General features: G+C 39.1%; 1 long non-coding RNA gene across 1 annotated transcript; it reads left to right on the plus strand.

Annotated features, from left to right (window-relative positions):
- Window positions 1–4,117: 4,117 nt before the first annotated feature.
- Window positions 4,118–107,386, plus strand: LOC103679660. The gene is made up of 4 exons (XR_572982.2): window positions 4,118–4,708; window positions 17,040–17,161; window positions 100,410–100,583; window positions 106,468–107,386. It is a non-coding gene; the product is annotated as an uncharacterized LOC103679660 (long non-coding RNA).
- The last annotated feature ends 36,793 nt before the right edge of the window (window positions 107,387–144,179 follow it).

Here is a 144,179-nt window from a genome sequence, read left to right on the forward strand (position 1 = left end):
TGAGTCTTATAGGATAGAGAAGAATTCTGTTCTGACCAGACGAAGCTGTTGAGTGATCCTTTTAAAACCTATGATGAGAGTAGTAGAGCAGGACTGGATGAGTGGAAGCGGGGAGACATTTCATGACTGACTCCCTGATTGGGAGGCTATGGCTGCTTGGACAAAAGTGAGAAATAGTTGGATTTTGGGTATATTCTGAAAGTAGAACCAACAGGATTGGATTAGATATAGAGTGAAAGAAAAAGGAGTAAACGTGAAGCCAAGCTTATGGGTTGGAACAACTAAAAGAATGGAATCACTGGCAGTTAAGATGCGAAAATGTGTAGATGACACAGGTGTAGGAGGGCTGACAGCACTGACTCCATCTTTGGCCCTTCTTCTTGTTTATGCCAGTGCAATGACTTCCCTCAGGGCTACATGCCCTAGGCCCTGTGGAGGTTAGGGTGTGCCCTGACCAGAATGTGAGACGACTTGTTCTGATCTTCCCTAAGTGATGTAGAGAAGCCCCCACTTTAGGTAACTAGTAGAGGTGGCTGGTACACAGAAGACCCCATCTTAGATAACTACCCTGTGACCTCACCACCGTACCCCTCACTCTATAAAAGGTGGGGTTAAAGTCTGGGTGTGGCAGAGAATAGTTGCACTGTGTCAGGATTGTTTGTCTGCCCAATCCCCTCCCCCTCAGGAAGTTACCCTGAATAAAACTGCATGTAAACGATGTGGAGCTGCTTGCTTCATCTTTCAGTCTTAAAGTGCCTTCTCAGGCTGGAGGATACATTATTGACCCTCCTCCACCTTCTAACATAGGTTTTGAGAAGGAAGATTATGAGTTCAGTTGTGGGGGCGCCTGGGTGGCGCAGTCGTTAAGCGTCTGCCTTCGGCTCAGGGCGTGATCCCGGCGTTATGGGATCGAGCCCCACATCAGGCTCCTCCGCTATGAGCCTGCTTCTTCCTCTCCCACTCCCCCTGCTTGTGTTCCCTCTCTCGCTGGCTGTCTCTATCTCTGTCAAATAAATAAATAAAATCTTAAAAAAAAAAAAAAGAGTTCAGTTGTGGACCGTGTAAGGCCTGAGGTGAATAGTAGACACATAAAGGGATAATTTAAGTAGGCCGTGTGATTGGAGTTTATGATGAAGTTGAGAGAGATGATTCTAGAGTTTAGGAGAGAGAGGTCATATGGAGCACACAGTGTAGAGATGGTAGTAAAAGCCAGGAGACAGAATGATATCACCAAGGAAGTGTGTGCATACAATAAGAAGAGATCAAAGATTGAAGCTTGAAGTATTCCAGAAACCAGGTCCAGGAAAGATAAGGAGTCTGGAAAAGAGACTGATAATGAACTACCAGTGAGAGAGGAATATGACGTTTGAGCCCAAGAGAAGAAAGGACATCAAGAAGAAGGTGTGGCCAGACCTCAGTGCTATATCAAGTGTGCTGTGGACTGAGAATTGATCATTGGTTTTAGCAATGGGGAAGACATGGGTGACTGACTATATTAAGGCTAGTTTGGGTGGCATGTTGGGGTGTGAAAGTCTGATTGTAAGTAGTTTAAGGGAGGATTAGAGGGGAGGAATTGACACCAGCAATTATATATGATGTTTCAAGTCTTGCAACAAAAAAGGTCAGTGAACAAAAGGGGAGGTGGGGTTCAGAAAAAGTAGTGGGGTGGGTTTTTTTGTTTGTTTGTTTTTTTGTTTTTGTTTTTGTTTTAATTCTAATACATATATGTAGGGTGCCTGGGTGGCTCAGTCAGTTAAGCATCTGCCTTCGGATCAGGTCATGACCCCAGGGTCTTGGGATCGAGGCCTGCATTGGGCTCCCTGCTCAGTGGAGAGTCTGCTTCTCCCTCTCCCTCTCCCCCCACCCCCTGATCCCTTGCTCATGCTCATTGTTGCTCTCTCTCAAAAAAATCAATAACATCTTTAATATATATATATATATATATATATATATATGTATATATATATATATACATATATATATATATATATACATGTGTATCTATCTCTACCTTTTAATGAAATGCAGTATAGGGTACACATCACCCATGAAGTATATAAAATATCCTGCTTACAAGTTTAAAGTCTTGATTAGATTAGGTTAAATACTTTTGTCAGTAATATTTCATGGGTGACGTTGTGCACTTCATTTTGCATTTCATTAGGAGACATTAATATGGGGTTGTCTAGTGATTCTAAATTTCTATTTTTCTGTATTATTTGGTTAGGGTTGTAGCCCAACAGATATTTCTATTTATAAAGGCACAGTTTCCCCATTGCAATTAGCAAACAATCTGTGCAGAGATATTTTGGCACCATGTGGAAATTCTGTTTCTATATTTCATCTAATACCTAAATCAATTATTTAATTGGAGAACTTTAGATGATGATTTTCAAATTTATTGTTTTCCTCTACGTTTTTAGTTGGCTTTTTTTTTTTTTTTTTTTGGTAAAGAGAGCTTTTTTCATCAACTGAGAATGGATCATACTTTTTCCTAAAAGCTTAATTCTTTCCCTTTAATTACCAATTAACAGAATAAGAAGTTACCTCAATTATGGAAAATGGCTTTTTTTTTTTTTAATGAGAAGGTGTGGCAGGGGTGAGTTGTTGTTATTGTTTGTTTATTCAAGTAGATGTAATAACAGCATGTTTACAAATTGAAGGGAATGGTCTAGTAGAGAGGGAACCATCAATGGTACAGAAAAGAGAGGGGAGAACAACTAGAGTAAATCCTTAAGAGAGAGATGGACTTAGATACACAAGGAAGGGACTATATGAATGGCTCACTTCTTTTAGTGAATGAAGAGTAGATGGTTCTGATGCTGGTAGGTAGTTAGATGTATTTGGGGGGAAATCTGTGGAAAATCTATTCTTGGTGAAATACGAAGCAAGGCCAGGAATAGGTGCATAAAGGGAAGGGGTGATTTATTGTAATGATGAGTTCTAGGCAGGACCACTGAAGCAGTGGAGGACATAATTTATAATACAGAGGTGGTCAAGGAACTGAGCAAAGTGTTAGATCATTTATTCATATATTGACATTGCTAAGAAATGGTACAATAGAAATCTTGGGGAGAGGGACAGTGAACCAAGAGCTAAAAATATTAAGGACAGAGAGTAACCCATGGGCAGTAGATGACAAATAATGAAGGGTAGAGGGTAATTTACTGTGATAACATAAAATTCAAAGTCAAGAATATTTTAAGAGAAATATGAGAAAGAATGGTCCAGAAGTGATGAAGAGGAATAAGGACATCTTTCTACCTCCAGGTGCATTAAAAGGGACTATAAGAAAGCAATTTCCTTAGGGGAGAGGCAAATTTCTAAAACAATTTTCCAGCCATTTGATTACAGTGTGCTTTGGTGTAGGTTTCTTCATATTGTGCTTGGAGATTTTTGAGCTTGAATTTGTGGGTTTATCATTTTCATTGAATTTGGAAAATTTTGGGCCAAATATTTTTTCTGTCTCCACCCCTTCCACTACTTCTGGAACTCCAGTTACATATATCAGGCCTTTTGAAAGTTTCCCACAGCTCATTGATGCTCTGTTCTTTCTCTTTTTTCATTCATTATTATTATTATTATTATTATTATTATTATTATTATTATTATTATGGATAGTTTCTGTGACTATGTAAGTTTACTAATTTTTTCTTCTGTAATGTGCAATCTTCTCTTGATCCCATCCAGCTTATCTTTCATCACTCACAGTTTCATCTCTAGAATTTTGATTCAAATCATTTTTTGTTATCTTTGGAATCTCGTCTACCACATAGTCTAGCTCCCTGAATATGTGGCATACCGTTATAATAACTGTTTTAGTGTTCTTGCCTACTAATTCTATCATCTGTGTCATTTCTGAGTCACTTTGGCTTGACTGACCTTCCTTTTCACTAGGTGTCATATTTATCTGATTTTTGCACATCTGGTAAGTTTTGTTCGTATATTAGACACTGAATTTTACCTTGTCGAGTGCCAGATATTTTTCTATGCCTATAAATATTCTTGAATTTTGTTCTGGAACATGGTTAAGTTACTTTTAAACAGTTTGATCTTATTGGGTCTTGCTTTTAAGGTTTCTTAGGTGGCAATAGGCTGTATTTAGAGTGGAATTAATTTTCCCCACGAGTAAGGCAAAATCCTCTGAATACTCTACAAAATGCCCAGTTATGAAGAGTTCTAGTTTGGCTGAAGGAGCTGGATGAAGGGATGGGGCACTGTTCCTGGCACTGAGTACTAGGCACATTTACTTTTCTTCCCTTAGGTAATTCTTTCCCTATCTTTGGATAGTTCCCTCACATGAATGTGCTGATTTAGTATGCAGCTAAGGAGGCACCATTTGCAGAGCTCCCCAGTTCTCTCTGGGTGTCATTTTTCCTTCTCTGATGTCTGTCCTGTAACTCTAGCTATTCGGTCTCCCTGGACCCACAGCTTAATTTCTCCAGCTCAGGGAGGCTGGTGTGTTCTACTTGGAGCCTCCCTCCTTGTACCATGGCCTAGAAAATTACTGCAGGGAGCAAGCTGCCGCTGTTATAGGACACACTTCTCTTGTTTTCCATCTTTCAGGGGTAATTGTATTTTGTTGCCTGATGACCACTGTCTTGAAAACTAGTTTCACGTATTTTATCTGGATTTTTTTTTTAATTGTTTCAGGCGGGAGAATAAATCCAGTCCCTGTTACTCCATCTCAGCCAGAGTAGAAACCCAGGTAAGGCTGTTACAAGTCACCTATTTTTGTTGTTGTTGGAGTAGTATATTAACATGACATGGATTAGCTAATCATCTTATCTGAGGGCAAACAGGACTGTGAGGGAATAGGACTTGGAAAGAGTAATTCTGGGGAAGAGCCTGAGGCCAAAAGTGAGGGAGTATGTAGCTTAGTTCAGTGCGAGAGCATCAGCAGTTAAGAAAGGGTGAATATTACCAATCTCTACACTGATAGGGCAGCTTGAAGAAGAGCATCTACTTCTAAATCTTTAATCATTTGAAAAGGTGAAATTATTATTATAGTAAAAGAAGTTGTTTGTTTTAAGATGTTCATGTGTCTTTTATTTGCCCACCTCAAATCTAGACAAAGATGAATAGCCTATGTTTTGTTTGTTTTAGTAGTAGCCTCTCTGCACTAAGAGAGAAAGCTTTGCAATTACAATTACAATCAATATAATACTTTCATGGTCTGTATCCATCTGCAAGACGCAGTTGTTATGAAATGAAGTAAATGAAGGCTTTAAAAGAGTAAGTAAGAGGCGCCTGGGTGGCTCAGTCATTACGTATCTGCCTTCAGCTCAGGGTGTGATCCCAGAGTCCTGGGATCGAGCCCCCGCTCGGGCTCCTCCGCTGGGAGCCTGCTTCTTCCTCTCCCACTCCCCCTGCTTGTGTTCCCTCTCTCGCTGTCTGTCTCTCTCTCTGTCGAATAAATAAATAAAATCTTTAAAAATAAATAAATAAAAATAAAAGAGTAAGTAAAAGAAGGTTAGTTTTGCAGCGGTAAAATCTTAATATCTTAATAGAAAAATAATTACTGGTAGAAGTTCTTATGAAGGAAAACTCAATTACAAATGTGCATGAAGTGTTTCTAATGAACTGTTTCTGTTGGGATAAAGGACCCTGCCCCCCAAGCCCCATCCTTACACCTCTATCATTACCATCAAGCAATGGTCTTAGGAAGATTAAATCAATTATAAAAACACATAAAGTAGCTAGATTTTCTTTGCAAACCTGAGTGTTGCACAAAAGGACTTGGGATCCTGTTATATTTACATAAGCAGAAGGCTACCTACTCAGGGACTATAAGATGTGCATTCTCTTGATTCTCCCCTGCCCACATTCCCTCAAAAACAGGGCATCCGACTCACATGTTACGGTTCACAAGTGAGAGCTGGGAACTGGTATCTTCCTTCTGTGACATAATGGACTATTCAATTTACTTTTTTAGTAGAGAAATGGGAGAAGGAAACAGAAACTAGGAGACAGAATTGAGTATAACACAATTTTATCCATGCATCGGTAAGTTAAAAATAAAAGTAAAAAAGTGAAGTTACAAATTTAAGCAGGTGGGATTGGTTTTCTAGCTCATGGTCCCAATCTTGGTGGGTCCAAAGTACTTGGGCCATGCAGGTTGCCTGACTGCAAGTTGGCTGAACTGGTGGGTGTCACTGAATAGCCCCCCACTCCTACTCAGCAATGTGGGTCTCATTTAAGTGTGCAAAACTCCTGATGAAGCTGGATGCCACCTTTAAATCTGGGGATGTAGTAGCCAGGTGTGCTAGTGGGGAAAAAAAAAAAAGCAACAAAAGTAACCTGCTAGGGAGATTTTCCAATGCAGAGGTGGCCAGATCTATACAGCTAGCATCCTCCACTACATAGACAACAGGCTTTTCAGATGGGCCCAGTGAGGGCTACATCTCTATCCACATACAGCCTACAAGGCAGCATTCCATGAAACAGAGGCTGGGTTTGAGCATTATAAAAGTTGTATACTATGGCCTTTCTGGCCTGGCATTGACATTATTCATTCCATCTTCGTAAGAGTATTAAAGTTTCAAGCATGAAGTCCTTATACTTGTTAGGGACCTGAGTTCTAAGCTGCTGGATAGCTGGTGGTATTATAATACCCCACAGACAGTGGCTGTAGTGGTATTAGCTCCTCTCCCAAGGTCTGTATATTTTGACACTGTTTGCAGGGAGTGAAACTCAGGCCTGAAAAGCTGAAGCATGCTAGAGTAAGCAATGAGACTAATGTTTCCTTCTCTATAAGTGCCTCGAATGTACCTTAATGAAAATTCTTGATTCTGATAAGATATTTCTTATATTTGTATTAAATGCTCATACAAGTTCTATGAGAAATGAAGGTTCAGTCTTGGATAGACTTCAAATGTCTAATTATTCTGAAAAATTGCTCAGGATATACATTTTACCAAATGCATTTCATACTCACACGCACACACACACACACACGCATGTGTGTGTGTGTATGTATATATATATATATATATATATTCTGTTTTTGTACGGTGCTAAATACTGGGGATGAGAAGATGAATAAGATACTCTCTGACTTTAAGGTTCTTGTATATGGTAAGGTATGATTGGAGTGTAATTTTTATTTGCTGTATGGATTTAGAAATTACGTTAGCTGCATTGATCAGAGTCATATAAAAGAAAAGTAGAGAGGATGAATTATGAAGTGAGTTTCAGACTGTCTTTGGAGAACCAATACTAACATAGATGTGAGAAAAGGGTTAGAAGTCATCTGTTTTATTAAGAAATTGAATTCTGACTTACTTTTTGCCTTCAGGGGCACAAGTAATTTGCTTTCCAGCAGTGGAAACAAATCCATGTTCTACTCTCCTGATTTTTTTTTCCAGGCAGTTCCAATCATTTTAAAGTCATAACTGATGCATCGGCTGTGCCTTCATATCCCTGATACCGCCAGAGATCACATCTTCCCTACGAGGGAGGCTAGGCCAGTAGTGGTTTTATTTCCAAGTTACAGATTGACATCCAAACAGAGTAAGCCCCTCAGTCCAAGGTCACACGGTGACCAAGTGTCAGAGCTAGGGCTAGTTGGCTTCTGTGAGCAAAGCCCACTAAACATCTTCAACAAGCTGAAGTTTGCTCAGGTAGACAGTTTCCCAGAGTTGCCTTTGCCAATTTTAAGAGAAACAAACAAGTGTTCCTCCTATAAAAACTGGCCACCTTCTTTCCCCACTATGGAAGGCTGAGGATAAGCAGGGTGGGCACCAGAAAGTGGGTATGACATACCCAGGATTCTTGGCTCTTCCTTCAGAATGTGGTTTTGAGAGGGGAAAACATTCCCTGAGCCATAGATACCATAGAAGTATCCCGCTCCCTGTCCCCATCATCTGACAACAGAGAGGTAGGGATCATGTTTTCTACCTACAACTGAGGAAACTGAGTCTCAGGGGGTTAAAATCACCAGCTCATAGCTACACAGCTTGGAATGGCTTGTGTTTATTCAGGCCTTCAAGTGTTCTTTATCCTCTGATACTCTAGGCCGTAGGAGTGTAGAAGGAACAAAAAATAGGGGTACTAGGTTGTAAAAGGAAGTGAGAAGAGCTGGGTAGATGAGCACTGATACAGAATGGCAGGAGGGCGGCAGGAGGTGGAGAGGAGGGGGAGAAGTTGGCTTGTGCATAGTATCATTGGTGTGTGTGACTATTTAACACGCTGGCTTCTTCATGCAGAGCGATTTTCTCTTTATGCTCTTCTTTCACCTTAGAGGGTATATAATTCTGTCTGTGTTCTTTTTGTGGCTATAATTACAGGAAACCTCTTAAAAATACAATTTACTTGAAGAGAAATTATTTTAAATTGTATATTTATAAAACATATTATCTTAGTGTTTAAGTCCTAAAATTAAAATTCCAGTGAAGGCTTTTTATCCACAATTATAGCAAGGCTTTTCACACGGCTGATAATGTTTTGGACCCATATAGTATCTTTTTAATAAGGAGCTCAAATTATTCTAGTGGGTGGCTGCTTGGCACAGGGGTGAGGAGCAGACAGATTGCTTTTGAATCCTGGCTCTAGCGCAGCTGTGTGACATTGGGCAAGGTTCTTAACCTCTTTTAACTCATGTACTTATCTACAAAATGGGGGTAATTTCTGCCACACCAGGATGTCGTGAGGATTCAATGACACATGTAATATGGGGTCTAACGTGGGGCCATGTGTAAAAGAAGAGGTCAGAAACTGTTAGTTTTCTTCCTCTTTCCTCCCCACAGGATGGAGGATTGACTTCTATCTTGTTTGCCTCATGGTACGGAGGGAGAAATAGAGACAGAAGTGAAGGATTCACCGAATTTCCCAGCAGAATCCAGTCCTATTAAATTTCAATTTGCGGTTCTAGCTACTGACTGTTAAACTTGGATTTCTAGTCAGGGAGGAAACCCTGTAGGAGGGAATAATCCTATTTAGGGCTTGTTGAAAGATGCTGATTCTGTGTCAGTTTGACATTTTCTGAGGTTCTGTGGGAAAAATAGTGGCTGGACATCTAGCTATTTCCCTGAGAAGCTGTGTGACCTTGGTCAAGTCATTTGACCACTGTGGGCCTGGATACTTTTATAACAGTTGAACACCATCTCTCTTCTAGGATTTACATTTTTTTCTTCTACTTTCATTATATATGTACTTGCCTGTTTCCACCATTAGACCCTAAGTGTGTGGCAGACAGAGATATATCCTGCTTCCCTGGCATTCCACACTGTGTCTCTTCTAGTGCCTGATACATTGCTAATCAGAAAAGCTGGCGTAGGTTTTGTATGACATGGGGTGATGGTGTCACAACTCATAGCAAAGTAATGAATCTGTTATGATAGCTGAATACACACACACGCATGGACTCACACTCACATACACGAACCCACTCAGGATACAGCCATCAAAGAGCATAGTGTGACCACTATGGTTGACTATGTCCTTTACAAACAAGCTTTAAGGTGAAATCTTCCAAAGTTCTACTTCTGAGAATTATGAAAATAGCCCTTGTCAGATTTGTTTGTTTGCTTGTTCATTGTTTCTCTTTCCTGCTAACACATGAGCGCCATGAGAACAAGAACCTGTTTGTCTTGTTCTTCACTGTATCTAGTGTACGAGAATAGTGCCTAGACGTGGTGAGACTTCAATGTATATTTGTCGAATGAATTATAATGAATAAGGAAAAAACCATCACTTCTTCAGACTGTGTGCCTGCAGGGCAAGAGTACCAGGAAGATGACCAGATCCTAGCCATGGTTACAACCAGATCACTTGTGCAGACAAGTTACTAGATGCCTGCGAGGAGAGGGGCCTGTTGGGACTGTTACGGGTATTGGGGTTCACAACACCTGTAAGTGGCCCCCTTTATGAACCTAGCAGTTGGTAGAAATAGAAACTTGATGTAATAACTCTAAATGAGGATGACACAAGTTACATTTAATAGCTCTAAACCAAGTTTATAGAAGCAGGTAATGAAGTTGTTTTTCTTTTAATTTTGTCTTCAATTTACCTCCCACCCTGATTGAACCTAGACGTTGCCTTCCTCCTGCCCTAAGCTTTTCTAACCTCCGACTGTCCTCACTCATGTCATCTCTCATATCTTTTCATTTACTTTTTACTCATTTGTCCAATTTTTTTTCTCTTTTCGCCCCAGGCCACATTCCTTACTCTTCTATTCATCCTGTGAATAGGAGGGGCCGCACATCTAGGATGCTGCCCTCTTTCTACCCCCAACTACATAAGCTCCGCTGGCCCACACTAAGTCTGCAGGATAAACTCCTTCTCTATTTCTGCTGCCTAAGGCACCTGGGAATTTTGTGTAAGTTTCTCCAGCTCGGCATTTAATTTCATGTTACTGACATAATCAGTTATTTCAATGAATACAAGTTCCAGATGAATGCAAGTCCACAGAGGAACCAAGATTTGTCTAAACTGCTGTCCTGGAAGATTTCACCCACTGTACAAAAGAGTTTGCGGTTCTCCTGACTTTCTCCCATTTTTCTTTTTTCTTCCTTATTTGCAAAGGAGCTCCCACATTCCTTAGAGCTTCTAGAAATGAATCAATTTAACCACATCTGTATTTGTCAAAGGGGTGACTACAGCCATCATGTACTTTGACTGGCTCTGGTGAGAGATGTTTTCAAATAATTCATTCTTACCTCACAGGACAGTCGATTTTGCACCTTTGGGGATTCATGATTTTGAAATCTTGAAGAAGTTCCAATTTAATTAAAACTTTGGGAGAGGAGAAGTAATTATTAAGATATTAAGCAATGGGGCATAAAAATAATATTTGTGCTTTCATGCTTCTATAAAGAAGCCTTACCCATAATTTCTACTCACATTGTTTTGCTTAACATTGTAATATAAACATCTTCCATGCTGTTACATAGAAATTCATAATGATCATTTTTGGGGCCCCTGGGTGGCTCCATAAGTTAAGAGGCTGCTCTTGGCTCAGGTCATGATCCCAGGGTCCTGGGATTGAGTCCTGGCATCAGGTTCCCTGTTCAGTGGGGAGTCTGCTTTTCCTTCTTCCTCGGCCCCTCCACCCTGCTCATGCTCTCTCTCTCAAATAAATACATTAAAAATCTTTAAAAAAAGAAATAAAAAGGGGCGCCTGGGTAGCACAGTCGTTAAGCGTCTGCCTTCGGCTCAGGGCGTGGTCCCGGCATTCTGGGCTCCTCGGCTGGGAGCCTGCTTCTTCCTCTCCCACTCCCCCTGCTTGTGTTCCCTCTCTCGCTGGCTGTCTCTCTGTCACATAAATAAATTAAAATAAATAAACAAATAAATAAATAAATGATAATCATTTTTAATGGCTGCGTAATACTCCATTTGTTGGATATACCATTGTTGATTTAACTATTTATTCCCTCGTTATTGATTGCCTTCAGCCTTTCCTTAATCAGTGTTTTGATTATCTTTATGAATGTGCTCTTCTTCATATTTTGTATTTTTATTTTCTAAATGATAAAAATTAATTAGGAAAAGAACAAGCAATGTTGAAAAGTAAGACAAGAGCAAAAATATCCATTCCAAATTTCACCAGCCTTAAAGAGCAGTAATTAGTATTAGGTGTGAATGTAATTCCAGGTTTCTTTCTATGCTAATATGGAGATTAATGGAGATTCTGTTGTATAAATATTAGATGTCTAATTATCCTCTTAAAATATGTTTCCTTGTAGCTCCCTACCTCTAGATCCAGGAGGCTTCTGTTTCAGGGAAGGAGGGCCTGTGCTTAATGAGTGTCGGCCCTGGCCCTGTGTTGGAATCACCTCATGAACTTAAAAAAAAATAAATAATACAGATTCTGAGGCACCTTTCTCAGAAATTTTTAAAGGTTTCAAGGTAAATCCTTCAGTGTTGAGTTTCAATGCTAATATTTCTTTTAAAACCACCATAGCAAAACAATAGTTTTGAAAGCTAGATGGCATTGAGAAAGGAATTTTATAACACATCAAAATCCAGGCCTAATGGACTTGATTATTTGGGTGGATTATGGGGAGAGAAACAGTAGGTAAGTTAGAATAAAAAGTAAGTGTATTTGTATTCTTTGACGTAACCCTTTGAGACTGGATCTCAACATGTCAGGGTAGCTTTAGAAATATCCAGAGAAGCAGTGAACCTCTGAGGACATAAGGTCTACTGTGCCAGTTTCCTGGGAAAAAGTCAGAGGAAGCTCTCTTTTCCTGTGAGAACTTTAGCCTTCAACTCACTGTTACTTTCCATGAGGCTGGGGAGCAATGGTACAGAGGCAGAAGGCAGAAAAATGGATGAGCCTGGACAGAGCTCCCAGTTCCCCACGTTGTATGCTCGAAGGCAGAGGTAATATTCCCGAATACCCTGGGGAGGGGTTGCAACAGAACCAAGAGAGCTAAGGGTCTTTCAGGGCTAAGAGGCAACAGGACCTCAGATAAATGGTTAGAACCGTGGACTTCATCCAGGGTGTATGCATGAGTGTTAGCTCTTCCCCCGTCCAAAGGCCAGTCTCACACTGGCTTGGTGTCAGTGCAGGGAAAGGCAGAGATCAACTCTTTATAGCATAGAGTCTTCAGAGACACTGGAAATTTGAGAACTTCATTTTCCTTCCCTTACACTGCCACAAGGCCATATAAGCCATACTTGCTATATACCCAGGTACCATCTTGGAGAACAACAAGGAAGAATACAACCTTAAATATTTGAGCATTTAGCTGGATCATTCAAGCTAGGACTAGATAGAGACTAGCACTGTTTTCATTACTGAATCTCACTGAGTAGGCCGGGTTTTGGCAGTGGAACTGTAGGAGACACCTGTTCACTACCCCACGGGCTGGTAAACTCCTTGCACATGAAGAACGTTCATTCTGTTACATAGCAATCATTTTAACCATCAGCAAGATGACTTCTGGGGCTAGCTTCAAAATAGTACATGTAAAGGTCGAAGACTTTTATAAGTGATAATATTGTGACTCTTTGCTTGGGCCCATCTGTAGCTGTTTATTCATAATCTTTTTAATGTTTAAAAATGCCTAAAATATTCACTAGAGATGAGAGAAATAGATGTTTTTGGCATTTGGCTTCTGTAAAAGCCACAGTTTTCCTTAATATCTTTCTCTATGCCTCAATCTGTCACTTTGGGGTCCAGTTTCTAATGCGCTAATGTTCCAAGTGGTCATACTTCTTAACACCAACCACAGAACTGCCAAAGTGTCTTAGCTTTATGTCTAAACGACATTTTGTCATTACAGTTATTACTATTATAACTATTGAGAACGAGGGTTATTGTCTTAGCTACCCTGGGAAATTTCAAAGATTTAAAGAGGTTGGACTTCAGAGAAATTCTTCTCCTTCTTAATCCTTCACTGGTTACAAACATCTGTGGGCCATATAGTTGTTTCTTGACATCGTCTGGTAGATCAATATGATGCTTTCGTGCCCTTTAGATTAGAAACTTCTAGCTTTAAATCCCCTAACCCACACTTTAGGATTAGCGCTAAAGTTTAACACGCAGTCCGTGACCATTCAGTGCTGAGTCACACTTCACAGGTCACATCAGTGATTACTCAGGTGCAATAGGATCTTGGCAACCTTAAAGGGTAAGCCGTGGGACCTCCCCGTTCTTCAGTGGTGTCTGTCTGCCCTCCCTCACCGAATCAGGTATGAAGTGTGTGTCAGTGTAACAGCGGCATGGCAGACAAAAGGCTGGCAGGCAGGCATTCAATTTAAACTTTCGGGGTGAATGGAGGGGAACAGTGCACTGACAGCCAAAGCTGTGATGTTCTTTTCTTGCAAGTTTCTGTTTGGGTGTAAAAGAGTACAGGCCGGCTACGTGCAAATCATCCTGTTCGGTGCAGAGCACAATGTGAACTGTGGCTACTTGTGTGATTATGGCTTTTGGTCTCCTATTGTAAAATGAGCCAAGTACCTTTTGTGATAAAGTTCAGATCAGTTCAATTAGTGAGTCTGTGGATTGTGGATGGGGCAACTTGTCAACACGGTCATCAGAGAAGAGACCGGAAGGCCGAGCATCTAGACCTTGAGATGACAATATTTTCCTCGCCGGAGACCTATAAAATTGGACCCTGGGTTATCATTGCTTTGTTTTACTGCAACACATTTTAGAACATGCTGGGCACATGATTCTTTAGAGTTTTTACAAATTCAACTTTCTGAAAGATATTATTTGATGGGGTCACGAAAGATAGCATTTGTATATACAGATACAGCATGTGCATTTCAAGGCACAGAGACAAGACAGTTGACTTAGCATGGGTTTCGTACATAATGTACTTTGCCACATAGATATGTTTGCTAATATTTTCCGTTTTATTATTTTTATGTGTTGAATGGCACATTGATCTGGATATTGCAAAATTCTCTTTATATTAGTAATCTAGATATGACATATTTTTCAAAGATGGCTGTACAAGTATATATGTGTATAGATATAGATATAGATATAGATATCTCATGCCACATATTATTTTTATAATATGACTAACATTCCTTATGCCAAAAAGGGAAAATGTGTTTCCCTTGAATCTGGGCAGGGAGCTTATGACTTCTCTGACAAATCGTGTATACCAGAAGTGATGCTCTGTGACTGCCAAAGCTAGGTGATAAAAAGAATATAGCATCTGCCTGGCTCTCTCCTGGTGGGATGCTTGCCTTTGGAACCCAGCTGCCATGCTGTGAGGAAGCCCAAACCATCCCATGCAGAGTGATCACATAGGGAGGTCTGCATGGAGTGGAGGCAGCGTCCCCAGCTGACACGGAACAGCAACGGCTACATGTGAATGCATGACCCTTCCAATGAGTCCAGCCACAGCCTCGAAGTCTTCCAACTGAGACCCCAGATAGACATCCGGGAGCAAAGACAAGTCTTTCTTGACCCACCAAAACCATGAAAGAATAAAATCGTTATTATTTTTTTTTAATTTTTATTTTTTAAAGATTTTTATTTATTTATTTGACAGAGAGAGAGAGACAGCCAGCGAGAGAGGGAACACAGGCAGGGGGAGTGGGAGAGGAAGAAGCAGGCTCCCAGCAGAGGAACCTGATGTGGGGCTTGATCCCAGGACTCTGGGATCACGCCCTGGGCCGAAGGCAGACGCTTAACAACTGAGCCACCCAGGCGCCCCCGTTATCATTATTTTAAGCCAGTATGTTTTGGAGTGATCTGTTATACAGTAATTGGAACATGAGGTTTTTTGAGGGTTTGTTTTTGTTTTTGTTTTTGTTTTTGTTTTGTTTTTGTATGCTACCTGGAGAACTGTGGGTTACCCCTGACCTCTGATTTGCATAAATTTCCCTGTTAATATGGGGTGAATATGTCGACAAGTCCTCCGGCCATCTACCCTCCTACATGCCTAAGAGGTAAATTCTTTTTCATGCTTCTACATTCACATGGGCCTTTTCCAAGAAACTTTCCTTAAAATTCCTGGGTTGCTTTGGATACCATTTTTTCTGGGATCCCTTAACAATCTGTCAACAGTGATCACACTGTGCTATAATGACCAGTTTACTTGCCTTTTCTTCCTGTTAGACCCTATGTCCCAGACAGCGAGGGTTCTTTGTCTCCATTTTTGTCTTGATAGCACTTAATACCATTTTTGGCACATGGTAGGTGCTTAATAAATTCTCACTATAGAATTATGCAATTAGGACATAGTTTGTCCAGGCCTTGACTCAAAGAGCAATGGAAAAGAGGTGAAAGAGTTTCCAGACGTGGGATATCATGAAATAATATTTCTAAGTGAAATTCTAGATGGGAGATTTTAAATAATGTCCCGAAGAGACGTTTTCCTTCTCAGAAAATGTGTAAAACTCTAGCTGCCTCCAGAGAACGTAAGAGTCATTGTTATGAGTGGCATCTAGAGGGAAAGTGATCTGTTTAACTCTTGGTGGGCTGTTCCAGAAACACTGGGTATCTTATAAGACAGCATCACTGGGAGCTAGAGACAGCAGATAGGCTAGGGAGATTAGAGTCCCTTCTCTTGCTTTCTTGACTTTGGGGTCAAATGTAGGGGAAGCCTCCAGTCTTCACTTCTTCATCTCAATAGTTCATGAACTCCGTGTCCCTCAGATGTCCCTGGAGATCTTGTTATGAATGCATTTCCCAGGCTTCAGGTGCAGAACTATGAGGCATTAGATCTTGGTTGAGCTTGGAAGGTTCATTTTTAATAAGCTCCCAAGTTGACTTCAGATACTGAAGTAAGAGGACTGTACTTTGAAAAAAAAAATACACACACACCATGGTAAACTGAAGAATAAAATTTTCTTTCAGATACTCATGGAAACTGGGACTCAGAAACTTTGGAAGGTACTGGCACCAATTTTGGAAGCCATATACAGAAACTTGATCCTTGAATTTCTAACTGGGAGTATGTAAAAGATTATCCTAGAAATTACTATAAATAAGTGACATTTCTGGGTTGAGTTTAGGATTTAGTTTAGTGTCTTGGCGATGTGTAGCATATTAAGGTTCGCAGTGAGAACAGAGGTGGATCCTGAGTACATTTCCTCTCTTGAGTGCTAAGTATTGATCTCCCAGCTCTCCTTTTGCATTGCCTCTAGCCCTGTGTAACTATTTCTCTATTATCTCATGACCTCCCACCCCTGCCAGCTGCACCTTCTGTTTCCTCCCAACCTTATGTTCCCTTTATGTATTAAGCCCAACCTGACAATTTCCAAGGCAGATTTATCACCAGAAAGATGTGACTGTGGTTTCCAGGATTTCGACCCCATTCCAGGGGACATAAATAGCTTTCTGAGGTAAAGGACTATGACATTTACCACAGCTGCTTTTATAACATTTGGCTTTTAACCTCAAACATTGAAAGCATAATAAAAAAAACCCCAAAACTCTTCCAAGTCAACTGTAATTAAACGATACTTCAGCTCTGTCTTTAACGTCCATGGAACTGGCCTTCTGCTTTGATGGTCAATGTACTCAGCAAGTGTCACAGTTTCAAATGGCTTGATTCCTAAGTGGCTGCGTTCCCCTCAATATGGTTTCTTGTTTTTATTTAATGTAATGAGAGATTTTTTTTCCCCAGGCTCATCTGAGAAATGTTTTGGAAGCAGCACCTGACCCATCTGTCTGTCCTGGCTCCACTATACTACCTGCCTTGACCAGAGTCTGTCCACCAGCAGGAGATCATATTATTACATCGAAGAGGTCTGGAATCCACTTTCAACCCTTTGCATTTACCTAAGGTTCGCGTATATGAAGGATATAGGGATTTTTTTCCCCTGGGGGGGAAAAAAACCAAATAGAAAGATGAAGAGGAAAACGAGAAATTGAATTTGTTTTTAAATGCAGAACAGTCTGAGGGCATGTGGGTGTATCGAGACAATGCAGAAAGACTGGTTCTTTCCTGGAGCCTGGGAAAAGCTAGTGTGCAGTCACCCGATGGATTGGGGAGAACTGGGGAAGTGATAACAGGCCGGGCAATGAGACCATAGAAGATCGGCCAATAGATAAGAGTTTGTCTTTGCATTTGTATCGAGGTATTTTGGAATGGATACAATATCATAAAAATGCAACTTTATTTTTGTCCCCCACTCTCTTAGTTAAGGGTCTCTAAAAGCAGAGCCTGCATTGTAGGCTCCTGTGCAAGTGATTCATTGAGATGGTCTTGCTAGAAGGGGAGTGAAGGAAGCCAGGTAGGACAGGGGAACAAAACTCAGTAAGGATGTGGTCTTGACTGAAGTTTGCCTGTAGCCTTGTCCGTGGGGATCTGTGGTGCACAGACTGTACCGCGGAATTAAGCCCCCTTTGACATCCCACCTTTGCACTCCCGAATCTGTCATTGGCCACCGTCTATTTGAGGGTGGTGGTGCAGTGATGTAATCTGGGTGAGGTGGCTTCTGTTCAGCCGAAGGCGGTTCTCCAGAGCAGGAGATTGTTGTGAGCCACGACGAGCCGACCGTCACAGCAGAGTGTGTGCAGTGCCCTGCTGAAGGGGATCTGGGTGGGACATGGAGGGCATCCAGTACACTTCTTGTCCATTTAAAATTTGTTTAGCGTGGTACTACTTCCCCCACCAGCAGGATCCAGAGTTTTCCTGGTCACTCCTGGTCAATTGATAATTCCACAGCCTCTTTAAGTTGAAAGACAGCATTTTGATTAAGAAGTTAAAATGTCCAGCCCAACATATACCATAATTCTTCTGACTTTATTCTGAGATAGGTCTTTTCTCGACTCCCTCCCTTCCACCCATGCCAGCCTCCTTTGGTATTGTCAGGCAAGGCTGGGCATGTGCCAGAAAAACGTGGATGGCTTATTGCTCGCTCAGCACCTTCCCTGAGTGAGCTAGTGTTACCGACGGTTAGACCAGAAATCAGTGGCTCAGAAATCAGTGAAAAAGTGGCAGATGTTCTACTCGCCCAGTACTAGTACAAGATGACTGTGTTCTCTGCGCTGAGTGGGTGCGCACTCTCCGTCAGGAACACTTGTCTTTGTTTCTCAGAGGCTCTCTTGTTGCGCCCCTGGGACCCTAAACCTCCCCCAGTGGATGATGCCTTCTGCTCCTCTAGCTTCTGCCATGCACGTGATCCTTTTGCGCAGGAGTCACAGTGCCTCCAAACTGATTTCTTTCCTGTAGAACCCACATCTGGTCCATAGGAAACACTCACTTATATATCCTTTGTCCTTGCAACTTGGACGGGTGGAGAGAAGGGCAAACTAAACAGGACAGCAACCCTTTATCTACCGCCGAAGCATCTGGCCAGCCTGTCTCTCTAGCCCTTTGATTTTGTAGACCAGAGACAGGCACTGATCTATCGTGCTTGTCTAATGCCAGGAGGCTGACATCAAGTCCGACAAGGAGTCGTGTTGAAGCCACTATTTTATTTTTCTCACTAGTTTATCATGACAATTTTCCAATATTCAGTGAAGTTGAAAAGATGTCCAGTGAACACCTAATACTTACCACCTCTGATTACATTTTACTTTGCTCATTTCATTATGTATATATCCACTTACTCTTCTCTTTATCAATCCATCGATTCATCTTACTTTTGATACATTTCAAAATAAACTGCACACACACATCTGTATACTTCTGTGTGATCTCCTCAACATGCATATCATCAACTAGAGTTCAATATATGTTTGTTTTTACATGTAAAATTTACATACAATGAAATGTAAGCATCAAGTAAACTTTTCGTTGAGTTTTGAGAAAGGTATATACTTATGTAATCCAAAGTCCTATCAAGATATAGACATTATCCCAGGAAGTCCTTTATGCCTTTTCATCATTAATCTCCACACCCCTCACCCACCAGAAGCAACCCTTGTTTTGTTTCCCCACCATATCAGATTTAGTGTTCAAAAACCTGTGAGAAATGAAATCACCCCGTTTGCATTCACCTGTGCATGGATTCTCTCACTTGGCGTGTTCCTGAGACCCATTTACGTTGTTGTGTGTATCAGTATTTCCTTTTTATTGATGAGTATTATTATTTTTTATAACTGTGGCAGAGTTTGTTTATTCATTCTTCTATTTATGGGTACCTAGACTGTTTCCAGTTTTTGCCTAATATGAATAAAGTGAGGCCTCTTTCTTGGTTTGAGATGAAGAGGGGAGCTAGTTTGCCTGCTCTCCGCTATTGGAAGGATAAATTGGGCATGAGCACTGCAGTAAGTTCTCTCCAAGGAAATTTCTTTACCAATCCTCTATCTATAACTTCTAATACTCTTCTTGATCCTTTTAAGTTTTCATTGAAGCTCTCTCATTAGATTAATTTATGTTGTCTGCTTTGAACATCGGCATTTTGTTCTGTTTGACAGCATATTTTGGTACCTGATACCCATGGTATCTTGGTACCTGAGTTGAAACTTCCAGTGTAGCAAACTGCAGGGCACTCATTATTCTTTGAGTTTCAGCAGAGAGAAGGAGCTGTTTTGGTGGAGAGGGCCTAATGAGGCTCTATAAGCCGAACAGTTCAGAGAAGTTGAAGGGGAGGAATTTGCTCACCAATGGCTGTGGCTGTCAAGTAGTGCTTCAGGCATGAGTTTCTTACACAGCATCAAACAGTGAAACCAACTGCAAGGCTGCTCTTATTCCTAGTGTCTTGCTGAAGGAGGCTCTTGAATTTCTGGCGTTATGAGAGGGTTGATGAGAATGACCTCCATCAGTCACTACTAGAGAAGATTAACCATGAGCACAATGTAATGGATTTCATGACCAGCTTTGGCCCCGTGACAGACATGGCACCGGTGTCCTTGTGGCACCTTTGTTATTACTAGCTGCCCTGCTGTTATGGAGTTGAAAATCTACAGAGGTTCAAGAGGAGAGAGACATCCCTCAGTGGTGAGCCACCCTGCTATGACCACGCTATGAGGAAGGGTAGGTCTCCAAGTTATTGTCTCATTTTAAGTAAGAACAAGTAATAAATTAATGAGAATCTTGAAGTAAAACTGATTCTGCTTCCTTTTAGCATATAAATTTGCAAAGAATCTCCGTTAACCTTATAAATTTGGTTCATTAATACTAAAATATTAGGATTGTTAGTGAAAGTATATTGGATCTAGAGAAATGCAGGGGAACATTCGTATTTATATATGCAACAAAAAGTAGAGATGAAGAAAGCTGAAAGACAGCTAAGAAAATTATACCTCTTCTGAGAGAGGATGTAGGAAATGGAATGAGAATCCAGGCCTCTTGAGGATGTGAAAGGAGATTTCAGTGTTGTAAATATTCAATACGTGTTTGTTATTGATGAAGAAGAGCATGGTTCTCTTTAAAGCCCAGTTAGTACCAAGGAAATAACTCAGTAATTTCTCCTTATCTTATTCCCAAATTTAATCTTGAGAACAGTTTATCAAAGCTTGACTTTAAGTCCCCCAGTCACTGTGGAATAAGATTTGAAACAATTTATTTTTATAAATATATCATTAAATCAAAATTTACTTAATTTATTGGGAGAGTAATGGCTTTTACCAACTTTTTAAAAAATATTTAATTTATTTATTTGAGAAAGAGAGGGAGAGAGAGAGAGCATAAGCGGGGGGAGGGGGGCAGAGGGAGAAGGAGACGTCCCACGGAGCAGGGAGCCCAACATGCGGCTTGATGCCAGGACCCCAGGATCATGACCTGAGCTGAAGGCAGATGCTTAGCCGACAGAGCCACCCAGATACCCCCCAACTTTGTTTCTTTTAGGGACGGACAATAATAAGGTTCTAAACATTCCCAGAGTAATCTCTTTTATGACCTTGAAAATCCTTGGAGAATTTCCCATCCATTCTTGCTATTGATGGTTGTTTGCCTGGGCTTAAATTAAATATTCAGATCTCAGTCATGTATTTGGGTTACAGGATGTCATAGAAAAGACATGATTCTAAACATTCCCAGAGTAATCTGGATGTCATAGAAAAGACATTTGGGTTACAGGATGTCATAGAAAAGACATGATACCTAAGGAAATGCTATATGAATAGTAGATGCTCAGTTAACTGAATCGAATTATTTTTTAATAGTATCACTCTTCCCCCCAAAAAGGATTGACATAATGCTATACAATATTTGAAAGTAGTTAATCAAGGAAAACACAACACCAAAAATAAACATATAAACAAAGGTAAAGAGAAAAGTAAAAATAGGTGAAAGTATAGGTAAAAATAGAAGTGTAAAAAAGGTAAAGCTAGGGGTAAAATTAAAATGCAGAATGTGTACTGTAAGACCCTGGGAGAATGGCCTCAATATTTGCCTCTGAACTTTCTGGCAATCAATAAAGGAGGAAAGCAATCAAGATACACAGTTCACACATCTGTAAGATTAAACAAACCAATTGTTCAAAGGAAGCAATCTATTAATTGTTGAGAGAAATTTTCACCTATAGTGCATTCTTATGATGACATAGGGTATGTATAATGTTCTCAACAATATTCCTTTAGTAACATTCCTCAGTGTGTGGGGATGGTATAATACCAGTGTGATTTAGTACAAGTAGTTTTAAATTTTTCCTTAGGGAAAGATAGTGCAGAGAAGGTGCTGCATTTATATATAGCTCTGTAGTGGTATGGTTCAGTCTGAGGGTAAATGGTCTTGAATGTTAGAGGAGTGGATGGACTGCTTGTTCTTTAAGGCAATTTTCCCGAAATATTATTTCCCTTGACCAAAATTTTGATGAGTGTTGAGTGTCAGTGAATTTGAGGGTATATTTTCTGACAATCACTTGGACTGGAAAGATTCTCTCACACTTGTTATGCCTTTAGTGTTTTGCTGTTTTTTGGATAATGTCGACATTCTCTCACAAAATTCAAGAAGCTTGAGAAAACCTTACCTTATCAGGAAGATGAGTTGAAAAGAAACCCAAGGGTCGTGACATGATTTTCCTTGGAAAGGAAAATGGAATTTGTTCCAAATCATGAATGAGTGGTTACAAGGGACCTTTTAATTTGACATCACAGAGCATAGCCCTTGTAATTTTAATCTGGATAATATTTCCAAATGCCTACTTCAGCCCTAGAGGAATCTCCAAAAGTTCCCATAAAATATTTAAATTTTAACAGCAAATTTCTCATTTGAATCCTTCAAGATAAAGCAGTCTGCTAAATTCAGTAACAGAATGGGTTGATTGCTGTATGGAATTACTAGCTTTCAGTGTTAGAGGTGATTACCTTGTTTTTTAGCTCTGGAGAAGTTGACAACATGACCTTCTTCCTAACAACTACTACAAACCAGGCATAAGGTCTGTAAAAGTCATGCCTACTACTAGATATTTAGCCAAAGGATACAAAAATACTGATTTGAAGGATACATGTACCCCAATGTTTATAGAAGCATTATCAACAATAGCCAAAATATGGTAAGAACCCAAATGCCCATCGACTAATGAATGAATAAAAAAGAAGTGTTATATGGACACAATGGAATATTACTCAGCCACAAAGAAGAATGAAATCTTGCCATTTGGAATGATGTGAATGGAGCTAGAGAGTATTATGCTAAGTGAAATAAGTCCATCAGAGAAAGACAATTACCATATGATTTCACTCATGTGGAATTTATGAAACAAAACAAATGAACATGGGATTGGGGAGAGGAAAACCAAGAAAGAGACTCAACTATAGAGAACAAACTGATGGTTACCAGAAGGGAGGCGGGTGGAGTGGATGGATTAAATAGATGATGGGGATTAAGGAGTGCACTTGCTGTGATCAGTACCGAGTGTTGTATATAAGTGTTGAATCACTAAATTGTACATCTGAAACTAATATTACACTGTATGTTAACTAACTGGAATTTAAATAAAAACTTAAAAAAAAAGAAAAAAAAAGCCTTAAGCATAATAATAGGAAATGTTATATTTAGATTGGGACTTGACTAGTATATACTCAAAAATTTTCCATTAAAGAAAACATTTATATTTTCTTTGCTATAACAAGAGTAACAGGTAAGTTATGTTTATTTTACAGATGGATCTGTTTAGGGCCAAATTTTAAAATGTGCCTTTCTCTGAGACAGATGTGGTGATATTCACATTCATAGCAAGTTTTTCTGATCAGCCTCAATCTTGCTACAGGACTGAGAAACACTCAGAGTAATTAGCCAGTTAAATAATCAATCAGCTAACTAGTTCTGCGTATCTTGGTTTCACTCTTCAGTGGTTTCCATATATATGATATATGGGCAATCCTGCTACTATTCTTTTTAAATGAAGTTAAATGCAGAAAAATGATACTGGACTCCTATTTTAGAGTACTCACAAAAATTAACTTGAAATGGACGAAAGATTTAAACACAAGACCTGAAACCATAAAACTCCTAGAAGAAAACATAGAGAAAAAGTTCATTGATGTTGGTCCTGGCAATGATTTTTTTGGCTATGACACCAAAAATACAAGAAACAAAAATAAAAATCAACTAGTAGGATTAAATCAAACTGAAAAGCTTTTGCACAGTAGAAGAAATCATGAACAAAATGAAAAGCCAACCAACTGAAAGGGAGAAGGTGTTTGCAAATGATATGTCCGACAAGGGGTTAATATCCAAAATGTGCAAAGAACTCCTACAACTCAATAACAGAAAAACCCAAACAGATTAAAAATGGGCAAAGGAACTGAACAGACATTTTCCAAAGAAGACAGACAGATGGCCAACAGATACATGAAAAGATGCTCAATGTCACTAATCATCAGGGAAACACAAAACAAAGCCACAATGAGATACCACCTCACGCTTGTCAGAATGGCTAGTGTCAAAAAAAAAAAAAAAAAAAAAAACAACAAGAAATAACAAATGTTGCTGAGAATGTGGAGAAAAGGCAACTCTCATGCACTGTTGGTGGGAATTTGAATTAGTTCAGCCAACAGAAAAGAGTATGGAAGTTCCTCAAAAAACTAAAAATAGAACTACCACATGATCTAGTAATTCCACTTCTGGGATTATACACAAAGGAAATGAAAACAGGATATTGCTAAACAAACAAACAAACAAAAAAAAAAAAAAAAAAAAGAAAGAAAGAAAGAAAGAAAGAAAGAAAGAAAGAAAATAGGGTATTGAAAAGATACCTGTACTCCCATGATTACTGTAGCATTAGTCATAAACAACCTGAGTGTCTGTCAGCAGATGAATAGAGAAAGCGTGTGTGTGTGTGTGTGTGTGTGTGTGTGCGCGCGCAAAGTTATTCGACTACGAGAAGGAAGGAAATCCTGCCATTTTTGATAACATGCACGGACTTGAGGGCATTGTGCTAAATGAGGAAGTCAGAGAAAGACAAATACTGCATAATATCACTTATATGTGGAATCTAAAAAAGCTAAACTCACAGGAACAAATTGTAGAGTGGTGGTTATCAGGGGCTTAGGAGTGGGGGAATTGGGGAGATGTTGGTCAAATTGTACAAACTTGTAATTGGAAGATGAGTAGGTTCTGGGGATCTAATGCACAGTATTGTGATTATAGTTAACAATCCTGTATTACGTACTTGAAAGTTGCTAGGAGGCTAGAACTTAAATGTTCTTACCACACCAAAGAAATGATAATTATGTGATATGATGGAGCTGTTAGCTAATATGTGGTAGTAATCGTATTGCAATATAGAAGTGTATGAAACCACACGTTGTACACCTTAAACTTACAAATGTTAGATGTCAATTATATCTCAATAATGAGAAGAAAGAAATGAAAGATTACTTGTGAAGCATATCTATTTTGTCCTATCTTCACTTGACAAGTCTACCAGCTTATATTTATTAATATTAATTGGTATAACAAGGATTGACATTAGAGAAAACCCAAAATGGTTTCTTCCATTTTCTTACTCTCTTCTCAAGTGAGTCAAACATTAGTCCAGCCTCTTAGCCAAACCTGGGCTGTAGCCAAGGAAATTTTAGCCTGGAAAGAATTTAGGAACATCTCGCTGGAAGTGTTGGTTGGAAATAGTTATTTTTCCCTTGCCCTGTACCCAAGCAAAGCTGCTACATAAAAAGAATGATTTGGCTGAAAGATCAGCTGAGATTTGCTGTGATGAGGATATCAACCTCTTGTCATAAGCCAACTGACCTGGGCTGACTGTGTCTACCTCCCCTGTGGGTCCTTTCATCCTTCTCGTCCTGTATTCAGTCTTCAGTCTTCTTTGCCTCAGGTGAAAGGCCAGGCTAATAGTGGTGCTCTGCACCTGCCCATCTAACAGCCTGCCTCTATCCTTGTTTGATGGTATACCCCTTAGGATTGGACTTCCCTCAAATGGGGAGACCCAGTGTCAAGGAGTTATTGCAGTGTGCTTTGAACATGGGAAGCACATACATACACATGTATATGTGTGTTTACCAAAATAAGGTCCACAAAGAAGTGGTAGCTGGGGAAACAGGAATCTCATATGTAGACATCAGTAGTTATTGGTAGACGATTAACCTTCAAAAAATTAGTCGTCTAATGTTCTTAGATAACAGAAGCTAAAGATAAATCAGCCAAAAAGTAAACTTCACCCATGGGACACCTGGGTGGCTCAGTTGGTTAGGTGTCTGACTCTTGATCTTGGCTCAGGTCTTGATCTCAAGGTTTTGATATTGAGCCCTGAGTTGGGCTCCATGGTGGGCGTGAGCCTACTTTAAAAAAAAAAAAAAGCAAATTGCACTCTGAAGTTGAATATCACATCTATCTTCTGTTGCTGCATGTTGGCATGAAACCCATCCCATTGTTTTCTATCCAGGAGCAGAACTTAATATTGGAAAAATAATCTGGGACATAAAGTCCTCACTGCAAGCCTGAAAATTTCCATGACGCAGAGGAGACTGGACCTTGTTAACTTCTTGGGGAAGAGTTAGCAGGTGGGAAGGGTGGGAGACATAGGGATTTCAGAGCGGAAGGCAGGAAGATAGAAGGTACCCATTAAAGAACTGCAGACATCTGTGTAGAAGTGCTTCTGTGGCTTAAGGAATGTTCAGCTTGACAAAGAATTCTCTGCAGTGGGACATCAAGCCTTTCTCCAGGACATAAGTACCAGTGAGCAACACCAGGGCACACACTGCCTGGTTTTTCACTTCCCCCAACTTTCTCTGCTTGAAATTTTGCCCCATGGATCCACCTAGGGAGAACACCCAGCAAGAGAAACAAATAGGTTTTTTTTGGTGGGGCTATCCCCCTACCTCCAAAATAGAAGAAACTCAGTAACACTCCTTTGAGATAAAGGGCCCAGTCCCAGGCTATCTGAACACTGGGACATGGCAAGGATCATCCCCACCCTGCTGTCCACATTTCCCGTCTATAGCTGTTATTGAAAGAGTTTTTTCCACTAATGCTGATTTACGAAATTGGCTTAACTTTTCCAGACAGTCTCCAAATGAACAGTCAGTCTGCAATAATAGGACTTGTAGTAGTCAGGCATCCCTGGGCATTTCATCTCTTTACCTGGCTCTGCCATCTGTCACTGTAATACCTGTGTCACCGAGTTTTGAACCATAATACTTATACCTCATCAGCTTCCAAATGGTTCCATGATCTGTCAGCAGTGATCAAGGCAGTGCAATGAGACATGACAGGGCATTTCCAAGTAATTTTTAAGGAGGCCCAAGAAGGAAAAATTTGATGCCTGGGGACATTTGAGTCACTCCACCTTGAGTTGCTTTTGCAAGGTCTCCAAAGTTCTCGATGTGTTTTGTGTGTGTGTGTGTTTTGTTTTTTATTTTTAAATATCCTGATGCAAAAGGTTGTATATCTGACTTTAACTTGGCCTGATAGGCAGATAAGCATACTGCTATACCTCCATACACCTAGGGGGTTGTCTATGCTGTGAGACAAAGCAAAAGAGGGTAGAGGCATGTTGGGTGGGGCAGGGGGGTGGGGCGTCTGTGTGTGTGTAAGTGAGGGGGAGGGGCCAGGGAGATAGTTCACCTTGAATGGCGGGAAAACTTCACAGGTGTGGGTAGAGGAAGGTCACTAATATCGATTTACTTAGAATCTGCTTTCTTCTAGGCATTGGGCTAATGCTCACAGACACAGTGTCTTATTTAACCCTTAAAAGAACTCTATGGAATTAAGCAGCAGAATCTTCACTAGCAGAATTTGTATTGGTTTTTAAAACAGATGAAGACATAAACATTTTTTACAGACAAAGAGATTGGACCTTGATCGAGGTCATGCATTCAATCAGTGGTATGAACTTGGGCAACTTAAGACATGTCAGATTCCAGACTATCTGCTATTTCCATAATGAATGAGGGGTGTGGGTATCAAGATTTTTTGGCTGTCTCTTTGAACCCCCTTATTCACCAGAACAATTTTGGGATGGCTCCAATTCTCAGAAACTATTATCTAAATCTCTCCGGCAAGATCTTTTCCAGCCTTATTTCCTATCATTTGAAAAACATTTATTCTCTCTTTACCACTGTGGCAGTCTGCCTGGAAATAGGTGCAATGTATCATTTTCCACAGTAATGGAAGGTGGGCTTGGAATTACCTATAATTTGTTTCTCCATCCAGGCACGTCAAACTAAGTTATGATGAAAGTGGAGCAGCAACCTTGATCACCTACCGTTTTATAGCTGATGTGATTGTTTTTATGAAGCCTGTAACGTTTTTAACGTTATGGTTGTGATGATCCTGATTCTTGTCTCAGTAGAACAATATTACAAGAGTTGAGTCAATTCTGATTGCAGAGGATGAGAGTATGGTTTCCTAGTGATAGGGTTGGAGAGAAAATTGCACAAAGCCTGCTCTGGTTGCCCCCCACAGACAGACTATGTAGGAACCTTTGGCCAACATTCTGCTGCATCCATGAATTATTCAGTTTTCTGTTTGGCAGGGGGGAAATGAGTTGCAACCAAGTCATTCTCAGATATCTAGGAATTTAAGACGAAATTTTCTTTAGACCATTCTATTTGAAGAGAAGACATGGGTCAAGGATATTAGTGAACCAGCCTCATGTTTGGGGGAGATTTGGGAGCAAGATACTATAGCTGTTTTCCCTTCACTGGCTATCTGTAGTAGAAGGAAGAGGCATATGGGGAAGTATGGAATAGCATTCGCATCCCAGTCATGGTCCTTGGGATCCAATTTTATTGAACAAATTTTTATAGAACATCCACTATCAGCCATACTTATGCCAGATTCCATGGAGAAAATAAAGATGACATCATCCCCATTGAAGTTGAGGGATCTTGACCCTTAACATTTTTAATCCATCTTGATAAGTGCTATAATAATGTTATGAAAACACTAATGGTGAGACTTCCAGGAGAAATAATCAAGGAAGATGAACAAGAGGTGGTATCATTTGAGCTGATCCATACTGACTAATGGATTTTATAAGGCAAGTCAAGAATAGAGGTTACTCTGAGCATAAAAGCCAGCCTGATAATAGGCATAGAAACATGGCATGTAGTGGGGGAGGATGTGTGGTCGGCAGGTGTTTATGGGAGGGGCATTGCTAGAAATTAGGCCTGGCATGTTTAATCTGAAGAGTATTGTGAAGGACTTGGAAAGCCACGATAAAAAAAAATCTAGGTTCGATATTGTAGGTGGTAGGTCACAGATTTAATTGTCTACAGAGGCCAGGAAGGTAATATAAATGAGTGATACTGACCAAGTAGTGACTCTGGTAAGTCAGGCAGTAAGGCCCCTTCTAAGGAAGGCAGCTGAGATTCCATTCTTATTGATAGTGGTTTTTCTAGTGTACGAACCGGGTATTGCTGATCCCCAATTTTCTAAGAGAAGCCCGAAATCACATTTTTTAACGTGAGATCTCATGGTACTTAAACGCTGAGAGCTAATAATTTTTGTTTTTGGAAATTTGAGGGTCAAGTGAAGCCAGTCTTAAAGGTTTGTGTCTGTCTTATGCCTGTGACTTGTGAGCTGGAGACAAATGAAAACCCGTGAGTATCTTTACTCAAAGAGCTGACTCAGTCATATGGAAGGTGGCACTTGAGGCAAGAGAGAGTTGGGCAGCTGGAGTCTGAGAGATGATAAAGGCCTGACCTCAGGCAGTTGTGGGGGGGTCGGGAGGGGAGGGAGGAGTGGAGACAAGAGCCTTGAAACACCTGGTGGCCACCGGATGTGGGGATGAGGATGTGGAGCCATCATAGATGACACCTGAGAGGTTGTGAGGCTGTTAATGAAATTGAGGAGACAGTAACAAGAGCTACTGTCATGTGCCTGCTGGGTAATGACCCTGTTTTGCTTTTTACAATATATTTTGTGCCTGCACTCACCCACCTACTCTACATTTCTGGAATACATTATTTGGAGTAAAGAGAATAGATTTTTTTTTTTCTTAAACCGAATACATTGTCCTTTTCCCTTTTTCCCATTAGTACTCCAAGATGAACCATTGGCATTAGCTGCTAGAGTTCAGACTCTTTTCCCTGTATAGCATTAAACACACGGATGTGGTTGAAGCAATGAGCTGCAAGTATTATAATCCTGGATGGATAGCAGAAGAAGAGGAATTTATGAGTCCAATTCTTTTCAAGTTTGAAGATAATGATTTCTGCCTTTTCTGTCTCTGCTTTTTTCTTCTGCATTTTACGTTTTGTGACAGTGAGTCAGGCACACTATTATTCTATTCAGCAGCCTTGACGTCCACAGCAAATCTGCATGAACGAAGAAAGGGTTGCTTCTTTATCACTTTCTTTCATTCTAAGTGGTATTTTATTGCAGTGGAGATTTTAGGTGGCCTCTCCATTAGAACTTCTCATTTATAGGAACCTTCTATATTGTCTGTTGATTTGCTTATAGGACTATTGGAATAGAAGAGCCTGGTTTCTTGGATGGTGAGTGTGACACAGAGAGGTGAAGGCATTAATTTAGCACTGTTCAGTTATGGAGAAGCTGATCTACTGTAGAATCCCACCCCATGCTGAATTTACCCGAGGACCTTCTCAAACGTCTCCGGTGCAGAATGCTTTTTTGTTATCTACCAAAGCTAGGACCCCTGCCTATGCCTGACATTGTCAAAGGTCATGCCTATTTTTCTTTTCCTATTGCTCCACTCTCAGGCTTTTATTACTGCCCCAAGCAAATGGGGGTAAATTCTCATTAGATTGGACACAATCTTTCTATGCTAAGAAGTGGTGAACTCAGTAGCGTTTTTAGTTAACTTGCAACACCAGGTGCAAGTAGAGACTTAGTCATCTTCACATTCTCTTAGATGGTCTCCAAGAGGCAAGGGTACTGTTCCATCTCGATTTCTCTGAAATAGTCTAGCAGGGAACCATGGGATATGAAGGAATCTCCATAGTCTGTCCCGGCATTCTCTTCCGTGTACCTTAGCAGTTATTCGGGAACTGTGTGCTCAGAATTTAATAGAATCTGCACACACCTGAAAAGGTTGTTGGATAGTAGGTGCCTTTGGGGCTTTCATGTCTGGGTAGCTGACACGGTGGCAAAGAACGAGTAGCAGAGTCCATTTCTTCTCTCTAATGAGACTGCATGTTCCCTTAACAACCTTTCATTATTTTTTAAATTTAAAAATATGTCAAAATTAAGATTTTTTTGATCAGGTAATATATGCACATGGTAAAAAATTCAAATAGCATAAATTATTCTTTAATATTTCTTAAATAGAAAAGAACAAAAGGGAGATTTTACTTCCAGCTCTGCCACTGACTTCTTTGGTAGCCCTGGGTCAATGATACCTTTATGTGTCTCCGTTTTTTTCACTGAAACCTAGGAGTGGGAATCTTTGCCTAATAATTCTTTAGGGTTGTCGTGAGAGCTTTCTAAATCTGCTGTGTGCAGTGGTTTCAGTGCATAGGCACTAAAGGATTTTTGTTATGGTTTCCTCTTGTCTCAGTTGAGTATCCAGCCAATATCTGCTGTATGCTTGGTATAGGCTGGGTGATGAGGTAGAGCTTTAAATTATTAAGTCAGTCCCCAGAATAGTTCTATCAGTTAAGTCCTATTATTATCTCAATTTTACAGCAGGAAAATGGAAGCGCGGAGAAGCTAAATAACTTGTCAAAGTTCACACAGCCAGTAATTAGTAGCAAAGTTGGATTTAAAGCTAGTCTCTTTTTCCCTTTCCCTCTCTCCCTCACTTGCCTTTCCTTTACACATATATACACATATACATATGTTTATATTTGTATAAATTAATCTATTCAAGATGTAGTCACTGGCTCTTAATATATACATATATTTTTTGCTGAACACTATGCGTCGTTAAACATTCCTTTAAAATATATTTTCTGATGATTTCAAACACATCGTATGTCTGCAGAATAGTTACAAATAGTTACCAATTTGTACCTGCTAGGCACCTCCCTCCCTCCCACCCTCCTTTCATTCTCTCTTTCTTTTCCTTCCTTCCTTCCTTTCTTCCTTCCTTCTTTTTCTTTTCTTTTCTTTTCTTTCTTTTCTTTTTCTTTCTTTTCTTTTCTTTTCTTTTCTTTTCTTTTCTTTTCTTTTCTTTCTTGTCATTATGCATAAGGTAAATTTCCTGGTTCACAAATCTTTGTGGGCATCCTTGATTATTTCCTTGGGGGAAAAAAAAACAGATGGAATTGCTATGTCAAAGAGTATGGGCATTTTTAAGGCTCTTGATATATATTGCCAAGTTGCCCTCGGAAAAGGTTGTGTCAATTTATTCTTCCTCCAGAAGTCTATATTCCATTTTCATGAGGATGACAGAGCAATTATAGGAGGCTAGATTAGGACAAGACCTTACAGATCAGCACCTGCTTCTGTGCATGTACTTGTTCGCATGCACTGTAGACAAGGAAACAGAAGGTGGATACCTTGTCCAAGGGCACAAGGCAAATTAATGGTTGCATCCAGGTGATACTGGTTCATGATAAGCAGTAGATAAGGTAGAAAATGCCTCCGTGGGAGTGGGAATGTTATCTTTCAGTCATTTTACAGTCTCATTCCAAATGTCACCCTTCCATTTTTCTGGTTGCTTTATTCGGATGACCTCAGAAGCTACCCATGTTTTTAGAATGAAATCAATCTTGTGCCAAGCAGCAATTTCAAATGGTGATGGGAAACCTGGGAGGAGGGAAATGAAGAGAGTTCAGCCGCATCTGCAAAGCTCCCTGCAACTATTTTGGGGCTGCATTTTGACAGGGTGAACACCAGTTATTTACAAATGAAAATTTGTTGTGCAAACAAACCTAATGACAGCATGAAAGAAAATGAAAATTTAAAAAATTTTTAAATATTTAACTTATTTTATTTTGGAGAGACAGAGACAGAGACAGAGTGTGAGAGCTGGTGGGGAAGGGGCAGAGGGAGAGAATCTCAAGTAGACTTTAGGACGTGTGCGGAGCTGGATGCGGGCTCGATCTCATGATCCTGATATCATGACCTGAGCCAAAACCAAGAATTGGACCCTCAACCAACTGAGCCACCCAGGTACCCACCCAGGTACCCCCCGCCCCATTTTTTTCAACTTGAAAAAAGCAAAGTTTATTATTCACAGGTCTTGGAGGGCACATGGCCTGCCCAATGGCTATCCTGGGAGGTCTCAGAGAGAGAGAGAGAGACAGAGAGATTGAGATTGAGAGGGAGAGAGACTTCTGCTGAGGGTTCTGCCTTTATCAGAGCCCATGGGCAGAGTGGCTAAGGGTTTGGCAGGTTCACTTTTTATTGGCAATTTAAAACATAGAGTAGAGTTGGGGGAGGGGCAAAATGGGCACGGGGGTGGGAGAGCTGAGCTTCCAATTATGGAATGAATAAGTCATGGGAATGAAAGGCACAACATAGGGAATATAGTCAATGATATTGTAATAGTGTTGTGGCGGGTGGTAGCTACACTTGTGGTGAGCAGAACATAATGCATAGAGAAGCTGAATCACCACGTGGCACAACTGAAACCAATGCAACCCTGTGTGTCAACTATACTCAAAAGAATTAGAACAAAATAATAAAGTATTTTCCAGCAGTACTTAAAAATAGCAGCAACAAAAACCACACAGAAAGCATAGTAATGGGATTGGGACTTAGAAAGGGAAAAGCAGGGTCACTCATGGTCAATTATCTAGATTACCCAGGGCTTTTAAAGGAATATTTCTTGGTTGGGACTGACCTGGGTGCTTATATAGTAATTGTGTCATACAACTAGCATTATGTTTATTTGAATGGTGGTCTTTTTTTTTTAAATCTTATTACAAATTCTTATTTTGTTTTATTCTATTTTAATCCCTGTATAGTTAACATACAGTGTCACATTAGTTTCAGGTGTACAAAACAGTGACTCAACAACTCCACACATCACTCATACTCACCATAACAGGTGCACTCTTTAATCCCCATTGCCCACTTCACCTATCTTCCCACCCGCCTCCCCTCTGGTAACCGTTAGTTTGTTCTCTATAGTTAAGAGTCTGTTTCTTGGTTTCTTTCTTTCTCTCTCTCTCTCTTTTCTTCCTTTGTTTGTTTATTTGTTTCTTGCATTCCACATATGAGTGAAATCATATGGTATTTGTTTTTCTCATATATATATTTTTTTTTTTCTTTATCCATTCATCTATTGATGAACAGTTGGGCTGCTTCCATAATTTGGCTATTGTAAATAATGCTGCTAGAAAAATAGGGTGCATGTATACCTTTTAATTAGTGTTTTTGTACTTTTTGGGTAAATACCCAGTAGTGTGATTACTGGATTGTAGTGTAGTTCTATTTTTAACTTTTTAAGGACACTCCTTACTGTTTTCCATGGTAGCTGCACCAGTTTTCATTCCCACCAACAATGCAAGAGGGTTCCTATTTCTCCACATCCTCACCAACATTGTTGTTTCTTGTGTTTTTGATATGATAGCTCATTGTGGTTTTGATTTGCATTTCCTGATGATGTTTGACGTTGAGCATCTTTTCATGAGTCTGTTGGCCACCTGTGTGTCCTCTTTGGAGAAATGTCTGTTCATGTCTTCTGCCCACTTTTAAATTGTCATTTGCAGATATCTTCTCCCATTCAGGAGGTTGCCTTTTAGTTAAAAATTAAATTTTAAAAACACCTACAATTCTTCCACTATAAGATTTTTTCATACTCTTTCACATGAAGTATACTTTTTATGTAGTTTTAATCATGTCATAGATGTAATTTTGTATTTTACTTTTTTCACCTCTCAAATCATATTTTTAAAAAACATTTTGCTAACTCTGCCTGTGAAATGATGATGATTATTTTTTAAAAATAGCTTCCCAGCAAGTATCTTGCCATGTTTAATTAAGTATTTCCCTTTTTTTGGCCATCTAGGTTATTTTCTAATCTTTAGTATCATTAACTGATGTCGCCAAGATGCCTAAATTATATCTATGTATTTTCCCTCTTAGTTACATCATTTGTAACTCTTCAGAAGGAGCTTAACTACCTTAAAAAATCTGAATATTTTTATGGGTTTTCATACTTGCTCCAAAATGCTTTCCAGAATGGTTGAATAACTAGATTATGTCAATACACAGTACAAAGCATTTTTAGATGCAATGCAGTATTCACTGATTTGTTTAAAAATTTTTTAATTCATGTGAGCCAACTCTAGCTTCTGCCTTGGGAGCTATGGCTGCTAGCCTCATAGATGATTTGCTTGCAACATTCTTGATCAGGTGACTTTGTCATTTTGGCCCGACTTGGGAGAGAATGCTACAAGATGAATGGCCATTTAACTGATTCCATTCTAAATCTGGCTGGCTCTTAGCTGACCTCTGTAGGTTTTGGCCTGGACTTGTACTGCCTGGGGCTGCCTGATTTGTAGAGGTTGGGGGCAGAACTGCCCAATTTATATACTTATTCATCCTCCCTCATTCTGGGCGTAGTTTAAAGTCCCCTATTTGAGTTGGAATTAGTTCAGTGTTTTCTAGGGCCATCCTGAATTCAATAAACGGCCAACAACTAGCTCACTGGCTAGAGCACCATTCTGATTATTTTCTTCATAGTAGTTGAGTAGTTTTAATGAGACCCTTTCTTCATGATACAAGAACACAATAGTTTACCAGGCATATTGTACCAAACTGCTTCATTGGGTAAATACTATTAACAGGAATTGGGATATAGGGAGATTGGGTAGAGAAAATGAGCTCAAATTTGTTATTCAATTTGAGGGGTAGGAGGACATCTAATGGAGATGCTGAGCATGTAAAAACCTGGGCAAGCTTGATACCCTGGAAAGCTGTGGTAGGAGAAAATGAGATTTGGAATTCAGAGAAGGGATAGGAAAGGATTTATGATCCTTAAAAGGGTGGGGGGAGGCATTACAAGATAGAGGTTAAGTATATGAGGTGTGATCGACTTGGGTTAAAATCAATCCTGCCTCTTACTTTCTGTCTTTGGGCATGTTATTTAACCTTCAGGGATCAGTTTCCATATGTACATAATGGGGGTAATGACCCCTACCTCATAGAGAGGATGTGAGGACTGAATAAGACAATAGAGTTTTTAAAAGTCAATGAATATTAACTATTGTTATTGCTGTGACTGATGGCAGAACATGTGTAGGTTGCCACAGGAGGAGTCAGGAGAAGACAAAGAATAAGTGCTCAGAGAGAAAAAGAAAACCAGTATTATCAGGGAAGCCAGGAAAAGAGGAAACCTGAGGAAGGAAGAAATGAGCAACTGGATCGAATAGGAGACAGAACCAATAAAAGTCAAGGTCAGAAAAGGTTTTTGAATTTAGGGATCACTAGGTCTTCTCTGACTCCCAACAGGATGGTTTTGGTAGAAAAATTGGGCGGAAAGCACATTGTAGGACATTAGCCAGCAGTATGGAATGTTTCCTAGGANNTGCTGAACTCAAAAAGGAGAAGGTGTATTTCCAAAGATAGGTGAGACTATTAGCTGTGAGTGTCATTGGGTTATCTATGGACTTAGATTTTACACGTGCTCCCTTGTCTTAGGTGCATCCAAAGAGACTGACTTCCACGGTCACATGAAAATGAAATATGCTACAGTCGCAGCCTTCCTTGTAGCCTCGCTCATATGTCAACTTCTGATTTAGTAGCAGATACGTTTTCTGCCTTTGGCCACATTTCAGCTGCTTATGGGAAAATATGATGAAATCAGCAGGCATAGGTTTGGGTTCAGCACATTTACCAAAAAACTGATGGCGTTTAGCTGTTAGGTGCTTACCACATACACTTCTCTTCAAGCCAATTCACCTGCGATTAAAAGACAGAATGTTAAGTTAGATCCACCCAATCCCTCCATTCTGTGGGCCTGTTCAAAAAGTTATTTGTTGGGAGTAGCCTTTCGCCTTTCATTTCATTTCTTTTCTGGCACTCACAAAGATGAATGTCTTTCTGCCATTTTGCTGAAAATTCTGGTGGGATGGACTTATTCAACTCTAAATGGAAATGAAAGCTGAAAGGAAATTGCAGGTTTTCCCAGGGACACAGGACTATCGCACGCAGACCATCTTTTATAATTTCAGAGAATTTGAGCTCACCACAAACAAATAAGAAACCAACCAGAATCATTTCCGTTTTGGAAAAACAATTGACATCAATCTCTCTCTCTCTCTCTTTCTCTTTTCTTCCTCTCTTTCTCTTTCTCTCTCTATTTTTATCTCTCTCACCTTTGTCTTCATTATTGCAACCTCATTCTGGGTTCAAAATATTTCAGACTTTGAGCACTTGTTTGTGCTAATATCTGCTAATATCTGGTACGTCCCTACCCTTAGGTTGCTCCTAAGGCTGGTTCATCATTTTGCTGTGATAACTTGGGACATCGCAGAAACTTCCGTGAAGTGGCTTGATACTAATTGAACATATAATTAGACATCTATCCTTGGGAAAGGATGCTATCCGCACGTTCCACATCAGTTGATTGGCATTTGGGATGGAAGTTGTATTTCCCTTAAAACACAAGAAAGGGAACTGAGGTGTCTCGAGCACAGCCCTCTCCCTGTTGCTGACAAAAGGTAGGCAGTTGTAGGCTGAGTTCTACTATTTATAAGTCTAATGAAAAGCTACCCTGCTAATTTTCTAGTCACATAGAGAAGTCTAATCTCAAACCTGCTATCATAGAATGATTTACTGGCGAACCTACAATTCTCTTTCCAGAGGAGACTTAAGTAGTTATGGTAGACATTTATGAGTGACTCTTTCAAGGGTTGATTGGAAAGGTATCATAATAGCTCAAAGAAGGAACTAAACAAATGTTTGTAGAATCTACTGTATGTGCCAGGTACTGTTCGATATTTTGTGGAGGGATCTCTCTTGCTTCTCTTAGAACTAAGAATGTAGGCATTGTTTGAAATTCGTATCAGGAACCCTTTCAACAGTCATGATTTCTGCAGTTTCACATAGTGAAAGAGGCAATTATCCTCGCAGCATATGAGAGATTAATTCCCCTCACAATGCACACAGACATCCCCTCACACTCGGCTCAGGGAAATAATCCTTTACAACAATTGATATCAGAGGTTGGAACCAGCAATGCTAGGCTGAGTCTGGTTTGCTGACATAAGTATTTGGTTTTTCACAGTATTTTAAAAAACCATTTTACATGGCTGTCAGTATTTTAAAAACTTCGAGATTTTGCACATCAATTTTGATTTGTGACTCTTGAAAATATTGGATACTCTGACATCAGGCTTAGACCCCTTAGGTCCCTAATAAGTGGAGTTGAATACAGCTGCCCTGTCAGATGGCCTGAATGCCTTCCACGAGCAGTAGTGCTGCAACTCCTTATTCATGTACAGCAAATCTCTCCTTATATATTCCCTCCGAATTCAGCGTCTTCCAATAGTCATGTTATCTCATATCTCATAACATTGGGAACCACTGGTAAGAGAGGGGAGAGGGTAAATAATCTAATTATTGGTTTTAGGATTTCATTCAAAATCTTATCTTCAGGTCCTTGAGAGAACTGCATATTCGCCTTAGCCAATCGGCACATTCAATAATTCCTCTTTGGATCAAGGTTCTCCTTTTATCCTTGCTCAAGGCTAATACTCAGTGCAGTAGTGTCTTCTCCAACATTGAGCATCAGTATGTCAAAGATAAAGATAATGCTAAAATCACACTGATCCTACAGAACAAATACTTGGACACAAACCATATCCTAAGCGTGAAAGTCTGTGAAACATCCTGCGGTAGAACGGGGTGTAGGACGTCGCACAACATGCAGACCAAACTTGTGGGGCGGGTTTCAGGGAGCCACGGGAGTTTGCTATGGTTAAACTCCAAATGTCTTCATTTTAAGCCCTCGTAATATCATCATTACCATAGTCCCATTGTGCAGATTTGGAAGTTTAGGAAGTGCATGTAATCTGACTTGGAAACTGATAGTTGGGATTTGAACCCTGACAGTGTATATCTATGTCTAACTCTATCCTTTATTAGTCCCTGTATATCTATATAATGTATTTATTCTCGATATAATATAAACACACATATAGCTTTATCTATCAATTTAAAATCACATTCATTGTTAGTGTTTGACTTAAAAGTAATATTACCACTAGCAACATTTTCACTTACTAAAGTAGCTGCAGTCTCCCACAGGGCATCATGAAAGTAGGCAATTTGATGCCTGAGTGACAGCTCAAAGAAGAAAACTTGAACAAGTTGCCAGAAATGAGCCAGCAAATAGGGCTCTCCCTCCATCCCCTCTACTGCGTAAGAATTATTAACAGATATATCACTGGGCCAGCTCATGAGGCCTTGACATGCAGTGGCCTATCAGCGTTTTAAACTCCCATTTGGAGTCATGGTTTCTTCAGATTCTCCCATGTCTACAGACTAATAGGCAAGATAAAGAATTCCAGCTTTGTTTACTATGCCCTAAAGTTAAAGAGAATCTAAGATAAAAGGGATACAGGGTCCAAGAATAATCAGAGCAGCATCTAGGGTAATTAGGGGAATTAATTGGTGTACACCCTTAGCCCTCAAGCTAGATGTCCAATGGATCTTACTTTAATTGTTGAAATAGCTTTTTAAAATAAGCCTTCACCTTGGACATCAGACTCTGTCTGCAAAGAAGACTATTTTTGTTAAAGGACAGATTCTGAGTATTAATATTGCCTGTGTTAATAATATAACTTTGGGCCATTGCTTTAGCCTCTTTTATACTGAGTTTTCTTATCTACAAGGTGAGGGTAATAATGACACTGTAAGACATATAATTATAGTACCTCCTTGATAGGGTTATTGACAGATTTAAATAAGGCACAAAGCTTGTAAAGCAATTAGTACTGTGCTTTTCACTTGCTAAGAATTCATTAAATCTAGTTGATATAATTTTTATTACCCTAAGGATAGGAGAAAAGAACTGAATCCTGGATATTACACCCCAGGGCTGCTCTTATTGACTTTTACATCTTCCTTTTCTCAGATACAACCCTAGTGTCTCCTTACAATAGCAGCCATGAGGTGCGGGGGGGGGGGGGCCACCTCCATGGCCAGTCTGTGGACCAGGAGGAGCCATCATCACTACTTCTGCCACTATCCACATCCTTGAAGAATGCTTCACCTTGAAGGATTCACATTAGCTTCTTTGGGTCCAGGGGCAGAATCTGTGTCCTTTCTCATGCCCAGTGCCTCAGGTAAATTTGCTTCTGCTTTAGAAGCTTGGGTGTGAGTAATTAATTTGACTTAGTCTTGTGGGAGAGTAAGAAAGGAGAGTGAATGAGCCAGGTCCACTACTGTGATGGATAGTTCTTCATGAAAGCCTGGTTTCCTGTTCAAGACTTTTAAGTTCCGGAACCCAATACCGTAGTACCTTAAACTTGCTTTAAAACAGGTGACCACAGTAGCTCTTGGGATTATACTATTGGTGTACAGGAGCGTTTATTCTGAAATGAGAATACAGAAAGTTTGACTAGAAGAAAAGTGTCCTGAATGTCCCATGTGTCAGTGCAGTTTCTGAGGAAGTAGCCTCTCCCATCCAGTGCTTGAATGAATTTCTCATTCTGTGAGCCTGGGATTCCTTCTCTCATCTCTCTAGTTGGAATGCTTGAATTTACATAAATAAAAGGAGATAACGTAATGAAATGTATGTTATGACACCAGTGAGGTGGAAGGGAGAAGGGACAGAAAATTGGGTCAAATAATAGATTATTGAAATCTGTCTTTAAGCCACTGAATATTAGAGCTTAAATATCCTGTAGGCCAACCCCTCAGTTTAATGATGATGGTACCAAGGCATGGGGAGATTTTGTGCATGGCTCAAGGTTATTTCATAAATTAGTCTTTAACATAGATTTATTGCCTTGTTTCTCCAAAAATGGACTTCCTTTATGATTTCATAGCCTTCTGTTGATAGAGACTCAGTCCATCTCACAACAGTTAGGTAGACGAAAATGAGAAAATGAATGTGAAAATATGTTATGTATCATCTGTTCATGGTAGGTGATGACAAAATGTCCCTCCATCCTTCTTCCTTCCCTCCTTCCGGCTAGTTAGGAAGGCACTAGATATTAAATCTATCAGGCTATTCATTCCCCTGCAGGTTACTGGAAATTGGAGTTTCTCCTTTCTGCAAACTTCAATTGGTCTTAGCAATATTAGTAAGATATTTTTATTTTGTTTTTAGGACACTTTGAAAAACTTCCTAGTCCACTCATTTTCTTTGCTCTTTCTCTACTTTAGCCGGGTCAGGAGCTTTATCCACTCGTCTCCCAACACTTCCTGAACATGGGAGAGGAAGGGTAATGTGTTTGGACTTACACAGTGCGAGATGTTCTCTAGGTAATTGAGACTGTTTTGTCTTGAATAGTGAGGAATAAAAATACTTTCTCGTGGACCTACTGCAAATCTCTTAAAAAATGTTTTACGGATGTGTAAGAATTCTTAGTCTTTGAAAGAAAAATGGACCTGACTGCCTCTTGCTTTTAAATGGTTTCTAGAAGGGTTGGTTATCAGTTTATTAAGAGAAATCACTGGTTTACTTCATCAAGATCATTGATGGGCCTGTTTCCCAGCAGGGTTCAGAGACATTTCCTCCTTCTCTATCCCTTTCCTTTTTATTTATATTGAAGCTTTGATCTATTTAGGGAATACAGGAGTAGAAGAAAGACATCTGGTAATGTCATTTTCCAGCAAAGATTGAGAATTTTATCCAAGAAATCTTACTAGCCTCCTTTTGAACTGCTTGTATCTTTTCACTAGGAGTAGACATTCTCTAGGGGGATGGAGCCAGATGTGAACACTTTGGTCCATAGTTTAGTCCTTCATGGGATCTCCTTTTATCTTAAATCCAGGCTCAATTTAAGAATTTCTTGCACTCAGAGTAAGCCAATGAAGTAAATAAACAAGTATACAAATCCTCACTTGTGCCCTGCTCGTGTAAGATTATAATTTTTACATTGAAAAACTAACTCTAAAGCACTATATTATTTGTTGGGAAACTACCATTTCTTATTCAAACCTAATTTCTCAGGAATTGGAGTAATAGGTCAGTTGAGGAAAATACACTTCTTTGTGGGGCTGGAAAGGAGGAACTTAGGAGGGAAATAGAGGAAGAATATGAACTAAGAAGGCAAGATAGACATTTTCATTTTTGGCTTGAAATATGCTCTATGCTTGGTTGCATCAGCCTGTAAGCCCTATTATTGTATGAGGGATATAGGATAGATAATTAAAGCGGATTCATTGGTTGTGTTTATAAAGGAGATAGGAACATGGGTCCGTATCAAATATTATTCAGAAAAATATGTCATGAATGTCAAAAGGTTGGTGTCTGAAAGGGATAAGGCAGGGTCAAAGCAGCACATTTTAGCTAGAAAAATCTTAGTGGATATAAGGAAATACGTATGCTGGGTATGAGCATTTTCTTCTTTTAGATTATAGTACTTTCTGTTATGAGCCACATCAGAGCTATTCTCTGGGGAACCATTTGGTAAATTGTTCATGATCATGCCTGTGATTTTGTGTGCTGCATTCTCAGTCCTACTGCTTATCCCAGGCACTGCCAGGTGACCAGATCCAAGTAGAATCTGACTGGTTCCATGTAGAAGCAACCCTGATAGTGTCTTGCTTTGCACCCATGCTACATACCTCTTGTTTCCTCCCCTGTAAGATCTTTTGATATTAAGGAGAAGAACATCTGCTCAGCATTCACATATGTGGAATATGGAGTGTGGCTGAGTGAATTCCTATAGGGTTACCCATGAACAGTGGCGGGCAGAAACCCATGGATAAATGCTTCTTCTTTGTACCCCCAATATAGTTCCTAAATGTTCTCAGAAGATTCCAGAGAATTGAGCACCAATTACCTATAGTAGCAACTCAATAACACATTCTTACATTTGCTTTCTTTGGATTCTGAGGGTGTTAGTCTGCAACCCCTGGGTGCTATGACAGAAGCCAGTATAGAATATACTGGAGGATGAGAAGCAGCGTAGTCATTAGGGAAAGAGACTGGGGGGTGGGGTGGGGCAGAAGCCCTGCCCATCTATGCTCTTGTTTATAGACATATTTAATTTTTAGTGCTGCATTGTAAGATCTCTGAATGCAGGAACTGTATTTTACGCCTATTTTAACTTTACGTAGCAGGGTCTTGGGCAGGAGGTGCGTTGTCCAAATCAATCCAAATCAGGTCGCTTGTCAGTCTGCATTAGGAAGGAATCTACGCATTTGGTGGACACCAAGAAAAGAGACTAGGAATGTCAATATGAGTCATTTGGTTCAATGTTTAAAATATAGAAAAATGAGACTGATATTGCAAATACTTTCCAGATGGTTATTTTTGATGAACACTTGAAGAAGTTCTCTTTAAAATTCAGCCATAATATAACAATGACAGAATGAGCTAAGAAGAACTGAATCCATGGTAATAAACTTACTATATTTTCACTTATGTGAACTGAATGAAGTAAAATAAAGCATGAGAAAGTCACTTGAAAAAAAATCACTATGCAATTACAAATAGTAGTTTTAATGGCAGTAGTAATCACTGATATAAGATGGGATTTAGTATATATTTAAAATCACTTCTTGATTTTCAGATGGCCCACTCTCCAGGTAGTATTTTTGGTGTTTACATTCCGAAGTCTCAAATGTTTCAGTGTTAATAGAAAGAGTAAAAATAATGGTTATTGTTATCATTGTGATAGTTGAATGAATACCCACAGGAGGCACAACAGAGTCTTTTACAAATACAAAGGTGGTAATCTGAAGCCAGAAATATGGGTGTTGACAGGTCTGTCTCTTCAACAACACATGGAACTTATACAGCAGTTGTTTATTTGTCCTCTTTTGAACTGTTAGGTTTAGAGATGGTGATATATAAATACCCCTGCTCTTGTCTTACTTTGAAGACTTTAATAGAATATCAAAAACAGCTGACATGAAGAAATCAGGAATCAAAGGGAAGCAGAAGAAGCAACAGAAGTAAAAGCAACCAGCTTCTTGAACCACATGTGGATGACTTCCAGGTGATTCTCAGCAAGGCTTCCAGGGCACATAGACCCTGCTTGCCCCAGGTCAGAAAAGTGGAGGCCGATCCTTGTGTTTCTACGTTACTCGTAGAGATGGAGGGTTATAGCAAAAAGAGTATAGATTTTGCAGTCAGATGCCCTGCGTTGAAATCCTGACTCCACCAGCGACTACTGGCTGGCTCTTTAAATCCCTCGTTCTTGAGCCACAGGAACTTCTAGCTCTTCTAGTCCCTCTTTCTTCTTCAAGTTTATTATCACTTTCGGAGTTTTGGTGGGTTTTTGTTTTTGTTTTGTGTTCATTTGCAGTGCTCGGGACCTCTTGGTAGGTCACTTCAGCCACTCTTAACCCCCTTCACATCTGTACCTGCTTGACCTTCTTCTGCATTTCTCCTGCAAATGGAGGCCCAACCAGACGTCCACTTTCTCATTCCTGGGACTCTCATTGCAGCTGGGGTTAGTTCAGGCAGCAACTCTTTAGTCTTCTGTGTAAGCTGGAAAATTATATCTGAACCACCTTGTCTGCTTCCATTCTTCCCCAGGGGAAGAAGGAGCCTAAGCCTGCGCTCTTTATTTGATTTCCTTTTCTCTTCCAGAATTGCGCTCCTTATCCCTCTCTCCCACATTTCTACCCTCGCTTTTTCTATAGACACTTCCTTCATAGCCTAAAACATGTTCAGAGAAAGAATTCCTTTACAACTCTATATCCCACTTTAGCTGCTTCTTTCTTTCCCTTCAGTCCTTGATCAGTTTCTTTAAAGCAGAGTTGCTTCCAAGGGTCACAGTCTCAAATGTCTGCTGGAGACCAGAGAGGCAGGAATGACAATGAGCAAAGAGGGCCGAGTGTAAGGTAATCGTGGGCTTACCTTTGTCTGAAACTGACACTATTCTGCCCTTTGCTGTCCTGTGGGAGTGGGGGTCCAGTTTGGCTAAAACATCTGATTTTATTTTCCAAGAAAAGCAGGAAATCTGGATTTCCATTTGAAATATCTCAATGTTTAAAACACTGTACAGTCCTAACAAAGTACATATGTGGGCTGGATTTGGATTATGGACCCTAGTTTTTTAATTCTTGGCCTGCACTATCTTAATATCTCATTTAATCAACCTACTGCAATCAGTTTCCTGCCTCTAACATCCTCAGAAACTGCTTTATACTAGCACTTCTCAAAGGTTTATGTGACCAAGAATCTTCTGGAGATTTTGTTAAAATGTAAAAATGCATTCTGATTCAGGAGATCTGCAGTGAGGCCTGAGTTTTGCACTTCCAGCAAGCTCTGACGTGATGTTGCTGGTCTATAGACCAAATTGAATAGCAAGGTTTGAGAGGACCTGCTCACCTTTAGAGATTAATCTCAAGATAAACCATTTAAGCCTCCTCCCTCCCCCTTCACTGGTAGAATTAATCGACCCTTTCTTTTTCTGTGCACCTGCTGTAACCTGATCCAATATCTATAAAGGTGCCTGTAATTCTTCATTTCATTTACATGTTTATGTGCCTGCCGACTGGTGTATAATATCCTCCATGACAAGGACCATGTCTTACCTTTTTGCCTCCAAGCTGTACTGTAGTGGTAGGAACATAGTTGGTACGAAACAACTTTGTCCATCTGCTCTCACTTCACATCAGGCAGTCTCTAGACGTGTGTGTGCATGTGTTTCTCCTCTGAGGAGTTAGGCTGAAATGTGGAGGGTTCATTATGTTGAAAGATAGAGGCTTTTTTCACAAAAACTTCTGGCTTATAATGGGTTCCCAAAGAAGAATTCAGTGCCATATTTTGATAGATTTTTCTGTTCCATGTTCAAATTGGTCTCATAATGTCATTTTTTCAATTTGTGTTGCCAATTTGGGAAAAATACTAAATTCCTTTAGTTTTTATCTTTTGAGTGTTTTCAACACTTCCATTTGCCAATACAAGGGACATCTGGAAGTTGTGTGTTATCTCTTATTATGGCTTGGTAAATATCATCCAGGGTTTTTCTGCTTTAGAGGCAGCCTGCCAGATACTTGAAGAAATCTAATCGTGTTTAGAAGAAGGAAAGCGGAGAGTGGAGGATAGCAGTGTAAGTCTGGGGTGTGAATTTGACTGTATTCACAGGCATTTTCTTTCAGAAGCAATAGGCTTCTAAGCATTGTGCTCCTCACTCAAATGGCTTAATACAGTGTGGTGAGGTCCAAGGGACTGGGTTCTTTAACCCTGCCTCACTCTAACTTAGCACACCCATCAACTGATCAATCGTGGGGTATTTGTAAATAGCCTAGCATGTGTCCAACACTGTGACAAATATCGAAAATGGTAAGATACGTCTTTACATGACCTCCTGCCTATTAAGCATAGATAGACAGTATTTTAAGGAAACCAGCGCTGATCTAAGGAAAGGGGATTGATATTTGTTGAACATTTACCATTTGTTATTCAAGGAGCTAGACTTTATATTATTTAACATAGACTTTATATTATTTAATTCACACTCTAAAACATTGACACATAGGGGTGCCTGGGTGGCTCAGTTGTTAAGCCTCTGCCTTCGGCTCGGGATGTGATCCTGGCATTCTGGGATCGAGCCCCACATCAGGCTCCTCCGCTGGGAGCCTGCTTCTTCCTCTCCCGCTCAGTCTGCTTGTATTTCCTCTCTCGCTGGCTCTCTCTCTCTGTCGGATAAATAAATAAATATTTAAAAACAAACAAACAAAAACATTGACACATAGGTATCTCTAGCCCTATTCTGTAGCTGAAGGAATTGAAAGTCAAAGAAGTTAAGTAACTTGTTCAAGATGCCAAATTAGTAAGTACTACAGCCAGAATTTCAACAGTTCTATCTCCAGAATCCAGAAACATTACTGCAGGGTATTATGATTTCTGTTTAGATGTTTGTCTCTTCCTTCTTGATATGTAAGAGTTCTTATCAATCAAGGATGTGGACTTTTTTAAAAGTCTAATTTTTGAAAATTATATCTAACTTGGTACTAAGTAACCTTGAAAAATTTGCTCTGTGCCTTCCTGGGTCACAAAGCAAAGAGAGTCTCGGCAGGACTAATTTGCCTTCTTTGATAAATAAGTTACTAAATGGTTTCTAAAACATGAATTCCTTGAGAATGGACTAACCAATACTAAAGAGCCTTCAATGGGAGTTCTGATAGTGAGGTTGCTTCCTTTGTATCTGCAGTGTTTTGAACAGAAGATGTAAAACACCTTTACACAGGGCAGAATGGAATACCAATTGGATCTCACTGACAAATCTAAACATGAGAAGGGTTCTTTCCTGCTTATATTCAGTAATGCAAGCAAACTGAAAGAGACAGCAAGCAATGACACTAATACATCATTGAGCTGATTTGTATTCATAACTTTTCAGTGATAGCACCTTTCTTTAATGCAGTATTGATTCAGCCAAGAAATGTTACTCTATTACTTTCTTGAGCCATTGAATTAGGTTAAAGGGCACTGTTATGGTTTTTAACTGGAGATTGAGAATTTTTATAAACTAGTATCCTTTCAAATTGTCCAAAGGTCACTGGCAAGAAAGTTGACTATTAGGTTTATGACAAGTTGGGGAGATGGGTTTGTTATAAGGTACGTGGTATTTTAAGCAGCAACATAATTGGGATGGGGGTAGGAGAAATGCTTGGGAAGCAGGGAGCCTGTTGGTAACTCCGAAATTAAAGAAGACCCATGTCAATTCTGTTCATTCAGAAGTTTGGCTCATTTTCTAATAGTCATGACAAGTATTGGACAAAGGTAGACCACAGAGCTCAACACCCAACAGGAGGGAATTATGACTTCTCCTTTTTCCACTAAGCTTATTTTTTCTGGAGGTGTCAGAGATGAAGAAAAGTCTACATTAATATGATAATGGATGTTCAGATGAAAATTGTGCTGGTTTGGGTAAATGCAAATCCACAAAATCATAGCAAATATTTATACAGAGTTTTTAGCAAAATAATCTTTCCTATAATGAGATTTGACTATAATGAGATTTGATCCAATGTAGTTACTTAAATGTAATTTTTTGATGACTAAACCACTCTTTTGGATACTTCCCTTTGCTGACCACCAAAATTATGGATCTGGCACCAAAACTATGGATCTGTCTGTAGACTGAACTTTATCCTTTCTGGGGGAGGCCTCCTCCTCAACCCAAAGATTGTTTCCATTATTTACTCTTGAAAAAACAAGAATTACTGCTTTTTTTTTTTTATGAGAAAACAATATCCAAAGACTCAGGAAGCTTGCTGTACAATGATCCAATGCCATACTTCATTGCTGCAGTAATAACTTGTGAGGTTTGCAAGTTATTTTCACAGCTTGACCCACCAGCATTCCCTGTGAGCTGCAAACCTATTCTCTTTCCTCTCACTCTCTCTAGCATTACTTTGTCTCCTATATTGATAGGACAATAGAGTATAAATATATTTCTGGGGTGATTTTCCACAAATGGGGACAGTCATGAATAGGAGGCCCCCTACGTGCCTGTGTTTTCAGGCTCTTCAGGTAAATGTTTCTTTACCAAAACAAGTCTTGTTGATGTTTCATTTAGAGTATCATTCCTCTGTGTTAAATCTTGAAATCAGGTAACTCGGAATGAAATTATTCATCAAAATGTTATTAGACATTTATACTTTAGCAAAAATCAGTTTTCAGGGCTTTGGAAGGTTGTGAAGAGGCTTTAAGACACTGTGATGTGGGGTGAGGAGGAAGGAGCTGGGTGAGGGTGTTAATGCTGGAGGGAATTGGAAGGAAAGAGAAAGTGGTAGGACTTGAGCACAAATTTCACATACTTTAATTCTGACTAAGATAATTCCTGGAGGGAATGGCACAGATTAATAGAAATGTACAATGTGATTGGATAACAGTCTTGATGTTTGCTCCTTGTTTTATTGTCCATGAGGCTTGAGGCATGTCACTGAGTCTCTGTCTCAGTTCACTCAATTGACAAAACGAGTGATTTGTACATGACTAGCCTTTCTTCCCGCCTCAAATGCTTCCTTTTTACTTGCACGCTGTTTCCAAATGGAGTATTCTAGAATTGCTTCTACTACGGCATTTTTCCTCACTAAAACCTTTAGTAGGTTTCACAATGAGATGCCACCGCACACCGGTCAGAATAGCTAAAATTAACAAGTCAGGACATGACAGATATTGACAAGAATGTGGAGAAAGGGGAACCCTTTTACACTGTTGGTGGGAATGCAAGCTGGTGCAGCAACTCTGGAAAACAGTATGGAGGTTCCTCAAAAAGTTGAAAATAGAGCTACCCTATGACCCAGCAATTGCACTACTAGGTATCTACCCAAAAGATACAAATGTAGTGATCTGAAGGAGCACCTGCACCCCAATGTTTAGAGCAGCAATGTCCACAGTAGCCAAACTATGGAAAGGGCCCAGATGTCCATCGACAGGTGAATGGATAAAGAAGATGTGTACACACACACACACACATACACACACACACACACACAACGGAAGACTACTTAGCCTTCAAAAAAATGAAATCATGCTATTTGAAATGATGTGGATGGAACTAGAGGGTATTATGCAAAGTGAAATAAGTCAATCAGAGAAAGACAATTATCATATGATCTCAATGATACGTGGAATTTAAGAAACAAAACAGAGGACCATAGGGGAAGAGAGAAAAAAATAAGACAAAACCAGAGAGGGAGACAAACCATAAGAGACTCTTAATCATAGGAAACGAACTGAGGGTTGCTGGAGGAGAGGGGGGTGGGGACGGGGTAACTGGGTGATGGACATTAAGGAGGGCAGGGCACGTGAATACGTAAGCACCGGGTACTATATAGGACTGATGAATCACTGAACTCTACCTCTGAAACTAATAATACACTGTAAATTAAATGAAAAAAAAAAAAAAACCTTTAGTAGGTTTCTTTTGCTTAGAGATCAGAGTCCAGATATTTAAAGAAACATTTGGAGTCCCTCACTCACAGCTGAGCCTATTGCCAACTTTGCCTCAATTTGCTTTTCCAAATCTCCTACTACTTACACAGAAACCTAAATTCCCAGCCTTCGTTAAATGGATCTGCTCTGTGTCTCATTAATAAACTTATGTTTTCTAACTTTCCCATCATTCTCCCTATAGTACCCTAACTCACAATGCCCTCTCCCTATCTACAGCACTTTTACCCAGCCTTCAGGGTCTCATCACTTCCCCCTTATCTAAATACTACAACTCGAAATGACCTTCTACTGCTCCAACTCTAAATGCATTCCAATATTGCACATTTGATACCCTGACTTACTGCTATGTGGAGACTTGTTTTGTTGTGGCTAGGTCTTAATATGTCATCTAGGCTTCAGGTTCCTCAGGACAAGGAAGACATTCTCTATCTCGGTATAATTCCTTTCTTATCTAGCAATTGGTAGATGATAACACTACAGGTCCCTCATGTTAGGAGGATGCTATTTTTGAAAATATTAAACCAACATATATTTTACACTTCCCAATTCATGGTATAAAGGAAGTTTCCTTTCCACATGAATAAGGAACATCTAGATGCTGCTAGGGATGAGGCTAAAGTGGAAAAAGAAAACCCAGAGTGAACTAGACTCCAGTGAGGATGTTAACGGAGGANNGAGTGAGGTCCCATCTCCTGCTTTTTGAGGTTCCATGTGCTTAGAACAATCTGACCCACCAAGGTAATTTTCTCTGGGTCTGAAAACAGGAAAAGAATGTCAACGTGCTAATAATTTCTCTTGAATTACCACTTTAGCTTCATCCAATAGCTATTGATAGGTAGTGCTATCATTAGCATTCTATTGCAAAGGTTTCCTAGCTTCTAAAGGGCTTCTCTTTTTAGTTCACAAGTTATTAAGTAGTGCATTTAAAGTTTCCCAAGTTTAATTTTAACTATCTTTTCATTTTTAATTACTAATTTAACCATGATGAATTATGTAAGTGATACCATTTTTCTAAAAATATTTTAAGAATTCCTTTAGGATCTAGGAAATAGATAATCTTGTAATTGCTCCATGTGTGCTTGAAAAGAGTATATTTTCTTAGTATATATGTGTGTATAAAAAATATACACATACACATAACTCTAAGCTTGACCTTGGTGATTTTGTTGTTCAATCTTCTATATGTGTGCCATTTTTTTAAAAAGCTTGAACTATCAGTTTTTCTTGACCTGTGTTAAAATCTCCCCCAAATGATTTGGATGTGTTATCCGTGCAATTATCACATTTTAAAAAAAAGTATATTTCAACTGTGGTATTAGGTATGTGCTGATTAGTTGTTATAGCTTTTTGCTGGATTATTTTTGTCATTATTATGTAATCTTCCTCTATTTCCCTATCAATGATTTTCCCATAAGTTCTATTTTGTCTGCTAGTACTGTTGTCACTACAGCTTCCTTATGGTTATTTGCAAGATATATTTTTCCATTATTTCCAAATTTTCTGTTTTGTTTTCTTTTTTTTTTTTATTTATGTGTTTTGTTTTCAATGTACTTCTTAAAAGCAGCATAAAACTGGGTTAAAAGTAATCCAACCTAATAATATTTGCATTTTCATAGATGTATTATTAGCTGTATATTTATTTTAGTAATTGATATTTTGGGACTTTTTTGCTTTCTGCTTAAGTTCTTTTTATTTTTTTAATTTTAATTTTATTTTATTTTATTTTAAAGATTTTATTTATTTATTCGACAGAGATAGCCAGTGAGAGAGGGAACACAAGCAGGGGGAGTGGGAGAGGAAGAAGCAGGCTCATAGCAGAGGAGCCTGATGTGGGGCTCGATCCCAGAACGCCGGGATCACGCCCTGAGCCGAAGGCAGACGCTTAACCGCTGTGCCACCCAGGTGCCCCTAAGTTCTTTTTATTTTATTTTTAAAATTTTGTTTATTTTATTTCTCAGAAACATTTATTGAAGAGACTTTTTCCCACTGCATATTCTTCCTTCTTTTGTTGTAGATTCATTGACCGTATAATTTCTGGGCTCTCTATTCTGTTCCATTGATCAACGTGTCTATTTTTGTGCCGGTACTGTACTGTTTTGATTACTACAGCTTTGTAGTACATCTTGAAATTGGATTGTGATACCTCTAGTTTTTGTTTTTCTTTTTCAAGATTGCTTTGGCTATTTGGGGTCTTTTGTGTTTCCATACACGTTTTAGAATAATTCTAGCTCTGTGAAAAACGCTGTTGGTATTTTGATAGGGATTGCATTAAATGTGTAGATTGCTTTGGGTAGTGTGGACATTTTGAGTATTTGTTCTTCTGATCCATGGGTATGGGATATCTTTCCTTTCGTTTGTGTCATCTTCAATTTTTTCATCGATCTTTTACAGTTTCCAGAGTGTAGGTCTTTCATCTCCTTGGTGAAGTTTATTTCTAGGTATTTTATTATTTCGGTACAATTCTAAATGGGATTGTTTCCTTAACTTCTCCTTTGGCTGTCATTATTAGTGTATAGAAATGCAGTGAATTTCTGTATATTGATTTTGTATCCTGCAACCTTACTGAATTCATTTATCAGTTCTAATAGTTTTTTGGTGGAGTCTTTTGGATACTCTATATTTAGTATCATGTCATCTGCAAAAACTGTTTTACTTCCTTCTTACCAATTTGAATGCATTTTATTTCTTTTTGTTGTTTAATTGCGGTCTATTTGTCTATCTAATTGTCATCTAATTGACTTGCAGCACTATGTTGAATAAAAGTGGTGAGAGTGGACATCCTTGCCTTGTTCCTGATCTTAGAGGAAAAGCTCTCAGCTTTTCACCATTGAATATGATGTTAGCTGTCAGTTTTACATATATGGTCTTTATTATGTTGAGGTATGTTCCCTCAAAACCGACTTTGTTGAGGGTTTAATCATGAACAGATGTTGTACTTTGTCATATGCTTTTTCTGCATCTATTGAAATGATCATCTGGTTTTTATCCTTTTTCTTGTTGATGTATCATGTCGATTGATTTGTGAATATTGAAACACCCTTGCATCCCAAGAATAAATCCCATTTGCCTGTGGTGAATGGTTTTTTAAATGTATTATTGGATTCAGTTTGCTAGTATTTTGTTGAGGATTTTTGCATCTATGTTCATCAGAGTCATTGGCCTGTAGTTCTTTCTCTCTCTCTCTCTCTCTCTCTCTCTCTTTTTTTTTTTTTTTTTTTTGGTATTGTCTTTATCTGATTTTGGTCTCAGGGTAATGCTGGCCTCACAGAATGAATTTGGAAACTTTCCTTCCTCTTCTTTTTCTGTAATAGTTTAAGAAGAATAGACATTAATTCTTCTTTAAATGTTTGGTAGAATTCACCTGTGAAGCCATCTGGTCCTAAACCTTTATTTGAGTTGTTTGGTTACTGATTGAATTTCATTGCTGGTAATTGGTCTATTCAAATTTTCTATTTCTTCCTGCTTCAGTTTCGGTAGATTATATGCTTCTAGGAATTTATCCATTTCTTCTAGGTTGTCCAGCTTATTGGCTATGTTTTCACAATAATCTCTTATAAGCCTTTGTTTTTCTGTGGTGTCAATTATTATTTATCCTCTTTCATTTCTCATTTTGGTTATTTGAGTCTTCTCTCTCTTTTTTCTTTTTGATCAGTCTGGCTAAAGGTTTATCAATTTTGTTAATCTTTTTAAGATCAGTTCTGGTTTCATTGATCTGTTCTATTGCTGTTTTAGCTTCTATTTCATTTATTTCTGCTCTATCTTTATTATTTCCTTCCTTCTACTGATTTTGGGTTATTTGTTCCTCTTTTTCTAGCTCCTTTAAGTGTAAGTTTAGGTTATTTATTTGAGATTTTTCTTGCTTCTTGAAGTAGGCTTGTATTGCTATAAACTTCCCCCTTAGAATAGCTTTTGCTGTACCCCAAAGATTTTGGACTGTTTGGTTTACATTTTCATTTGTCTCCATGTATTTTTTTATTTCCTCTTTGATGTCTTGGTTGACTCATTCATTGCTTAGTAGCATGTTATTTAATCTCCATACATTTGTGTTCTTTCCAGATTTTTTCTTGTGGTTGATTTATGGTTTCATAGTGTTTTGGTCAGAGAAGATACATGGTATGACTTAAGGGTTTTTTAATTTGTTGAGACTTGTTTTGTGGCCTAAAATGTGTTATATTCTAGAGTATGTTCCATGTTCACTTGGAAAGAATGCATATTCTGCTGTTTTAGGATGGAATGTTCTGAATATACTGTTAAATCCTTCTGGTCCAATGTGTCATTCAAAGCCACAGTTTCCTTATTGATTTTCTGTGTGGATGATCTATCCATTTATGCAAGTGGGGTGTTAATTCCCCTACTATTATTGTATTACTATTGGTCACTTCCTTTATGTTTGCTATTAGTTGCTTTATGTATTTGGGTGTAGGCATGTTGAGTGCATAAATACTTGTAATTGTTGTATCTATTAATTTGGCTGTTCCCTTTATGATTGTATAGTGTCGTTCTTTGTCTCTCTTTACAGTCTTTTATTTAAATTCTATTTGGTCCAACGTAAGTATTGCTATCCCAGCTTTCCTTCCCCTTCCATTTGCATGATAATGCTTTCCCATCTCTTCACTTTCAATCTGCATGTGTCTTTAGATCTGAAATGACACTCTTGTAGGCAGCATATAGATGGGTCTTGCTTTTTTATCCACTCTATCATCCTATGTCTTTTGATTGGAATATTTAGTTCATTTACATTCAAAGTTATTATTGATAGGTGTGTACTTATTGCCATTTTGTTACTTGTTTTTATGATTGTTTTTGTAGCTCTTCTCTGTTCCTTTCTTCTCTTGCTCTCTTCTCTTATGGCTTGTTGGCTTTCTTTAGTGACATACTTAGAGCCTTTTATCTTTATTTTTTTGCATATCTATGGCTGGGTTTTAATTTGTGGTTACCATTAGGTTTATATATAACATCTTGTTGCTACTTGAATTTCTACCACTGGTCATATTGGAATTTTCATAGATCAGTCACCCAGGCTTTTAACTTGTATCTGAACTTGTTGATGGCTTTAAAGATGATCTTTCTAAGATACATTATCTATTAACGCTATGTTCTTGGAGTAAAGTGTTTGCATCAACATGTGAATGTGCTATGTCATCTTGAGCAGAATCCACCACTATCTAATTTGAACATGTTTGCTTGGTAGGGCTTGGAGAACAGTAAAAAGGCCAATTAGCAAATCTAAGACACATTAAAAAGGAGGCCAAATTCATTTCTTTGTTTCCTTCTCAAAGAACTTGGATGTGAGTTGGGGGTCATCCCATTGAAAGGAAAATGTGAATGGCCTGATTTGTTAGTGCTTAAGTGGATCATCTTACTGACAGGTGGAGTTTTTCTTTTCCTCTTTTTCATCTGGACTTTGTTTCTCCCTACTGCTGCTTTTAATATTTAAGGCTGGATTTGACCGTTTTGAATAATCAGTACCACCATATTAATGGGATTTTCTACTGTGGTTACAATGAAAGCAATCAAGGGTAAGTCTTGAAGATCTCACATAATTAATCACTTCTTTATTGTTATCTCTTTTTAAAAGTGTTTTGTAAAATAATCATCTACATTAATGGAACATCTTTCAAAAGAGAGGAAATGAAAGAATATCAATTTATATTCTAATACTAAATATCAAGAAACACTTCACTATCTTATTCAGGGGACCATCTGAAACTATTGAAATTTATCTTTCAAGTCACACTTTTTGGGATATTGTTATCTATGACCACACATAATAACAGAAATGTACACATCCTAACAGCTACTGACTTCCATTTCAGCATCAGCAAATTTGATAGCAATCCCAGTGAAGGATTGTAATAAGAACATGGTTTGACCTTGCTTTATGAATTACATGTGCTCTGTATAATGAGGTGTAAAATGAATATTTGTATATTTAATCATGACGTTAATTTTTATTATAACTTCAGAGATGTGTGCCTAAAAAATTGGCTCCAATGCTGATAAAACTCCACACATAAGAATCTGAATAATCAGGTCAAGGAGCAAGATACATTTGTCAAAGTATTGCCTAAAAGCATTTATTTCTCCTTTCAACACCTATAAGAAGCTAGTCAGATGAATAATTAGGCCATATAAGCTTTGCACGTTTGCTTATTTAAGACGACATCTTATTTAATGTCCTTTTCTGTTGGGAGTTCTTAGAGGCTAATGGGACTTGGAAGTTTAAGCTTTACTGTGGTAAAACCTTTGATTTCAGGCGAACATTTTTGAAGGACTTTTAAACCAACAAAGCAAAGCAAAAGAGGAGCTGCTAATTCTCAAATTGAAATAATCCTGTTATTATTGAGTTTATAACCTCAAAAACTAGAAATCATGTCTAACAAAGACAGCCTCTCCCCATAGTTAATTTCAAAAGCTCAGAGAATTGTTGGGGTTGGTGACTGAGACAGGAAGGACACATTTGCTGATGGACCCGTCTAAAAATAGTTCTGTGCTTCCTCCAAGGTATGCGCTTAACTTCTGGTCAGAGACCTTGAAGAGGAGAGAAAGAGAGCAAAGATATTTGTCCTTCTCTAATTTTTTTTTTAAAAAGTTATGTACTAGATTTAGCTGAAATATGTAAAGAACCAGAAAAACATTACCTTTTATAAGTCACCTTAATTTTCTGTATTTTGTGTGTGTGTTTTATGAGAAGGAATTAGTAGAAGGAGATTCCTGGATAGAGGTTTGAGTTAACTATCTCAAATCCTGCGTTGAAACTTTATCTCAATTCATTATCTTACACTTAATTAATTGCTATAATAGAGAAGGGGCTGTGGTTGGCCTTGGGATGATACCAATTGCACAAGACAAAGTCACTGGTTGCAGACAAAACCAGTCTCTTAAACTGGAGTAAGTATGAGGAGCCTGGGGATGGGTAGCAGGAAGAAGGACCTACCATGATCTTACAACACATAGAAAAAACATTGTTTTCCCTGTCCCCTATATTTAATACCAATTATATATGTGTACTGGGGATTGGATTTCTTCAGTGTTGGTCCCACCTGTAAGACATTATAGGGATAAGAATTGGAACATGAACATTGCTTATAAAATTGTCGCTGGTGAGAAAGATGTCATTTTGGTGCATTGGTCAATTCATGCTGGTAACTTTCATTTTTTGAGTCCATCTCTACTGACTTGATTATTTTCCTAGTTCTCAGTTCTTCTTCCCTATGTTTAGTTATTTAGATCTCTGTTTCTTCTTACATTTTTCTGATACTCATCTTGATCTTGGAGTCAGGTTATTCTTTACTCAGTCTTTCCTGGGGTGTATTCCTCACACTCTTGCCTTCACTTCTTCTTTGTCCCTGCATTTCATATCCATCTTTGACTTTTGAATCAACATTAGCAATACGTAGTGACACCTTATGGAAGAAGAAAAATGATATGATGTCTTAATGAAGTTCTAAGTAATGACTCCATTGACTATTGTCTTGTAAGTTATCTGGCCTGGGTGAGCCCTTACTTTTTAGGATAAAAATTTTGATGCCCAGAATGAGTAATATCATCTAAGTGGTCCCCTTTTCAGAATTGTCCAAGCAAGGCATATACCATTTTTTTTGCTGTATGTTACAATTGGAATTCTTCTTTCTGGAGATATTTGAACAGAAATTTGGCTTTTCATTGGGGATGCTGTAGAAAAGATGTTAGCATAAATGAATATTTGGGTTAGATCACCTGTCACTGAATCATCTACAAACCATGTTTCCTTTTGTCTTCAGCTTAGACTGCCACCTTTGAAACTATAGAGACTTCTAACTAATTCATATTATGCTTGGTTAACAGAATACAACTGTGGTGTTCTTTGCTGCTATTCCAAACCCTCCTATCCTAGAAATTTTCTTTTTTAAGTCACTAAAATCTCTCACTGAGACTATTGTTCTAGCCTCAAACTATGTTCCCTGTCTCTATTACTTGCATCCAGTCCCCCCATAGAAGGTAGAATGATCTTTGAAACAGATAACTCACCCCTGTTCACCATCTGAAATCTTTAATGCCTTCCTCTTATACTTGGATTAAAATAGAAAACTCCTTACCATGTTCTAGAATAGGAGAAAACAAACTCTTTCTGTAAAGATCCAGAAGATAGTGAATATTTTAGGCTTGAGAGTCATGAGAATATTATATAGAAATGTATGTGACTATTTAAAATGTAATCTTTTAAAAATTTATGAGAAAACTGGGGCACCTGGATGTCTCAGTCGGTTAAGTGTCTGACTCTTGATTTTGGCTCAGGTCTCAGGGTCATGGGAGCCAGCCCCACTCTGTGCTGGATGTGGAGCCTGCTTAAGATTCTCTGTTTCCCTCTCCCAGTACCTCTCCCCACTCCCTCTCTCTAAAATAATAATAAAAAAATTAATAAAAAAGCATTCTTAACCAGTGGATCTACAAAGCATGTAGCATTCCAGATTTGGCCTGCGGGCAATAGTTTTCTGGTCACTGGTTAGAATGTCTTTACCTCCCAGACTTGATCTCCTAATATTTACTATAACACAGTGAAATGTTGATGTTGATGTACATTATTAATGTGGAAAAATATCCACCACATATTATTAAGGGAATAGACAAATTACACATAGCCAATCTACTATGATCCTGTTTTTGTAAAAAAAAAAAATAATAATAATTATATAACCACAAAGGCATGTATACATATAAAGGGGAAAATGTCTTAAAGATTATATTCTTGGGAGGGAAGATGGTGGAGGAGTAGGGGCCCTAGTTAAGTCTGGTTCCAGGAATTCAGCTAGAGCTATCAAATCATTTTGAACACCTGTGAACTCAACTGGAGCTCAAAGAAAAGAATTGCTGCAAGTCTACAAATAGAAAAGTGACCACTTTTTGCAAGGTAGGAGGTGCAGAGAAGTGAATCTGAAGAGATATGTTGGAAGATAAACCACAGGGGCAGGGAGCCTCCATAAGCCCGCTACCAGAAAGTGGTAAAGCTCTGGAGTGCGAAATTGGAACTTTTCCAAGTCTGTTCCTGTGAAGGACATCCTTGCCTGAAAGGTACTTGGTGGTGAAGCGGGGTAGAATCCTAGGTAGGACAGTGTGGTCCTAGGATCTTGGGGTCACAAAAAGAACAGGGGTGCCTGAGTGTGGCAGAGCTCCCAGGCATTGGAGTGGGGAAGCCAGCTGCAATCAGTGAGCCCAGGAGCGGGCTGCAATCAGTGAGCCGAGGAGTGGACTTTCAGCTTGGTGTTGCCATAAACTGTGAACAATGGCCCGGTCAGGCAACCGCTCTCCAAGCAGGGGTTAGCATCAGAATGGTGGCAAGATCCCTGCTCCCTCCCTGGGAGATGTGGCACGGTTGGCACTGCAGGAGTCTGCAGGGTTTGGAGACTTGAAATGGGGTCATGTGCTTGAGATAAAAATGCTCAGTCACAGGCTGGGTGAACACAGAGTACGGACAGAAAGCAGGGAGACAAAAGTGATTGACTGCTTTTCTGTAAGGGCCCACTGGAGAGTTGGGGGCATGAAATTTCAGCTCCGGGGCTGGAGATCGGGCACGGCCNNNGGCCCCACCATTTTCATCCCCCCCCCCCAGCTCTGGAGCCACTTACCTTTGCCTCCCCCCCCACCCAACAGGGCTGCAGTTCCACCTGGGCAAAGACACCTGAGAATCAGTACAACAGGCCCCTCCCCCAGAAGACCAGCAGAGATATCTGGCTAATACCAGGTTTATATACAGAACTGGAAAACTCCAGTGCTAGGGGAAAATAGTATACGGAATTCATGTTTTTTTATCATAATTCTTTGGTCTTTCAATTTAAATGTTTTTCCTTTTCAACTAATTTCTTATTTTATCAACTCTTTTTTAAAAGTTTTTTTTTAATTTTCACTTTTAGATTTTCATTATATATATATATATTTCATTTTTGGCTTCCTTTCATTGAATTCAATTTTTAAAACATTTTTGTATATATATAAGTTTTTCTTTCTTTATAACTTTGGGATCTAGTTTCTTCTAGCAAACAGACCAAAATACACCCAGGATCTAGTCTATTGTTCTGTTTAGTTCACCTGTTTGATTATATTCTCTCTTTTTTTCTTTTTTCTTTTTGGTTTCTTATCTCTTCTGATTTGTTTAGTGTAAATTTTTCTGGGGTTGTAGTTGCTACTTTTGTGTTTTGTTCTCTTGTTCTTCTGTTCTTCTCTGGACAGAATGACAAGATGGAAGAACTCACCCCAAAAGAGAGAACAAGAGGCAATACTCACTGCCAGGGACTTAATATGGATATAAGTAAGATGGCAGAACTAGAATTAAGAATAATGATTATAAAGATACTAGCTGGGCTTGGAAAAAAGGATAGAAGACACTAGAGAATCCCTTTCTGGAGAAATAAAAGAACTAAAATCTAATCAGATTGAAATAAAAATGACTATTAAGGAGATGCATTAAAAAATGGAGGCTCTAACTGCTAGGATAAATGAGGCAGAAGAGAGACTCAGTGATATAGAAGACAAAATGATGGAGACTAAAGAAACTGAGAAAAAGAGAGATAAACAACTATTGGATCACAAGAGGAGAATTTGAGAGAGAAGTGATACCATAAAGTGAAACAATATTAGAATAGTGGAGATCCCAGAAGAAGAGGAAATGGAGGGGCCTGAAGGTATATTTGAGTAAATTATAGCTAAGAACTTTCATAATCTGGGAAAGGTAACAGGCATTCAAGTTCAGGAGGCACAAAGAACCTCCCTCAAAATCAATAAAAATAGGTTACTACCTTCACATATAATAGTGATGCTTGAAAATTTCAGAGACAGAGAAAATCCTGAAAGCAACTCAGGACAAGAGATCCTTAACCTACAAGGGTAGAAACATAAGGGTGGCAGCAGACCTATCCACAGAGACCTGGCAGGCCAGAAGGGACTGGCATGATATATTCAGGGTGCTAAATGAGAAAAATATGCAGCCAAGAATACTTTATCCGGGAAAGACTGTCATTCAGAATAGAAGGAGAGATAAAGAACTTCCAGGACAAACAGAAACTAGAAGAATTTGTGATCACTAAACCAGCTCTTCAAGAAATATTAAAGGGGATCCTTTAGGTGAAGAGAGAGACCAAAAGTACCATAGACCAGAAAGGGACAGAGACAATATACAGAATTGGTGACTTTACAGGTAATACTAAATTCATATTTATCAATAGTTACTCTGAATGTAAAAGGGCTAAATTCTCTAATCAAAAGACACAGGGTATCAGATTGGATAAAAAAGCCAGACCCATTAATATGCTGTATACAAAAGAGTCATTTTAGACACAAAGACACCTCTAGATTGAAAGTGGCGGGGTGGAGAATCATTTATCATGCTAATGGACATCAAAAGAAAGCGGGGGTAGCAATCCTTATATTAGAAAAATTAGATTTTGAACCAAAGACAGTAATGAGAGTTGAAGAAGGACACTATATCTAATTAAAGTGTCTATCCAACAGAAGATCTAACCATTATAAGTATTTATGCCCCCAACATGGGAGCAGCCAATGATATAAACCAATTAATAACAAAATTAAAGAAACACATTGATAATAACACAGTAATAGTGGGGGACTTTAGTACCCCACTCACCGCAATAGACAGATCATCTAAGCAGAAAATCAACAAAGAAACAAGGCTTTCCAATGACACACTGGATCAGATGGACTTCACAGATATATTCAGAGCATTCCATCCTAAAGCAACCGAATACCCTTTCATCTTGAGTGCACATGGAACATTCTCCAGAACAGATCACATACTGGGTCACAAATCAGGTCTCAACCAGTACCAAAAGATTGGGATAATTCCTTGCATATTTTCAGACTGTAATGCTTTAAAACTTGAACTCAATCACAAGAGGAGATTTGGAAGGAACACAGATACATGGAAGTTAAGTAGCATCCTACTAAAGAATGAATGGGTCAACCAGGAAATTAAAGAAGACATAAAAAAAAATCACGGAAACAAATGAAAATGAAAGCACAACTGGTCAAAATTTTTGGGATGCAGCAAAATGGTAATAAGAGGGACATAATAGCAATACAAGCCTTTCTCAAGAAACAAAAAAAAAACTCTCAAATACACAAGCTAACCTTACACCTAAAGGAGGTGGACAAAAAAGAGCAAATAAAGCCTAAACCCAGCAGAAGAGAATTAATAAAGATTAGAGCAGAAAACAATGAAATAGAAACCAAAATAATAGAAGAACAGATCAATGAAACTAGGAGCTTGTTCTTTGAAAGAATTAATAAGATCGATAAACCCCTAGCCAGACTTACTAAAAAGAAGAGGGAAAGGACCCAGATAAATCAAATCATGAATGAAAGAGAAGAGATCCCAACCAACACCAAAGAAATAGAAATGATTATAAGAAAATTTTATGAGGAACTATATGCCAACAAATTGGAATCTGGAAGAAATGGATGCATTCCTAGAAGCATATAAACTACAAATATTGAAACAGGAAGAAATAGAGAACCTGAACAGACCCATAACCAGCAAGGAAATTGAAGCAGTAATAAAAAAATCTCCCAACAAACAAGAGTCCAGGGCTGGTTGGCTTCCCAGGGGAATTCTACCAAACATTTGAAGAATTAATACCTAGTCTTCTGAAGCTGTTTCAAAAAATAGAAATAGAAGAAAAACTTTCAAACTCTCTTTCTATGAGGACATCATTACCTTAATTCCAAAACCAGACAAAGACCCCACCTAAAAGGAGGATTATAGACCAATATCCCTGATGAACATAGATGCAAAAATTCTCACCAAAATACTAGCCAATAGGATCCAACAGTACATTAAAAGGATTATTCATGACCAAGTGGGATTTATTCCTGGGCTGCAAGGGTGGTTTAACATCCACAAATCAATCAATGTGATACACTACATCAATAAAAGAAAGGACAAGAACCATATGATCCTCTCAATAGATGCAGAAAAAGCATTTTACAAAGTACAGCATCCTCTCTTGATTAAAACTCTCTATAGTGTGGGGATAGAGGGAACATACCTCAATATCATAAAAGCCATATATGAAAAGCCCAACACAGCAAATATCATTCTCAATGGGGAAAAACTGAGAGCTTTTTCCCTAAGGTCAGGAACACGACAGGGATGTCTACTCTTACCACTGTTGTTCAACATACCACTAGAAGTTCAAGCCTCAGCAATCAGACAACAAGAAGAAATAAAAGGCATCTGAATCAGCAAAGAAGAAGTTAAACTCTCACTCTTCGCAGATGACATGATACTGTATGTGGAAAACCCAAAAGACTCCACCCCAAAATTGCTAGAACTCATACAGGAATTCAACAAAGTGGCAGAATATAAAATCAATGCACAGAAATCAGTTGCATTTCTACACACTAACAATGAGACAGAAGAAAGAGAAATTAAGGAATTGATCCCATTTACTCTAACATCAAAAACCATAAGATACCTAGGAATAAACGTAACCAAAGAGGTAAAGGATCTGTACTCTGAAAACAATAGAACACTCATGAAAGAAATTGAGGAAGAGACAAAGAAATGGAAAAACGTTCTATGCTCATGGATTGGAAGAACAAATATTGTTAAAATGTCTATGCTACCTAGAGCAATCCATACATTCAATGCAATCCCTATCAATACACCATCAACATTTTTCACAGAGCTGGAACAAATAATCCTAAATTTGTGTGAAACAGAAAAGACCCCAAATAGCCAAAGGAATGTTGAAAAAGAAAACCAAAGTTGGTGGCGTCACAATGCCAGACTTCAAGCTATATTCCAAAGCTGTAATCAAGACAGTATGGTACTGTCACAAAAACAGACACAAAGAACAATGGAACAGAATAGAGAACCCAGAAATGTACCCTCAACTCTACCTCAACTAATCTTTGACAAAGCTGGAAAGAATGCCCAATGGAAAAAGGAAAGTCTCTTCAATAGATGGTGCTGGGAAAATTGGGCAGCTACATGCAGAAGAAAGCAATGGCACCATTTTCTTACAGCATACACAAAGATAAACTCAAAATGATGAAAGATCTAAATGTGAGACAGGAATCCATCAAAATCCTAAAGAACACAGGCAGGAACATCTTCGACCTTGGCCCTAGCAACTTCTTGCTAGACACATCTCCAAAGGCAAAAATGAACTATTGGGACTTCATCAAGATAAAAAAACTTCTGGACAGCAAAGGAAACAGTTGACAAACCCAAAAGACAGCCTACAGAATGGAAGAAGATATTTGCATGTCCCTTGTCAGGTAAAGGGCTAGTATCCAAGATCTAAAAAGAACTTATCATCAAACTCAACACCCAAAAAAATAAATAATCCATTCAAGAAATGGGCAGAAGACATGAACAGACATTTCTCCAAAGAAGACATCCAAAAGGCCAACAGACACGAAAAATGCTCCACATCACTTGGCATCAGGGAAATGCAAATCAATGAGATACCACCTCACACCAGTCAGAATGGCTAAATTAACAAGTCAGGAAACAACAAATGTTGGCGAGGATGTAGAGAAAGGGGAACCCTCTTTCACTGTTGGAGGAAATGCAAGCTGGTGCAGCCACTCTGGAAAACAGAACGGAGGTTCCTTAAAAAGTTAAAAATAGCGGTATCCTAAGACCCAGCAATTTCACTACCAGGCATATACCCCAAAGATACAAATGTTGTGATCTGAAGGGGCACCTGCACTCCAATGTTCAGAGCAGCAATGTCTATAATAGTCAAATTATGGAAAGAGCCCAGATGTCCATTGACAGATGAATGGATAAAGAGGTGGTATGTGTATAGGAAGATTACTAAGCCAACAAAAAAATGAAATCTTGCCATTTGCAACGACATGGATGGAACTAGAGGGTATTACGCTAAGCGAAATAAGGCAATCAGAGAAAGACAATTATCATACGATCTCACTCATATGTGGAATTTAAGAAACAAAACAGGATAATAGGGGAAGGGAGGGAAAAATAAAGCAAGACAAAATCAGAGAGGGAGACAAACCATAAGAGACTCTTAACCATAGGAAACAAGCTGAGGGTTGCTGGAGGGTGGGGGGTGGGGATGGGGTAGCTGGGTGATGAGCATTAAGGAGGGCACATGATGGAATGAGCACTGGGTGTTATATACAACTGATGAATCACTGACCTCTACCTCTGAAACTAATAATATACTATATGTTAATTAATTGAATGTAAATTAAATTAAATTAAAAAAACATTTAGGACACCGTGAATACTAAGAAAAGTTTATATCCTTACTCTAGGATATTTATAGTTTTATTACTGGGCTTAGTGATATTACTAGTTATCGTTAATATTTTTATAACAACAACTTATTGCTTTTATTTATAGAAATATAAATATATAACATAAATATATAAATATATGAATATAAAAAGGAAATATTCTGTGAGTTAAGTAAAAATTTCTATTACTTGCTAGACCCCCAATTTTATTCTCTTTCCACTTGGAAGCAATAGGATTGCCCTGTGGTTTGAGAAGGGATAAATTGGGGGAGTATATCTAGCCAATTTTATTAAACCCAATACTTAGCGTCAGAAAGGAAATTCATGTATTTTTTAAAAATTATGCTTGGCCCAGGGAAATACTCTAGTGGCTAAATTGAATTTCCTTCCTTATTTCTCCTATACTATGGTCTCTGTGCGCTTAAGAGTTAATCAGACTGTGGTTTTGTTCTACGTATTTATTAGTATCATGTTGATTCACATCCACAAAAGTAGGTTACTGGATGGAGGTGTTCTCTTTGTCACCGTAATTCACTCTTTCTTGAGCCTAACTATAATACCTTTCCAATACAGTATATTGAATTGCGTCTCAGGAGAGGAATCTCTCTCTGATTTATACACACATCCACTTTTGTTGTCACTCAAATACTGAAATATCTATTGCTCCATTTCTGGCTTTATTAATCTTTTTTAAAAACTCCATTTCAGTGGAATTCTCTGCTACATGTGCATATAAATGGTATTGGATGTTTTATACTCCCAGGAAGCATCTTCAACAAGGTTAAAAACCCTGAAGGGGATGAGGAGGAAAGCAGTCAAATATGGAAGAAGGAAGAGAGACAAAATTTGTGGTGACATGCCATATTTTTTCCTGACTCATTTATTTTATATTATATTATATTATATTATATTACACTATAAGGTACCATATTATATTATGATATTTTATATTTTCTACTTTCATGGACTTGTAAGACTTTTATTCACCTTTCTTTTCTATTTATTTCTATATAAATGATATTTTGATGTGGCAGTTTCATTTCTATTTTAGTTGAAAATGCCCCTTTTGGTTTCATCACTGTAGCAAAAATTTTTTTATGTTTATTACCCTGTCAGATATTAGAACACTCTTTTCTTTCATTAAAAATATAAATTTGAATTAGTCGATTTCCTTTTATGATCTTAAAGTACAAAGTTAGCGAGCACTGCTTATTTCTACAAGAATAAAGTTTATACCTTTCTAAAAATACCTTGAGCAACTGAAAACAGGTACTTGCTTTTTAAGTTAAAAGACTGGTTTCATTGAAGAAACAGGAAAGCACGAAGGAACAAGGCATAGGGAGAGAATATGAACATATCTAAGGAACAGGAGAGGGGGAGGAAGAAGGAGAAAGTACAACCTAGGTTAAAATGTGTTTTCTGGTAGAGACCAAGGTTGGTCTTAACTTCTTAAGAAGCAGAATTAATCTCTTCTGAGCCATCATTGGGTAGCTGTTAATTAAATGATACCACATCTTCTTATCTTCAGGCTTTCATTGCTCTACAGCTAAGTGCTGAACTTGCTTTTTCCATAGATAAGATTTTCCTTTGGCAGCTACCTGTAACTTTCGATGAAAGCTTCAAGCTTCAACTGCTTTAAAGTTCTCGTTTTATTCACTTGCCAAGCAAATAAAAGTTGCTTAATTTTGCTGACTAAAATTAGTTAAGCAGTAATGGAAAAGATTAGGAGCTATCTTCTAACCCTCTAGTTTTTCCAGATTTAAAGGAGTAAGATATTAAAGGGTGTATATTATTCTGTGGGAATTTCCAAGCCACACTTTCTTGCTGATTAGGCTTTCTTTGTTTCTGTTTCTGTCTTATTAGCTTTTAATTTAATTTTGCCTCCTTTCCTATTTCTTCTCCTGTACCGGAACCAAGCATCATGAATTTGGAGAATGTGGTACTTTTCAATATTTGTATATAATTCACTAATAGGTCATTCGGTCACTTATGGACTTGTATTTTCTCCAAGGCTGAGCCAGTGATGCTCCAGGTAAGCGCCACTGGTTTCCTCCACGTGCCCATAATCCAGTCGGGGCATCCCAGCAGGCATGACAGGCATTTGGTCACTTAGGAGGAGGAGGGAAGGGGAATGCAAAATGAGCGCATTTGCTTCCTTTCTGTTTAGTCGAGAAATTGGAATCCAGACTCAGGAATGAGAAACTTGTAGTTTCAAAATACAATGACCTTGAAGGTTCTACAATATGTCCTTGTACTTGTCTCTGGATCTTCTTGGCTGAGGAGCTGGTAGGACAATGGGTGAGGTTCGAAATCAGCCTGTTTTCTCCGCTGTATTCACATCCTGCTGTAGGGACTTTTATTTTGATTTCGTTTTCTTGTTTTTTTTCACATTCTCTAAAATTGTCTTTGTGGTTTTTCACCTGAATTTTTGTCCATTTCCTCATGCTATTGTCTCTTGCTTCAGTAAATTCCTCCCCCAGGATGCTTTTAGTTGAAGATACTTTGTTTCAAGGGGTTGGTTTAAGTCTAGCAGCTTTATTGGGCCCCACATACTTAATGTAACTCCTTCCTGCTAGTCCTTGTCCTCTTTGAAATAAAGACTTTGGTACGAACACACGCACACATCACTGTAATAAAGGCACAATGAAGTAAATGATAGTCGAGGTATAATCTTGGGGCAGGAGAAATTAATTCAGACTGGGGAGAAGAAAAAAATCCACCAACTAGTATTTTTTAGACTTTTATTCTAGGTAAGGTATTAGTGTTAAACCTGAAGAAACACTACATAGGTTTCCTTCTTTTAGGGAGGTTATGTTAAAGGACACAGACACAGAAAAGCTCAGAAATCATGGCAGGAAATAAGTCAAATTAATGGTGGAGGCAGGAAGCATTGGAAGATTTGGGAGGAGGGTGTAAGTCAAGAAAGCCTTCATACAAGATTTGGGCTTTTAGGGAGGGGGAGGATAGGGGATGGTTTAAACAAAAGTGAAAAGCAAATGCATTACTATGGATTGGTGAGTAAATCAGTGAGAATAGAATATTTCTTTGCTCTGATTTAAAATCCCCTCAGACAAAATGCAGGAGGAGTCTATAAAAGCTTGCTCATGCTTTCCAAAATGAAGGCATATGAGAAATATGTCCTTTATGTCCCTTTGCACGCTCCTTACCGGGGACTCTAAGAGAGTGGAGTTAGCTCAAATTTTGCACAAGAGAACAATCTACCTGTACCTCTGTTCTGCGGCACGAGAGGCTCTTTTGCTGAGAGGCAGAAGGTATTTTCAGCCTGGCTTTGCTTTATAGATGATAGCTTTTTGCCATGTGACTGCTAGTTCTCTTGAGGTTTGCATCCCATATCGTTTGCAATAGTAAACCAATGGCATTCCATCTTACGGCCTGGGTCACACTGAGCAGTAGTGGAAGAATAGAATGGAGGGTGTGTGTTTGTAGGTATCCACCATTTATGGCAGCCCTGTGCGATTTACCAACAGAGACTGTAGGACAAATGGAGCAGCTCAGGCTAGGAAAAAAAGACCAAATATATATTCTAACATGGGAAAGAGTAAAAGAGCAAGAATACAGAAAGGAAATGTATTTGGCAAAACCCTGACCCCCTGGTGCCAGATCAGAGAAAGGAAACTTTTCCTTTGGGGGATACTATCTAACATTGAGCATGACTTAGCCTAATTCATAATCATCGTCACAGGCCACAAATTAACTTCTAAGCTGCCAACCATCCTGTATTACGGTGCACTGTTACATTGTTAAAAATATATTTGTTGAATTCAGTGAGGCGTGGTAAACTGTAAGCAAGGGGAAGTACAAAGCGAGGAGAAACTGATTTGCAGTAAAAGTCAAATATTCAGCCCAGGAAAAAGATGCTGAGTGAAGGTAAGTGCAAGCTCCACCATAGGAAGCAGCTACGGAATATAGTAGGATAACACACGTACGTGTGCGGCTTGACTTTTATGCTGCACCTGTACCAGCTCGAATTTTCAACCACAGCCCATGATGGCAGTAAAGGCTTGAGGTTTATTCAAGAGATTGGATCGTTTCCTATTTTGACCAAAAAGGAAGCTTTGGGAAATATTTAGGTAAAAGGTAACCAATCTACCAGTCTCTAAGTGTTGAATTCCCATGTCATAAGTTAAAAAAGAAAATTTATCGAGCAACCTCTCTGTGCCAGGAGCTGTGAGTGTGAGGGGTCAGATCATACCGTTGGTGGGAGGACAAGGCAAACATCGGAAGGATCCCCAATGCAAGAGCAGTGAAGAGAAAGTACCAACACATGTTAGCGAAAGTACTTGCCACGGAGTTAGTTATAAAGTGAGGAAGTGACCCCTCTGGGACAAACTTAACAAGGAAGCCTTAGAACATGTTTTATATATACAAACAAAAGTATAGAAGGCGGGGAGAATGGCAGAAGATACCCAAGCGAGCTTTGCAAAATGAGAGGGTCTACTGTCTTGATTAAGCAGAGTTTGCCGTGGGATTAAGTGAGAATTGGACTGGAGACGTAGGTGAAATCCACACTGCCAAGGATTTTGCATACCAGGCCAAGGAGTTAGGACTTCTTTTTCTCTGGGTCTGTGGGACACCAACAAATTCCGAAGGGATGTGTTTCCAGAAGGTTTTTCTTACGTAGGATGGAATATAAAGAAGCAACATAGAGCTGCGGCATCTATTCTAAAGTTCTTGCAGGACTTGAGACGTGATATGACAGGGAATGTTGAGAGAAAGAAACAGATGTAAAGTAACAGTGAAGGATGACTTCACGGAACTTTTTGAGTGGAGTACAAAGTAAGTGAAAAAAAGTCCAAGAAGATGCTTGTGAGCTAAGTGAAATTAAGTCAGACACAAAAGGACAAATGTCTTTTCCATTTATATGAGTTTCCTAGAATAGTCGAATTCATAGAGACAAAAGGTAGAATAGTGGTTACCAGACGCTGGGGGAGGAGGAAATGCAGAATTAGTGTTTAATAGGTACAGGATTTGAGTTTGGAGTGATGGAAAATTTCTGGAGATAGATAATGGTGATGGTTATACCACATGTACTTAATGCCACTGGATTACACCCTTAAAAATAGGCAAGATGGTGAATTTTGTGTTGTGTATATTTTACCTCAATAAGAAAAAAAATTCTAAAAAAAGGTTTGGGCATAGTGATTAGGTGATTGATGGGCTGAAGGGAGAAACCATGAGGAGTAGCTACCTTTTGGGGCTTGGATATGGCTCGTTTCAGTCATACTAAGTTTTAGGAAAGAGCGTATCCAAGTAGAAATATTTTTCAGGATCTTGCGAAGTTCTGAATGGTCATAGTGGACTTCGAATAATGGCTGTGTTATGATGGAAACCTGCTAAAGCAGATGCATCTCTAGCCAGCTGTCTCCCACAGTGGAGAGTTGCTAGTCCGGATGCCTGCTCTAAAGTGAGATGTTAATATTCTTCCCTAGACTTCTGTCTAGGAAACAGTTTGAAGGGAACTCCATTATGCTTTTGAACTCTGCTAGGTTCAAATATGGGAAGAAGGAATTCAAGAGGCCATGGCAGGACAAGGAACAGGTATATGCAAAGATTTGTTTTCTTAGAATATTTACTTTAAAATATATTTTTGTGTATACCTTGTGTGTATGCTGATTCTTAGTGCATGCATTTTAAAGCCCTATTGGTAAGTCATTTCTCCTTCATAGGTGAATGGTTAGCTTGTCTTTTGAATGAGCTAGGATTATTCCTCCAAGTGCAGTTAGATGGTTCCTTCTTAGCTCCAACCTTAATGAAAAGGGAAACTCAGATTTACTAAAGAGAGCCTTGGAGTTAACTTCTGGGTTGATTCAGGAGATTCAAAATCTTGGGCCTCCCAATAACTGGATTCTGAATGTCTGGTCAGGTGCTTGGGGGTCATAGAAAGAGATCAGGAAAACAGATGATTGACAGTTCATGAATTTTTGTAATTTTGTTGAATGTTTTGAAAGGTATCTCTTCTTTATGGAATATATTATCAGACATTGTGGCAATGAGCCACCTTTGTTAATTGCTTTGTGTAAGTTCTTAAAGCATGTTGGTCTTAAATATATATAATCTGCATCACACACATATTTGAATTTAAGCAATAAATATTTTTAGTCACTAGGAACCCAATGAACAAAGTATTCTATCACTGTGAGACACACTTATTTTCAATTGAACTTTTTTTTCTCATCTATACCTTTATTTTTTTGTTTGTTTTTGAATTTTTAAAATTTAGATTCAATTGGCCAACATATAATACATCATTAGTTTCAGATGTAGTGCTCCATGATTCATCAGTTGAGTATAACTCAATTGAACTTTAAATCTATTTGGTGAGTTTCTTTATCTTGTTTAATATCTTTGTATTTTCACAATTTCAAAATCATTACTTTTATTATACTGGGACTTACAACTTTAAGATTCAAAAAGAATTATCTAGGGGCACCTGGGTAGCACAGCGGTTAAGCGTCTGCCTTCAGCTCAGGGCGTGATCCCGGCGTTATGAGATCGAGCCCCACATCAGGCTCTTCCGCTATGAGCCTGCTTCTTCCTCTCCCACTCCCCCTGCTTGTGTTCCCTCTCTCGCTGGCTGTCTCTATCTCTGTTGAATAAATAAATAAAATCTTAAAAAAAAAAAAAGAATTATCTAAAAAGAATAAGACCTTCTGCTAGTTGCAGCTATAGTCAGTATTTAAAAATCTTATCAGCAATACATTGCAGATGAATACCCTAAGGCTCTCAGTTTAAAAACTTCCCTGATGTTAGACAGTTCTAGGTGCAAATTCAAACACTGGCCCCTTACTTGAACCCAGTGTTTTATCTGCTGTGCTTCTCTTCCTTCGACACAATTAATAATAGATGAACTTGGAGAATCACTTACGTCTTTGTTGATATTAAGGAAAGGTGGTGAACAGATGAGTCATGAGCTGTAACTGACCCTCAAATGTGGTTTGTTTTTTTGTTGTTGTTGGCTCGCACTGTTTTGTTAAAATTAATTATAAATGTTTAAAATCTACACACATACATAGCAATCTAGATTTTGAAATTCTCCAAAGGTCAAAATAGCTGACAATACTTGCACACATTTTTGTATGACAGTATTTGGTCAGAATGAAGGAGTGGCTCCCTCCCCGGTTCAGTGGATTCTCTGGTACTTTACCATCCATCCTACCTCCTGTATTTTTGTTATCTCTTTTTTTCCCATGAAAGTATCTTAATTTATGACCCTTGACATTAATAGTATAGAAATAAAAAATTAAGGACTACTAACTAAAGCAGGACCTCAGCGTTTAGAAAAGAGGTTAAGAAGTTCTTACCCAGGGGCACCTGGGTGGCACAGTGGTTAAGCCTCTGCCTTCAGCTCAGGGCGTGATCCCGGCGTTGTGGGATCGAGCCCCACATCAGGCTCCTCCGCTATGAGCCTGCTTCTTTCTCTCCCACTCCCCCTGCTTGTGTTCCCTCTCTCGCTGGCTGTCTCTATCTCTGTCTAATAAATAAATAAAAATCTAAAAAAAAAAAAAAGAAGAAGTTCTTACCCAAAGTTGAGCTCTATTCTGTTCTCGATGGTAAAATGGACTGATGGCTCTCATGGCTTTGATTACTAGAATCATTTCTCACTGAGAAGAGAATAGGATTAAAGGGTTCACAAAGCTTTTATTTTATTTTGCTGTATCTTTAGAGCCAAACCGGAAAATTTGCAGGTGCTTTTGGGATGTACTAACAGTTAGTCCAGGAAATTCAGGCCAAAAGCTCATAGTTGGGTTTCATGTAGTTTATTATAGTGGCCTTCCACTAACAGTAATCCATTTAAGTGAGGTCGATGGGCTGTCTACACTGTGCTCCCTGAATGAGTTAGATCTATTACAGAGGGCATTTCTGGATAGAAAGAGCGGTGATACTTTAGGGGCACATCAGGATATGTCCTCTGAAGCCAAAAAACAGAAAAGGCCATAGTACCAACTTGTTTTCCATGGGGCACTGATCATTTGTGATAAATTAATGTTTCATCTATCACACAGTTTGGTCCAACTCTTTTGAAATCTGGAAATACTTTTTTAGAGAAAGAAGGAAAGGGGAAATGTGAAGGCTGGAAACACACAACCATTTGATTTGTTTAGACACTTTTCTCCCGAAAGGATAGTAAACGTGCTCACCTTATTTTATGGCCAGAGTCTTTTTATGTTTGTGCAACTCCGTTCTCCAGATCCCCCTTCACACCTAATTCCACGCATCCCGCAGGAGCCAGGTCGTGCTGCTGGGAATGATGTTGCTGCTTCAAACATGACGATGTGGCCACTGCATTTGTAGCGCTGTCAGATGTTTTGCCTTCCGGAGAAGGGGATTATATGGGATCAGGCACCACTCCAACATTTTATCTGTCTTTGCATTTGCAAATATATCTCAACATTTGGATCTCCATTTGACTGTGGGACAGAAACCTAAGTGAACACTTTTCTTTTACAGTTTCCTTCTGACTGATTGGACTTGCCATGCTGCATTCTTTTATTTTATTGTCTTCTTTGTGCCCCAGAAATTCCCCCAAGAAAACATAACCTGGAGAAGAAACAATAAAGCAGGGGCATCAGAGTTATGCCTCAGAACAAAAGATTATTGGATTAGTTACAGTCCTTCCATCCAATTATGTTAGCATTGTACATTGGTTTAGAATTGAAACTATATACTGTATGGTGACTAACATAATATAATAAAAAATCATTTAAAAAAAATAAATAAAAACAAACAAACAAAAAAAAAAGAATTGAAACTATATTCTCAATGTCACCTGCATTGCCTGTGCATTTTTTAAAAAGATTTGTTTGTTTATATTAGAGAGAGAGAGATAGTGAGCACAAGGGGCAGAGGGAGAGGCAGAGAATCTCAAGCAGACTCCAGGCGCTGAGCGTGAAGCCGGATCTGAGGCTGGATCTCAAGACCCTGAGATCACAACCTGAGCCGAAACCAAGAGTCCAACACTTAACAGACTGCACCACCCAGGTGCCCCTGCCTTTGCATTTTAATTTGAGGGTTACCTGTCCAAACTCTTTCAGAGCTCTGCCAAATGTCACTCATCCTTTATACCATGACTGGAATTTTCATCATCTGGTATAGATGATAATATCTTGGGTAGCTAGAATCTTTTCTTGGTATTTAGTTCCCATGTAACATAGGGGAAAATATACCCTTTAGGGTGGTCCATTGCCCCCCATTTGTAGGTACTTTTAATCTATGAACTAAAAATTACTAGAATTAAATTACTAGAATCTAGAATTAGCAAATATTAAATTTGCAGGCTTCATAAAGCTGTTGATGGACCCACACTTTCCCAGTTGCATGCATGTTAACATGGATTACTCCTAGTCTCCAGAATAAGGCAACTTATTCTGGTGCCACTTCTTCTTCTTCTTTTTTTAAAATTTAATTTAATTTATTTATTTTTATTTATATATATATTTATTTATATTTTAAAGATTTTCATTTATTTATTTGTCAAAGAATGAGAGAGAGCACAAGCAGGGGGAGAGGCAGGAAGAGCAGGCTGAGGAGAAGCAGGCTCCCTGCTAAGCAAGGAACCCGATTCGGGACTCAATCCCAGGACCCTGGGATCATGACCTAAGCTGAAGGCAGCCGCATAAATGACTGAGCCATCCAGGCGTCCCTGGTGCCACTTCTTACTTTCCATTTCTATTTAAAATGACTCTGTTACTATATCCTATCCTTATATCATCAGATTTCCTTTTGGGCTTGAAGTCCTCTTTGTGAGAAGAACTTTCCAGGGCTTTCTCATTCATTTATCTTTTAGTTTACCTGGGATTAACCAACTATGGCTGATGGGCCAAATCTGACCTACCACCTTTTTGTAAATAAAGTTTTATTGAAACCTAGTCACATTTATTTATGTGTTGACAATGGCTGCTTTTGTTCCGCCATGTCAGAGTTGAGTAGACTTGAGTAGAAACTACAATGGCAGAATTTCTAGAGAATAAATGTCTCATGCAGCCTAAAATATTTGCTTTCTGGTCCTTTGCAGAGCAGGTTTGCTAACTGTTGAACTTCTCTTAAGTGAAGTATGCATTCACTTAAAACACATTTACTGAGTATGTAATATTATGTGCTGGGTGCTATAGATCCAAGTAGAAAGGATGTAAACCTTTCTCTTAAAGAGCTAGCAGTCTTGTGGGAGAGACAGACACATCAGCAACAGTTTAACCACAAAACATAATAAATACTCTAAGAGTGAATGTAGTAGATACTTAATGAGTTTAGGATAAGGAACACGTAACTTCTGGGAGGGCAGGAAGACGTGATGTAGAAGAGGGCTTTATGAAGAGGCCATCTTTGAATTTTTGACTTGTAAGGCAAAGGGAAGTTATCCAGGGAGAGGATGGGAACCCTAGGCCACGTTCCTTGCAGAAGGAGAAACATGAACAAAGTCACAGATTAAGGAGAGAATGGGACTTCTTTGGGAAAGAGCAAATAGTTCAGTTTTGCTGAAGCCAAAAGTGCTAAAGGGCAGTCACCAGCTAAAAATCTTGTACTATGTGGAGTTATTGGAGTTTGTAAACTTGTGTAGTGGAGAACAGAGGGAGGAGAGTAAGACTAGAAGCTGGTTTATCTTGCTGTGTAGATACTTATAGGACTTCTCTATATATCCACCTTTCTGCTCTTCTCTGGTTTTCCTATCCTCTTATTTGCTTGGGAAGCTCTTTTTGGAGAAAGCAGGAGAAGAAACATTTCCATTCAGGTGAAATCACTATCATCTCATTTCAACTTGTTATTATGGAGGGGTGTTTTTTTGGGGAAGGTGGGAGTGTTGTGGGATTGCCTTTCTTACTCTTTGTTTCAAGGAGAAGGACAGACTCATCTTTCATTCACCCCAGTAAGGACCTATGCATTGTAGAGAATCCTAACAGTTCTCCATGATTATTACAAGACAGAAGGAGGCTACTCACTGGAAGTATTGGGTCAAGTGGCGAGACTGCTTACAGACATTGCCTATTTTCTTAGTGTCTGTTGGGGCTTTCTGCTACTTGAAATAAATTGCTCTTCACATGGTAGTGGGAATTAAGCAAGCAGAATGAAAAGAATAGGTTTCTCTTTGTGCAAAAACTATTCTGATTCTATTTATTAAAATACATTATTAATTAGTAGATAACACTAGTGGAGATTAACACAATCAGTCAATTTATTTCCCTTCCATCAGAAATTATGTTTTTAAACTTCTTACTGTGGTATTTATCTTTGTTCAACTTTAAATCCCTCTCATCCCTCTTCAAAGTCTTAAAGAAAAGTGTTGCTATCATACAGCAGAGCTCAGAAATATTCTTCAAAATCCCTGATCAATTGCGTTATCCAAAGGATAACTATAACTAGCATTTACATAGAAATTTCAGCATAGAGAGTGCCTTTAACATGGATTATTTCCTTTACCTTCAAAAACTTATGAGGTAGATGCTATCCTTACATCTCAGAAGCTGAAAATGGAGGTTTTGTGAAGTTAACTATTTCCCTCAAGATCTTATATTAAGTAAGTGCAGAATTCAGAATCAAAATGCTGACTTCAGAGACTGTGCTGTTTAAATTCTCCTAGACAGATTTTTTTTTTCTGAAGTAATTCACAGAGGTAACCAGCAGTGTCAGAAGCGATGGCTCCTTGCCATCAGAACCAAAGAAGAAGAATAGGCTTCTCAGATGAAGTGATGTGGACCACCTGTGCTCACTGAAGCAGCAGACCCACTGTAGAGATTTTACCCCTTTCTGGCTATAGTCAACTTTTGCAGGCCAAGCACAGTCCACAGCAGAGAGCACATAGTTTTAAACTGAGGTCAACATTCACACTCACATTCCCTCTTTTTCTGGGTGCTGGGCTCTATCTCTATACCTGCAAGGTCCTGGATCACCTTGTTTCTTTATTTAAATGACGTCTGTAGGCTTGCCTTGTCAATTTGACCATTGTAATAAAGTCGAGTATCATTTTTTTTTGAGCATCTATGGTATGTGAAAAACGGTGCAAAGTGTCCCAGATAGAGAATTATATAAAAGAATAGGTTTATAGTAGACTCTTACTATTCAGAAAACTTTCATCTTGGCTGCCATTCTTGGTCCTTGATTCTTCTGGACAACGTGGATCTTTTGTAGCCTGCATTCCCGTGTAACAGTGTTGTTGATATCCTTGGAAAGACTTGGTGCAGGTTTGGTGCTGACAGCTGCCATTAAAGCAAGGCTTTTCAGATGGTTTATGGGTCAAATGTCTGTAAGAGTCTTAGAAATTACCTTCAAAGTCCAGTGAGCATCCTTTGACTTTGGAGAAGGAGGACAATACTGTGGGGAAGGGCTACAAATGAAAATGGTCTCTCTCTTCCTCTCTCTCCTCTTTGGTCCTTCTGACCTGACTTGCTAGCTCAAGGTGCTTCCAGGGGCTGCTTTGTAGACCAATGTTGATCCATGATCACATTTTCCAAGTTTTGACAAAATAAGGAAAATGTATTTATAAATTTTCTTTTAGAAAATGATGGTGGTGATCAACAGCAGTTTGAAAGGAAAATAATTGCTTGGCAAAATAAAGTTTTTCAATTTTTTGTAGATTTATTGCAACTTTTGGGGCACTTTTTCTGACCACTGCTCTAGCTTGCCAGGTTTTAGACTTACTGAGTCGGACAGTTGTCTCCGCCCTAGACATTTGCTAATGACCATTCTCCAGCCTCACAAACTTGAGCCTATAACCTTCAGATAGCATAATTATCATCAGGGATGCCGTGAATGGCAGGGCGTGTTGTGGACTACAACTCCAGCTGGTGCCAGGTACACGATAGTCTTAGTCTACGTAAATAACATCCCTGGAGTTGTGCAGTGCCCAGATTTCTCAACCTTATGTGGTGGTCTTGACACTATCTGTGGTCATTGCAGCCATAATGTGACTTCTGTCTTCCCTCCTGATTAGCTGATTCTTGCCCTAGGCTCTGCTTATTCCTGTTTTGTACTTACTGATGCCTTCTAGGGCCACTTGATTCCTATGACTCATTGTTCTCCATTAGAAGTTGATCTGAGGCTTTAAGAAGAGGAGATATTGGACTGCAGTGTTGGCTGTGATAATCACAGTTTATTTTCTAAATGTTTAAAGGAGGCAGTGTGAAGATTGAAAAGAACTTGGCCTGAGGATGGCTAACTGTGTGACCTTGGACAAGATGCTTAATTTCTTTAGTTTTAATTTACTTAGAATGGAGGCATTAATGTGCATTTTATAATTACTTGCTTTGGGTAAAGATTAAATGAGATAATGGATGTAGTGTTTGAAACAGGGTCGAGCACATATAAGCAGAGGATATATTAGCTGATCAAAAAATGGAAGTTGTCTTTTCCCCCTCGTTTTTGTCATGTTGTTGAAGCTCTGTTATTTTGATACATTAAGGATTATCGTGGCTTTCTGGTAGATTGACTCTTTCATCATAATGTTGTGTCCTTTTCTGTATTTGGTAAATTTCTTTTTTCTGAAGTTCACTCTATCTGATAGTAGTAGAGCCCTGCAGCTTTTTTTTTTTTCCAGATTGGTGTTTTTGCGGTATATTTTTTTCCATCTCTTTGCTTTTAATCTATATTAGTATATTTTAAATTAGTTTATTGTAGACATGATATAGTTCAGTCATTTAAACAACCTATTTAGATGATTTCTATTTTACTTGGTATATTTAAACCATTTGCATTAATGTAATTTTTGATATGTTAAGATCTAAGTCTGTCACTTTTCTCTTTGTTTTGTTCATTTTCTTTGGTTTTTATTTCTCTTTCCCTTTCCCCACTACCACTGGGTTACTTGAATATTTTTGGTGTCACATTTGCCATATCTGTAGTGTTTTTGTATATATCTTTGTACAATTTTTGAAAATAGTTTTCTCAGTGTTCTAGAGATTACCTTATGTTCCCCTTTGAAGACATACTAATTTATATGCCTGAAGTTCAAGTCAGCATACTCCAGATCTGCTTTATATTTCCCTAACCTCCCATTGGGTTCTGGGGAGAAAAGAATACCCAGTCGGTGATACTCATAAATCTCCTCAAGTAAATGTGTAAATTGTATACTTGAGTGTGCATTTTAAATCACAAAAGATACTATGTTGTAAAAAAATTGGAATTTCTTACCACTGCTTGCCAATTATTTCTTTGTTTTTTAAGATATTAATGTCACCTACTTAGGTCTTCCTAAACAAAATAGACCACTTTTGCCTGATTTTTGAACTTTATATAAATGGAAACATATATTTATATTCTTTTGTATCCTGCTGCTTTTGCTTAATATTATAGTTGTGAAATTCATTCATGTGGTTTTAGGTAGATATAAATCAAGAGAAAAAATAAATAAAACCCACTAAAAAAAAATAGGAGAGACTTCGACAGAGACTTCAAAAGAGGAAATTCAAATGGCCAAAATTATATTTAAAAATGCACAACCTCATTAGTAATCAGGCACATGCAAATTAAAATCACTAAATAATATCATCATACCCCTAGCAGACTGGAAAAGAATTACAAATGTGACAACACTATGTGTTGGTGAGAATAAAGAACAGTAAGAATTTTCATACATGGCAGGTAGGAGCAAAATTTAGTGCAACCATTTTGGAGAGCCTTCTGACACAAGGGTAGGCAATATACCAGCAATTCCTCTTACCTACGCAATATGGAAACACCGTAGCACGTGTGAATCGGGATTCTTGTAAGGAATATTTATAGCAAGATGATTCACATTTCTCCAAACAGGAAGTAACCAAATAAATCAAGGGTAGTAGATTCATAAAGTGGAGTACTATATGCAGCAACAAAAATGAGCACAGTGACATTCTTTTTATATTTCAGTGAGTCAACTTTGTGTTTTTCTTATCCATTTCATCAGTTTTTGACTATGTCTACTGACATTTTGGGAGTTTCCTTTAACTAACATAATCTATAGAAATGTTTGATTTTACATGTCACAGATCTGACAGTTCACCATATTCATGCTTACTTCTTACTCAAATAAAATCTAAATGGTGTGTGGCATTTTTTTTTTCCAGCTCAAAGAACAAAATAGAAAAGTGCGGTGTTCTCAGCAGGTCAGCCCAGCGTAATCTCGCTTGTCATGCACTATGACCCTTAAGTTTTGAAAAAGGTCATTTGGAAATTCCAGAAAACAAAATGCAACAGAGATCAAGCTAGCAGAAAGAATTCACCTAAAAGGGAAAATATCATTTGGTGTTTATTTTGAGAATCTATACCTGGGAACATTTGAAAATAAATGGTTTTTCAAAAAATTGTGATTGGGCATAAAAGCTGGCGAATGGATTTTGCAATTTTAGAATTTTGTTTTGTTTTGTTTTAAACCACAAAGGATTAAGGAGGAATGGGGCAAGGTGGGGGCTCTATCCCGAGCCCCTCAAGGTTCTGGTGGAGCACAAAGCATTCTACAGCTGCTTTAGACTTAAGGAGATTTCATTCAAAGCCTATGGAAAGTAACCTGATATTATACCACAGCTTACTTTAGCATCAATCTATAACGGCTCAAACAGCAGTATGTCTTTTCTGGGATGGTTTTATGTAACTAGGCACTGTAGGTCTGGCAAAGCCCTGACACCATGCCTCCTCGAGTCAATTCTAACCTATCAGCAGTGGGAGAGCAATAGCAGACGTTTGCTCACCTGCTTTTCATAGCATTTGCTAAGTTTTCCCGGCATAAGTGCCAGACTTAAATGGCAGCATACCAGGATTATAGGTACATTGGAGATTTTCAATTATATTTCCAAGGGAGAATTTGGCTTTCAAACCCCAGCCTCCTCTTGCCTTCAGGTATAAAACCACTGCCCTGCAGAGTAAGTGTGTCATAATGTCTTTGGAAGGGGAGGAAACACAGACTATGGAATGAAGACTCATAGAAGTTGTCTACTGGGAGATACCCCAAAGACTGCCTAGTCTCATTCCTTCTACTTTGATTGATCCAAGATCCACCCCACAGTCTGCTGGACTGAGGTGTCTGTAGCTAATCTGGCTTCACTAGTGTGCTCCCTGTCGAATAGAGAGTTGAACTTCAATTTATTGAGTCTGATCCTGATCCCTGTGGATAAGCCTCTTGCCATCTGGGCTAAGGTTCCATAGATCCTGAATGCTGGGCCAATATTGCATTTGCAGCCACTGTGCCCTGGTCAGCCACTGGGTCTTCAGTTTTCCCTTCTATAAAATGAAGGAATTAGACTAAATAGCTCTTACATCTAGATTGATTAACTTTGGCCTGAGATTGTCTTTGGACCCGATGTCCTTCATCTTTTCCCTTGCCAAGACAAATTCTTGCATTCCGTCTGGAACCTGTTAGCTTAGCAAAATATCCTAAAGAGCAAACTACCCTAATATTCTGCCTAATCTTGGCTAAACATTGTCATTTAGTGAGGATCCAGCAAGACCTGCACTAGAGTCTATTCTGAATATTATCAGAGACAGCTAACATGGACAACTGTTTCAAATGTTATTTTATAATATTTTTAAGATCAAGAGTTCATAACCTGAGGCCCATGGGCTCTAGAAATGTGCATGCACACACATGTGTCGTTTACTTTATGAGAAAGAGGGTCCAATGCTTTGATCAGTTTCTTCACTCAGAGACTTGAGAACCTCTGATTTGAGGTGTGAGTTTCTTGCATATTAGAAAAGCATACATTTAGGCAAATTTTCTAAATGTAGCCAATGCACTGTACATTGAGCATATGGGTGTATATGTTAAGCAAACAACTTCCTACTTCTTTCTTCTGAAACTTCAATATCTGAATTTTAATGCAGGACGTCAAAGCAGATATCTGCATGACTGCATTTATTTCCCGTCTATGTTGGTTCTAACTCTACTCCTTTCCCTTTCCCTGCCTTCCTCACATCTTTCTTTTTCTCCTTCACTGTTTCTTTTGTCTTTTTTCTCCTTTTCTCCCACTTCCTTCTCTCTTTCCTCCCTCTCCAATTTTCTTCTTTATCTCTCTATCATGAAATAGTTTTAGGGTGGAAATGATACCTTCTTCACCATTGTATTCTCAGCCCCCAGAATAGTTCTTGGCATATGGTACTTACTAAAAAGAAGATTCACTTAATGAACATATAAATGAAGTATCCAGAACTGATATTGTTCTTATTCTTTCAATTGTGAGGCAGTCAGTTTGGATCTAGGAAATTGTGGAAAGTGCTCTTTGAGGAGAGTTCTGAGTCATCTGTGCTTCAGAAAAGTCACCCATCTTCTCAGTATGAGCGAGTCCCTGAGTTTTGAAGTGTTTGTGTTGGTAGCCAGTTTCCAAGATGGCCTCTAATTATCCCTGCCTGGTATTCATACCCTTTTGTAGTCTTCTCATTCTACTGGAGTTGAGCTGTGTGACCAATAGCATATAGTAGAAATGGTGGTATGTTCCTTCCTAGATTAATTTATAAAACAGTGCTGCCTGGGTTACATAGTTGGTTGGGCCTCTGACTTTTGATTTCAGCTCAGGTCGTGATCTCAGGGTCATAGGATCGAGCCCCATATCAAGCTCCGTGTCAGTCTCAGTGTTCAGCAGGGAGCCTGCTTGGGATTCAGTCTTTCCCTCTCCCTCTGCCCCCCACCCCATGTGCAAGTACACTCTCTCTCTCTCTAAAATAATAAATAAATCTTTTTAAAAAGATTAAGTTATTTTTTAAAAGATGGTAGAGGAGTAGGGGACCCTATTTCAATAAGTCCCCTGAATTTAGCTGGATATCTACCAAACCATTCTGAACACCCACGAAATCAGCCTGAGATGAAATAATATATGTCTGGATCTCTACAAGCAGAATATCTCCGACAGTCTCAAGGTACGAAGCGGGGAGCTGTGATTCTGCGCGCAGATATCAGAGGATAAACAGATGGGGGAGAGAGCCTCCATACGGTGGCACTGGGAAGGTGATATAACACCAGAGCACAGAAGCATCCTGCGCTGGGGACCGGGCACAGACTCGCAGACCAGTAGCCGCGGGGAAAGGACAGGATCCAGGAGCTGCAGGTGTACTTGCACGAGCTGGGGTGGCTCATGATTTTGGAAGCACAAAGGGCAGAGACGTACTTGGCCCTAGGTTCCACCACTGAGAGAGTTGCTGTGGGGCGCACAACTGGGGAGGCTGCAGTTTTTAGCAGCACAGACAGAAACGGAGACAGTCTGGAGTGAAGAGCTCAGTGAAGAGCAGACTGCGATCTCTCTGTACTGAGACAGAGGTTTGGATGTGATCACTTCTGCTCTGACTCTCGGAAGAGATGTAGAAAGCCACCAGGGAAAGCCGCCAGAGAGCAAAACCCCAAAAAACCAGTTTTCACTGAACCCACCCTCCCGCCAGGGGGCAGAGCAACTCTGCCCAAGCAGGGTTGCCTGAGTTATAGCGTGGCAGGCCTCTCCCCCAGAAGATAGGCTGGAAGAACAAGGGGACGACAACCCTAGGTCCCTATAAAACAGGTGCATCTTGCTTGGGTTGTGGTTAATACTTTGGACTCTGTACATTCCCTCAACCACCCCCCAGCAAAATGACTAAGAGGAGGAACCCCCCACAAAGAAAAGAATCAGAGACTGGCCTCTGCCACAGACCTAATGGATATGGACATAAGCAAGATGTCAGAAATAGACTTCAGAGTAACAATTATGAAGTCGATATCTAGGCTTGAGAAAAATATTAGCAACAATATAGAATCTCTAAGGGCAGAAATGAGATCTAATCAGGCCAAACTTAAAAAATGCTATGAATGAAATGCAGTCTAAGCTGGATACTCTGACTGCCAGGGTAAACAAGGCAGAAGATGAATTAGTGAGCTAGAAGATAAGATAAGCCAGAGAGGGCTGGCAAGACATATTCAGGATACTAAATGAGAAGAACATGTTGCAGCCAAGGATACTGTATCCAGCAAGGCTGTCATTCAGAATGGTTGGACAGACATGGAGCTTCCAAGACTAGCAGAAACTGAAAGACTATGTGACCACCAAGCGGCCCTGCAAAAAATATTAAGGGGGGGTTCTATAAAAGAAGAAAGACCCCAAGAGTAATATAGACCAGAAATTTACAGAGACAATCTATAGAAACAAGGACTTCACAGGTAATATGATGGCACTAAAATCATATCTTTCAATAATCACTCTCAACGTGAACAGCCTACATGCTCCCATGAAATGGCATAGGGTTGCGGATTGGATAAAAAGACAAGATCCATCCATATGTTGTCTACAAGAGACTCATTTTGAACCTAAAGATACATCCAGACTGAAAGTGAGGAGATGGAGAACAATTTTTCACGCCAACGGACCTCAAAAGAAAGCTGGGATAGCAATTCTCATGTTAGACAAATTAGATTTTAAGCTAAAGACTGTATAGTAAGAGATACAGAAGGATACTATCTCATTCTTAAAGGGTCTATCGAACAAGAAGATCTAACGATTGTAAATATCTATACCCCCAACTTGGGAGCAGCCAACTATATAAGTCAACTGTTAACCAAAATAAAGAAATATATTGATAATAATACTTTAATAGTAGGAGACCTCAATACACCACTCTTAGCAACAGACAGATCAGCTAAGCAGAAGATCAACAAAGAAACAAGAACTTTGTTGTTTTGTTTTTTTAAAGATTTTATTTATTTATTTATTTATTTGACAGAGAGAGACAGCCAGCGAGAGAGGGAACACAGGCAGGGGGAGTGGGAGAGGAAGAAGCAGGGTCCCAGCAGAGGAGCCTGATGTGGGGCTCAATCCCAGGACTCTGGGATCACGCCCTGAGCCGAAGGCAGACGCTTAATGACTGAGCCACCCAGGCGCCCCAAGAAACAAGAACTTTGAATGACACACTGGACCAGATGGACTTCATAGATATATACAGAACATTCCACCCTAAAACAACAGAATACTCATTTTTCTCTAATGCACATGGAACTTTCTCCAGAATAGACCACATACTGGGTCACGCATCAGGTCTCAACTGGTACCAAAAGATTGAGATTATTCCCTTCATATTCTCAGACCACAATGCTTTGAAACTGGAAATCACAAAAAAATTGGAAGGAATTCAAACACTTGGAAGCTAAAGACCATCCTGCGTAAGAATGTTTGGGTCAACCAGGAAATTAAAGAACTTAAACAATTCATGGAAACCAATGAGAATGAAAACACATCGGTCCAAAACCTATGGGATACTGCAAAGGTGGTCCTAAGGGGGAAATACATAGCCATCCAAGCCTCACTCAAAAAAATAGAGAAATCCCAAATACACAAGCTGACTTTACACCTTAAAAAACTAGAGAAAGAATAACAAATAAAGCCTAAGCCAAGCAGGAGAAGAAATTAATGAATTAGAAACCAGAAATACAGTAGAGCAGATTAACGAAACTAGAAGCTGGTTCTTTGAAAGAATTAACAAGATTGATAAACCACTGGCCAGACTTAAACAAAAGAAAAGAGAAAGGACCCAAATTAATGAAATTATGAATGAAAGGGGAGAGATCATGACTAACATCAAGGAAATAGAAACAATTATTAGAAATTATCATCAATAATTATATGCCAATAAATTAAGCAACCTGGAAGAAATGGATGCCTTTCTGGAAACCTATAAACTACCAAGACTGAAACAGGAAGAAATTGACAATCTGAATAGACCAATAACCAGTAACGAAATTGAAGCTGTGATCAAAAACCTCCCAAAAACAAGAGTCCAGGGCCTGATGGATTCCCAGGGGAATTCTACCAAACATTTAAAGAAGAAATAATACCTATTCTCCTGAAACTGTTTCAAAAAATAGAAACAGAAGGAAAACTTCCAAACTCGTTCTATGAGGACAGCATTACCTTGGATCTGAAAACCAGGCAAAGACCCCATAAAAAGGAGAATTACAGACCAATATCCCCGTTGCATATGGATGCCAAAATTCTCAACAAGATCCTAGCCAATAGGGTCCAACAGTACATTAAAAGGAGCATCCATCAGGATCAGGTGGGATTTATTCCTGGGATGCAAGGGTGGTTCAACATTTGCAAATCAACCAATGTGATAGAACATATTAATAAAAGAAGAGACAAGAACCATATGATCCTCTCAATTGATGCAGAAAAAGCATTTGACAAAGTACAGCATCCTTTCCTGAATAAAACTCTTCAGAGTGTAGGGATAGAGGGAACATTCCTCAATCTCATAAAAACCATCTACGAAAAGTCCACAGTGAAAATCATTCTCAATGGGGAAAAGCTCTCAGCTTTTCCCCGAAGATCAAGAACGCAGCAACGATGCCCACTCTCGCCACTATTGTTCAACATAGTACTAGAAGTCCTAGCATCAGCAATCAGACAATAAAAAGAAATAAAAGATATTCAAATTGGCAAAGAAGAAGTCAAGCTGTCTCTCTTCACAGATGACATGATACTTTATGTGGAAAACCCAAAAGACTCCACCCCCAACTTACTAGAACTCATACAGCAATTCAGTAGTGTGACAAGATACAAAATCAATGTACAGAAATCAGTTGCTTTTCTATACACTAACAATGTAACTGTAGAAAGAGAATTAGGGAATCGATTCCATTTACAAAAGCACCAAAACACCATAAGATACCTACGAATAAACCTAACCAAAGAGGTAAAGGATCTATACTCCAGAAACTACAGAACACTTATGAAAGAAATTGAAGAAGACACAAAAAGATTGAAAAACATTCCATGCTCATGGATTGGAAGAATACACATTGTTAAAATGTCTATGCTGCCCAGAGCAATCTATACTTTCAACACCATCCCGATCAAAATTCCGATGGCATTTTTAAAAGAGCTCAAACTAATAATCCTAAAATTTGTATGGAACCAGAAGAGACCCAGAATCGCCAAGGGAATGTTGAAAAAGAAAAACAAAGCTGGGGGCATCACGTTGCCTGATTTCAAGCTATATTCCAAAGCTGTGATCACCAAGACAGCATCGTTCTGGCACAAAAACAGACGCAAGGCTAGTGGAACAGAATAGAGAGCCCAGATGGCCCTCAACTCTATAGTCAGCTAATCTTTGACAAAGCAGTTAAAAAATATCCAATGGAAAAAAGACAGTCTCTTCAATAAATGGTGCTGGAAAAATTGGACAGCTATATACAGAAGAATGAAATTCGACTATTCTTTTACACCATACACAAAGATAAACTCTAAATGGATGAAAGACCTCAATGTGAGACAGGAATCCATCGAAATCCTAGAGGAGAACATAGGCAGTAACCTCTTCGACATCAGCCACTGCAACTTCTTTCAAGACATGTCCCCAGAGGCAAGGGAAACAAAAGCAAAAATGAACTTTTGGGACTTCATCAAGATAAAAAGCTTCTGCACAGCAAAGGAAACATCAACAAAACAAAGAGGCAACCCACGGAATGGGAGAAGATATTTGCAAATGACATTACAGATAAAAGGCTGATATCCAAGATCTATAAAGAACTTCTCAAACTCAACACCCAAAAAAACAATCAAGTCAAAAAATGGGCAGAAGACATGAACAGACACTTCTCCAAAGAAGACATACAAATGGCTAACAAACACATGAAAAAATGTTCAACATCATTAGCCATCAGGGAAATACAAATCAAAACCACATTGAGATACCACCTTATACCAATTAGAATGGCAAAAATTGACAAGGCAGGAAACAACAAATGTTGGAGAGGATGTGGAGAAAGGGGAACCCTCTTTCGCTGCTGGTGGGAACGCAAGTTGGTACAGCCACTTTGGAAAACAGTATGGAGGTTCCTCAAAAAGTTAAAAATAGAGCTACCCTATGACCCAGCAATTGCACTACTGGGTATTTACCCCAATGATACAGATCTAGTGAAAAGAAGGGGCGCATGAACCCCAATGTTCATAGTAGCAAAGTCCACAATAGCCAAACTGTGGAAGGAGCTGAGATGCCCTTCAATAGACTAACGGATAAAGAAGATGTGCTCCATATATACAATGGAATATTACCCATCAGAAAGGATGAATACCCACCATTTGCATCAACATGGATGGAACTGGAGGAGATTATGCTAAGTGAAATAAGTTAAGCAGAGAAATACAATTATCATATGGTTTCGCTTATATGTGAAACATAAGGAATAGCATGGAGGACATTAGGAGAAGGAAGGGAACAATGAAGGGGGGACATCAGAGGAGGAGATGAACCATGAGAGACTATGGACTCCAGGAAACAAATGGAGGGTTTCAGAGGGGAGGGGGTGGGGGGATGGGCTAGACTGGTGATGGGTATTTAAGAAGGACACATTGCAATGAACACTGGGTGTTTTACGCAAACAATGAATCATGGAACACTACATCAAAAATTAATGAAGTGCTATATGGTGACTAACAACATAATAAAAGAAAAAATAATAAAAAATAAATTCTAAGAACAATGAAAACTAAAAAAAAAAAAAGATTAAGTTATAAACAATGCAGCTTCTGTCTTGGGGTCTCTCTCTGTTCCTCTTTCTCTCTCTTGGATCAGTGCTTGCTCTGGGGAAGTCCAGGCCATGAGCAGCTCTGTAGAGACATACATGTTGAGGAACTGAAGTATCCTCTTAACAGCCATGTGAATAATGTCGGATCCTTCAGAGCCAGTCACGCCTCATCTGATGTAGCTCCAGTTGATACCGGGATTGCAACCTTGTGAAGGACCCTGAGCCAGAACCATCCCGCTAAGCCGCTCCTGGATTATTGACCTACAGCAATCGTGAAATTATAAATTGTTTGTTGTTCTAAGCCACTAAATTTGGAGTTGTCTGTTATGTACTAATAGATAACTAAGAGCTGTTGGGTGGCACCTGTGGGTGGTGTTAGAGTTAATGAGCTGCCATTAGCTAGCTAAAAGCATTTACTTTTTGTTTTGCTGATTAATATCCAGGCTGGGGCAGACACAGATCTGACAGCTAGGTTATGACCTTGAGGAAATAACTTCCCTCTTTGGAATTCCATTTTATCACATGTTAGTGAAGAAATTGATATTCTAGCACTATATAATTTTCTTGCATGAAATCGAACAAGTTCTAACTCCTAATAGTGCCAGGGTCAAATGGTTCCTTAAGGAGAACATTTCTTCTCCTCTAATTAACCACAGCTACATTAACTTTCCCACAAACCTAGAATCTATTCAATTTAGTCTAAGAACTTAAGCTCTTCAAGGGCAGGAATGTCTTACATACTCCTATAGCTTCTCTTCTAGTATAGTAATTGATATATGGGCAATTTAATAATTATATGCTGAAAACCAGAATTGCTGAAAAAGAGGAACATCTTCTTTAATGTGTATCGCATCTATTGCCAATAACACAGACTCTGAATCTTCCCCCCCCCCCGACTTTTGCTGATATTTTTGACAGGAAGAATCATCTTACTTAGAACAAAAGGTAAAGAATAGAATATGAGAAAAAAAGGGAAATGGGAACTGGGTTGATCACTCCCTTTGTGAGTTTGATTTTCTAACTTATTTATGTCTATATCTGTATCTGAGTCTATGTCTATATATGCGCATCTAGCCTATTTTTAGATACCCCATCTATTTATGATAGAATTATTATAATTGTGGGAAACTTTTTTCTAATCCTTAGTAGACAATCTTCGTTACATGGATATCTGTTAACTTGCTACATTTTAGGAAACTTCACCAGAGTGAAGCATCCATCCGCTAGTTACAGATAAACAAATCAAAATGAACATAACTAGCAACACCATTTTTTTAAACTTGGTAAACCTTATCAATAAATGATATTGCGGTCACAGAATATGTGCAGTGTAAATGCGTTTTCTGCCAGCTATACGTTAGACTTTCACGGGCAAGGGAAATTGAAACTGTCTTTCTAATGGATCATAAATCCTGGAAATGATTTGAATTCATGGATTAAATGTCAGCTTTGAAAGCATTTGCTGATTTATCTTGGATCTTAAAAGAAAGAACATTTCTATGACAAATCAAATTAGTACACTTTCATATTCTGCATTGTAGTTTTCCAGAATAATATTCCTCAAAGAAATGGTACGGTAGGCAGATAATTTTTTCCTATTAGAAGATTATTATTATTATAATTATTTAACATCTCTTTGCTAATTAGAAAACTCTTGGAGCTGAAGAATAGGAAGGTGAGTGTTGTATTCGAATGTAGAGATTATGGTTAAAAATAGTGGGTTGCTCCTCAGAAATACCAAATTGAATCAGTTAGTAAGTAGCTAACTCAACTGTATCAGTGTGACTGGGGCAAAATCTGAGTTCCTATGTAATTTCCTTCGTACTCCTCCCCACTACTTCCTACTCCTAAGAAGGAAATGGTGACTATTTTCCTGACTTGGAATAACTTCGGCAGATTTAACATGTCTCTCCTTGCCTAAATTCAAATTAAAAGCATTCTATGAAAACAAGCAGCTTTCCTTTTGGTCCAGAGAATTGCTCTAGGCACTGCCTTCCATCTTTTAATTAGAAATCTTTAACTCTCTCTGAGTCTCTGGCTGCTTTCTGTTGCTTCACAGATTTATAGCATCTCTTCCCTGAGTCTCTGCAGACTGACAGCATTTTCAAGTGCAGCCTGGTTGCTCCTCAAGCTTTCTTTTTCCTAAGGATCTTCTTCAGATTTCACCCTCCTTGACTCCCAGGCATAATGATGCCCTGTCCATTCCTGGCACCCAGACACTTTTGTCTGAGCCACAGCCCTCTGCTTCTCTCTCAGGCTCAAAAGAGAGGACAGACTGAGCTATTGGGGTTTGTTCCATGGCCTGATGACCATGTGCCATTTTTTTTTTAAAGATTTTATTCATTTATTTGACAGAGATAGAGACAGCCAGCGAGAGAGGGAACACAAGCAGGGGGAGTGGGAGAGGAAGAAGCAGGCTCACAGCGGAGGAGCCTGATGTGGGGCTCGATCCCATAACGCCGGGATCACGCCCTGAGCCGAAGTCAGATGCTTAACCGCTGTGCCACCCAGGCGCCCCGACCATGTGCCATTTTAAGGAGGACTTGGGGCATAACACACATTTCCTCCTGTAGTTGAAATTTTAGTGGCAGTTCAAGTCTTTGTGATTACATATTGTCAGGGTTGTTAGTTTTTATAACATGGTCTTAGGCTCATGAAGTTAGATGCTCTGTAGGGTTTTAAAGAAAAGAAGTGGGTTGCGTCTAAAATTGGTTGTAAAATACCACATTGAGCTATGTGATAGTTGGCCCTTTGGTCAGGCTTTCATGGCTTATAGGGATATAATAAGCTGTCTGTTCTTTGGTAGAATTCTCCAGCTCTGATGCTCCCGGGAGGAGTGTTTTCTGTTACTTTTTCAGTAACATGTCTTAATTTGTCCAGTGCATTTTAACCTCATATATATGATCCCTTGATTTTATATCTCTAGCTGCCTCTACATAGAGCGGCGTGATATGATCTCCATCTTCATCAACCCAGGAGGCACAGCGAAGTCAGGCTTACAATTGTTGGCTCTCATCTTTTCAATGGGGTGGGGGAGGACTGGGTTATATAAATAGACTTTATTATCCTGGATTCCTGAGTTCATTCCTTGATGTTTAGAAAACCATGTGCGTTATCTCATTGGTTCGCTTGAAGATTAGACCATCATGACTAAATTTCCTTGTGTGCCTACATTGTTATGATATCTGTTATTTGACATTTTATCAACAAGATTCTTTATTAACTAGCATTTATCCTCCACTGTGGTACAAAACTGATTTTCAAATCAAATTTCTTGCATCTGATTTTTCTTCCCCAGTATCTCTCTACCACTATCACTACTGCTTTCATTCATTCAAGACTATTTTTTGAGCAGCTCCTCTATCCCAGGCACTGTTCTAGGTTCTGAGATTACCATAGTAAGCAAAACGGATGAAGCCTCCTGCCATCATGGAGATCACATTTCAGTGGCATCTGCGACTCCTTCAGCCCATTCATTGTAACCCCTGCTTCTGTTTTCTCTTTTCTGTCTTGCTCCTTGTGTTTCAATCTCATGAGATTCTCTCTCTTTCACCAGCCTAGCACTTCCACAGAGTAATTAAGTGCAGGTTCCTCTATCCGTCGCCAGAATGCAGGTTACATATTCCTGGTGTCTCATTTTATTGATTTAACACACACTTTCTTGGTAGAAGCATTATAATAATATGAAGATGACAGCGAATGTCTTTAGTATTATTAGTACTTTCCTTAACTACATTATGGGTTAAAAATGTTTATGTGGGCTGCCCTTGGGCCCTAAGCACTATTTAGTACAAAGGTACCTCTGGTTTCCAATCAGAAATTTAACAAGCAGTTTCTTGGAACCCAAGGTTGTCAGTTGGAAGTTTCTTGTGCAGTAATTCCAGATTGTGATGATGACCTTGAAACTCTTTAAGATGCAGAAATGGCCTCTGAATTAACCAAGAATGATTACCTTTTCTTTGATCTATTTTTAGATTTATTTTTCCATATTCTATTTCTTTGAAGAGTGGTAATCTACTCTGCGGGGTAGATATAATAACTCAATTGATCTCTCCACTCCCCAATAAAACCTCTATCATTTGGCCAGATGAGATAACAAAAAGTTTACTATACTCAAGAGCCTCCTTTGGTAAAATAGAAACCTATGATTCTAGGTTATCTTTGAAGCCTGGGAAAAGTAACAGAGATGAATTGTTTCATCTCTCTGACCGAACAGCCTCTCAAGAAGAAAACACTTTTTGAAAAATGAGATAAAATGGTGTCTAGTGAGTCATGATTTCAGGTTAGTGCAAGCCCAAAGCACCCAGCAGGGTCTACTTTGAGTGTCTCAATTAGCAGTACCTATTCAGGGGACTCCTTTAGTTCCCTGAGTGTGGCCCAATTATCTGTTACCTAATCTGTCCCGTGGCCTCATGGGGCCACGCAGGGAGGAAAGGAGGTGCGGGAGGTACAGCCAGTTTCAGAGAAGCCCCCTGGGCATTATGGAAGCCATCAGACACGTGCTTTCCCTCTGATTCCCATTTCCTTCTGTGTTTAGATTATGGGAATGTGTGTGGACAATATCCTTTAGGGGATCATGGACTGGATGAATGAATACAGGCTGAACTTCAGGAGCCTCTTTGTATTGCTAAGCTTTTCTAGGCAAAGGCTCTGAAGAGGGAGGGGCTAGAAATGGCCTCTACTTAGATTGCTGCTTGTTCTGTTTCTCATGCAGACTGCAGCCAGGTACAATCTGAAACAGAATTTCCTACCTTCCATTAGGGTGCCTTGGAGTGGGCATTAGGTTTGGATTACAGGAGCTGTGTTTCTTGTGCAGAAGCATTAGATCTGGAGTTGGGTTCTGAGCAATTTCATTACTAAAAATGTATCCTAAAGATATAGTGTTGATGAAGGTTAAAACTTATCTGTGGAAATAAATCTGTGGAAATACTGCCAGGGGCAGAAATAGAATGCAATGAGGAAGTGTGTGCTCAGCCTCAAACCAGAATGTCCAAGTTCAGATCCTAACCCTGCAATTTACTGGATATGTGGCCTTGAGCAAATTGGTTAACTTATTTTTGTCAGAGTTTCCTCAGTTTCTAAAGGTAGGATTGTTATCGTACCTGTTTTGTAGAACTGTGGTAAACATTAAATTAATTCAGAGTTATAAATGCTTAGCACAATGCATGCCATATATAACCACTTGAATAAATATTAGCTATTATATTATTTTTATTAGGTAATTTATTACAGCATTGTTTATAATAATGAAAAATTGATATGACATAAATATACATCGGTAAGAAACTAATTAAAGAAACCATTATGGTTCAATAAAATCTGAAACTATACAGTTATTAAAGATGATGTTTCAGAAGACTCGCTAACGATATGGGAAAATATTGCTCAATGTTAAAAACAAGTTACAAATATTTTGCACACGGCAATTGCCTCCATTAAATATGCTGTATGGATACATGCAGAGAAAAAGGACAGAAATTCTACACACGCAGCGTTAGCCACAGGATCATAGATGATTTTTCTTTTCGTCCTTAGCTGTATATTCTATCACGAACAAGCGTTACCTTTGCAATCAGAGAAAAGCATATGTGTTTTGTTAAAGCAACAACAGTTCGGTTTCAGTAATTTAATCATTCTGTTTATAAAATGGGAGTAGAGGCGATGCCCATGTCAAAGGATTGTTGTCATTAGGTTTTTAGCACATTCCCTCTTCCTCACCCGACCTGTCCTGACCACATGACAGAATTGACCCAACGATCCTATTTTCTAGTGCATTCTTCTGCCTATTTGCTTCATATCACTTATGGCCTCTGAAATCAGTTTGTTTATTTATTTGTAGTTTTTCTTCTTTTTATCTTTTCTCTCTGGAATGAAAACTATCTGGGGACGTTGCCGGCTTTGTTCGCAGCTGAGGTGCTTAGAATGTTGCCCGGCAGCTCAGGGATTCAATAAATAATTGTCGAATGAATCATGAATATCAGTACATCTTGCAAAGTGCTCCAGAAAATGTTGACTGTTATTAGAGGCAGAGATATAATTTCACTCCAAATCCCTAAAAAGTGAACTAAATCAAAGGACTTGTCTCCAGTCAATGAACATGTAAAATGTCACATCAAGAGCTAGCTAGCACGGGGATGGGTTTACTAAATGCCTGGCCTCCGTCTTCAGGATTAATTAAAATAGCTATCTAGTTGACTAGTTACCTCGTTGTCTCCTTTAATTCTCACAGCAATACTGTGAGGCTCGTTACTCCCTTGTTTTACAAATTATTCTGGGATTTTGCAGATGAGGTAAAAAAGGCCCAGAGGTTAAATAATTGCCCAAGTTCACACGACGAATAGGGCACAAACACAGGGCCTGACACCGAGAGTCTGCTCCTCCAGTCTGTGCTGATAACTTCTACACTGTGATACTAACATAAGGAATCTGAAAATTACCTGTCAATGGAATTGGGTGTATATTTGTGTATGCAGGATACTCGGGTGATTGCCAATTCAGTGTTGGGTAGAATTGTTCGATCATATCAAAAGAGAAACAGGAATTGCACAAATCCAAAATGTGAGAAACTAGAAAGTTAATAAAGCATACAATTCTCTAGCATTTTATGCTTAAAAGCAACTTTCATATTCATTATCTCATTTTGTTGACCCCAGATATCTTGAATCTGAAGCTAATCTTGGAAATATTTTATGTTCAAAGGTTAATAGCCTAAGTACATAAAGGACTTAAAAAGAAACATTATTACATCAATACATTAATATTATTATATAATTTATGTTACCTCATAAATATATTAATACTCGAAATAAAAACATAAAATGAGCATAAAAATTCAAACCAAAAAATAAGAAATGCAAATGACTTTTAAATACATGAAAAAATGTTTATGTTTACTATTAGTCAAAAAATTAAAGCAAATTAGTACAACACTGCAATGCCATTTTTTGTCAAACAAATTGCTAAACATTATAAAAGGTATAAATCTTCAGGCTGACAAGGGGTAAGGAAATGGTACTCTCATAAACATGTAGTAGTATAAATTAGGATACCCTTTATAGCAACTAATTGGTTTATTATTTTAAGAATCCTAAAACATCGATCCTTTACTTCATTAGTTCTTCTAGGAAATAATCAGAGATGCAGAAAGTATTTCTGCTCATTCTAGTGTTATTTATAATCATAAAAAAGAGAGTTTTCAACCTACAAAATAAGAGGAAAATGATTAAATAAATAAATGTATACGTTTTTAGAGATATTTTTAATCTTCTAGACTAGTGCTCATGATTAAATGTGGTATGGAGAAAAATGCAGGGTTCTAAATACTAAAATCATATTAAAATGCATATGTATGCCTGGAAAAAAGTCTGCAAGGATTTTTGGCAAAGTGACTAGTTTTTTCTGAATATGAGATGGAGTACTTTTATTTTTCTTCTTTATTTTTTTCTCTATTTCCTGTAGTTTTGGACAACAATCAGGAAAAAAAAAAAGCATTCCTAAAAATAAACATACAGCCCCGGAAGACAGTATAAATTCACTGACTTGCCTCATCACAAAGACTCTTAAGAGTATCACTGTGTCAAGCAGTGGGACTTTTGCAGATAGAAATTTGAAGACATCAGACCTTGAGATGCCCTTCAATTAAAACTTAGTAATTCAGGCCTTAAAAATGGCAGTTCAATTCAAGTATTCCAAATGAACTCTGAATTTTATGTAAGTGTTACAGGGGAAATAAATGACCATGAACAACAAAGAAAATGAAGTCCTCTGGCCTCTGCAGAGAGTTTTATCATGCAGTCTTGTTGGATACCCGATAGCCCCTGTACTGGGGGGAAAAACGTATTTCTGGCTATTATTAAATCTTTTTTTCTGCCTCATTGCCTTTCTTTTTGAAGCCTCGTTGCTTTTATGCTTATAGTTTTAACCACTATTGTTACCTCTTTTCTGCCAAAAATGAATGTCCCATTTATACGTGATTTGATCCTATGGGCTGCCCTTCTTCTTAACTGTGCAGCTCACCCATGAGAGTACACGGCATATGGCCCGGACGCCTACACAGGTTTCAGCCCATCGCCTCTTTCTTTCTGTTCTCTGAGTGCGACTACCCAGTCCCGCTTCCAAGGTACTGGCTTTTCATTTTCTGTTTTTCTTTTTTCTTTTTTTATTTTTATTTTTTTTTAAGATTTTATTTATTTATTCGACAGAGATAGAGACAGCCAGCGACAGAGGGAACACAAGCAGGGGGAGTGGGAGAGGAAGAAGCAGGCTCATAGCGGAGGAGCCTGATGTGGGGCTCGATCCCATAACGCCGGGATCACGCCCTGAGCCGAAGGCAGACACTTAACCGCTATGCCACCCAGGCGCCCCTGTTTTTCTTTTTTAAATCATTTGTGTTTACCCCTTCTTTTACTAGTTATTACTATCTTAAAAACAATTTAGTGGTCAGGTAGGGAGAATAATCTCAATTTTGTTCTTTTTCCATCTGTTGGGATAGGTTAGGTTATACTGTGGTAACAAACACCCGTCAAATCTCAGTGGCTTAAAACAGCAAAGCTTTCTTCTTGCTTTCGTCTCGTGTCTCTTGTAGATTAGCAAGGGCTTCTGCTTCCACCATCGTTGACCCCAGATTGAGTCTGACGGAGCCGCCGCCATCTGGGGTATTGTTGCTCACTCTGGTAGGAGGAAGATAAAGTCCTGGAGTATCTCACACAGCAACTAAACGCTCTGGCCTTGAAGTGACACTCACTCCCGACTTCTGCTCACACCTCATGGAGCAGAACGAGTCCTGTGACTCCAGCCTACCACTGGGGAGTACGGCAGGAAGAGCCCAGCAAATAAGTAGCTGGGGGTCATTAGGAAACAAAACCAGTAACTACCCTACTTCTCCTAAAAGAAATATTTTTGGGACTTGACTTGGTGGTTCCTGAGAGCCATTTGCCCTATTTAAATAAGCCTATGCATCTCAGTTTAACTTAATCAACATTTGTGGTCATCTGCTGGGTGTCAGATACTGTGCTAGGTATGGGAGACACACAAATGAACATTTTGGGGGTCTCAGCTTCAAGGAGCAACAGGCTAGTGGGGAAGAGAGACATAAAGCTAAGTACTTATGAACCCATATATGTCGAGTGCTATAAAAGAGGTAAGAACCAGATTGTATGGAAGCACAAAGTGGTATGGGACCATGCACCCCATTCAATCAGGCATTATTATCTATCAAAAGATGGATACATCCGAGAAGACAGAAGAAGCGCCTTCGCCCACTATATTCACTTCACCACCACCCTACCAGTGTTGCACACACATCTACAGGTCACCTGCAGGTCAGCTGGTGTCCCCTGGAGAAGTAGGTAAGTTTGACTCAAACCCACAATTCCATGTCTAGCAGAAAGCCAAAGCCCACTACACGATTGCTGCAATTTTCCTGGAGGCCTGTATTCACCTAGTCATCTTTCCGTGGGTTTCTCTTTTCCACAGTGTTCCCTATTGTGTCACTCCTAAACATGATCTGGAGCCCATTCGATTTCCACGGAAGAAATAACTCACAGCAAATCTTGTTTGCATAATAGGCTTCACAGAAGATTTGGCGGAAAGAACTGGGGGAGAAGGAAGGGGATTCTTATGTTACAGCAACATGAGTAACTTCAAATAGAATGCTAAACCAGTCTGAAAGTGCCCAGAAGCCAACACACCAGAGTAGCACCAGGAGATTTTCACCCCACTTGATCCCTGCCTCTCCCCATCTTGGATTCTTTTTTCTCCTTTCTCTTCTCCTTTCTTATTTCTTTATATCAATTAGGATAGGTTAGATTATGCTGTGGTAACAAGCAAGTCCCCAAATCTCACTGACCCCAAACAATGAAGAGTTATTTCTCGTTCATGCTACAAATCTATTGCAGAACACTGGGGGCTCTGTTTCCAATCATCCCTGGATCTCAGGAGCAAACCAAAGTTTTCTACTTATATTGTACAATTTAGTGTTCATCTTTTGGTGCCCCATGTCTAGTAAACCTTGATCCTTATGGATTTACTGGATCCTTACTCTACTCTCATAATATTTTTCCAAACAAAGATAGTTCCATCTCTGAGAGAACCTCTTCTTAGATAATGTATTTTTTTTCTTGTAGCAAATGTCAATTTACAATATATACATACTTGTTAATGGGACTAGTACAGTTCCCTCCTCTGAAAGTCTGGGAGGGAAACTTAAACTCTTCTAGCAAGTTTAGCAGGTTGGATCATGAAATATGCAGAGAGATCCATCCAAGTGTATGTCTTCTCAAGTGCAAGGCTTCTTCTCTTGGAATGCCCTTCAGCTTGATCGGTAATGAACCTTATTTTGGTAATAATTTCACAATATATACATATGTCGAATCATCACTTTGTACCCATTAAACTTACACAGTGTTGTCAATTATATCTCAAAAAGGCTGGAAAAACCTCGATTGTTCCTCTGATTGGCTGTTTCTTATCATTGAGTTCAGCCTCAACTCAAATTTTCCTTGTAAAGAAATTTTCCTGACTACTATATCTAAAAAAACAAGGTACAAAAAAAACAAAAAACAAAAAAACAAAACACCTCTTCCCTATACAAATAGTATTCCTATATTATTTTCATTAAGGCACTTATTTCTTTTTTTAAGTGTTTATTTAATTTCCAGTTAGTTAACATACAGTGTAATATTAGTTTCAGGTGTACAGTATAGTGATTCGACACTTGTATTCAACTCCCAGTGCTCATCACGATAAGTGCCCACCTTAATCCCCATCACCTATTTAAGCTGTTCCGCCCCCAATCCCACCTCCTCTGGAAACCATAGTTTGTGCTCCATAGTTAAGAGTCTATTTCTTGGTATGCTTCTCTCTCTCTCTCTCTCTCTCCCTCTCTTTTTTCCCCTTTACTCATTTCTTTAAATTTCTTAAATTCCACATGTAAGTGAAATCATATAGTATTTGTCTTTCTCTGACATAGTTTGCTTAGCATAACACTCTCTAGCTCCATTCATGTCATTGCAAATGACAAGATCTCATTCTTTTTGATGGCTGAGGAATATTCCATTGTAGATATATACCACATCTTCTTTATCCATTCATCAGTCGATGGACACTTGGGCTGTTTCCATAATTTGGCTATTGTAGATGCTGCTGCGATAAACATTGGGGTGCAGGTATCCCTTTGAATTTATTACTATCTGAAATTGTCTTATTTATGTTTCATATATTTACTGTTTGTTTTCCACACTAACATAAACTCCATGAAGATAGGAATCTTATTTGTACATACTCCTGTATCCTTAGCACTTTGAACAGTTCCTGACACACAGTAGGCACACAATAAAATTTGTTACATAAATCAATGAATTTGTAGGCTCCTCTCGACAGTCTTGCCATCAAATGCTTGTGTCATGACCTTGTTGTTGTTGCTGTTTTAAAATATAGGTTTCTCTGAGTCTGGGTATCTGTGTGAACTTACAGGAAACATTTATGGTCTGTGAGGGCCAAGCTACTCCATTCGTTTCACAAAACCAAACCCCCGAAGTAAAGAAATCAATGTAAGAATCTTTAGGAGAATTTTATACAACTCCAGCTTTAAGACAAGTCTCCTGGGGCGCCCGGGTGGCTCAGTCGTTGGGCGTCTGCCTTCAGCTCAGGGCGTGATCCCAGTGTTCTGGTATCGAGCCCCACATCAGGCTCCTCCGCTGGGAGCCTGCTTCTTTCTCTCCCACTCCCCTGCTTGTGTTCCCTCTCTCGCTGGCTGTCTCTATCTCTGTCAAATAAATAAGTAAAATCTTAAAAAAAAGAAAAAAGAAAGAAAGAAAAAGACAAGTCTCCTCATCCTGCCTTCTGGCTAGACTGTCTTCACTAGACTTATCCCTTCCTTCCCTCCTGCCTTCCATTCTTTGTTGTCTTCATTTCTCTCCGTGTATTTTCCTGTCTTTCTTTCTCCTTCCATCTTTTCCTCTTTCTCCCTTCTTTATCTACTTATCATCCATCTCTTCTGAAACTGAGTAATTTTTTTTTAATCTAGGGAGGACGAATTGGCTCCTTGTTGTCATTACCAGAAAATTGGTTCAAGGGGAGAACCACAGTGTAGAAGACAGCCTGTTGGACTGGTACCTGAGGGCAAATCACTCTCTGGACCTCGATCTCCTCTTCTACCAAAGGATGAACGGCCCTCAAGGCCTTCTTTCTCTATCAGTCTGTAAGTCTGTGAACATTTTAACAATGAAATGATTAATTCTTAGATTTCTGACTTCGGTATTTGAAAATACTGCACCTATAGGTAGTTCCAGTAGAATATTGTTTTGTATTTTCTTTCTAAAATATGTAGAAGATGAAACAATGACACACCAAGGTGGAGTCTGCAAGACCCACATGGAATCAGTCTTTGTTCAGTGTAGTCACCCCTCTCCTATCTTTCCCTCTAGTATCTTTCTATTCAGGAAGAACAACAACAGCAACAATGTTGTTACAGATGCTGGCCTTATTCTCCCATCTACAGATTTTGAGCCTGTAAGCTTTTCAGTGAGATGGTGTGAGAAAGAGTCATCAGTGGCTTACAATAGCCAAAAAGCTGTTTTTTGAAAAAGACGTTGGACTTTCCCAGTTACATGAAATAGCCTGAGCAATGGAGATGATTTTGGTCACAGGGGAAGAAAAATACAGTATAATTGCCAGTGAGAACCATTCCACAGCAAACGGTAGTGAATATAAGTGGGCTGCTATTTTGAACGTTAAACACTTTCACTAAAAATCCCAGTAGTAGTCAGCTATGCCTTCACGTGCATGAAAGAAGGAGCAGAGCAAATAGGGGGATGGAAGAACAGGGAAGTCAACAGAAGCCTTAGTGTGGAAACAAACAAACGCCTGATGGTTATGTAAAAAAGATGATCACTTTTCCCGGTAGGAACAAGTAAATAGAATTCATTGTTATCAGTGTTTTGCAAAGCAAAACTCTCTTTTGGTCTTTAATATTCATATCTTTATGTCTAAACATGGAGCGTATGACTTGGTAATGATGGAAATGAAATGTCCTGTTTTAGGTAATTTGGATCCCCACGGACGGGACCAAGTTCCCCAGGGGGGAGATTACATGGCTCTGCCCTTCCCATTGACTCTCCCACAGTCTCTCTAACCCAGCCAATTTCTAGTCCTGCAGCAATATATGTTTTCCTGATAAACCTCCAAATTAAAATTTTCCTACCTAGGGATAAAAGTGACATGCGTTTTAAAGACTGGAGTTAAAAAAAAAATCTTGAAAAGCATATTTTGAAATGCTGATAGGAAAATTTAAAACTAAGAAATAATATTATTTAACTAGAATAACTGAGATTGCCCAGAAAATCTTGAACATAAGCTTTCTTTTGTTTGAGGCAAAGTATTGTACAAATTATTTTTATGTTATGACAAAATTTTATATAGTTAGAGCAGTGTTTTCCTATTAGTTTTTTTCAGCAGGAAAACAATATAACAACAAAAAATGAAAAACATTTGGTTTGTGTAAATATTTTAAAAAATATACTAATTTTGTCCGTATTGCAATGCCTCATAATCATTTTTAGATTTTAAATTGTTTCAATTTAATTGTTATAATGTAAAATTTTATGTATTTAACAGTTTATGCCTCTCCAAAGAATGGAGGAAGGGAATCTCAGGGGTCTGTTCAATTATTTGTTTCATATAAATGAAGTATAAGATCTATCTTCATCTAATGCAATTTTATTTTTTATTTTTATTTTTTACTTTTTTTAGGGAGGGAGCGGGGAGGGACAGAAGGAGAAGGAGAGAGACAATCTTAAGCAGGCTCCATGCCTAGCATGGAGTTCAATTCAGAGCTCAATCTCAAAACCCTGAGATCATGATCTGAGCTGAAATCAGGAGTGGGCCACTTAACTGACTGAGCCACCCAGGTGCCCCCATCTAATGCAATTTAAAAAAAATTATATTTATGTCTGTAAAATTTTTCTGTTATCACAAATATTTTAACAATGTAAATATGCCATGTTTTTAAAATGTAATTTTACTTATTTGTTGTTGGTATAAATGAATTATTCTGATGATGAAGATTGTGTGTGTGCATGTGTGTTTGTGTGTATGTATGTGTGTGAAGTTTTTGTTTGTGGTAGTTTTAAAACATAGTTGCAAATTCTTGGACACTTCTCCCTTTGAGAGGTAGTGGCTGGGCAGGCCAGGACTGCCTAAGTCCTATCGACATTAACAGAGTGACCTGGAAATAAAGTCATGTGATTTCTAAGGCTAGATCATAACAAGCCTTGCACCTTCTCCTTGTTTGCTGGAACACTTAGAGCCTTGAGATGCCATGTAAGAGCCACAACTAGCCCAGGCCTCCATGCCCTGAAGAAGCCCAAGCCACATGGGAAGTCTACTCTCAGGCTAACACGGCTGTTGGCTGAATCCTGCCTTCAGTACATCTCTGCTCAGGCACCAGATGTGGCTATAAAGCAGCTTACCTGTTATTTTAGCTCCCAGTCATTCTAGTCATTCACAGCCAGTGAACTCTTCCCAGGGGAGGCATCAGATGATGTGGAGCAGAGATATGTCATCCCTGCTGCGCCCTAGCCTAAATTCTTGTCCCACAGAATTCGTGAGTATAATAAAATGATGGCTGTTTTATGCCACGAAGTTTGGGTTGGTTCTTGATGCATCAGAATTTACTGTAATTTTTCTCATGCTGTGTACTTCCTCATTCTTTCATTATAGCACGTATTTCTAAAATTCCCAGACCAGCAAGCAAATTAAACACATACTCTAATTTGAAATAGCAGAGTGCTGATTATATGATACAAGCCATCTCCAAATCTACTTTCCCTTTATGTTTATTAAAATATGTATTCCTAAAATATCCAAGGTATAAAAAATTTCATTAAAAACTTTAGTGTCTCTCTAAATGTTTACATTAGGGATTTAGAAGAACATCTTAGTTACATGGATAAGTGGACAGTGGATGGAAAAGAATGTTCAAATTCAGTTGCACATATTTGTGAAATGGTATAAAAATATAAGGTAACTGCTTGGGCTCATCATCAGTTCCATCCTCACACTTATATTGACTTTTGTGATAATCACATCCATTATTTTACGAACTTAGCCTTCAAGATAGAATAATGAATGGATCATTGACTGAACTGGTCAATAGGCTATTATAATTTCCCTTAATACAGCAATATTGAAGAATCCCAGTTTGTTTGAAAGCTTACAGTTGCTGAATAACCATGAAAAATGATATGTATAATAATGAAGACACTGAGGAAATCAAAAAATTGGGAGAAAAGACAGCAAAAAGTCATGAAACCAGAAAACTATTTTCGAGGTGAAGTTATTTCAGAATTTGGCTAACTTTGTGCTACATATTTTTGAGATGTGAATTAGATTTTTTTAATTCAGCCAACCTTTATTTCATATTTACTGAATGCCAGATAGATTGGATGTTTTCTCTCACATTATTTAACCTCCCCAGACTTGGATACTTCTAATTTCTTTTTATCAGAAATCACTTGCACTGGGAAGACATATATATTTTAGAGAGAGAGAGAGAGCAAGAGGCAGAGGGAGAGGGGGAGGGTGAATTTCAAATGGACTCCATGCTCAGCATGGAGCCCCAGTGTGGGGCAGTCTCACGACCCTGAGATCATGACTTAGCCGAAGTCAAGAATTGGATGCTTAACTCACTGAGCCCCCCAGGTTCCCCATATTGGGAAGATATATTTTTTTAATTTTTAATTTTTTTTTTAAAGATTTTATTTATTTATTTGACAGAGATAGAGACAGCCAGCGAGAGAGGGAACACAAGCAGGGGGAGTGGGAGAGGAAGAAGCAGGCTCATATCGGAGGGGCCTGATGTGGGGCTCGATCCCATAACGCCGGGATCACGCCCTGAGCCGAAGGCAGACGCTTAACCGCTATGCCACCCAGGCACCTCTGGGAAGGTATTTTTTTTTTTAATGATTTTTTATTATATTATGTTAGTCACCATACAGTACATCCCCGGTTTCCGATGTAAGGCTCGATGATTCATAAGTTGTGTATAATACCCAGTGCACCATGCAATATGTGCCCTCCTTACTACCCATCACCGGTCTATCCCATTCCCCCGTCCCCCTCCCCTCTGAGGCCCTCAGTTTGTTTCTCATAGTTCATAGTCTCTCATGTATTTTTAAACAAATGAAATGAGAAGGATATAGTACATCTTAACAAAATCATGATGTGACAAGGGTCTGAAAACTGTGTCCCACTCATTTGTACATTTTTATAAATAAAGTGTATTGTAACACAGCTCATTTGGTTACACATTGTCTTGCTTTGTGCTGCAGCAGATCTTAACAGCTGCAACACAGACTGTCCAGCCTACAAAGCCTAAAATATTTACCACCTGGCTTTTATGTTGATCCCTGGTTTGAGGGTTTACTAAATCTGTTTTTTTTTTTTTAATTTCATTCAGATTTGCTAGAAGTCAGAGCAGAATCTTCCTAAAAAATCTTATTTCACAAGGAGTTGGGTGGCTCAAGTCATTTGTAAAGGAAATTAATGTCTTTCCTCTAGAAAGTGATGCTTAAAACTTGTCATTGACTAGGTATTATCAACCCAGTCAAGCAAATCAGTACCTCATACCTGGAATAAATTGGAAAAAACCTGGAAAGAAAATAAACTGTGGGATTATGAAATGGTTAATTTGCACTTTAAAAAAGTACAACTATTGGGTTCTTGACATTTCACTTAGAATTTAGGGTCTTTGAGCACCTTTCAAATTATTTAGAGTAGAGGGCCATCCCTCTACCTCTCTGGGAGAATATCTTTGGTTTTCTCTCTTCTCATCTGAAGTTCTTGGCTAGTGTTCTCTGGCCTGGGAGGCTATGTGTGCTGGAGGTGAACTAATTCAGTATTGGTGGCCTAAGTTGCCAGACTATGGAACACGTGGGCTGGCCTGGAATGGTGTAAACAAGTGTGATTTGGAGTGTGGGTGAAGAATGGAGCCAAGGTGAGTATCAGAGCAGTAGCATCCATCCTAGGATCACAAGATACATATTTAGATAATGGAAGCAATATTAGAATCCAGAAGCAGAGCAAATAAGGGGAATCTTAAGAAATGGAGTGAGTGCATGGATAGTTGAAATGAAACACCTCTGGATGACACCAGGCAGGGGCCCTGGTGGTTGTCCACATGGTGCGTGGCGGAATGTCTTCACCATTTTGTTCTTTTGTCATTTTGTGTTCTTCCAAGGTGGGAAATCAGCCAGCTCCTTTAGCGGTTGGTAATGGAGCTGTGCTGAGGCAGATCACGCTTAAATGCCCATACAACCCAACATCACCATTGCTTCCTATCATAGATCGTGGTGATGAAGGAAGAAACACTTCCAGCTGATGCCTGGAAAATAGCAGCTACTAAAAGTATGTTCACTAAATAAACACAAATAATTTAATGTTAGATAATCCATGTGAGCATAATTTAATCAGGTTTCCCACCAGTTATTGTTACAAAAAGAATAGAATCATATAAATGTAAAATACAAATACACATAAAGAAAGTATCAATCTAGATTTCTACCTAGTACATTATTCCAGTCCAGGAATATTTAGTTTTAGGCTGTTTTCATGCCTACCATATTCTGGGGATGGTCGAATTATCTATTTTTTCTGAAATGGAAATTTATTGTAGCATTAGGAAATTGGGAAAGTTTAATACTCTTTAAAAGCCAGTCCTTGCTGGGCACCTGGGTGGCTCAGTTGGTTAAGTGTCTGACTCTTGATTTTGGCTCAGGTCAGGACCTCATGGGTCTTGAGATAGAACTCCCTGAGCAGCGGGGAGTTCTCTTCTCTCCCTATCTCTCCCTCTGCCCCTCCCTCCACTCATGGGTGTGCTTCTCTCTTTAAAATAAATAAACAAATCTTGAAAACAAAACAAAACAGTCCTTGCCTTCCTTTTTACCTCCTTCTTGTTAGTCCACTTCCAACACATAGAGCCATGTCTATCGTAAAGAAAATGGAGGTTTCTTCTGAATGATATTTCCGTCTCCCAATATGTATAAGAATTTTTCTGATCTAAGTGGACTGTGTTTTGTCCCTTGCAGGGCAGCAGTGGAGAAGCTCAAAGGAGCAGAAACTGCCCTGTGGTCCCGGGGGTGTGGATACAGTCCGCTTTGATTCTGCTAGCTCTCATTCTGCTAGCGTGACAGCAAGCTCAGGCCCTGCCTATCCCTGAGTTGAACTTTTAAGGCAAGCGACACCTCCTGAGGAGTGAAGATCTTCCTTTCTCAAGACCGAAGGGGCTTCATCTCAGACCATGGAATTTACCATGTCAGGAAACCCTACCTTGCAATTATTTCTGAATCATCTCCTTTCTATCTTATTCGCAAACATAGCCTTCGAACAATTTATTTAAAATGCCACTAATCAGGGAGGAAAAGAATTATTTCAGGAGGGGAGATGTTAGTTTTGCCACTGATTGCTGAATAACTCTTGGGAAAACACTGCTGTTTTAAGTGAGTGGGTTTTAAAATTACAAAGATTAGTAAAGGTAGGGTGGCAGAGAACCAGCCAATTTAAAAATATGTTATGGCCTATTTTTGCAAAGTCTAGCCAATGTGCTGGGTAGTCCTATTACAGAACTTTAAAGTCTTGCAAAAATAATATGTTATCAACCCTCTAATAACTAAGGAATCAGGCTGCAAATGCTATAACAAACTTCAGCTGGAATACTGTAGTATGCTTTAAGCCGTGTTATAAGATTCATGTTAGGAAAAATGGATTGGCACTGGAATTTATAAGACAGTATGTGTATTGTACAAGAATTCATCCAGTGGAAAAGATTATTATCTTATAGGTCCAAGTTCTCCCCGAGGAAAAGAATAGGTTGAGAGTTTAATAAAAGTGTAACTTGCCAATCTGCCTTTCTAGGCTTTTGACCTTTCCAATTGTCATATGCCTATGTGAATAACACCAATAAATCCTTCAATTCTTCATATTTGTCAGTGGGAGAAGCATTAAATCTAACCATTTGGCAATACTTTCTCTTACAGTGATATCCATCCCATATACATGAGGAGGTAATTGGGTTTTTTCTTTATTGATAATAATAGAAGAATACTGTAGCAACATATTATTAAAGCATGTATGTATAATGACTTCTGATAGGGTCTGGAGACTAGATTTATTGATTTATGTTTGTTAACCATTTTGAGAAAAGTTTACCTCTTAATTGTTTTAAATATCGTACTATTTTTTAAATCACACTTCCTTCCTACATTCTTTTTTTAAAGATTTTATTTATTTATTTGATAGAGAGAGACAGCTAGCGAGAGCGGGAACACAAGCAGGGGGAGTGGGAGAGGAAGAAGCAGGCTCCCAGCAGAGGAGCCCGATGAGGGGCTCGATCCCAGAACTCCGGGATCACGCCCTGAGCCCAAGGCAGACGCTTAATGACTGAGCCACCCCGGTGCCCCTCCTTCATACATTCTGATGATGTATATTAGTCCTCTCTGCAAACATGAACACACATACGTACACACAAATCATATGCGCATAATTTTGCCTACAATATCAATGGTGTGATCTCTGATACATACTAACCCACACGTCTTTGGTAGTCCGTGAACCCTAGATTAGGAATCACAGCTTTATGATAGGTTGATCCTCATGTGGATTTTCTGACTGGATACTAATTATAGTTTCCTTAGTTTTTAGAACTCATTATTGAGTTCATAGTCAATAATGTCAGCGAAGAGAAAAAGGTAAGCATCCGTTTTCTTTATTGACATCTTTGTATTTACTAGTGTATTGCAAACATTAAAAAACCCAAGCAAAACCTTTATGGGTATGATTGTTTTAAGAGAAACAGATTAAGCATGGATGATATTTAATAGGCAGCTTGACATCGATGCCATCATTCAATCTCCCTGTTACGGGAATAGTTGCATGCAGGCTTGCTCTTCTCCAAACTTCTTTCTTCCTCTGGCACAAGGCTGACTGCCTTGCAGAGATTCCTGTAGTTGGGTGTGGCCATTTGACGGAGTTCCGGTCAACAGCGTATGGAAGTGAGTGATGTATGTCATTCCTGACTTGTCTTAGACCTCCTATGCATGGTCTTCATGGCTTGGTGGACATGAACACAGAGACCTCGGGAGGCATATGCTGGAGATAACATGGGCATTAAACAGAAGGGACCTGGTCCCTAAATCACTTCTTGGAGGAAAGCTGCTGCTGAACAACCATTTTGGACTTTCGTGTTAAGCTACATAAGGTTTGGGGTTTCTCTGTAATAGCAGCTAAAAGGATCTGAACTTCTACACACTGTTCACTGAATAATGCAGAGTAGAAAACTAGAGGGGCATTGCCAAGAGTCTTTTCATTCAGTTTATTTTCAGTGTTTTGTGCCACATGCTGTTTACTAGTAACTGGTTGGATGGAATAATATCTGATATTATCTAGTTTCAACCTGAACTAATCCTCAACGATGGACAAATGGCTTAAAAAGTTTCCTCCAGAGAAAATATGGTGTGAAGAGTGTTCTAATAATGCAAACAGATATGGAAATCCCAAAGAGGCATAGATGCACCTTCTTTATGAGTGGAATGAAGACTTCAGCAGTCACATAAATGGTAAAAGCAATAATTTGATAACATGGTATCAGAAACTCAACCAATCAGAAAGGCTATTTGAATTATTGATATATACCCATCATTAATAACAATAAGCTTTGTCCCATATTGTACTTTGGAGTATTAGGTAGTAACAGACAGCACATATATAAAATATGGGGGAGAGCATGTTCAATTTAAAACCCTGATAAAGGTACCAAATCAAAATCCTTTGGAGAGCACTGGTCTAGAAACTTGGGATTCTGTATTCCACTCGCTCATTCAGAAGAGTATATGGGTATTAAGGAGGGCACATATTGCATGGTGCACTGGGTGTTATATGCAAATAAGGAATCATGGAACATTGCATCAAAAACTGGGGATGTACTGTATGGTGACTAACAAAATAAAAATTATTAAAAAAAAGAAGAATATAAATTTACCACAACCATTTGGACACTGCGGTTCTAGACACAACTTTGGGATTAGCCTGATCTAAAGTCAGTTACTCAGGAGGCTAAGGCTATCCTACTGGTGATCCCACCAAAATCAAACAGTTATCAATTTAGTTATTAAAAAAAAAAGAAAAAAGGAAAAAAATGTCTCCCCTTTTCATGTATATATGCTAAGTTGGCTAGTGAACATAGTGAACCTTGGGACCAGCTGGAGTTTGGGGCTGCAATAATCTGCAATTTCAGTTTCAAAATTAAAGAGATAATACTTTTCTATTTAATTATTGAGATTTCTGCAGAATAATATTGAATTGGCAAACCTGTTACAGAATAGAAGTGAGGGAGGGCAGAATTTATTTTAAGTTTCAGATTTCCCAAATTTTAATGACATCCGCATGGGTTTTCTAGATGGTTTACCTAATGTCTAGATCTCACTCTTGAAACCATAACAAACGTGTTTAGGAAATCAACCATTCTTTGTAGTGAGGGGAAAAGTAACTTGATTTTTTAAGATGTTATCCTGTTTTTTTTTGTCATAAAAATAGTATTTTTTCATTAAATAAAAACCTTTAGAAATGGAGAAAAATATAAAGAAAAACATTATAATCCAGGGATAGCTTCTTATACTATATATTGGGTCCATATCTTATATATAGATTTGTATCCCACTCTTTCATATTAATATTATGAAAATGTCATTTGTTCTAAACTCTTCAATTCTGAGTTTTAAAAGTTAGGTGTGATTATTATTATAAATGAATAGCTAATATTATGAAGTACCATAATTCTTTTAAATATTTCCTTATTGTATGTTTAAATCAATTCCATTTTTTTCCTGTTATAAATAATGCAATGATGAACATCGTTCCACATTAATCTTTAATTGAATTTCTGTAGTTACTCAAGATAAATTCCTAGAAGTAGAATTATACTGAGTCAAATTATATGAACATTTAAGAGGGTACTAATAATTTTACTGTAATGCCACCAGTATTGACTATTATTATTTTTTAAATGATATATTACTTTTGTTTTGGTGTTTCTTTGCTTACTGGTTAAGTTGAAATCTTTTCATACATTTACTAGGTTTGTTTTTCCTCTCTTAGCATATCAGTTGTATTTTTTTTTTTTTTTTTTACTTCTTTTACATTTACAACAAATCCTGGTCCATATTCAAATAACACTATACCACTTTACAGGTAGTGAGTACCTTATAATAAGAAAATAACCCTAATTCCTTCCTCTTGTCAATTGTGTCATTGTTGTCATTCGTTTCATTAATATATAAACAGACATAAGCATATGTAACTATACATAAAATGTATTCATAAGCATATATAATTGAATGCATTGTTGCTATTATTATTTTGAACAAACTTATCTGTTAGATCAATTAAGAATAAGAAAAATAATACTTTTATTTTATAATCACTTATTCTTTCTTTCTTTGATGTTTTTCATTTCTTCCTTTATGTAGATCTGAATTTCTGACCTACATTATTTTCTTCTCTCTAGAGACTTGTTTAAACATTTCTTGCAAGGCAGGTCTGTTGGCAACAAATTCCCTCAATTTTTGTTTGAGAAAGTATTTCTCCCTCACTTTGGAAGGATAATTTCCTTCTGGGAAACTGAATGCTAAGTTGGTATTTTTTTTCTGTCAACACTTTAAATATTTCCCTTCACTCTCTTCTTGCCTGCCTTGTTTCTGAGAAGCTGGATGTTAATTCCTATCTTTGTTCCTCTAAGGTGTGTTTCCTGTGGCTTCTTTTAGGATTTTTTATTTTTATTTTCTGTAGTTTGAAGGTGATATGCATAGGTGTAGTATTTTCTTTCTTTCTTTCTTTCTTTCTTTCTTTCTTTCTTTCTTTCTTCTTTCTTTCTTTCTTTTTCTTTCTTTCTTTCTTTCTTTCTTCCTTCCTTCCTTCCTTCCTTCCTTCCTTCCTTCCTTCCTTCCTCCTTTCTTTCTTTCTTTCTTTCTTTCTTTCTTTCTTTCTTTCTTTCTTTCTTTCTTTCTTTCTTTCTTTCTTTCTTTCTTTCTTTCTTTCCGCATTTATTCTCCGTGGTGTTCTCTGAGTTTCTTGGATATATGCTGTGGCTTCTAACATTAATTTTGGGGAAATTCACAGTCATTGTCTCAAATATTTCTTCAGTTCCCTTTTCTCTTTCTTCTCCTTATCGTATTCCCATTATTCATATATCTTCCGTAGCTGTCCCACGTCTTTGGATAGTCTCTTCTGTATTTTTCAGTCTTTGTTTTCTTTACTTTTGGGTTTCGAGGATTCTACCCATCTAGCCTCTAGCTAAGAGACTGTTTTCAGCTGTGTCCAATCTACTAACAAGCCCATCCAAGGCATTCTTCATTTCTGTTACAGTGTTTTTTAAAATCTCGAATTTAGTTTTGTTTTTTTCCTTACGATTTTTCTCTCCATGCTTACATTGCCCATTTGTTGTTGCATGTTGTGTACTTCATCCATGAGAGGCCTTAGCACCTGAATCATAGTTGTCTTAAATTCCTGGGATGGTAATTCCAACATCCCCGCCACGGTTGGCTCTGATGCTTGCTCTGTCCCTTCAAACTGTGTTTTTTGCCTTTTGGTATGTTTGTAATTTTTTCTTGATAGCCAGACATGACTCTGGGTAAAAGGAACTGCTGGAAATAGGCCTTTAGTAATGTGGTGGTCAGGTGTTGTGGGTGGGGGGGGAAGGGAAGCGTCCTACAGTCCGATGATTAGGTTTCAGTCTTTGAGTGGGCCTGTGCCTCTGGACTGTGAATTTCATGAGTATTTCACAGATCCCCCCCCCCCTTTCATGGGTCAAATGGCCAGGGTAGGCTGGAGTTGTCTATTTCCCTTCCCCCAGGTCAGTTAGACTGGAGGACACCCCAGCAGGTGAGGCTCTGGTTAATTAGTTTCCTGCGAGGGCAGGCCTTGTTAAGACCAAGGATATAAAAATGGCTCTCTCCCCTCCCCCTGCCGGAAGCTGAGGAAGCTCGCCTGTTTAAAGCTGGGGGAGTCTGGTAGAGTTCCTGGAGGCAAGTTTCTCAATCTTGAGAGGGCCTCTCTATAACTGGGTCCCCCGCAGGTTTTACCTCCGAGCATTGTCCACATCGCCTGTCCAGCGACTCGTCGATTCAGGGTCCCTGCCCAGGCACTGGTTCCTGATTTGGTTTCTGCTCTGGAGTCTCTGTTTCTGCAGGTAAGTTCTGACTCCGTTTTCTTGTATCTCTCCGACTTGGAGGCCGCGGTTTGCCCTGTGTATTCTCCTCTTTCATGGACCTAAGGAGAGTCGTTGATTTTTTCCAGTTTGTTCAGCAGTTTACTTGTTGTTAGAACTGGGTGGCAACTTCTAAGCTTCTCATGTGTGGAACCAGAAGCCTTCTTTCTTCTTTTAAATCTTTTCTTTTCCTATTTTAAATAACTTTAGAGTTGGGGTAAAAGTTGCTCAAACAGAACAAGGAAAGCCTGTATATTTCCACTCACATTCCCAACAGACTGACATTTAATCTCTTCTGAATTATTATGCCTTTTAGGAATGTTTCAAAAAAGGAATAATTATATAGAATTTTGCTGAAATAGGATTGGTTTCCAGAGAACAGGCCAAATTTATCTCCTTCATTTGGCCTGTATTCGTATTTCCGTTTTCTCTTCTGCACGGTGACTTTTCCAGTTAGCCAGTGCCCTTTTCAGAGCTTATACTCAGACCTTCTGACCTCCAACAATCTCGTGCATGTTCTGTTTTACGTCCTCTATTTTGTTTGTGCTATTAGTTGGGTCATAGATGTAATATTTTTCCTTGGCCAACTCTAGCAGGAGTATACTGTGACACCCACTACATAAATCTGAGATGTGGTGATAGGGAGAAGAGATGGTGAAGCTAAGTTTTGAACGGAAAGACCCGGGCGTTTAGATTTGAAACCTGAAAACTTTGTTATGGATCTGTTTTCTTCCCGCTATTATATTGAAAAACGCCTGAGTTAGTGACGTTTCTCATATGTGCTATAAAAAATTTAACTTTGATATAGGGAGAACATACATGGTTTTGAGTAAATACCACTAATGCCAGAAATCTGGAGGCTGAGACCCAGGTGGTAGTCTTCCTAATCTTGATTGCCTGGAACATTTCAAGTCTATAAGGCCTCCCACAGCGGGGAAACATCCGAGGAAATACTCATGACTCGGGAGAAAAATCACGTTTTCAGACTTGTTTACTCTGTCTTCTTAGTGGCAGTTAGTGTTTATTAAAGGACAAGTGTTGCTATGGTGATGGGAGAGGCATACCAGGAGGGAATTGGGGAAAATGTTGCAACTTGAGAAGGATTTACTTTTTATAAAATGAAAGTTGACTCTTGAGCTATATTTGAGGTTCTTGTTGCCATCCTCCTCGTCTATACATGACAAATCAATTAAAAATATTTTGATGTCCATCCCCGTTTACATTATTTTTTGCAATGACTCCAGGGTGGCCCCGGCTACTGGCTATTGGAGTGTGGCAGGGAGGGGTGCTGTGGCAGGGGCCCTCGCTTTCCTATTTTTGTAGATTTCCCTGTTCCTCAATCAGACCCGCAGGACTTTTGTCTTTTACATTAACCTTTTAAAAATCAGCTTTTTGAATTCAGTTCTGATACCTGCTTTCAGATGAATTTCTATTTTCCTTATGTTTTTATTAATTACACCTGTAATTCCCGTAGTTCCCATCTCTAGACTTCTTGTCATAGGAAAAATAAACCCTGTTTAAGCCTGCTTTGTCAAATGTTTTGTTGCTCACACCCAAATGTTATCAGTAATTGATAAACCTAGAGTTTGTTTTTGATAAATCTGGAGTTTAATAAAAGTATCCTCTTTTAAAATGAACTTTTTAAAAGATTTGTTTGAGAGAGCGGGAGAGAGAGCCCGTGCACGCGCACATGTGGGAGCATGCAGGGGAAGGGGCAGAGGGAGAGAATCCCCAAGCCAACTCCTTGCCAAGCACGGAGCCTGAGATGGACTTGAATATCAGGACCCTGACATCCTAATCTGAGCTGAAACCAAGAGTCAGGCGCTCAACTGATGAGCCATCCAGGTGCCCCTATTTCATTAACTCTTTATCTGGTTATCACTAACTTCAGCCCCCAATGCACAGGTGTCAGCCTTTTCGTAATAAAAATAACTCCCAGTTTTTGGATACTGCTTGATAGTAAATCTTTTAATTTTTGCAAGATTTGTTTATTGTCCCTTAATTGCTATTTTACCATGAATTTATAAAATCTGTATTAGGAAGTATTATCTAGATATCACTTAAAATCCCAGGATGTCCTAATAGGTGATTTTTTTTTTTTTATTCTACATTGATTTCTGAACTTCTATGGATATAATTGGATCAGCATATCAGGCTTCCAAATTGCCTTATCTTTAAGATGATTTGGACTGTTTTTCAGTATTTCATCAATAACTTGAGCAAGGTAAATTTCAACTAAGCAAAAAGTTTTGGAGCAAACATGATAATACCTCATGATACCTTGGACCTCTGTAGAATTGACATTAAACTCCTTGAATTATACACTCTAAAAATAGGTGATTTAGCAAGCAACAAATCACTTATTTCGTGTGCACTTGCTTGTTGAGAAGTTGTTGGCAACCTTAGCATACCAAGACCCAGTCCTCTGTTTTCCTGTCTCTTGATGATCCCTTGCATTTGGAGGTCGGCAAGACGGACTCCAGCTGGTGCATGTCTTCGCTTAGACTTGCCATTTGTAGTCCTTGAGGACTTCAGACTTTCCAACCAGAAGGCTAAAAATGTTTACTGACTCGACTCTTTTCTGACTTTACTCCTAATAATTAAGAGAGAATGTGGCAGAGAAATTCCCTAGGGGATGGGCCAGTCCGGTGGTTCCCAAAGAGGAGTGAGTTCTTGGACCAGCCGCATGAGCATTACCTGTGAGTATATTAGGAAAACAGATTCTCGGGCCACACCTCAGACCTGCTGGATAAGAAACCAGGGATGGGGCCTTGCGGTCTCTTCTTTCTTCTTTTCTTCTTCCCCTCCTCCCTCTTTTTTTTTTTTTTTTAACAAGCCCTCTAGGTGATTCTGATACATACTCAGGGTTGAGAACAGCTGACTTTCATCATTAGGATCAAAGGAGGAATAGGCTCTAATTAGTCCAGAACTGTTAAGTTCAGTGGGCAATCTGAGGGGAAAGAGAAGGGAATTTTTCTTCAGTCAGCAAGGACAGCTGCTGTCGGCAAAGAAAATCCGTCGATAAAATAGCATTGGCTGCACAACGTGAGGAAAGATGTCTGATGCCAGCCCTTCTTAATTTTTCTTTTTTACCAATCTGTTAATAGGCATTGAGCCATATTTTGAGAAAGGTGCAAGGGTGTTTAAGACCCTCCAAGAATTAAGTGTTCTTGGGGGCTGGCCGTGGGGGAGAAGCGTGGGGTGGGAAGACAAAGCAAAACTCGGCGAACACTTTCAAGGGGCACAGACGACAGGCTTTAGAAACCTAGAGAAGAGAGCAATTAAACATGAAAGGCATTTCACTTAGTTGAAATGAAGGCAGAGCTCGGCAGTGTAATGGGTGACACTTGCCATCTGTATGCGGCTCCGAGAGACCTGCGAAAGGAACAGAGGGCTGGAGGCACGTGAGTGGTGATGCTGTGGATTGTTTCAGTAATAACTTGTGCTCCAGGGAAGCCGCGGTGAAGAAACATGAACGCAAACACAATCAAAATACTCAGCGACAGTCTTTTCATCTTCTGAGGAGTGTACACTTCAGCAGGGAAAACAAGCCACTTATACAAGAAAGAGAGCGGCGCGACGAAGAAAGCTCGGTGACCCTACAAGCGAAATTGAAGGGCACAGCGAGAACCACGTCTTGGGAAACCCGAGGAGATCCAGCCCGTGTGGGTTTTGACCCACCATTTCAACCTGATCCACTGCAGCTCACTGCATCCTAATTGTGAAAAGGAAGAATTGACTGAGGAGAAAAATCAACTCCCACTATTGTTCCAGAGACATTTTCCAGCCAGGAAAGAATTCAATCTCTGAAGATCTGGCGGAGGCCGCTGTGCGGGGACTGCTTACAAAGCTCACTCTCTGTGATTTAAAAGCATGAAATAACCTTATTTCAAAGTTGAGAGTCTTAAAAACAAAACAAAACAAAACAAAAAACAACCCCCCCCCCTTGTCTGCCCTCGCAGCCTGAATTTTGAATCAGGCTTGGAATAAAGTCGAGGAGTCTGTGTGTGCACTCAAATATCTGTTATCAAAAGCCTGATCATTCTTTTCAAAATTCATGGCAAATACTATTTTTTTCCCGGTACTATGTTACCATCCAAAATAAATCTTGAAGGGCATTCAAATTTTGGAGCAATTGCTGCGGAGAAACAAACTCACAGGAACTCCATTTGTACCGTGTATACGGAGTCCTGGTGTAGTCAAGTCAGACTGTTGAAGGAGGAATTGTCCTTAAAGAATAGCTGTCAGTATTGCAAGATCATAGTGTGGGGTCTGAGAAGATCATTTCAGCTCTGTTCTGTTTTTTTCTTGTTCCTCCTCCTATGCAACATACGCCTTTAGGTCCATTTTATTTGAGGCAATAGGGCATTTTGGGGGCTTTGGGTGTCAGTAACTTTTGGCTGTCTGGATAACTTGTGTGCCTGCTTTCTAGAAAGAAGTCCATAAAACTCCAAATAAAACCTCTTTACCCATCATGTAACTCTGCTGTGCTTGAGAGTTGCCTCCTGTAAAGTAAATAAAGCCATATTGATTTCTCCTGGGCCACACAATCTATTTTGTGGAATTTTCTCTTATCCAGCTCAAATCCCTGCATGGGTTTTCTGGCTAGCTGTTTTTCAGCATGGCTGAGAGCTGGACTGGCTGGCTGGAAATACAGGTAGCTACCATGCAGAAAAACCCCAGCATTGAGCCTCTTTTTTATATTTAGTTATAGAGTCAGAGAGAAACTCTGTCATCCATAGCACTTGTCATTATTGCTATTAAGGCAAAAGCTTCCAGGTTCCAAGCTTAAGGAAAACGTAGGAGGAGGTGGAAATAAAAGTGTCTGAATTATCCACACACATTCTAGGTGATGAATTTTCTTAGGAGGGCCTCAGGCTAGCAATAGCACTTAAAAGTTTCTCCCAACCCTTTGCTTCTACCCAGGGTCACACACTATATAGCCTTTGATCCCAAGAACTGTGTTAGCAAGGGAATAATTATATTAAAAATAGGAGTGAGATTTTTGTGCTATTTAATGTCCATGTGTGTCTTCGCCATTAATTCCTTTAACTATTGACAGTTTATAATGTCTCTGGCATTTCATGGAATTAAAGACGTAAGACCTAGCCCCTACTATCAAGAATCTCAAAATCTAGTAGGAAAGCTCTGGCCAGACACCAGCATTACATAATGCACAGGTCGCACCGTTATAATAGGTAGATGGATGAAGACTGGATGGATAGACCATATATAGGATAGATAGGTAGATGGATGGATAGATGCCTAAGCGGGTAAGTAGGTAAGTAGACATCTGTGAATTAGATATTTTCAATCTCAGAATTAAAGCAGACCTCAAGGCCTACATGGTCTAGCTTCTTGCTACCCTGTGACACAATATTCTCCTGTCATTTCCCTTTGTTTCTTTTTTTTTAAACCTAAAACCTGTATATAATCTATACAATTGATGAGCTTGAAGGTAAGTCCTACATCGAAAATTATCACAATTTATATCATATGTTTACGTCTTTACCTTTGAAAGTTTCTTCTCACCTTATCTATGATTTTCTAGCTATAAGAACACTTAAGACCTACTCTCAGGAGCACCTGGGTGGCTCATTCAGTTAAGCATTCAACTCTTGATTTTGGCTAAGGTCAGGATCTCAGGGTTGTGAGATTGAGCCCCACCTCGGGCTCTGCACTGGGTGTGGAGCTTAAGCAAGCTCCAGGAGATTCTCTCCAGGAGACAAACCATAAGAGACTCTTAATCATAGGAAACAAAGTGAGGGTTGTTGGAGGGGAAGTGAGTTGGGGGATGGGTAACTGGGTGATGGGCATTAAGGAGGGCATGTGATGTAATGAGCACGAGGTGTTACAAACAACTGATGAATCACTGAACCCTACCTTTGAAACTAATACACTGTATGTTAATTAATTGAATTAAAATAGAAAAAATTCTCTTCCTCTCCCTCTGCCCCTCCCCTATCCTCTTTCTCTCTCCCCTCTCAAAAACAAAAACAAAAACCCAAAACACAAAAAACTACCCTCTTAGTAAATTAAGTGTATAGAGTATTGACTGTAGTCGTCAAGCTGTACAATAGATCTTTGAGACTTGCACATCTTTTATAACTGAGACTTTGTACTTTGACTAATACCTTGTGTATTGCATGGTGCACTGGGTGTTACACGCAACTAATGAATCATCGAACTTTACATCAGAAACCGGTAATGTAGTGTATGGTGACTAACATAATATAATAAAAAAATCATTAAAAAAAAAAAAACAAAACCCTCTGTTTCCCTTTCCCCCAGGCCCTGGCAAGCACCATCCCGGTATCTGCTTCTATGAGTTTGACTATTTCAGATTCCTCATGAGTAGTAGCATGTAGTATCTTTCTGTTTTTGGCTTATTCATTTGTAATTCATTTGTAGTGTTTTGTCTTCCATTTCTGATTTAGTGTCTTTTTTCCCTTAATCTAACTAAAGTGTTCTCAATATTGTTTTGGGGGGAAAAACCCCTCATTTTTATTTTTCTACTTTATGATTTATTTCTGCTTTAATTTTAATTCCTTTCTGCTAACTTTGGGCTTAGCTTGTTCTTTTCTGGTTCCTTGAGGTCTGATTGTGATTAGTTGTTAACTAATGTAGGTGTTTATCACTATTAACTTTCATTTTAAAGAAGTATTTATCTTAGAGTGGACGTGCATGGGCGTTTGGGGAGGGCTGGGGGCAGTGCAGAGCAAGAGAGGAACTTAAGCAGCCTCCACGCAGAGCGTGCAGCCTGTGGTAGAGCTTGATCTTATGACCCTGAGATCGTGATCTGAGCAGGACCCAAGAGTTGGATGCTTAACCGACTGTGTCACCCAGGCACCCCTTAACTTCCTTTTAGTACAGCTTTTGCTGTATCCCATATATTTGATAAGTTGTGTTTTTTCATTTGTCTTCAGATATATTCTAATTTTTCTCAATTTTCTTTGACTCGAAGGTTAAGAGTGTGTTCAATTTCTATGTGTGAATTTCTTTTATCTTTTTTCATTTCAAGTTTTACTCCATGGTGGTTGGAAAAGATACTTGAAATGACTTTGGTCTTTTAAGTAAGTTGAGACTTGTTTTGTGGCCTAGCTTGCGACCTAACCTGGGAAACATACCATGTGCACGTGAAGAATGAGAATTCTCCTGTTGAGTAGGATGTTCATTATGTGTCTATTAGGTCTGTTTGTCTGTAGTATAGTTTAAGTCTGCTTTTGCCTTATTGATCTTCTGTCCAGACACTCTGTCCATTATTGTAATTGGGCTATTGAAGCCTACTATTGTATTGCTGTCTCTCCCTTCAGATCTAAAGGTGCTCTGATGTTGGGTGCATCTGTATTTTTCATATCTGTCTATTGAAGTGACCATTTTGTCATGATGTAATGACCTTCTTTGTTTCTTGTGATAGTTTTAACTTAGTCTTTTCTTTTTTCTGATAAAAGTATAGCCATTCCTACTTTTTTTTTTTTTTTTGTATTTATGTGGAGTATCTTTTCCTATCCCTTCATTTTCAGCCAATGTAGGTCATTAAATCAAAAGTAGATCTCTTATAGACATCATGTAGTTGGAATTTGGGTTTTTATCCATGCAGGCATTCTGTCTCTTGATTGGCAAGATTAATCTAGTTATATTTAAAGTAACCATTGATAGTTATTGATTTCTTGTTAATTTCTGTTTTGTAGCCTTGTTTCTCCTTACTGTCTTCCTTTTGTGCTGGTGGTGCTGCTGGTGGTGGTGCTGCTGCTGCTGGTGGTGGTGGTGGTGGTGGTGGTGCTGCTGCTGCTGCTGCTGCTGCTGGTGGTGGTGGTGGTGGTGGTGCTGGTGGTGGTGGTGGTGGTGGTGGTGGTGGTGGTGGTGGTGGTGGTGGTGGTGGTGGTGGTGGTGGTGGTGGTGGTGGTGGTGGTGGTGGTGGTGGTGGTGGTGGTGGTGGTGGTGGTGGTGGTGGTGGTGGTGGTGGTGGTGGTGGTGGTGGTGGTGGTGGTGGTGGTGGTGGTGGTGGTGGTGGTGGTGGTGGTGGTGGTGGTGGTGGTGGTGGTGGTGGTGGCAGTCTGTTCTCCCCAGGGTTTTTGTATTTTCTGTTACCTTTGTTGGAATTCTTTTCCCTGAGATAAACACATCTCTTGCTCCTTCTTTTATTTCTGATGCCTCTTCAAACGTCCTCTTATAAGAAAGTAAAAGTATTCCCTCATCACCCTATTACCACCACCATTCTCTCTGCTTTTATCTTTGTTCTTCATCACTGCCTATCATGTTATGTTTATTGCTTCCTATGTCTTCTAGAATGTAAGCTCCATAATATTGTGAACTTCTGTTAATCACTATATTTCCAGTGCCAGAATAGTAACTGACATGTTGTAGGTACTTCAATGAATGAATGACTAAATTGATGTAAAGTCAACCTGTAGGAGACCGTAGAGGACTTTGGATTCTGTGTTAGGGAATTTAAGCTTTATTTGGTAGCTTTATCAGTTAACTACTGCCACAAAAATACAATGTCATAATAGAACTATAAGCTTCTATTTCTTTTGTATCTGCAAATCAATGACTAATGTTTCACTGATTTAGGCTGTGCTCAGGGGATGATTATGCTCACTTTCACACACCTGTAGTCAGGTGGGTCTATAGCTGATCTTGGGCTGCACTCAGCATGGGCTGGCACGGCTTGACTCTTCATTTTCCTCCTGGGACCAGCAGACCAATCCGGGAATTTTCAACTCCGGTTCATGACAGATCCAAAAGAGCAAGATCACCTGTCATACCAGTTCTCAGTCCTCTGTGTGCATCATGGCTGCTAACATTGCATTGGCCAAAGCAAATTATGTGGCTAAGCCCACAAGAGAAAGGCTAAGATTTGAATCAAATCTACCATAACAGGTAATGTTACTTTATGAGGTTCAGCAGTTTAACTCCTTTACAGATTACTACATAACATTAAAAATTTTCTAGTGTTGATATTATCTGGAGCCAACATTGAATTAATGACAGGTAACCATTGTGCAGCCTACCAATAAAATAGTTTCCAACATGCTTATGATGTTATATATATGTCCTAATCACAGTATACCCCGTAAATAGGTCAATAACTTGGACTGTTCAGAGATAGTTTGTCTTATACAATTTATTTTCCAGCTTTTATCCTAGAAACAACAAAGTGCTCCCTCTGCTCCCATTCAATTTCCCTTTTGTAGGAATTTAATTTATAAGACTGCTGACTTTAATTACAGATGGAAGCATGAAACTGTTCTATCAAAAAGTAATTGACTGTCATAATAGTATAGCTTTGAGATTTTCTTATTTTCCTCTCCCATCTAAAAAGAATAGGCTCTAGAGATTAGAGTTAATGATGCTGATGGTGTACTGATTGCTGGATTATTTGTTTTCTTCTTGCATTTGGGACTAACCTGATTATTTTAAGAACACCTGCAATTCTTTAGCAAATGTTTAATTCCAGTCGGGGAAATTTGCCATCACGTGTGGGTACTGTAATATTACAGTGTTTCCAAAGATGATAAGATGACAATTTTGTGTGTTTAATAAAAGGACCAGCAGGGAATAATTTCAATACCGGGAAATATTTGGGAGTTGAAACATTTGTCACTAGCAGGATTGGGTTAAACAGAATTCTTAGGTTGTATTTCCTAGAAAAACTGAAGTCACATCTCCTACATCCAAGAGGTGAAAGGGGTAGGGAAAGTTATATTTTTGCTTATAAATATGGCCAACCAATAAGTCTTTAATGAGTGCATACTATATTCCGTATAGTCAACCATTAGCTAAAATCCTTAGCACCTTCTATGAATTGGAGCCTGAGTGGAGTCAGTTATTGACAGGTGAATCTTCTCATATTTCAGTGATGTCTATTGCCATTCATTGTCCCAGTTAGAATCGACCACTTTAACAGTGTCCAAGAAAGGCTCTGTGCTTCCTATGCTAAAATGGAACAGGCTTGCTTGCTTGTCTTTTTTTTTTTTTTTTTTTTTTTTTTTTTTTTTACTGTTTTAAAAGTCATTCCCTCCTCAACATCTGCCCCCAATTCTTTACTTTGCCAACTTTCTGCAAATGATCTGGTAATTTTCTAATTGGTTTTATTTTAAACATTGGATGAAAGTAATTAAATGGCGAACAAGTCAATACAAGCATGCACAGTCCCACAAGGACACCCAAAGATGGGTACAAAGAAGCAAGTATATTTTCTTAACTCAGTCTGTCATTAAAACCTTAAAAATAGTCTCTATTAAATAAGGTAAACAAAATTACTAGCAAATAGATCTGAGCCATTTGCTGGCATAAACATGGGTTTAACCTCTAAAAATCTCAGCCAGACTGTGATGGAACAATGACAAATTTCCGGAACGTTCTTCACTAGGCAGTTTTGTATAAATTTTGAGATGAAACCAGGTATATTTTGGAGAGTCTATCACCTCGTATCTGTGACATTTCACATAATGACTCTGTAAAGATATATTCTGACACATTCTCATTAGCAAGTTATATAGGTTGCTTATTAAAGTAGTGGAAATTACTTTGAACTCTGCAAAGCTGGGTAAATGACTATGTGAGAATGAGTTAATCAGCTCTCTTTGTTAAATGTTTTTCTAAGTGTGGGAGGTCTTGGCAGGTAATTTGGCGCTCTCTGATTTGCAGCTGCTGTCATCATTGCTATGTGTGATGGATACGTCTGCCTGGACAGATTTGCAACCTGACACTAATGCTGATGAATGGTTTAAAGATACTAACTTATTGATAATTTCAGAAGTGCCCCTGGAATTGGATCTAAGAGGCTGGTTTCCAAGTTACTACTCCATGTCATGATGTTACTGTCGAGGCAACATTTCTTTGTGGGGAGTTTTGAGTTAAGGTTCATATCATATCATGTGTAGTAAAAAATGCGACTAATTATGCTATGAATTTTCTCTAGTAGAACAAATTCCACTCTCTGCTTTGGTATCATGTAGACATTCTACATAAAATGGATTTCTTTATGGTTATCACATCACATTTTTACCTGAAACTACTTTATAAAGGGAGGTACCGTCTTTTCTTAGTAGCTGCGGCATGTTTTGCCAGAGACGTAAAATGTTAGGCTTGAATGGAACATGTGATAACACCCAGCCCGCGGCTTCTCAAAACTACTCCAATGTCGGAGGAAGGTGAATGTCCTGCATCCTGGAGTCTGAGGGTAGAGCATAATACAAATTATTTGAGGTTTTAAGATTTTGAATCTTCATCCATAATATACCCATGTCCATTGAACCAGGATTTCAGCTCTGCCGAACTACCTTGTTCGCATGAATTAGCTAGGGATCCCCATTCCCTATCCTGTGCGAATTCTAATGCCTTTCTCAAGATGTCTGGAAATTCCTGAAGGCTTCTGTTCTCTGGAACACCTGTCTCTGTGATTTCCTGTTTCACTTCAGTCTTGCTGAAGTCTTCATCTGCTGCTCTCACTGACCCTTGCTGGTAGAACACCTTCCGTCCTTCCACCCCTCCTTCCATCCCTCTTCCAGAATGCAACTCCTACAGGGTACATGTAGGAATATCAGACCTCAGTAAAAATCTGAGTGGCAAAGGCCTTACATCATAGCTAAGTGCATGTTAAAAGTAAACATTGTTCATCGGTGTTCTTAAAATCACCTCTGTTGCCCCTACTGCCAGCATCTTCTCACTAGCTCACGTGAGTGGGCTCCTCTTCTGCCATCACGTGGCTCATTCTATTACTTCATCACTTTTTCTTCCCCTCCACGGCCCCCCCCCCCGCCCCAGACTCCATTCTTTCCTGAGTTTACCTATAAATTTTTGCTAACTTCCTATCCAGAATGGTTTGACTATCTCTTTGTCTAGCCCTGGCAAATTAAGGCTATTCCACTTGGCACCTCTTTATAATTAAACGTTTCCATCAAGGTGGTTCCTTGAACAAGATTATAGAATTTCTCTGTTGAATAAAGGGTCTCTTTTTTTTCTCCCATGCTATATTGATTTCAAAACAGTTTGTCCCCCTTAAATCTTCAGTATATTTTCTGCTTCAATATATCCCCATTCTTTGATAATTTTGTGTTTACCACTAAATATCCTAACAATCGGTTTGAGAAGGATAGGTCTATTTCAGCCTCTCCTCTGTTACAAATGAGTAGTGAAATTCAGGGACATGAAGTGACCTCCTCCATGTCCCCAAAATGAGAACATTTAACAAGGAATATAAAATTCCTCTGTCTCATCATTCAAGATAGACTAAGATCCTCATTTTTAGTGAAATTATGTTACACAAGTACATCTCTACTTTCCAATAGGGGTTTCTTAACAGCGTTCATTTTTGAAGGAAAATGTTGTATTTTAATAAAAATCCATGTAAAAGCTCCAATGACATGAGTTCTCTTTCCATTTGTACCTGCATTGACTGGTTGGTGAAAGCTTTTGGAATATTACCTCCAGAAAATTTCAGAGTTATTATAAATACGTACCATTCTGTAGGAAGGTTAATTTGTTTGCCGGATTCTGTCCTGGTATATTTGTTTTCCTTCGCCCTGACAGTGAGTCAGTCACATGGTTATCAAAGAGCAGCAAGACCTTGAAGAACTGCTGTCTCAGAACTGAGGACAAAGTTTCTATTTTGGTTCTCTCCCCTGTGGATTTTTTTTTTTCCCCTCACATGCTTTGGGTTTATTAATTTGCAGGATTGCCTACACATATTCTTGTGGGTACAGCTACTCATCAAACACATACTTTCTGAATTCTTTGTGCTCTGAATTATGCAAATTTTAATCAAGGATTAAAATATATACACACACGTACATACTGTGGGCCCTTATTCTCACATTTTTATAACTTATTTGGGGAGAAGAAACCTAGGTAAGTGAAAATAAGTAATGCAAGATCTAACGTTTTGAGGAAATAGAAGAAATACAAAGCTGAATGACACGGGAAATGGAAGGTACCGAGTCAAACATGTTTGTGTTCCTTTTAGTCCATCTGTCAAAAGCTATGAACTCTGTAAGGGAGGGCACGTAGGCGTTCACTAAAATTTTCTTACTATTTTCCAGGATTCAGGGACTTAGGGAAGCCCACTCATGAGGGATTTGAACCTCAGGTGAAGAAATGCTAGGACAAACTGGAAGTACCAATGGAGAGGCATGAATGATTCCAGATAGATTGAGAGGAGACTTCTAGGAGGAATTGGAGATGGGTCTGGAAAGATGAAAGAAGAGAGGGACAAAGCCGAGGTGGGGGGGGGGTGGCATTCCAGGCTGGGAAAACCTGGAGCAAAATGCCAAAGTCAGGGCATTAAAGAACATAATTTGTCAACTGTTAAACCAGATTCGAGTGAAAGAAATAGGACAACTGGGGTAAAGCTGGAAAGGTTGTTTTGTGTGGGACACTGAATAAAGGTACACAGTGTTTTCATCTATTTATTACAAAAGCAAGATATGTTTATTGTAAGAAATTCAAATCCTATGAAAGTATAAAAGTAGAAAATGAAAATCTCAATTGTATAAAATTGAGTTTGCATTAAATAGGCTTGTAACCTGCTTTTCTGTATAACCTGTGCATTATCACTACCTTTCCATGTCCACACACAAATCTTCATCTTGCTCTAATTCTGTGTGATCTTTTATAGATGTACCATAAGTTGTTCAACCAAATTTCCTATTGAATAGATTTTCTTGATTTCACTGGTATACAAATTATCACAATACGTATCCTATTCATATTTTTGGATACTGCTCTGATTATAACTTGAATTCCTAAAATTGCTAGCTCAAGGGGGATACTATTATGGACTGAATATGTCCACCCACCCCCTCTCCCCCAATTCACATGTTGAAATCCTAACCCACAATGTGATTTCAGGAGGTAGGGCCTTTTGGGAGGTTATCGGTTTACAAGGGTGGAGTCCTTGTGAAGGGACTAGTGCCTATATAAAGAGACCCCAGAGAGCCCTCTTACCCCTTTAGCCAGGTGAGGACGAAGTGAGAAGTCTATGAACCAGGAAGAGGGCTCTCACCAGACATGCATGTGCCATTGTTTTGATCTTGGACTTCCCAGCATTCAGAACTGTGAGAAACAAGTATGTTGTATAAACTGTCCAGTCGGTGGTATTTTTTGCTGCAGCAGCCAGGGACTAAAACATACACTTATTTTAAATTTTGATCCATGTTGTTAGATTGCCCATAAGAAATTCCATCAGCATCAAGGGTCGGGGGTGGGGGGTGGGGGTGGGGGAGGAGGTGTGGGGAGAAGGTGGAAGAGAAAGGGAAGGCATTTGTGCTTATCTCCCTTTCTGCTCCCAGAGATGTGTATTGCCTGAAGAGGGACTATGATAGTAATGATAATTCTGTGGGGGAAGAAACACGTAAGACAGGAAGAGTCTGCTGTGAGGGTATTGCACTGGTTTAGTGGCAAGTGGATGAGAACCGTAAGGAGAGTGATTTCTGAAGAAGGATGAATTAGAGAAATAGAAAAAGGATCAAGGAACTGGATGTACAAATCTGAGAGAATCCTGTCATGGCCACTTTGTATGTCAGTGGTGTGCAGACCTGATTGGAGGCAGTGACGCCAGGATCATCCAGTTAAGCTGGCGGTGGTCTGGCTACAGTGTGAGGAGGGCTTGGCTCATTGCAGAGCTTAAGTGTGGCCACCCAAATAGCAGCACTCAAGGACACTGCTTTCTTGGGGTACCTGGGTGGCTCAGTTGGTTAAGCGTCTCTTGATTTTGGCTCAGGTCATGATCTCAGGGTCCTGAGATCAGGCCCTGCATCAGGCTCTGCACTGAGCATGGAGCCTGCTTGAGATTCTCACACTCTCTCTCTCCCTCTACCCCTCCCCCGCTTGCACTTTCTTCTCTGTCTCTCAAGAGAAAAATAAAATAAAATTCAAAGACCCTGCTTTCTTGATACAGGGCAAAGTTGACTTCTAGCACTTGGCTTTAGAAGATCTACCAGTTGCCCTTCTCCCAATCCTAGATTCTGTATGGGCAGCAAAACTTTTCCTCTCTACATTTAAAGTTAAAAATATAAACTGAGAAACAAATTCAATAGAGTTTACTATTTCTTAGAGTTGTTTGGCTCTTATTCTCCCTGATTTCCCTCTTGGGTCTACAAATGAGGACATGCCACGGTTGGCGCTTCGAGAGAGGCATTACTTGCATAACGGAGCATCTTGCTTTCATCAGTTTCCTTTTCTGCCTTTTCCCTACTCCTTGCCAGCTAAGCCAGTTGTGATGTTTGCCGGCTAACTCCGCTTTCCACTGTTGATGTCCCCTCTGTGAAATCAGTGCCTTTCTGTTACTTCCCTCTTCCATCATTATAATTGAGGAAAGACCATTGTGTTAGTACCTCATTGTAACATGCAGTCCATTTCCTATTTGCCAGGGTTATCTGCAGTGTAAACCTCCTCAAACCTTGTGGTCTCAGACTGGGGTCAGCAAACTCGTTCTGTAAAAGGCCAGGTGGTAAATACTTTAGGATGTGAGAGCCACATATAGTCTCTGCGGCCTGCATTTTGTGTTTTGTTTGAAATTTTTTTTTTCTTTAACGATCCTATAGAAACATAAAAACCATTCTTTGCTCACAGGTCATATTAAAAAGGGCTGTAGATTTGGTCCACAGCCATATATTTCTGACTCCTGTTCTAAGAGGCGACATGGTGAGAATAAAAATTTCCTGCTTACAGCAACACTTATCTGGGAGACAGTGAAGCTGAATACTGTTTCAGTAAGATTTTTCTAAACCGCTAAAGATGTTAATCGTGAAGTTTGAATGACCTCAGTGCACCAGACTCTTAATGGTCTCCTTTGAAAACCCATTTTTGACCAATAAACAACGGAATTTGCTTTAACCAATTAGTACAGACTTGAGGACTCATTCTGTGCTCTCTGGAGTACGAGTTTTCAAACCAGCTTTCCTTGAAATTCCTGAATTCCCTACCCCACTCCCAAGGTGAACTACTCGTGAATTTTGAGATTGTTGTACGTTCCTCCTGCCGGTCAAGTTAAACTTAGTGTTTTTCCCCCCTGCCTTTGGTTGTTTTGTTGTAGTCTTAGGCAATTCCCTATGTGAAAAATTCAGATATTAAGTCAGCAGGTAGGAAAGTTCTTTTGAATGTTAGGTAAGGAGGATTTTTCTTAGGTTTCTGAAACTATGTTTAGAGTAAGAATGGCAATGCAATCACTTGGGAATAATAGGGGAGGGAATGGATAAAGCCGTCTTATTTGTATGCAAAGCGTGGGGAGGTAACTGCTTCTTTAACAAATTGGAGCAAAGATCTTGTCCTTGAAATTGGCAAAAATGATTAGATTACCCATAAATTATAGAAAGTTGATAATGATGCAAATGTTGCTTGTTCATAAAAATGCAAATGAATTGTGTCCAGACAAATGCAATTGTTACTTACAGATATTTACTAATTTTGCTTCTATTTGTCTGTTCATGTAAACATTCCTGATTGCCCCCATAAGCTCATTCTTTGAATTCTCCTTTGGACCAATTGTAACATCTTTCTGGTTTCTTCAGTGATTTCAACAAAATATTTGCCATGTGATCATTCATATTTATGTGACCTCATGATTATGAAAATTATCTTTTAACAATCTTAATATCCTACAATCTTCTTCATTATAATACACATGTATATTTGTGTCATACATACGTACAGTTATACAATAGAGTGTTTTATGTCAGTGTTTCTCATAGAATATACACGTAAGCAAATAAATGACTTGATCATTGTCTATAATTCAAGCCCAGTGAAACTGGATTCTACTTGTCTGGGCATTGTGTATGGAATAGTCCTGCTGAAAAGATCTGATCACAATAATTCTCTATTTCCTTTGCCCATATCTCTGTCTATCTGTGGTACAACAAATATTAAATAGGCCACGGCCAAGCTGATTTGAGGCTGTGGTTCTACCCCTAATTGAATATGTGGTGACCAAGTCAGTCAAACTTGTAACTATGAAGATAGCCCCAAATTCCAAGTATACCCACCATTGTCTTTTTTTTTTTAAATTTTCTCCTTTTGACAAGACTGATGAATAATACAGACTAAGAATTTCTTCTCACTCTGTTGTAGATTGCTAAAGTCAAAGAAAAGTTTCCTTTTAATCTAAAAATATACTCATCTAAAAGCTGAACAGTTTTTTGGGCGTCTGGGTGGCTCAGTCGGTTGAGTGACTGTCTTCAGTTCATGTCATGATCCTGGAGTCCCAGGATCAAGACCCGCACTGGGCTCCCTGCTCAGTGGGGAGCCTGCTTCTCCCTCTGACCACCACCACCATCTCTCTTTCTCTCTCTCTCTCTCTCTCTCTCTCTCAAATAGAATCTTAAAAAAAACAAAACAAAACTTTTTTTGAGGACTCCTAAATTTATTTATTTTAGATACAATGTTTTAGTTACTAAACAATTCTATTTGCTGGGTAGGAATCAGTTCAAATCCTAAAGAGAGAGACTGGCAAATCCAGAGCTTTCTTTTTCTGTAAAGGCGGTGGGGCCCTGGCATTCTCTCATACGTTACTTTGAAATTCTACTCCACACCCCTGACCTTATTAGGTTTTAATTCAAACTGTTTTTATACAAAATTTTTCATATACTTTAAAAGATTTTTAGGGAAATCCAGATTCGCATGCTATTGGAATCTGTTTTTAAAATATGATTTTTTTCCCCCCTTGAAACTTCAGTTTAAGATGGAAGAATGCTGGTAAAGATAAAACCTGTATGCCTTATTTTGTATTTGTCAAGCCAACTTGTAAATGTTTTAGGTATTTAGCTCCATTTCATATATGTCCTGATTTCCTCTCAATGTGGCAAGCAGTGTGCTAGGTATTTGGAAAAGCAAGATAAATGGATTTCTCTACCTACTGAGCACAGTGTCTAATAGAAGACCTGAACTGATGAGAGTACAGGGTGCTCTGTGTAATAGTGGAAGTATGTACAAGGTGTGCAGTCAGCCTATAGGAGAGAACGATTAGCACCGAGCAGAATAGAGCATGGGAGTCTATAAACTATAGCACATGCTAAGGGCTAGAAATCATGAAGATTAATTCAAAGTGCACATACGGAGTTCTTAAAATTTGAATACTAGGTGAGGCACTCTGGAAACATGCACATAAAAACACAAATAATATATGGGCCATGACTCAAGAGGTTCATAGTCTTTTGGAGAAAACAAAAGTGAATGAGCAATGATAATACATTAAGAAAGTGGTGCAGTGAAGACATGAATCAAAACCTAGAGGTCGAGAGGCACTGGGGAGATAAGGATCAGAGAAGGCTTCTGATGGGGAAGATGAAGTCGAGTCTGAAAGGACATGTGAGAAGAGACAAGGAAAGCTAATAGGGGCAAGGAATGAATGTTCTAGGTAGAACGGATAGAACTTTTGCATATACTGATATATGCAAAGGCCCCGGGTCCTGATAGAGTCTAGCACATTAGGGAAGTGGGACCTGAGTGCAAGCAATGAGGGAAATGAAGTAAGATTCAGTGTCATACAAATAGGGAGAAGGCCCTATAAGAAGGGCATTGTCTGCCATATAAATGGTAGGAGGAATTTTTGGATTGTTTGAAATGAGAATAGCACCAAACTAGCCTTCATAAGGTATCATTCTAAAAATACGGAGAAGAATTAGAGCAAAATAAAACACAGACAAAAGGACCAAATAGTTTCTTGTAGGCATCTGGATAGGAAATGAACATACCCCGAACCCAGGAAGGGGCAGTGAGTATGGAGCAAAAGAGTCAAGACATAATAAGAAAGAACAAGGCTTAGTGAGCTGGGAAAGACTCTGAAGGAGATGTGCAGGATAGCACCCATATTTCTGGCTTGTAGTTGGCAGTGGCGTTCCAAGTGGAAGTGGTGGCAGGGGAGGAGAGCTGGTAGGGCAGTTTGGCAGGAGGGCTGTCACATGCCCCCAGCTATACACAGCTAAGATGCCCAAATAACACTGGACCAGAAACGGATCCCAATGAATCTGAGTACATAAGGGATGAAATGAGGGGGACATCGCGGAGGACGAGAAAGAATATCAGCTATAAGTAGCCAGTGAGGCTAGAGGAATACCAGGAAAAGGTAGTATCCCAGAAGAGGTTCCGAAATGATGGAATGGCCAACATTAGTAAGAGCTAGAGAGAGGTCATGGGAGGGCAAAAGGAGAAACAATACACAAAGACTGAAATACCTGTTGGATTGAAACAAAAAGTGTGTGAGATTAAAGCCAGAAGATAGTGGGCTACGGAGTAAAAGAGAAATGAGGGTGGTACTATGCTTTTTTTCTTTTTTGTGTGTGAGACGCTTATGTTTGAATGAAAAATCCAAGAGGCCAAGGAGTGAAGTGTGGCTATTTCTAAAGATGCACGGTTTGTGAAAGCAGACATCTTTGGCTTGGTTGGGGGCTGAAAACTCTTTGAAGAGGGCACTTGTTGAATTCATTCATTGGTTGAATGCATAAACAAGATGGGAGATAATTGAGGAGGTCCATACATGGATGAGTAATAATAAACAATTCAGTGTGGATGGTGGCTTTCACCAGGGGAGAGCACACTGCAAGGGAACCAGCTGGAAGGAGAGGCTCTGAGACAGAACATGGAACACCACCTTGGAATGAAGATTCTCCTTTATTAGACCTGTACCAATAAGATGCTTAATAATGCTAGAGAATTTCATGGCAATTCCACCAGGAAGTTGGAAAGTAGAGACCTTTTCAAATTTCAAGGATTTTGTGGTCACAAAACCAGCATGTCCTAATCCCAGAATGCCCCTTTAAAAATGACACAAATAATTCAGGGCCACCTGGGTGTCCCAGTTGGGTCAGCCTCTGACTCTTGATTTTGGCTCAGGTCATGATCTCAGGGTCATGAGATCAAGCCCTGAATGGGGCTCCATGCTCAGTGGGGAGTCTGCTTAAGACCCTCTCTCCCTTTGCCCCTCCCCCGACTCTCATGTGCACTCTGTCTCTAAAATAAATAAATCTTAGAAAAATGACACAAATAATCCAGTTAATTATGTAATTGAGGTGAAAGGACTGAATTTTTGAAAGAATAGCCTTGATTCTGGGCTTGGCATTCTGAGTACTAGTTCTCATTTACAAAGTGCTTTGCTGGTGTTAATCTTACTGACAGCTCTTTTTAGTACCCCTCTCGGGTGAGTTAGCTCTTCCATTAACCCTAATAGACTACCTCAGCGGGAAGGACGCTAAATGAGAAACCAAATCCCATTCACACTTTACAGTGCCACCAACCCAGGTCCCTCTCCAAAGGCCTCATCATTCTTCTCGACAGGTGAAGAAATACCAAAACTGGCTCAGCATAGAACTTGGGGCCAGGGTTTGGGCAGCTCTAGAGTATAGCTATCGTGGGATTATAACATGATATTCTCTAGAATGAACATGCATACTATTCAAGCTACTTTGACTTTTTTTTTTTTTTTAATGAGTAGTTTTGAAACACCTAGTAAGGTTGTATTCTTTTTTTTTTTTTTTAAAGATTTTATTTATTTATTCGACAGAGATAGAGACAGCCAGTGAGAGAGGGAACACAAGTAGAGGGAGTGGGAGAGGAAGAAGCAGGCTCATAGTGGAAGAGCCTGGTGTGGGGCTCGATCCCAGAACGCCGGGATCACGCCCTGAGCCGAAGGCAGACGCGTAACCGCTGTGCCACCCAGGCGCCCCTAGTAAGGTTGTATTCTAAAGAAAAGATTCTCGGCGGCCATACTGTCCATATCAAAGGGGAAAAACATTTTATTGGTATTCTAAAAATCTAATAGAAACAAAGAAGAAAGGGGAAATCTGCACATAGATGAGGGCAATAGTAAGCAGTAACACTTGATACTTATAAGATTCAATCTCATTAGCTGGGGAAGCCCTGTGGAGTACTTATAAGTACTTATAAGATTCAATCTCATTAGCTGGGGAAGCCCTGTGGAGACAGGCAGGCTGGAGTCCTGATCCAGAGGCCTGGGCGGAGCGTCCTCGCCTCAGGTAAGACTTCCAACTGACCATCCTCATATGAGCTGTATTTATAGGGCAAATGATGGGGTCTGATGTTAAACCTTTGTCTAGTATAGTCTGGAGTGAGCTGCATTCCTATCATGTTGTTACATATTCATGGCACCTGGGCTAGGTGTTCACCTCCCCTTCTGGATTCCAAGGCAGGGGAGAGGGGCAGTCGGGGAGCCCAGCCTGGAGCCAGAGAAGATGCAAGGCGAAATTTATACCTCCTGGTGTCCAGACCAAAAGGGCTTGTTCTGACCTGGAGGCCAGCTAATGTCAACTAACCAGACTCCCGAGGTCACTCTTGCAGCATAAGTCTCATAAACAATATTCTTTAGCCTGTCTGCATACGTGCAGGTCAGAGTGGTCAGTCATGCAGGACAAATCACAGAAACCTCCGTCCATACAAAACAAATCAAGAAAACCGCCCCTGCCTCCCCTTCTGCCAACTCTAAATATGCTTGTGAAATGTGAGAGGTGATCACTGCATGCGAAATAGGATTTTTGTATGTGAGTGTGAGTATAGTCAAGCTCCCCGGCCCTAACTTTGAATATGTGCAAGGCAGCGGCCGAGGAAGTTGTCGCTCCTGACTACACATAAGCTAAGCTGGAGGGTGCTTGCTAGAGCCTGAAATTCCGTACTACCTCGTTTGGGGAGCAGGCTGGTAGAATTTGAATTTTATCATTCAAGTGACCACAATTTGTTTTCTCAGTAGGGCTGGAGAAGTCAGGTGACACTCTGACTTTGTATAAAATCTGGGGTCTTTCCGGTGACAGCTTGGGTACAACTCATGATACCTGGCTTTGTAAGGTGAGATACAATGACAGGGGAATCCGAATTTTCCCCCTGTAAGCCTTTTCTCCCAGTTTTATTGAGATAATTAACATACAACATTGTATAGGCTTAAGGTGTACTAAATAATGATTTGATACGTGTATATATTGAATTACAAGAAGTTTAGCTAATATCAATCACTTCATGATTTTTCTTGTGAAAAGAGCTTTAAAGAGCTAATGCCAGCCATGTTCAAATATACGATCTAGTGTTGTTGACTATAGTCACCATGCTTTACATTACATCCCCAGAACTTATAACTGGGAGTTTATACCTTTTGGTCACCTTTACCTGTTTTCCCCACCCCCAGCCCCTCACCTATGGCAATTGCCAATATGTTTCTAGGGCTTTGGGTTTTCAAACTTCACATGAGTGAGACTGTACAGTATTTGTATTTCTCTTATTTCCCTTAGCATAATGCCCTCAAGTTTCATCCATGTTGGTGTAGATGGCAAGATTTCCTTTTTAATGGCTGTATAATTGAGTGTGTATCACATTTTGTTTATCCATTCATCCATTGATGGACACTTAGGTGCTTCCATGACTAGTGTAAATGTTGCAATGAACATGGGTGTGGAGATCTCTCTTGGAAATAGTGATTTCATTTCCTTTGCATATATACCCAGGAGTGGAATCGCCGGATCATATTGTGGCTCTGTTAATTTTGAGGAACCTCCATACTGTCCTCTGCAGAGCGGCTGCACCAATTTACGTTCACAAGCACAGTGTACAAGGATTCCTTTTATTCCACATCCTCACCAACACTTGTCTTTTTGATGATACCATTGGAACAGGTGTAAGGTGATATCGCATTGCAGTTTTCATTTGTGTTTCCCTGATGATTAGTGATGAACACCTTTTCATATCTCTTTTGGTCATTTGAATATCTTCTTTGGAAAAATACCTATTCAAATCCCTTGCCCACTTTTTGTTTGGGCTGTTTGGTTTTGTTTTTGCTGCTGAGTTGTACAAGTTCCTTAAATATTTTAGATATTAACCTCCGATCAGGTATGTGCTTTGCAAATGTTTTCTCACGTTCTGTAGATTGCCATTTTACTTTGAGTGTATCTCTTTCTGTTCTTCCGTAAGCCTTTGGGGTGTTTTTCTTTACTAGTGAGTAATCAAATGAGTGAGGTGTGTCACACAAGTGCAAGTCTGGATTTGGTGATACTTACTTAAAATTTGATACTTTGTTCATTATGGATATCCTCATGTTGATTTTGGAGTTTTAAAAATAGTATAATCATAACATTCATCTTAATAGCTGAATTTTTTGGACACTCCTCTTAAATTTTGTGCCTTAGTGAAGTGCCCCTTACCCTCCCAGCAAGAATGTATTTAATAAAACTTTTTCTCTTTTAGCACAGTTTGCTTGGCTGGTACTGGGAACTTGGAGCCACTACACAGCCAGTCTCTTTTAAGATAAGAGCAAGGTGGCAAATTGTGCTCCAAGATGAATTTTATTTTTGGAAATTTACAGATTCTATTTGAAACAAAGTCTGGTGAAATAATGTTAGTGATTTAGCTGGATAACTTTGGTAAAGGTGAAACTTAATTATAAAGATTTTTTTTTTCATGTGGGTTGTGCAGAAGCCCTGAGGGTAATTCCAAGGAAGTACGAGCACAGGAATATTCATTGAATAATCCTCTCTAAAGTTAGTACTCCTGAAGATGCGCGTTAGTGGTTGATGTTGAGGTATGTCTGTTCAAAAGGGCTCAGCTAGTTTTGTGCTACATATTTTGGAAGTAAATTTGAATTTGCACAGTTCACATTATGATGAAAAAACCTATCAAATGAATCCATGTCTTGTATTTCTTAGGAGATCATGTTTGACACATGGATTTTTCCATTTGTGGTCCTCTTTAAAAAAAAATCCTGCAAAGATTGTCTTGCATCATTGCACCGTGGTCATATACCTTCATGTTCCTGACATGTATTTGCACACACCTGTTAATTTTCATGTTGTAACAGTTTTTGACTGAATGCAGTTTAGAATTGCAATGACTATCTTAAGAAAGCCGAGTGTTGCAGACCTTCTTGTTCTATTGGTTTCTGCTACAAACTACAGTTGTCACTGAATCACAGCCATACAGTATAGTATCAATCTAAAGTGTGTTCTCATTTCTTGTGGGGAGAGTACCCAGGTGTGGGATGGTTGGGTGACATGGTAAGTGACTGTTCATAAGAAACTACCTAAACGTCTTTGAAAATATCTATACCTTTTTTTTTATTCCCACTGAAATGAGAGTTCTAGAAGTTCTAGATGCTTGATAGCACTTTGCACTGCCATTTTTCTTTTTTGTTCTTTGTTTTTGGTGGTTCTAGTAGCGATGTAGGGATATCGGTTATTTCATTGTGATTTTAATTATAGCCACAGAAATAGGAATTTTCGTTAGTCAATAAAACTAACTGGTGGAATACTGAACGAGATGATTTTTTAACTTGTCAACATGATTCTTCTAAGATTATCTAACACATTTTACGTGAAGTAATATGTATCCATTATTAAGAAAATAACTTGAGTTTGCACTTCATGGTAGATGTACTGCATATGGAGATCAATGTTACTTAATTTCTTTGAAGTCAGTTTTGTAATTTAAAATTTCAAGCCATATAGGTACTTACTTGGATGGTGGTTTTGTTTTCTAAAAAAAAATCTAAAAATCTAGTGCCCACATTTCATTATGAGTAATTTATATGCAATATTATGGACTCCAAATATTGCTTTTGTATTAGTGGACATAGAAAGTTATTGTAGAATTAAATGACTATTATTTTTCTTATGGTCGTCCGATCTATTGCTTGGTAATTTTAAGTGTGCTTGGCTTGAAGTATGTACTGACTGCCTAGGAATTGGCCTCTTCTTACACTTCAAAACGCTTTGAATAAATGGTAAGTGCTTTTGAAAATAGTCTTCTGTGCATGTTCTGATGGCTTGGGACTAGTAATAAGTTATGTGCTTGTGTCAAGTGCAGGTCTGGTGTGGCATTATTATCAACTATTTTGACAAATGATGCAATTTACTGTACTCTCCTGATTTTTTTTTCTTATAGCATTACACAGCCATGTAGAATACTTGAACTGTTTTCTTTTTCCTGATGGAGAAATTGGCACTTCAGAGTAGATGTATATCAAGTTGAAGAGGCTTTGGTACATAATTCTTGATATATTGATAATTTTTGATAATTCTGACTCCCTAATATTCTTTTTGCCTCAATTATAGAGACAGATAAGATTAATGTATTTTTTTTGCTTGAATATGTACATATTACCAGGATTTATCCATTTCATTTTGCTTATGTGGACTGCAGCCCCATTTACTCCAAGTAGATAATTTCAAAGAATTCCAATAAAGAATGGTGACAGTGAAACCATTATTTTAAACTTCTCTTATGAGACAGTGAGGATATTCTATGAAAGTGCTCCTCGAAGTATGGTTCATAGATAGATGTTGGTCCACAACATCTGGGCTACAATGAAGTATGTACAAAAATTAAGAGGACACTTTTGATACTTACAGAGCTATCTGACCTTGCCATGACTTCCAAGTACAGCAGTACAGAAATAAGAGTCCATTGATGGCTTAGGTGGGTAGATGAGGAGGGGCAATTTGAGCCTTCATCACAGCTGCTTTGAGAAGCACTGATCTATAACATGGTAGCCTGGTGTGTATTCTTCGACTTTGAGATACAGCTTTTCAGTGATGGCCGTGCATCAGATACTAGGCAAAGTGTTTTACAGTGTATCTTACCTACTCTTCCTAACATTCCTACTGCATGCCCTTGTTGAGTCCATTTTACAGATGAGAAAACCAAAACACGAAGTATCTTGCTTAAGGTTGCACAGCAAGTTACACATCAAGATAACTGTAAGGAAGAAAATAGCTCTGAATAAAATGGTAATTCTTTGGCAGTAGTTAATGCTGATTTCCCTTCTTGCCTATGCAACTGCAGGAAAGGGAGTGATGTATATGCATCATAGGGCTTTTTGAGTTACCTGGTGCCTCTGGCTTGTGGATGGATGAATGGACAACCAACCCAAATAAAATCACATCCTTCCAATTTCAGCCGTGAAAGAAGCCTTTCCCTGCCCCAGAGAAAATACTTCAGATGTACGTGTTAACACTGGAAGAAATCTCATGTGGTTAGAGATGCAACCTTGTTTGTCAACCCCATGCTTCTCTCCCTCGGGCTCTGCATAGAAAATCTGATGATAATCATTGTTGCAACTCCTCCACCCTTTCCCATCTTGTGTTCTTTTGTTGGTTCTTTATGAAGCAAGAATGCTCAGTGGTGTTCACAGTGACTAAAGGTTATTAGCAAATGCCATAGTGAGGTGCCAGTGGTGCATGGAAGGAGGTGTGGGGACTGGAGGAAAGGTAAAAATGGCCACAGGTTTAGAAGACAGCAGAGTAGCGAATAGGGCTCCCATTTCCTTGGGAAATTTCCATATGTCCTCTCTATGGATGCTTAGTATCAATTTTCATCTCTTGCCAAAAATGAAGCTATTCTTTGCCCTTCTTCAGGTTCACCGAAACAATCCATTTGTTCCAAGGGACTACTAAGTCAGGGATTTCTTAGTGCAGATGAGGGAAAGGGTTCACATTGTACATTCTCACTAGGTATTTATTTGAAAAGTCTCCATAAGAGCTGTAGCTTCTCTGAAGCCTTCCTTTTCCGGTCTAGGCACCGCGCCTTGTCCGTGGTTCACCGTCTGGCCCTGTCAGTCCTTCTCCTTTGTAAGCAGGCATTTATCTTAAAACTTTCACGCCCCTGAAGGACGTTATGCTTTGAACATTGCTTTTGTTTATGATTAGGAAATTGTCTTCCTAGTTATTAAGACCCTCTTTAAAGGCTTGAGAATAGCAACCATGCAGTAAATCCTGGTGTTCCGTGGCATTAATTCTCAGGTGAAAGGACCCTGGACCATGACGTACTTACTGTTCCATGCTCTACTTCTCCATTTTAAACACACTTTTTCTTCACTGAGAGGAAAAAGTTAGCTTAGGGACAAATGGCTAGCTTTATAGTGAAGCAGATTAAAAAAATCTGAGTCTTGGTTTACTTCATTTTGTCACCTTCGACTTCACATTTTGGGATTCGATTTTGTTATAGTCCATATCGCCCGTGTTTACTGTAAGCATGAAATGGTTACGCCTAAAGCGCTTGATATGGTGCGTGGTATAATTGAATTTTGCAGTAAATGGCAGTGTCTGGCTTTTTTCTACTGTCTTACGTAGTCTTAGACTATATGCTAGGTGCAGGGAGAGAAGTTCCCTGTGTGATTCTTTGGCCTGACACAATTCCGCAGCTCTTAACTACATGGCGGAATGAATAGAATACAGTAGAATTAAATGAGACTTGAGTGTCAGGTTGCCCTGGGTTTAAATCTTTGTCCTAATACTTTCTGGATATATCCTCTTAGGATAATGAATTTGTCCATCAAATTTTGTTTCCTCATCTGTAAAAGTAAAAATAATAATGACCTATTCATAAGGTTGTGGTGGCACAATGTATGAAGGTTTTGGGACCAGTGGCTGGAATATAGGGAAGAACCCTGTAAATGGTGACTTTATTTCTTCTTCAGGTGTCAGTTTTCCTCAGTACATAAACAGGTTGGAGGAAGGTTGTGCATTGTTTCCTTGTCTCTCTGAAATTCAGTGATTCTTAGATACCAACACGATCACCAAAATTATGGAGTAGTTCTTTCAGCCCTGATGAGCTCATTATCCACACTGATGTTTTTTTTTTCCCCAGCCTCTGCCCACATGAGCTTGAATTAGTTTGATGGCCTTTACGTCTACAAGTTCAGATGTGGAAAGTGTCCAAACTGTTTCCTTCAGTAAAGACTTAGGTTTTCGTTGGCTTGCAAGTATTGGTAAAACTTAACTCTTGCTAAAGTACTGAGTGCAGCACAAATAGACCCAAACAGGAGCACATGAAGGGTAAACCACGGCACGGGTACGTCGTCATTCCAGGCGATGAAGGCTCTTCTGCCTCACTAACAATGCAGACATGATAGACATGTAATTATTTTGGAATTAATAAATAAGGCGATAATCTACAAACTTCATGTTTATCCTTTTCTAAAAGATTGATTGTAACTTCTCGTCTCCCTTTCATCTTATTTTTTTGCAATCTGTCCCCCAGATGTAAAAACAAAAACAACAAAACTGTGGCCGCCTGGGTCTCTCTCAAAAGTGTGAATACATGCTCCACGAAGAAAGGAGTCCAGTGACGAGATGAGGTTAAACTTTCCAGTCTTTCTCTGGGCCCCACTGAACACGTGAAACTGCTTCGTATTTTCAGGGAACCAGGGAACCTGTCTTAGCGTCCTTGTCTGCAGGTTCCACTGATGTTCTTAAAGCCAAAAGCTTCTTCTCTTTTGCATTCTTTATGCATAGTATACAACTACAGAGAGGTTCATTTAAATTTTAAAAGTATTCCCAGTAGGGTTATGACCATGTTTTCTTAAAATTCATTGAACACGCAATTTCACTGTACAAACATAATCATAGCACGATTTTTTTTTTTTTGTGGTTAGCAACCGTTTTTGTTCTCCTCCATTCACATTTCCTCATTCGTCCTCTTCCCCACATATACTGCATGTCTACCAGTCTGTGCTATTATCCAACTTAACTCATTTAAGCAACTTGGTATTGTTTCATTTTTTCTTCTTGTGCATGTAATCACAAACATATCCTTAGAAAATTAGGCTTTCTTTTACAAAGACAAGTTTATTAGCACACTTTTTTTCTCATAAAATAGTGCACTGGACATCTCTAATTCAGTTGTTAGACATCAGATTCATTTTCCTACTGGTTATATAACATTCCATGATATAGACATAAAATTATTTTCTATATTGTAGTCACTTTTTTCTTGTACAATGCTATAAACATCATTTTACATTATCTTTGAACTTTTATGCCTTTATCTGTATAGGACAGATTTTAGAGGAGGGATCTCTGGGCGAAAAGGAGTCTTTGGAGACGTATTTGGAGTCTTACTGATGTTGTCAAACTGTCTGACAAAAGGCTGTGAGGGTATACATATCCTCTTGCAATGGATGAAAGCCCTTCTCTGCCAGGAGTGGTTATTATGGACAGTTTGGAGGAAATACCTCTGGTACCCTATTTCAAATCTTCTGGGCTTTATCCTGGATTTTATCCATGCCTGGAATGGTTATTCCTTGTAGGCTTAAAATAACTTCCAGTTGATCTCTTTTATAAGTGCTTTCTCTGTCTTCATTTTCTGCCCTGGGCTCCTCAGTGCCCCGGATGATGGTGAATTTTCTGGATTTACACTTGTCACTGTGTGTATGGGCAACTTGGAAATGATGGGGACACCCTCCATTGGTTACTGCCATTCCTTCCCTTCCTCTCCTCCCTTCCTTTTTTGCAAGAACAATTCTGGGAGAACTTCTTTTGACTTCTCAAGAGGTCCTGGTGGAATTGAGCCTCTATCACCCATGGGTATGGGAGGGGTCCTTGTAACAAAAATGACCCCTCTTACCAACTTTCCCTCTTTCTTTGTCTCATATTCCCCACCCCCTGAACACTTCCCTAAGATTACCCCCTACATAAACCAGCTGCAAACCATCTTATCCAGAGTTAGCTTTAGAGAAAATCCAAGAAAAGATAGGTCCTTCAGGTATTTCTCAGTCTGATGGCTGTAAAGTGATATTTTGTGGCTTCAGCTTTCATTGTCCTGATTAGTAGTAAGGGTGATCACCTTTTCCTATGTCCAGTGTCCTTGCTGGTTTTTCATTATTGTGGATTGTATGTTCAACCATTAGCCTATTTGTTTATTGGATTTTTTGTGTGATTTTTGGTAGTTTTAAGATCTTTGGAGTCTGTTCTCTTAAAACTCCTAATATTCTTATTTCTGTTTGTCTTTTGACTTTGCTGTGGTATCTTTTGCGTCATAGAACTTCTAAAAATTTTTATGTTGTCAATATGTCTTTCACAGAATCTGCATTTCTCATTTGGTTTAACAGCCCTCCTCCTCTTCCTCTCCTCTCATCATTTATACAAATCTTAAGACTAGATTTTTTGTGTGTGATTTTTGTTCTTTAATAGTTTAAGTCTTTAATACACCTGGAATTTATATTTGTTACAAGATAGGCACCTAATTTTATTTTCTTCCATAGAATCTATTGTGCCAGAACCATTTAAATAATCCATCATTTCCCTACTAAAATACTTTCACTTGTATTAATTTTTTTATTATGAATTTTCCCCACCTCCAGGATTCTTTATTTTGTTCCTCTGAGTTATTTGTCTGTTAATACCGTATTGATTTGATTATGATGGCTTAATGTATTTTCATTCTTTTTACCTATTTTTTTTATTTTAAAAAGACAATTTAATACAATTTATAAGAACAATTATATAGGAATTCTAATGGGAGTATATTAAGTTAATACAGTAACTTGCAAAAAATCAGCTTTTATGATATTAAGACTTTCCATGCTCCAAAGTGGCATAGTTTTCTATTTATTTAGGTCTCTTATACCCTCCAATAAGATTTTATAATCAGCTTCCTTTAGGTCCTTTCTTGTTAAATATATTCTCAATTTATTAATATCCAGTCCTTAACAAATCTTTGTTGTTGTTCCTCATTGCCTAAAGCCTTAAGCATGTGCTTAGCTTATCTTTTGGGTAACAATATCTCTTTTGGGTTACAACTTCTGAGGAGCAAGTTTCTTCTGCTCTGTAGTTGACTCTGCAAAGCCTTTCTTACCTGTGAGGGTAATCACAAATACGTAGTCCTTAGTCCTTAGTTCACTAAGTAAAGACGGTACTTAAAACAGTGCAGGGGGCACGCAGCTGCCAGTGATAATCCACAGGTGTACGCTATTTACACTGGCCGCTGAACCAAGATGTGTTCCCTTGCCTTTGTTTCGGCTTCGTGGTTGCTGACCTGTCCTTACCCTTGGTCTGCAATCCTGCTGTGCTTGACTGGCGACGCTTCGCTCTGGATACTGACAGATGCCTGTTTCCTTGATCACCGTACCCTGTTGGCTGACCTCGTCTACTTGGATCTCACACCTTCCCATTCGCTTGCGGTTTTGTCTTCACTCGTGGTTCCATGGTATCTGTTGGAATTGTAAGTGTGCTAGAGTGATGCCACGCAAAGCTGATTGCTGCAGTTCTTCCTCTCCTGGTCCACGGATGCTGTGCTTCCCAGCAGGAGGTGGAATCCTTCTCCTTCCCTTTGAATCTGGGCTGGCCTGAGATTTGCTTTGAGCAATAGGACATGACAGAAATGACCTTGTGCAACTTCTGGGCCTGGCCTTAAGAGGCCTTAACCGTTTTGTTTTCACCTTCTGGGAATCTAGCCACCACGCAATGAAACTCAGGCAGGACTGCTAAATACAGCGGAATAACCTGCAGGAAGAGCCCCAGCTAGCGCTAGCTCTTCCACCCTTCCCCGCTGAGCATCCAGGCCAGTGCAGTCATGTGATCAACCTTTGCTGACCACACGGACACAAGAACTTTCCAGCTGAGCCTAGGCAACCCATAGCATTGGGAAATATAATAAAATGTTGTTTCCAAGCCGGCTCATTTTGGTTTGTTGCAAATCATCAGATAGCTGAGCTCGGGAGCACCACAGGGAAGAGTAAGTATAATGAGATGAGGACAATTCCATGATAAGGCTATTTTGACGAGAACTTCTTACCAAGGTATCTTCTGGGAAGGAGAGGAGGAGGGAGGGGGA

Source organism: Ursus maritimus, unplaced genomic scaffold (genome assembly GCF_017311325.1).
Source record: "Ursus maritimus isolate PB19 unplaced genomic scaffold, ASM1731132v1 scaffold_20, whole genome shotgun sequence".
Classification (NCBI taxonomy): Eukaryota; Metazoa; Chordata; class Mammalia; order Carnivora; family Ursidae; genus Ursus; species Ursus maritimus.